Source organism: Hylobates moloch, unplaced genomic scaffold (assembly GCF_009828535.3).
Source record: "Hylobates moloch isolate HMO894 unplaced genomic scaffold, HMol_V3 SCAFFOLD_1, whole genome shotgun sequence".
NCBI lineage: Eukaryota > Metazoa > Chordata > Mammalia > Primates > Hylobatidae > Hylobates > Hylobates moloch.
The window spans coordinates 173,052,498-173,196,676 of record NW_026652276.1 but is presented as its reverse complement, the minus strand read 5'-3'; the positions used below and the strand labels follow the sequence as shown (position 1 = coordinate 173,196,676).

Below are 144,179 nucleotides of genomic sequence, written 5' to 3'. Positions count from 1 at the left end.
CCTACTGTGCTATCAAACACTAGAAGTTATTCCATCTAACTGTACCATTATACCCACTAGCTAACTTCTGTTCATTCTCCTCTTCTCCCTACTCATCCCAATCTCTGTTAACCACCATTTTACTGTCTACCTCCATGAGATCAATTTTTTTTTAACTCCCATATATAGGTGAGAACCTGCAATACTTGTCTTTCTATTTCTGGCTTATTTCACTTAACAAAAAGTTATCCAGCCTTACCCATGTTGCTGCAAATGAAGGGATTTCATTCTTTTTTATTATTATTATTTTGGCTGAGTAATATTCCATTGTGTATATATATTACATTTTCTTTTTTTTTTTTCGAGTCAGAGTCTTGCTCTGTCACCCAGGTTGGAGTGCAGTGGCATGGTCTTTGTTCCCTGCAATCTCCACCTCCTGGGTTCAAGCAATTCTCCCTGCCTCAGCCTCCTGAGTAGCTGGGATTACAGGTGCCTGCCACCATGCCAGGCTAATTTTTATAGTTTTAGTAGAGATGGTGTTTCTTCGTGTTGGCCAGGCTGGTCTCTAACTCCCGAGCTCAGGTGATCTGCGTGCCTCAGCCTCCCAAAGTGCTGGGATTAGAGGTGTGAGCCACCACACCCAGCCCACATTTTCTTTATTCATACATCTGCTGGACACTTAGGTTCATTCTATATCTTGACTATTGTAAATAGTGCTGCAATAAACACTGGAGTGCGGGTATCTCTTTGATATATTGATTTCCTTTCTCTTGGATATATATACCTAGCAGTGAGATCATCAGATTGTAGAGTAGTTCTATTTTTTTAGTTTTGTGAGGCACTTTCAGACTGTTTGCCATAGTGGCTGTACTAATTTACATTTCCACCAACAGTGTATAAGGGTTCCCTTTTCTCCACATCCTTGCTAACATCTGCTATTGCCTATCTTTCTCATAAAAGTGATTTTTAACTAGGGTGAGGTGATGTCTCATTGTAGTTTTAATTTGCATTTCCCGATGATTAGTGATGTTGAGCATTTTTCATATACTTGTTGGCTGTTTGTATGTCTTCTTTTGAGAAATGTCTATTAAGATCATTTGTCATTGGGTGCATGGCTCACACCTGTAGTCCCAGCAATTTGGGAGGCCAAGGTGGGCAGATCACCTGAGGTCAGGAGTTTGAGACCAGCCTGGCCAACATAACAAAACCCTGTCTCTACTAAAAATACAAAAATTAGCCTGATGTGGGGGCACATGTCTGTAACTCTACCTACTCAGGAGGCTGAGGCACGAGAATCCCTTGAACCTGGGAGGCAGAGGTTGCAGTGAGCTGAGATTGTGCCACTGCGCTCCAGCCTGAGCGACAGAGCAAGACACTGTCTAACAACAACAACAAAAAATATTATTTGTCCATTTTAAATCAGATAAATTTGTGTGTTGCTATTGAGTTTTTTAAGTTCCTTATATATTGTGATTATTAATTTCTTGGGAGATGGATAGTTTGCAGATATTTTCTCCCATTCTGTGGGTTGCCTCTTCACTTTGCTGATTGTTTCCTCTGCAGTGCAGAAGATTTTTAACTTCATATGATCTCATTTGTCCATTTCTGCTTTGGCTTCCATGCTTGTAGGGTATTACTCAAGAAATATTTGCCCAGTTCAGTGTCTTACAGAACTTCCCCAATGTTTTCTTTTAGTAGTTTTATAGTTTCAGGTCTTATATGTAAGCCTTTAATCCATTTTGATTTGAATTTTGTACGCAGTAAGAGATAGTGGTCCAGTTTCATTCTTCTGCATATGGATATCCAGTTTTCACAGAGCCATTTATTGAAGAGCCTATCCTTTCCTTTGCTGAAAAGGAGATGCCTGTAAATACACGGATTTATTTCTTGGTTCTCTATTCTGTTCCATTGGTCTGTATGTCTGTTTTTATGCCAGTAACATGCTGTTTTGGTTACTATAGTTTTGCAGTATATTTTGAAGTTAGGTAATGTGATGCCTCAAGCTTTTTTTTTTTTTTTTTTTTTTCCTGAGATTGCATTGGCTATTCTTTTGTGGTTCCATATGAAGTTTTAGATTTTTTTTCCTATCTTTGTGAAGAATATCATTGGTATTTTGATAGGAATTGCATTGAATCTGTAGATTGCTTTGGGTAGGATGGACATTTTAACAATATTCTTCTAATTAATGAACATGGGCTGTCTTTCCATTTTTTGGTGTCCTCTCTCTTTCATCAGTGTCTTATAGTTTTCCTTGTATAGATTTTTTTACTTTTTTGGTTCAGTTGATTCCTAGGTATTTTATATTCTTTGTAGCTATTGTAAATGGGATTGCTTTCTTGATTTGTTTTTCAGATTGTTTGCTTTTGGCATGTAGAAATGCTACTGATTTTAATATGTTGATTTTATACCTTGCAACTTTACTGAATTTGTTTATCACTCTAATGGCTGTTTGTTGGTGTCTTAAGTATTAGATCATGTCATCTGCAGACAGGACAATTTGGCTTTTTCCTTTGCAATTTGAGTGCTCTTTATTTCATTCTCTTTCCTAATTGCTTTGGCTAGGACTTCCAATACTATGTTGCACAAAAGTGGTGAAAGTAGGCATCTTTGTCATGTTCTAGATCTTAGAGGAAAGTCTTGCAGTTTTTCCATATTCAGTATGATGTTAGCTCTGGATTTGTCATATGTGGCTTTTATTGTTTTGATGTATATTTCTTCTTTACTGAGTTTGTTGAAAATTTTTATCATGAAGGTATGTTTAATTTTATCAAATGCTTTTCAGCATCTATTAAAATGATTACATGGTTTTTGTCCTTTATTCTGTTGATGTGATGTATCATGCTTATTAATTTGCATATGTTGAACCATCTGAATCCCACTTAATCATGGTGAGTGATCTTTTTAATGTGCCATTGAGTTCAGTTTGCTAGTATTTTGTTGAGGATTTCTGCATCTGTGTTCATCTGGGATACTGCTGTGTAGTTTACTTCTTTAGTTGTGTCCTTTTCTGGTTTTGGTATTAGGATAATGCTGTCTTCATAGAATGAGATTGAAAATATTCTGCCCTCTTCAATTTTTTGGAATAGTTTGAGTATAATTGGTATTAGTTCTTTTTTTAAAGGTTTATTAGAATTCAGCAGTGAAGCCAGCAGGTCCTAAGCTTTTTCTTAATGGGAGACTTTTTATTGCTTCAATCATATTACTTGTTATTGGTCTGTTTAGGTTTTCTATGTCTTTATGTTTCAATCTCAGGTTGTATGTGTCCAGGAATTTATCCATTCCTTCTAGGTTTTCCAATTTGTTGGCATATAGTTACTCATAATAGTGTCTAATGATCCTTTATATTTCTGTGGTATTGGTTACCATATCTCCTTTCATCTCTGAATTTATTTATTTGAGTCTTTTCTTTTTTCCTTATTCTACCTACAGGTTTGTCAATATTGTTTATCTTGTCAAAAAATTAACTTTTGGAGCTCTCGTAAAAGTTCAGAATGCTTACTGTTGTGGACTGGGAGTGTCTACAACGAAAGGATACTCTGGCTGCGTGGGAAGGCTGGCTAGGGCTTCATAGCTTCATGGACTCATGGAGCATGCTTCCTACACCATAATACTGCTGAACAACCTCTTCAATTTGGTGTCTTTTTTGGCTGAGATGAAGAGTGATCACTGAGTTTTGTTCATTGGGGATTGCTAACCCCATCTCTACCCATTGTCTCTGGCTGCCTTTAGGATTTTTTTACCCTATAGGCAAAGATGCTTCCCTTAGGTTGAAGCAGGAATAATTTTTCTGTGAAGGAACCCAGCATGGAGATAAAGGTGTCTGTCTGCCTTGATCTCACTTCTTTCAGTGTAGTATTGTGAGTCCATGGGAGTTTTTCCACATGCAGCCCGGCAGCTTGAGGGTGGGGTGTTGTGGATAGAGTGGTCTGTTTCTCTTAACTTCTGCTTGAAGTTTTTTGCTTCTCTCTGGCCGCTGGGATCATCACAGCCTCCATTTTGGTTTCTGGGATACTCCTGAGGATAATTGGTACTGGATAGTTGTTTTGGTTTTCTGTGGGGAAGACTGAAGCCAGATTGCTTCTACTCTGCCATTGTGGTACCATGACTCCTCTCAATTTTGCTTTTTTATCCAGTCTGAGAATATCTGTCTTTAAATATGTTATTTAGATCATTAAATTCTGTATAATTATCAGTAAATTTGTGTTTAAGTCTACCATCTTGCTCTTTATTTTCTAGTTATCCCATCTGTACTTTTTTCTTTTTCTTTTGAATTTTTAGAGCTTTAAAAAAATTGCTTCATTTTATTTCCAACATCAGCTATACTTTTTTTTCTTTTTGTACAGTTGACCCTTCAACATCATGGAGGTTAGGAGTCCCCAAGGCCCCAGTGCATTACAAAATCCAAGTGTGTGACCAGAAGTCTTACCAATAACATAAACAATTAACACACATTTTGTATATGTATTATATATTGTATTCGTACAATAAAGTAAACTAGAGAAAGGAAAATTTTGTTAAGAAAATCATAAGGAGGCTGGGCATGGTGGCTCACACCTGTAAACCCAGCACTTTGGGAGGCTGAGGCAGGCAGATCACTTGAGGTCATGAGTTCGAGACTAGCCTGGCCAACATGGTAAAACCCCATCTCTACGGAAAATACAAAAATTAACTGGGTATTGTGGTGCATGCCTGTAATTCCAGCTACTCGGGAGGCTGAGACAGGAGAATTGCTTGAACCCAGGAAGTAGAGGTTGCAGTCAGCCAAGATCATGCCACTGCACTCCACCAGCCTGGGCGACAGAGCAAGATTTTGACTCAAAAAAAGAAAAAAGAAAAAGAAAACCATAAGAAGGAGAAAATATATTTACTATTAATTAAGTGGCTCATCATAAAGGTCTGTAGCCTCATCTTCACCTTGAGTTAGGCAGAGGAGGAGTAGGAAGATGAGGGCTTGGTCTTGCTGTCTCAAGGGTAGCAGAGGTGGAAGAAAATTCCCATTTAAGTGGACCCACAGAGTTTAAACCTTTGTTGTTCACGGATCAACTGTGGTTGCACTAGGGTTTACAAAATACTTTTTTTAAAATCATAGTCTACACAATCAAATAATATTTTCCATTTTAAGTATGATGTAAGAACCTTAAAATAGAATGCCTCTATTTCCTTCTCCCATTCTTTGTGCTGCTATCATACATTGTACTTCTACATGTGTTATAAATACAATACCCTTTAATATATTTGTTAAGCAGCCCATTAATTTTTAATAAAATTTGCCTTTTTAAATATTTTTAAGTATATAATACAGTGGCATTAATTACATTCATAATGTTTTACAGACTTCACCACTATTTTCAAAATTTTTTCATCACCACAAACAGAAACTCTGTGCCCCATAAGCAATAACTTTCCCATTCCTCAGTTCCTGGTTACCTCTAATCTCTTTGTCTCTATGAATTTGTCTGATATAGATATTTCAAATAAGTGGAATCTTACAATTTATCCTTTTGTGTCTGATTTATTTCACTTAGGATAATATTCTCAAGGTTCATCCATGTTGTAGAATCAAAACATCATTCCTATTTATGGCCGAATAACATTCCATTATTGGATGTATACCACATTTTGTTTATCCATTCATTTGTTGATGGATACTTATGTTGTTTCCACCTTTAGGCTATTGTGAATAATGCTGCTATGATCATTTATATCCAAGTATCTGTTTCAGTCCCCATTTTCAAGTCTTTTGAGGAGTGGAATTGCTGGTTTGTATGATAATTCTTTAACTTTTTGAGGAACTGCAAACTTTTCCATGGTAGCTATAACATTGTACATTTCCATGTCCTTGCCAACACTTGTTTTCCCATGCAAAAAAAATAATAACTATCCTAGTCATTTGTGAAGTGGCGTAATTCCTTATGGTTTTGATTTATAATTCTGTAACGACTTATGATGTTGAGTATCTTTTCATGCTTTTTCATTGGTCATTTATTTATCTTCTTTGACAAAATGTCTATTCAAGTCCGTCACATGTTTGTTAATTGGGTTGTTTCTCTTTTTGTTTTAGAATTGTAGAAGTTCTTTATATTTTCTAGATATGAAACGTTTATCGCATATATGACTTGCAAATATTTTCTCCCATTGTGCGGGTTCTTTTTTTGCTGTCATAATAGTATCCTTTGATGTATAAAGTTTTAAGTTTTTATGAAGTTCATCTATTTTTTTCTTTTGTTGCTTGTGCTTTTGGTGTCATATATAAGAAGTCATTGCCAAATTCAGTGTCATGAAGGCTTTTCCCTGTGTTTTCCTCTAAGATTTTTATAATTTTAGCTATTACTTTAGGTCTTTGACCCATTTTTGAGTTAATTTTTGTATATGGTGTAAGGTAAGGATCTGTATTGGAGTTCTTCAGAAAAGCAGAACCAATAGGCTTTTACACGTATTGAATTTTACACTTGATAGACTACAGTATCATGCAAATACAACTTTTGTATATACTGGGAAACCAAAAACTTTGTGTTACTCACTTTATTGCAATATTCAGTTTATTGCGGTGGTCTGGAACTGAGCCTGCCATATCTGTGAGGTATGCCTGTAGATGGACCATGTTTTTTCAGGTTTTTTCAGTCCAGTCTACCAATCTCTTTCTTTGATTGCAGAGTTACATTTGAAATTGTTTACATTTGAAATAATTACTGATAAGGAAGAACTTACTTCTACCCTTTAGTTATATGTTTCATTTAGGTCTTCTATGGTTTTTGTTCCTTAATTACTCTATTACTACTCTTTTTATTGAATTTGTTAGTATGCCATTTTTATTTCTTTATTAGTTTTCTTCAGTGGGGTCAGCTTTGCCTATCCTTGTAGTCCTGTATTGATGTCTATGCATTTAAAGAAGTCACTTCCAGTTTTTATAGACTTGTTTCAGCAGGTAAGGACTCTCTCCTGCCTGGTCCCTGGGTGGACAGGACTGCCTCCAGAACTACAGTTGACTGGGGCTGCAGCCAGGTCATGGGACTGCTTATGTATTAGACAGCCAGCAGGCTATTATGAGAGTGCAGGTTGGCATGGCTCCTACCTGATCCCTGGACAGATGGGACTGTCTCTAGGACCACCATTGAGTAGGACTGGAGCTGGGTTAAAGGGCTGCTTCTGTGTCCACAGTCAAATGCACAGTTTTGGTGGGTCTATTACTGGGGAGCAGGTGGGTGTGATACCTTCCAGGTCCCTAGACAGATGGCACTTCCTCCAAGACTACCCAGACAAGCAGGCCTGGAGCCAAGACTCCAAGGTACCTCACTTCAAAGAGCTGCTCTTTTCTCCAGATCTTGGCCCCCATATCCTGTCTGCTTTAACAGTTGCCCAAAGTAATTTATAGATTCAATGCTATCTCGATCAAGCTACCACTGACTTTCTTCACAGAATTAAAAAAAAAAAAACTACTTTAAATTTCATACGGAACCAAAAAAGAGCCTGTATAGCCAAAACAATCCTAAGCAAAAAGAAAAAAGCTGGAGGCATCATGGTACCTGACTTCAGACTATACTACAAGGCTACAGTAACCAAAACAGCATGATACTGGTACCAACACAGATATATAGACCAATGGAACAGAACAGAGGCCTCAGAAATAACGCCACACACCTACAACCATCTGATCTGTAACAAACCTGAGAAAAACAAGCAATGGGGAAAGGATTCCCTATTTAATAAATGGTGTTGGGAAAACTGGTTAGCCATACGCAGAAAACTGAAACTGGACCCCTTCCTTACACCATATACAAAAATTAACTCAAGATGGATTAAAGACTTAAATGTAAGACCTAAACCTATAAAAACTCTAGAAGAAAACCTAGGCAATACCATTCAGGACATAGGCATGGGCAAAGACTTCATGACTCAAACACCAAAATCAATGGCAACAAAAGCCAAAATTGACAAATGGGACCTAATTAAACGAAAGAGCTTCTGCACAGCAAATGAAACTATCATCAAAGTGAACAGGCAACCTATAGAATGGGAGAAAATTTTAGCAATCTAACCACGTGACAAAGGGCTAATATCCAGAATCTACAAGGAACTTAAACAAATTTACAAGAAAAAAAAACCCCATCAAAAAGTGGGCAAAAGATATGAACAGACACTTCTCAAAAGAAGACATTTATGTGGCCAACAAACATGAGAAAAAAAGCTCATCATCATTGGTCATTAGAGAAATGCAAATCAAAATCACAATGAGATACCATCTCATGCCAGTTAGAATGGCCATCATTAAAAAGTCAGGAAACAACAGATGCTGGAGAGGATGTGGAGAAATAGGAACGCTTTTACACTGTTGGTGGGAGTGTAAATTAGTTCAACCATTGTGGAAGACAGTGTGGCAATTCCCCAAGGATCTAGAACCAGAAATACCATTTGACCCAGCAATCCCATTACTAGGTATATACTCAAAGGATTATAAATCATTCTACTATAAAGATACATGCACACGTATGTTTACTGCAGCACTGTTCACAATAGCAAAGACTTGGAACCAACCCAAGTGCCCATCAGTGATAGACTAGATAAAGAAAATGTGGCACATATACACCATGGAATACTATGCAGCCATAAAAGAGGATGAGTTCATGTCCTTTGCAGAGACATGGATGAAACTGGAAACCATCATTCTCAACAAACTAACACAGGAACAGAAAACCAAACACCACATGTTCTCACTCATTAGTGGGAGTCGAACAATGAGAATACATGGACACAGGAAGGGGAACATCACACATGGGGGGCTGTCATGGGGTGGGGGGTTAGGGGAGGGATAGCATTAGGAGAAATGCCTAATGTAGATGACGGGTTGAGGGGTGCAGCAAACCACCATGGCACATGTATACCTATGTAATAAACCTGCATGTTTTGCACATGTATCCCAGAACTTAAAAGTATAACTAAAAAAAAATTCTGCAAAGCCTTCAAACAGATGTTTTTAAAATCCAGTTTTTGTTGTTGTTCCTAGCATTAAGACTGGCTTGCTACAAGCTAGCTCATCATAGCTGGCAGTGGAAATTTCACGTAGTATTTTTTTTTTATACAGAAGATATGTTCAGATCCGGTTCCAAATAAATTTTACACATTGCATTTGATTGATACACTTCTTAAGTCTTTTTTAAATATGGGAATCTTTTTCCTAACTTTCTCTTATTGTATTTGATTTGATGAAGAAACTGGGTCATTTATCCTGTAGAGTTTTCTGAATTTTCCTGATTGTATTCCCATGGTGATATTTAACATGTTGCTCAGTCTCCTGTATGTCTTATAAACTGGTAGTTAGAGCTAGAGGATTGATAGTAAGCATCAGTTCTTATTTTGGTTATGTTTTACAATAATAAATCAAATAGTTAATGCTCTTTGCTTTCTACTCCATCTTTTAAGATTGAGAGTGTGTTTAATTGTCAGCCAGCATCTATTATAAAAAGTTTACTCCCTGAATTTTTTACGTAACGTTTTAGTAGTCATTAAAGACATTGCTAAGATTCATTATTTCATTTGAGGTTACAGTGGTAATATTTTATTTCTCATTTTTACTACTTTTATTTTTAATTTGTTTGCCTGAAAGAATGTTATTTGAGTGCCATTTAAAAATATTATTCACACTTTCTCCTTCACACTTTGAAGGGATACCATTTCACTCCAGAGAGACAGAAACACTGAACAGAAGAGCTTGAAAACTGAGCCCTCCTAGTACCCACATCCAGAGACTTTTCACTCTCACTTCATTTGATCTCTTTGACTCCAAATTCTAACCAACAAGAAAGTAAGAGAGTTTTATACCTAAAATGGCTATATCATTCTCCAACCCAGGAAAACAGATATCACTCTGGGGAACTTCTTAAATTATACTTCTACTTTATTCTAGTCCTTCATGTTCTATATGGAGGCACTAAAGGTCAAGGACTCTGTATTACCTATTTCTGTGTAATAAATTACCCCAGAACGTAGTGGCTTAAAACACATACATTTTTTATATCACATATTTTGTGGGTCAGTAATTTTATATCACAATTTTGTGGGTCATTTTTTGTGATGCAGCTTAGTTGAGTACCTCTGACTTAAGGTTTTTCATGAGGTTGTAGTCAGTATCAGCCAGGACTGTTTTCTTCTGCTCTCCTGAGGGTAGGTCCACTTCTCAGGTCACCCATGGGAACTAGTAGGATTCAGTTCCTCCCTAGCTGTTGTCCAGAGGGCCGTCCTCAGTTTTCTGCCACTAGGGCCTCTCCATCGGGCAGCCCTCAGCATGGCAGCTGGCTTTTTTCATGTGAGAAATAAGAGAACAAGAGAGAGCTCTCTTTGTAACCTAATTTCAGATGTGATATCCCATCACTTGTGCTGTACTCTCCCCATTAGATGCAAGTCACTGTCTAGCCTGTGCTCAAAAGTGAGGGGTTACAGCACAGCATAAATAGCCGGAGGCAGGAATCACGGGGGCCATCTTAGAGGCTGTAATATATATGACCCGACAGCAGCCACGCCTTTGAAACAGCCCACATTATCAGAGTACTTTTTGCTCTTTGGTATTGAAAATAGGCTCTTTTTAGTTGAAAGTCTCCAACCTATCTGTGTTAAAGGGCTTAGTCTCTGAACAAAGCTAGCTTTATTAGGCAACTATATCTGTAATGATATTAGAGCATTTTCTTTCTTATGATACACTCTTTTAATTTTTTCTTGTAGCCCTGGTTGTTGCTATGAAACAGCTATGACAAGATATTTTTATCATGGCCGTACAGAGACTATGCGATCATGCACAGTTGAAGCAGTCAGGTGGTGCCAGTCCATGCAGGATCCTTCTGTCAGTGTGAGTATTGGAAAAGAAAAAACTCGCAAGATTTGTTTAATTGTTCTAAAGGAACTGTGGTCTTTGAGTAATTAACTTCTTTGCTTGAGTTTTCCTGGATCATTAAAATACTTTGAGACATCTTTTCTGAGGTTTTTAAAGCATTTGTTCATTCACCAGTGAAGTGTGTACTTGGAAAGACTAAGAAACAGGGAAGGTGGGAAAAGGACCCCATTTATGTTATTTTCTAGGCAAAGGGTCTTCAGTACTTTAGGTATTTCACGACTTCTAATCTACCTTTAGAACAACACCAATAAAGTGCAGAAGTCCCAAGGTGCCATTAAAAGGAAGGTTTTCTTGATGTGGTTGAATGTTTTTGAAATCACAGATTCTTGTTTCATATACTGGAATCAGGACAGTTGTATGCTTTGTTTCATACTCCTTTTTTGAAGCATTTAGACAACAGCAAATTTCCTTCTCACTGTTATTTTAGTACTATATTTGTTTCTTTAGTTTTGCTAGATGTGGTTATATATGAGTGCCTGCATCTTAATTTTATAAAACTGCTTTATTGTCATTTGTTTAGTTATGCTTTCATTTTTGAAATCTCGGTTGCTTCTATCTTTATACTTGTTAATGTCACTTCAGTGCTGCCCACAAGTTCATAGTTTCCTATTCCAGGAAAGAAATAAGAAGCAGGACACACAGGGAAGAATAGGCGATAGAATAACTGAGGGAAAGATATAGGAGTATGTGTTATAGATCTTCCTAGAAATCTTCTTTCCTCTCCCAAATTACCCCAGTCCTAATTACAATGAGCTTAGGATTTTTTTCTAGTTGGGTTTTGCACAGTGTGTTATTGAAATGTCTCTCAATTTTTAATATAGCTTCATGAGCGGCAGCAAAAGATGTTACAAGCTTTTGCAAAGCATAATAAAATGATGAAAGATTGTTCAGCTGGAAAAGGTACTTATGTTAAAATTTTTCTGACTTAAAAATCTCTCATGGTGAAAATTTTTTTTCTAACTTCAGATTTGGGGTTTCTTTGCAGGATTTGATCGTCACCTTTTAGGTCTCTTACTCATAGCAAAAGAGGAAGGTCTTCCTGTTCCAGAACTCTTTACGGACCCACTTTTTTCCAAAAGGTAATACAGTGTAGTGTTTTACAACTTCATCAATTGGCTTCTTTTTTTTTGTATGTTAAATGCTTTTTAGAAACAATACAAGCATCTGTAGGCCTAGTAAAATGTTCTTTTATTGTGCCACACAGCGGAGGAGGTGGAAATTTTGTTCTCTCAACAAGTTTGGTTGGCTATTTACGAGTCCAGGGTGTGGTAGTTCCCATGGTACACAATGGTTATGGATTTTTCTACCACATCAGAGATGACAGGTGAGGCTTCTTTTTTTTATTCTTACTGTGCTATAGTGTAAGAAAGGTATCACTTTTGTTATTTAAATGCCTTCCCTACACTGTGATTCTTATATTGCCATCTGTCACTTGCTACTTAAGTAACTATTTTTTCCACTTAGGCATTTAATGTATATTCATGTTTCTCTGTCCTGCTTTTGAGACACTTGTCAGACCAGTCCCTTAGGTGTCTTTATGCAGAACACTGTTTCAAGTCGATTCGGCAATCATATCATCATCCTCAAAATCAGTACACCCATGAACATATTTGGTTTGTACAAGGTATTTTATAGTAAGCTCAGATAAAATGTTTAAATATATGGTGGTTCATGTAGTCATAGACAATATTAATAAGATAGAGAAAAGAGATTGGGTAAATTATACTTTCTAAAACATATTTTACCAATTCAGATGCAGTTCATTTGGGCTGTGTGGAGTTTAACTTACGTTTATGGAAAGAATGAGAAAGAAAAGATCAAAACCTGGTATAAAAAAGAGTGGCAGAGAACAAGATAAAATGAAAGTGGTAGCAAGGCTTGTAAGGTCCTTATTTACAGTCTGGCAGTCTCTTTACAGGGGCCCTTCAAAGCATAGTTGGCTTTGTAAAAATTGTGTGACTACATTTAGCACTGTGAATAAGAAGATGGCAGGCTTGGAGGCACTTCAGATAGAATGTGAAAAATTGGAATGGTAATATGCATGACATATTTCAGTTTCTAATACAATTGACCCTCGAACAACATGGGTTTGAACTGCATGGGTACACTTATGCAGATGTTAAATAAATGAGAAAACTTTTTGGAGATTGGGACAATTTGAAAAAAACTCAAAACTGTGTAGCTTAGAAATATTCAAAAAGTATTCATGAATGCATAAAATATATACAGATACTAGTCTATTTCATCATTTACTACCATAAAATATACACAAATCTACTATAAAAAGTTGAAATTTATAAAAACGTATGAACATAAGCCCTTACAGACTTTATATGGTGCCATTTGGAGTCAAGAGAAATGTAAACAAATGTAAAGATGCAGTTTTCAATCATAATTGTATTAAATTAACTGTGGTCCATACTGTACTACTATAATAATTTTGTAGCCACCTCATGTTACTACTGTGGTGAGCTAAAGAGTTGCAAGTATCTCCTTAAGATGTCATATAATGCTAATCATCTCTGCATAAGCAGTTTGTCTCTTTAGCAGATCACAAAAAGTGATCTTTCGTGGTTCTATTCTGATGTATTTTTCACTGTGGGCAGTACAGTATTGTAAACATTGAATAATACCATGGGACCCATATGTAGGGCTTCTAGTGATACTGGAAGTGCTCCCAAGAAGCAGACAAAAGTCATGACATTACAAGAAAGAGTTGATTTGCTTGATAAGTATCATAGATTGAGATCTGTAGCTGCATTTGCCCATCATTTCAACATAAATAAATCTAGTATAAGTACTATTTTTTAAAAAAGGAAATTTGTGAAGCTATTGCTGCAGCTACACTGGCAGGCATTAAAACTTTGCCCTTTTTGCAAAATGCCTTTTAATCTCCAATTAAAAATGCAGCTTTTTGTGGGTACAGGATTGCTATAAAAAGGCATACCTATAGACTCTACTATGATTCTAGAAAAAGCGAAGTTATTATATGACAACTTTAAAGGAAGGTGAAGGATCTAAAGCTGGAGAATTTAATGCCAGCAAAGGATAGTTTGATAATTTTAGAAAGAGGTTTGGCTTTAAAAATGTCAGGATAACAGGAGAAGTAGAGGCAGCAGACAAGTTCCCAGACACCATCGAGAAAATCACTAAGGACAAAGGATAGCTGCCTGAACAGGTTTTTAATGCAGACAAATGTGCCCTATTCTGAAAAAAAAATGCCACAAAGGACATTTGTTAGTAAGGAAGAGAAGTGTATTAGGGTTCTCTACAGGGATAGAACTAATAGGATATATAAGAAGTATATAAGAAGCATTAACTCACACGATCACAAGGTCCCACAATAGGCCAGCTGCAAGCTGAGGAGCAAGGAAGCCAGTTTGAGTCCCACAGCTGCAGAAGAGTCCGAGGTTCAAGGCCAGAAAGCATCTAGCACAGGAGAAAGATGTAGGCTGGGAGGCTAAGCCAGTCTGGTCTTTTCACGTTTTTCTGCCTGCTTTATATTCTGGCTGCGCTGGCAGCTGATTAGGTGGTGCCCTCCCAGATTAACGGTGGGTCTGACTTTCCCAGCCCACTGACTCAAATGTTAATCTCCTTTGGCAACACTGTCTCAGACACACCCAGGATCAATACTTTGCATCCTTCAATCAAATCAAGTTGACACTCAGTATTAACCATCACAAGAAGCAAGCATCAGGCTTTAAGGCAGAAAGGGATAGGCCAACACTACTGTTTTGTGCAAATGCAGTAGGGTTTATGATCAGGACTGCCTTTCTATAAAGCTGTTAACTTTGAGCCTTGAAGGGAAAAGATAAACATCAGCTGCTAGTTTACAAGAAGGCCTGGACAATGATAACCTTTTTTTCTGGATCGGTTTATTTGATGCTTTGTCACTGAAGTCAGGAAGTACCTAGCCAGTAAGGGACTGCCTTTTAAAGTTGTTTTGATTTTGGACAGTGACCCTGGCCACCCAGAACCCCATGATTTAAACACCCAAGGTGTCAAAATGGTCTACTTGCCCCCAGACCTGTCTCTAATTCAGGCTCTAGATCGGGGGTCATAAGGACCTTTAAGGCTCATTACATGAAGGACTCAATAGAAAGGATTGTCACCAAGGATTGTCTTTTACCCCAATGGAAGAGAACATCATGAAAGTCTGGAAGGATTACACCATTGAAGATGCCATTGTTGTTATAGAAGAAGTCATGAAAGCAGTCAAGCCCAAAACAAAAAATTTCTACTAGAGAAAACTATGTCCATATGTACATGATTTCACAGGATTTACGACAGAGCCGGTCTAGGAAATCATGAAAGAGATTGTCGATATGGCAAAAAAAAAAAGTGGAGGGTGAAGGATTTCAAGGTATGGATGTTGGGCCAGTTTCAGTGGCTTATGCCTGTATTTCCAGCAGTTTGGAAGGCCAAGGTGGGAAGATTGCTTGAGGCCAGGAGTTTGAGACCATTCTGAGCAATACAGTAAGACCTCATCTCTATTAAAAAATTTTAAAAATCAAGCACTAATAGTCACCACACCAGAGGAATTAACGGAAGGTGGCTTGAAGGAGATGAGTGCTTCTGAACCAGAGCCAAATGACAAGGAGGAAGACACAGTAGAAGCAGTGCCAGAACTGATGTTAATCTCACAGAAGCGTTCTGATTATTCAAGACTGTTTTTGATGGCTTTTATGACATGCACTGGACCCTTCTATGATAGGAACATTGAAACTACAGCAAGTGGGGCAAGGGTTGGTACAGTATAGAAACATTTTTAGAGAAATGAAAAAGCAAAAAGATAGAAATTACAATGTATTTACATAAAGTTACACTGAGTGTGCCAGCCTCCCCTGCCTCTCCTTTCATCTCTTCTACCCCAAGACTAGACCACTGCATTTTAAATGTATTACATGCTGATTGTAAAAAAAAAAAAAAAAATGTTAAATATAAAAACTACATCAGAACAAAGTTATCTACATTTCCATTACATGGCATAAGACTATAATTATATGATGCTCCCAACCTATAATGTATGTAGATTGTATATTTACACTGTAAATATTTGTGTCCTTTTTTGTGAATTTCATTCTTGCTTATTATTTCAAGCAGTTTCCAATGCCATTAAGTATGCTTTGAAATATTTTGATGGTTGTATAATTTCCAGTCTTTGGATTCCTATGATTTATCTAACTGCTTCTCTACTATTTTGTTTTTCCATCATTACAAATAATGTATAAGGTTATAAATGTATCCTTTCTCATTTCATCACACCATTGCTAACTCTAGTTATTCTAAAAATTCTGTAGGCTAGGCATGGTGGCTCACACTTGTAATCCCAGCGCTTTGGGAGGCCAAGGTGGGTAGACTACTTGAGGCCAGGATTTCAAGACCAGTCTGGCCAACATGGTGAAACCCCATTTCTACTAAAAATACAAAAATTAGCTGGTGTGGTGGCACACACCTGTAGTCTGAGTTACTTGGGAACCTGAGGCACGAGAATTGCTTCACACTGGGAGACGGAGGTTGCAGTGAGCTGAGATCATGCCACTGCACTCCAGTCTGGGCAACAGAGCGAGACTCTTACTCAAAAAAAAAAAAAAAAAGTCTTTACCCATTTGATAGGCAAAAAATAACATAAATTACTTGTTTACCTATGAAGTAAAACATGTTTTCATTGTTTTTGGCATTGTGTTTCTTTCATGAATTGTCTGTTCATGTAGGAAAGGCTGTTCTTTAGAAAGATAACTGAAATTTTTTTAAAAAATTGACGCTTGAATAAGAATGGTTAATCTGTGGAGAGAAACATGTTTAGGTGCTGCTAAATATCTGGGAATTCCATGCCCAGTGTAGCTGGAGAATGATTCGTGATCATGAATCACTAGGTGAAAACAAGGCAGGACTTCCTAAAGGTTTCTGTATTACTTTTCTGCAAATATAATCCACTCAGGCATTGGTTTCATCATTATATACTGGGCTAGAGCATGTTCTTATTTTTATTTCTTTTTGTTTAACTTAAAGCACATGTTGAAGACATAATTTACTCTTTTTTTTAAGTGATGTGAAACTTGCATGGTTTTCCAGAAGCATTACATTGCACATTTTAATTTTGAGCCTAATTCATATTTCGCTATGGAAACTTCTCTCTGTAAAGTGGAAGCCTAGCTCTAAGTCAGGCTTCTCTCCTATTTAGTTCAGCTTCCCAGGGCCACTTTTCTCAGTTGCCAGATCCAGGATTTCTTATTAGGAGTATCTCGAGAAAGATGGTGGAAGGCATGACTTGATCCCAAGAGTTTCTCTTTTTGACTCCTAGAAATAGCCTTTCTCACCTATTATCCTTCTCTCCCCTTTTTTTTTTTCAAACTTTCTTCAAGTACTATACTCTTTAAAAACAGTATAAATTTCATTAAAAACTGTAGCATGAATTCATATTCCAACTCATTCCAGTAGCGGTTTAGGAAGGACTTTTCTAGGAAGGAGGTTTTTTGTTCTGTTTTAAACATAGTAAGACCTGGCTTCAGAGCACTCTAGGGCTCTAGCTAATTTGTTCCCCTTTGTCCCTAGGCTCTAGTCATCTAATGAATGAGGTGTCCCTTAGCATTATCTACAGATATGGCTTTACCTTCAATTGTGTCAGGTTACATTTACCTAATGTCAGCAAGACTTCACATTTCATGTATGAATATCCAGACGAAATAAAGTCCTGGTTGTATTCACCATCACTATTTGGAGCCTTTTGTGTAATCATTAATCATTATTTATGCTTCACAGGTTTGTTGTGGCCTGTTCAGCCTGGAAATCCTGTCCCGAGACTGATGCGGAAAAGCTAGTTCAGCTGACTTTTTGTGCTTTTCATGATATGATAAGGCTGATGAACACTACTCATCTTTAGAGATGAATCATCTATTAAGCACTTACCAAAACATATCATTAAACTGAGTGCTGGGAGTGAGTTGGTAATATGAGATGGGAAGGAATGTTGACTTGCTAACATTCCTTTAACAAGTTAAGAAAACTTGTTAAATGTAGAAATTAGTAGAATCATGCTCTCTAAATTTATTCTGCCATAGAAGGTAGAAATACTTTTAAGCTCCTCTGAAGCAGCAGCAATGCAAATTATGACATTGTGAATATAGAACTATGCAGTATTTAAGCCTCAACAATCCAAATCTACAAATTTTAACAATGCAAGCCTTACTCTAATTTTTAAGTATTTTTGTTGGTACTTACATGGGTTATAAATCCTGTCTCTGGACATCAATGTAGAGTCCATCTTTCAAGCACTTTAATTTTTTTAGCTGCCAAAGGGTATGAATTACATTATTGTATGCTAATTTCCCTGAAATCAATGACTTCTATGTTCACCACAGAGATACAAGCCTGTTATGTTTGATGGGAAAGACCACTACAATTTAATGGTGATCTAAAATAACTTTTTTGGGCTGGGTGCAGTGGCTCATGCCTATAATCTTAGGACTTTGGGAGGCCAAGGTAGGAAGATTGCTTGAAGCTAGGAGTTTGAGACCAGCCTGGGCAACAGGGTAAGGTCCTGTCTCTACGAGATCAAAAAATTAGCCGGGTGTGGTGGTGCATGTGTGCCTGTAGTCCAAGCTACTTGAAGGCTGAGACAGGAGGATCGGTTGAGCCCAGGAGGTTGTGGCTGCAGTGAGCTGTGATGATGCCCTTATGCTGTAGCCTGGGCAAGAGAGTGAGACCCTGCCTCAAAAAAAAAAGAGAGAGAGAAATAACTCTTTTGAACAAACAGACAAATTAGGTAGTAGTATGGAGATGTATACCCTCTATCACACACACATAAAACCGTAACAAAATTCATTGTGGTGTATTATAATTAGTTTTGTGAATAGAAAAATAAAGCACTTATATTTAAATTTGTTACAGTGATTTTTAAAGGATTAATGTTGAATCAGGTTGTCAGAATTTTTTCCTCCTTGCTGTTCAGTTTTGTAGTTTTTACTCTCAAAAAATGAAATTCTCAAAATTATATAGCTTTTTGTTTTATGTTTGAATAAATGATTCATTCCTGTTGGCTTTTCTTGTGCTTTTTGACCTCAGTTATATATTGCTGTGTAATTAACCATCCAAAACTTAGTGTCTTGAATCCATTTATTGTTTCTCATTACTTTGTCAGTTGATTGATAACAGCTAGACAGTTCTTCTGCTCATCTTGCCTGTGTTTATTTGTACAGCTATAATCATCAGGCAGCCAGGACTGAGGCTGGAAAGTTTAAGATCACATCACCAACTATCTGTAAATTTGGTGGCTGGGACTGTCTCTCCTGACATGGTCTCTGATCATCCAGTATTCAGAACTGAGCTTCCTTACTTGGTAGTGAGAGTGTTCTGAGAGGTGAAGGTTCCTTGAGGCCTAGGCCCTGAAGTCACATGCCATCACTTGGCTGCATTTTGTTGATTAAACCAAGTCACAAGGGAAGTCCAGATTCAAGGAGTGGGGAAAAAGTAATATCTTGATAAGAGAAAGTCACTTTGTAAAAGAGTGGGCACAGAGGACATGATTATGGGTACTATAGCAATCTGCCAGACATTTTAATATATGTAACGATTACATCATACTCAGGGTACTGATTCTGTGCATCCCTTTTAAAAAACATGTACGCTCTGAATTTGATAAGACTGGTTTATTACTAACAGTTAAGCCCTTTACACTGTGCCAGCCTTTGTCCTGAAAAGCACCAGTACCATTTCTCTGTGAAAACATTCAGAGTTGGCTTCTGTGGCATTTGATACATTTCTTCACGGTTGGTATAGAAAAGGAAGATGAGATCTGAACTAAGAACCTTTTCTCCTCACTCTAGTGCAGGGTTTTAAACTAGATAGTGAGGGCATTTAGAATCATTTGGTTGGTTTATAAATACAGGTTGAGCATCCCAAATCTGAACACCAGAAATGCTCCAAAATCTAAAACATTTTGAGTACTGACATAAGGAAATGCTCATTGGAACATTTAGGATTTCTGGACTTGGGATGCTCAGCCAGTGAGTATAATGCAAATATTCTGAAATATGAAACACTTCTGATCCCAAGCATTTTAGATAAGAATACTCAACCTATAATGTGTAATGAGTTGGGTATTTTGGAAACTACATCACCTGCACAGAAACCTCCTCTCACTCACACCTCACCACTTTTCCTAACTTGCCTGATGTGAGTAATCACCTAGAGTGCATTTTAAAAAACAGATTCCTGGGCCTCAACTGAGACCTACTGAATCAATTATTTTGTTTAGGAATAGATGCCCCATGATTCTGATCAGGCAAGTCTGGAAATCATTATACAGGAATAGGTCAAACACTACTTTGGGTCACTGCAGTAACGTACTTTTTGCCCCACTTTTGTCTTGGTTAATGTGAAATTTGATCCAATCACACAGTGGTCACATTTGAAAAATTCTTTGGTAATATGGCTTATTACAGTTAGAGGAACTTGGTGGGGGTGGAGCCAAGATGGCCGAATAGGTACAACTCCCAGCATGAGCAACGCAGAAGACGGGTGATTTCTGCATTTCCATCTGAGGTACCAGGTTCATCTCACTAGGGAGGGCCAAACAGTGGGTGCAGGACAGTGGGTGCAGTGCACCCTGCGCAAGCCGAAGCAGGGAGAGGCATTGCCCCACTCAGGAAGCGCAAGGGGTCAGGGAGTTCCCTTTCCTAGTCAAAGGGGTGACAGACGACACCTGGAAAATTGGGTCACTCCCACCCTAATACTGCGCTTTTCCAACGGGCTTGGAAAACGGCACACCAGGAGATTGTGTCCCGCACCTGGCTCCGAGGGTTCTACGACCACAGAGTCTCCCTGATTGCTAGCACAGCAGTCTGAGATCAAACTGGAAGGTGGCAGCGAGGCTGGGGGAGGGGCACCCGCCATTGCCCAGGCTTGCTTAGGTAAACAAAGCAGCCAGGAAGCTCGAACTGGGTGGAGTCCACCACAGCTCAAGGAGGCCTGCCTGCCTCTGTAGGCTCCACCTCTGGGGGCAGGGCACAGACAAACAAAATTTCAGCAGTAACCTCTGCAGACTTAAATGTCCCTGTCTGACAGCTTTGAAGAGAGTAGTGGTTCTCCCAGCACACAGCTGGAGATCTGAGAAAGGACAGACTGCCTCCTAAAGTGGGGCCCTGACCCCAGAGCAGCCTAACTGGGAGGCACCCCTCAGTAGGGACAGACTGACACCTCACTCGGCCGGGTAGTCCTCTGAGACAAAACTTCCAGAGGAACTATCAGACAGCTGAATTTGCGGATCACGAAAATCTGCTGTTCTGCAGCCACCGCTGCTGACACCCAGCCAAACAGGGTCTGGAGTGGACCTCTAGCAAACTCCAACACACCTGCAGCTGAGGGTCCTGTCTGGTAGAAGGAAAACTAACAAACAGAAAGGACACCCACACCAAAAACCCATCTGTACATCACCATCATCAAAGAACAAAAGTAGAAAAAACTATAAAGATGGGGAGAAAACAGAGCAGAAAAACTGGAAATACTAAAAAGCAGAGCGCCTCTCCTCCTCCAGAGGAATGCAGTTCCTCACCAGCAAGGGAACAAAGCTGGATGGAGAATGAACTCAGGATTAAGAAACTCACGCAAAACCGCTCAACTACATGGAAACTGAACAACCTGCTCCTGAATGACTACTGGGTACATAACAAAATGAAGGCGGAAATAAAGATGTTCTTTGAAACCAACGAGAACAAAGACACAACATACCAGAATGTGTGGGACACATTCAAAGCAGTGTGTAGAGGGAAATTTATAGCACTAAATGCCCACAAGAGAAAGCAGGAAAGATCCAAAATTGACACCCTAACATCAAAATTAAAAGAACTAGAAAAGCAAGAGCAAACACATTCAAAAGCTAGCACAAGGCTAGAAATAACTAAAATCAGAGCAGAACTGAAGGAAATAGAGACACAAAAAACCCTTCAAAATATTAATGAATCCAGGAGCTGGTTTTTTGAAAAGATCAACAAAATTGATAGACCACTAGCAAGACTAATAAAGAAGAAAAGAGAGAAGAATCAAATAGACACAATAAAAAATGAAAAAGGGGATATCACCACTGATCTCATAGAAATACAATGTACCATCAGAGAATACTACAAACACCTCTACGCAAATAAACTAGAAAATCTAGAAGAAATGGATAAATTCCTCGACACATACACCCTCCCAAGACTAAACCAGGAAGAAGTTGAATCTCTGAATAGACCAATAACAGGCTCTGAAATTGTGGCAATAATCAATAGCTTACCAACCAAAAAGAGTCCAGGACCTGATGGATTCACAGCCGAATTCTGCCAGAGGTACAAGGAGGAACTGGTACCATTCCTTCTGAAACTATTCCAATCAATAGAAAAAGAGGGAATCCTCCTTAATACATTTTATGAGAGGCCAGCATCGTCCTGATACCAAAGCCTGGCAGAGACACAACCAAAAAAGAGAATTTCAGACCAATATCCTTGATGAACATTGATGCAAAAATCCTCAATAAAACACTGGCAAACCAAATCCAGCAGCACATCAAAAAGCTTATCCATCATGATCAAGTGGGCTTCATCCCTGGGATGCAAGGCTTGTTCAACATATGCAAATCAATAAATATAATCCAGCATATAAACAGAACCAAAGACAAAAACCACATGATTATCTCAATAGATGCAGAAAAGGCCTTTGACAAAATTGAACAACCCTTCATGCTAAAAACTCTCAATAAATTTGGTATCAATGGGATGTATCTCAAAATAATAAGAGCTATCTATGACAAAACCACAGCCAATATCATACTGAATGGGCAAAAACTGGAAGCATTCCCTTTGAAAACTGGCACAAGGCAGGGATGCCCTCTCTCACCACTCCTATTCAACATAGTGCTGGAAGTTCTGGCCAGGGCAATCAGACAGGAGAAGGAAATAAAGGGTATTCAATTAGGAAAAGAGGAAGTCAAACTGTCCCTATTTGCAGATGACATGATTGTATATCTAGAAAACCCCATTGTCGCAGCCCAAAATCTCCTCAAGCTGATAAGCAACTCCAGCAAAGTCTCAGGATACAAAATCAATGTACAAAAATCACAAGCATTCTTGTACACCAATCACAGACAAACAGAGAGCCAAATCATGAGTGAACTCCCATTCACAATTGCTTCAAAGAGAATAAAATACCTAGGAATCCAACTTACAAGGGATGGAAGTATGTCTTCAAGGAGAACTACAAACCACTGCTCAATGAAATAAAAGAGGATACAAACAAATGGAAGTACATTCCATGCTCATGGGTTGGAAGAATCAATATTGTGAAAATGGCCATACTTCCCAAGGTAATTTATAGATTCAATGCCATCTCCATCAAGCTACCAATGACTTTCTTCACAGAATTGGAAAAAACTACTGTAAAGTTCATGTGGAACCAAAAAAGAGCCTGCATCGCCAAATCAATCCTAAGCCAAAAGAACAAAGCTGGAGGCATCACGCTACCTGACTTCAAACTATACTACAAGGCTACAGTAACCAAAACAGCATGGTACTGGTACCAAAACAGAGATACAGATCAATGGAACAGAACAGACCCCTCAGAAATAATGCCACATATCTACAACTATCTGATCTTTGACAAACCTGACGAAAACAAAACGGGGAAAGGATTCCCTATTTAATAAATGGTGCTGGGAAAACTGGCTAGCCATATGTAGAATGCTGAAACTGGATCCCTTCCTTACACCTTATACAAACATTAATTCAAGATGGATTAAAGACTTACATGTTAGACCTAAAACCATAAAAACCCTAGAAGAAAACCTAGGCAATACCATTCAGGACATAGGCATGGGCAAGGACTTCATGTCTAAAACATCAAAAACAATGGCAACAAAAGCCAAAATTGACAAATGGGATCTAATTAAACTAAAGAGCTTCTGCACAGCAAAAGAAACTACCATCAGAGTAAACAGGCAACCTACAGAATGGGAGAAAATTTTCGCAACCTACTCATCTGACAAAGGGCTAATATCCAGAATCTACAATGAACTCAAACAAATTTACAAGAAAAAACAAACAACCCCATCAGAAAGTGGGTGAAGGACATGAACAGACACTTCTCAAAAGAAGACATTTATGCAGCCAAAAAACACATGCAAAAATCCTCATCATCACTGGCCATCAGAGAAATGCAAATCAAAATCACAATGAGATACCACCTCACACCAGTTAGAATGGCAATCATTAAAAAGTCAGGAAACAACAGGTGCTAGAGAGGATGTGGAGAAATAGCAACACTTTTACACTGTTGGTGGGACTGTAAACTAGTTCAACCATTGTGGAAGTCAGTGTGGCGATTCCTCAAGGATCTAGAACTAGAAATACCATTTGACCCAGCCATCCCATTACTGGGTATATACCCAAAGGACTATAAATCATGCTGCTATAAAGACACATGCACATGTATGTTTATTGTGGCACTATTTGCAATAGCAAAGACTTGGAACCAACCCAAATGTCCAACAACGACAGACTGGATTAAGAAAATGTGGCACATATACACCATGGAATACTATGCAGCCACAAATCATGATGAGTTCGTGTCCTTTGTAGGGACATGGATGAAACTGGAAAACATCATTCTCAGTAAACTATTGCAAGGACAAAAAACCAAACACCGCATGTTCTCACTCACTGGTGAGAATTGAACAATGAGAACTCATGGACACAGGAAGGGGAACATCACACTCCGGGTACTGTTGTGGGGTGGGGGGTGGGGGAGGCGGGGACAGCATTAGGAGATATACCTAATGCTAAATGACGAGTTAATGGGTGCAGCAAACCAACATGGCACATGGATACATATGTAACAAACCTGCACATTGTGCACATGTACCCTAAAACCTAAAGTATAATAATAAAATAAAATAAAATAAGATTAAAAAATGGTACACCTATATAGGGCACTTACCATGAATGGAGCTTGCAGGACTGGAAGTTGCCTGGGTAAGTCAGTAAGTGACTGGTGAGTGAATGTGAAGGCCTTATTGTATACTACTGTAGACTTTATGAACACTGTACACTTAGGCTACACTCAATTTCATAATTTTTAACAATAAATTAACCTTAGCTTACTTTGAATTTTTTACTTTATAAATTTTTAAATTATTATTATTATTATTTTAGAGATAGGTTTTCGCTCTTTCACCCAGGCCAGAGTGCCAGGGTGTGATCATAGCTCACGGCAACCTTGGACTCTGGCGCTCAAGTAGCTGAGACTACAAGAGTCTGGAATACCTCCTGAAGGACCTGCCTGAGGCTATCTTATAATTAACTTTCTTTAAAATAGGAGGAGTATACTCTAAAATAACAACAAATGGTATAACAGATACATGAACCAATAAGTCATTTGTTGTCATTATCAAGTATTATGCACTGTACATAGTATGTGCTACACTCTTATACAACTGGCAGTGCAGTAGCTTTGTTATGCCAGCATCACCACAAACACATGAATTTTGTGTTGCACTATATTATGACAGCTATGTCACTAGGCAATAGGAATTTTTCAGTTCCATTATAGTCTATGGGAACCACTGTGGTATATGCAGTCTGTCATTGGCCAAAATGTTGTTATGTAACACATTACTATAGTAGTATACACAACACACTATGAAAGATTGTGTTGTGGCACATACAAGAGTGTGCCACCAAGCCTGGCTAATTTTGTTTTTGTTTTTGTTTTTGTAGAAACTAGATCTCCCTGTGTTGCCCAGGCTGGGCTTGCCTCAAGCAATCCTCTCATCTCGGCCTCCCAAAGTGCTAAGACTACAGGCATCAACTTTTAAATTTGTCAAACTTTTGGGCTCTTTTGTAATAACACTTAGCTTAAAACACATATTGATTGTATGGCTTTACAAAGATATTTTCTTTCTTTATGTCCTTATTATATAAGTTTTCAGTTTAAAATTTTTTATGGCTGGGCACACTGGCTCACGCCTGTAATCCAGCACTTTGGGAGGCTGAGGCAAGTGAATCACTTGAGGTCAGGAGTTTGAGACCAGCCTGGGCAACATGGTGAAACCCCGTCTCTACCAAAAATACAAAAAAATAGCTGGGCGTGGTGGCATGCACCTGTCCCAGCTACTCCAGAGGCTGAGGTGGGAGGATCACTTGAGCCCAGGAGGCAGAGGTTGAGGTGAGCCATGATCATGCCACTGCACTCCATCCTAGGCAACAGAGCGGATTTCTCAAAAATAAATAATAATTTTTTATTTTTTACTTTTCACACTTTTATGTTATAAACTAAGATACAAACATACATTAGCCTAGGTCTATACAAGATCAAGATAATCAAGAACGCTGTCTTCCACCTCCATGTTTTATCCCACTGGAAGGTCTTCAGGAGCAATAATACACACAGGGCTGTCATCTCCTACAATAGTAATGCCTGCCTTCTGGAATACCCCCTGAAGGACCTGCCTGAGGCTATCTTATAATTAACTTTCTTTAAAATAGGAGGAGTATACTCTAAAATAACAACAAATGGTATAACAGATACATGAACCAATAAGTCATTTGTTGTCATTATCAAGTATTATGCACTGTACATAGTATGTGCTACACTCTTATACAACTGGCAGCGCAGTAGCTTTGTTATGCCAGCATCACCACAAACACATGAATTTTGTGTTGCACTATATTATGACAGCTATGTCACTAGGCAATAGGAATTTTTCAGTTCCATTATAGTCTATGGGAACCACTGTGGTATATGCAGTCTGTCATTGGCCAAAATGTTGTTATGTAACACATGACTATAGTAGTATACACAACACACTATGAAAGATCAGAACAGGGAGATAGAAGTTGTTGTGGAGACAGGGTGGAAGGAGGAAAAAAAGGGGAAATAAATGAAAGAAACCTTTTTAGAGAAGTTTGGGAAGCTAGATTTTGAGATAGCATTCTAGACTGAGAAAGAACATATGAATAGAGATGTAAATTGAGTCAGTTCAGTTTGCAGGGCTTATGCAGTGATGTACACCATGTGAATTAATTTCCTAAGGTCCAGTGGTCACTTATATTAAGAGCTGAAGCTGTAAGTTTTCTATTCACAGTCAAATCCAATATTTGATTCAGGTCAATGTGCATTAAAGGTTGGTAAGGCTAACCAAAATGAAAGGTTTCTAAAATTTTATTTGTGGGTGTGATTGATTTCTAACTATAGCAGAAAATAAAAGCAAAAATAATTAAACTCTGCATCAGTGTAACCCAGTGGAACGTCAATGCTGGAAGAATGCCATAAAATGAATTGTCTCTACCATCACTTTTAGGGACCTCAAGCCATCCTTCCAGGGATACACATGTTTAAAGTGGACTCAAAATGGATCATGGACTGAAATTTAAAATATAAAGCTATAAAACTTTTAGAAAAAAACATAGAGAAAATATTTTGGGCCTAGAGCTAGGCAACGAGTTCTTAGACTTGACACTGAAAACATAATCCATAAAAGGAAGAATTGGTAAATTGGACCTCATCAAAAGTAAAACTTTTGCTCTGCAAAAGACCCTCTTATAGGATGAATAAACAAGCTACAGACTGGGAGAAAACATTTACAAACTACATATACAACAGTAATTACAATAGGTTAAACAAAAAAAACTTCCGAAAACTCAGCAGTAAAAGATAAAAATCCAGTTAGAATATGGGCAAACAATATGGAGACATTTCACCAAAGAGGATATATAGATGGCAAATAAGCATATAAAAAACTATGTTCAACATCATTTGCCATTGGGAAATGCATATTAAAGCCACAGTGGTGTATCACTACACTCTTATCAGAGTGGTAAAAATAAAAACTAATGACAACAGTAAAATGCTGGCAAAGATTCAGAGAAACTACGTCACTTAGACATTGCTGGTGGGAATGTAAAATGGGATGGCCACTCTGGAAAACAGTTTAGCCGTGGCTTATAAATAAACATGAAATTGCCATACTGCTTCATAATTCTACTCCTGGGTGTTTATCCCAAAGAAATAAAAACTTGAATTCATACAGAAACCTGTATACAAGTATTTATAGCAGCTTTATTTGCAATAGCCAGAAACAGGAAATAACCCAGCTATCCTTCAACAGGTGAATGGTTAAACTGTGATACATCCACACTATGGAATACTACTCAGTAATAAAAAGCAATGCCTATGAATACACACAACTTTAGGGAATTAGCTGAATGACAGAAGATAATCCCAAAAGTTTACATACTGTTTATATTTTTATAAAACATTTTTAAAATATAAAATTACACAAACAGAGAACAGACTCATGTTTGCCAGAGTTTGGGAGGAGTGAGCGTGGGACGAAGGGATATATGCATGACTCTAAAAGGGCAATATGAGGGATCTTTATGGAGATGAGAATGTTCTGTATCTTTTTTTTTTTTTTTGAGATGGAGTCTTACTCTGTCGCCCAGGCTGGAGTGCAATGGTGCGATCCTGGATCACTGCAACCTCCAGCTCTCAGGTTCAAGCAATTCTCCTGCCTCAGCCTCCTGAGTAGCTGCAACTACAGGTGCCCACCACCACGCCTGGTTAATTTTTGTGTTTTTAGTAGAGACAGGGTTTCACCATGTTGGACAGGATGGTCTCGATCTCCTGACCTCGTGATCCACCCACCTTGGCCTCCCAAAGTGCTGGGATTACAGGTGTGAGCCACCGTGCCTGGCCAGTGTTCTTAATTAGTGGATATATGAATCCCCATCTGCAATATAGCTGCACAGAACTAAATCCATATGCAAATGAATACAAGTAAAACAAGGGAAGTCTGAATAAGATGAGTGGAGTGTATCAATATCGGTATCCTGCTTGTGATACTGTATACTAGTTTTGCAAGATATTGTCATTGGCAGAAACTAGGTAAAGGGTACATAAGATCTCTGTGTTCCTTACAACTACATGTAAATCCATAATTATCTCAAAATAAAAGCTATAATTGTTTTAAAAGTACCATAGGGCTAAACCAAACATGACTGCAGTCTAAATGCACCCCTCAACCACCAGTCTGTAACCTGAAGTACGGTGGTTTTGAGCTTCTCACTACATTTGTATGAGGTAGGCATACTGTATTCCCATTTACAAATAAGGAAGCTTGGTATCCTGAAGTGCCTTGTCCAAGTTGTTAATGTTAGTAAATCAACATATTTTGTTACAAGATTTTGTTGGCATAACTTTGGTAATTGTTAGGGGGATAAAAAATAGTCTCTTCTGATTTCAGCTACCCGTTAACTTACGTGGGGTAACGTCTCGATGAAAGGATGTATGTTGGCAGCTTTGGCTGCACTCACAATTTCATCCTGTGATACAACCCGGCTGTTGTCTCCATAGGCAATATTCTCGGCAATGCTGCAGTCAAATAGGATAGGCTCCTGAGACACGATTCCGAGTTGAGCTCTGAGCCACTGGACATTGAGTTTCTTTGCTTCCTGACCATCGAGAAGCTGAAAACCAAAGTCCACAAACTATAAGAAGGGTTTAAAAAAGAAAAAAAAAAACTAAAAAGTTACTAGATTGTCCATTTGGAGGACTGTTGCATGAGGGCATCAGCAGCTGCAAAACAACAACCCTCCAAGACTTACACCATTGAGGCCAGCATGGCCAACATGATGATTTTTATGGTGATTAAGCCATCCCTATCTTGGTCTAACTGGCAAAATGGTAGCAGATTTGACCCTCTTTTTTCACACTTCTGTTTGTCCTTGTCTGCCCTCCTCCAGCCATCTGTGTCCTACTCTGCCTTAAAGAAGCCTGCATCAAGGTGTCCCACTCAGGTCTGCTGTCCCCAGAATAATTCTAACCCTTCACCTTGACTTGATTTCCCCTTCCCCCATGCACAGCAGTGAAAAAGCTGATCAGAAGCAGGGCCCCCAGATTCCAAAAGTTGGTTGACTCTGGTCCTACCTCTACCTCTCTTTTCCCTGAAAACTACTAGGCTTAACTTTCCCTCACCTCTCTGATAGCACTAAGGACAAGAATCCCATGGAAAAGGAACAAGTTACAAAGGGCAGTGTCTTTGGGAGGATTCTTTTTGCTGGCAGTGATGGTTTTGTTTTTGTTTTACTTGCTGTAGGCGGGAGGCATGGTGCTCTTAGGGAAGTGTTGTAATATGTACTAGAAAATACAGCCTTCTGTAACGTAAAGGTTACAGGCAAAGGAATAGACACAAGTCCAGCTAGTCTTGATCTCAATAAAGAAAAAAATTCCCACCATAGTATCAGCACATCATATTTACAGAGTTTTGGTGAGCTGGTTTGCCCATGTTTCCTGCAGAATAGTTATAATAGCAAAGCAGAAGATTTCCAGAGAGAAACAACTAAATTAGGCTTAACAAGGCTGATTTAGGCTTAACAACTATTAAGAAAACAACTTGAACAAGGCTTAACACTTCGGTGACTGTCTAATGGGGACAGGCTCCCAGGGCTCTGTCGTGGGTGCTGTCCCAAGGTTATGGCAGATACAAGCATTATCGGTAAGAGTTGGTCTTCACTCAAGGAAGAGAGCCAGGGGCTACATGCTAGAAAATCAATGACAAAAGCCAAATATGAAAGGGCTAGAGGTTGAGGATCAAAGTCAAAGTTCGAAAGCCTGGAATTCAAGGTAAGAGAAGGCAGCAAAACTGAAAGCGGTCGGGAGGCAATAAGCAGGTAGCACCCTGTTTTGGAAGTCAGCTTTGAATTTGGGCAGGAGTCTGTAGTTCACCTTTATAAGCCAGTAAGTCAGTATTTGCTTAGAAAAATCAGGCTGACTGGAAAGGCCCATGACAGGGTAAAAATTAACCTTATATTCAGTATTTTCTGAGCTAGCCTGAATTCCAGACATTCTGTCCTATTGTCCCCATATATTTCTCAGATATGGTGCCAGTTTGGGGTTTATAGAATGTGGTCATTATATCAAACAGGATTCTAGGTCTACATTTGTCCAATATTTTACATTATGACAATATTGGTTGGGCCAATTAAAATATAGCCTTCAATCAAGTTATAAGGAAATGTGCTCACCACTGTCCCCGCCAAGGGGTCATAGAACCGCTCCAGGAGCTGGACCACCGTGCTCTTCCCACAGCCACTGCTGCCCACCAGGGCCAGTGTCTGGCCTTTCTTCACCTCCAGGCTCAGCCCCTGAAGCACTGGCACGTTTGGTCGGGTGGGATAGTTGAACACGACTTCATTAAATGTGACATTTCCTTCAAATTTATCCTGAATAAATGTTTAAATGTTGCTATTATAATTGGCCTGATAATTATTGGAATAAGAAATATTATTTCAAGGAAACTTTACCAAAGACTGTAGTAGAGAAACATAAAATTCACATTTGGTATAGTTCTGGTGCCAGTTAATATTGATAGCAAGTTATTACGGTGTGAAATGAAGGTGAGAGATAGGGGTATAGGTGAGATTAGACAGAAAGTCATTACCATGAGTTGTTATCTAACTTAGTTTCTGACTTCTTTAAGATATTCATCTAGCTTTCCCAACTGCTTATTCTGAAGCTGGAATCAAGCCAGTGTCCAAAAGACTCTAAAGGCTTGGAAATTTAGCAACAGTTTCTACCTAAAGTTTCAGTGGACAGCTCTGATGGCAAACCCTGGCAGTTTCTTAAGTTCACTTTCTTTATCTCACTCACTGGGCACAGCAATTTTATCAGAACATGAAATACCTGGGAAAGTCCTGGAAAGACTGTGTGAGTCCCAGTCCCTTTACCTACACAGCTGCTTGTATATCACAGTGTGTAGCATCTTGTGTCATACAAAGAACACTCAGATGTGAGTTTAAGTTACCTTTGTAGATAATAAAGCATAGGATTATTATTCTCATTGTGAACGAACTGCCCTTCTTACCAATTACACCTAAACTATTATAAAAGTGATTAAAGTCAAATTGCTAATTGCGTTAACATGGTAGAATTATACCTTTATGTAGAAATGACTAAATTTTTGTGGAAACTATTCAGTTATAATATATCTGGTTTTCCTTTTTTTTAAATTTTGATGTGCTAAACTTCAGGATCCTTGAAACCACCTATAAAATTTTTAAATGCCAGTCAAGTTGCCCAAATATTAGCTATATAAATATTACAAATTAAATGAAACACAGGTTGGTATAATCATCACAAACTTATCCTGTAGCTATAATCTAGCAGACAGCAAACCTTAGGGAAAAATTGATCAAACATCATCAGGCATCAGAGAACTTACAGGCTTCAGCCCCTCTTCACTGTAGCTGTCAATCAAAGGTTGTCTTTCAAACAGCATGAATAAGTGGGCTGCAGACAGCTTAGCTTTAGCATAGTCTGGAGCAAATGAACTGGCATGTCCTAGAGCCACTGCACCAAACACAATTGCAGAAAACACCCTAGACAGAAGTAGAGGAATTCAAAAATTAGCTTTTATAATTAACTCCATGATGTTTGAAAGTCTAAAGGTACAGTGCTTACCAGTATTTTTTCCCTTTACTCCTTAATCATTCCCTTTCTCCCCGATATGCATTTTCATAAAATTCTAGTAACAAGAGAAATCTAGGAGAGGGGCAAGATCCACTTCCTCAGGGTTTGCCTTTTCTCGACTTGCTTTCTGACTTCCCTTTGCATCGTAGCGCCTAATTTCTTAGGACTACTGTGACTTCCCAAAGGTTTTTACTTTCAAGAAGAGGCTTATAACTGAATCTGATCTGTGAGCTCAGCTAATTTTAGTTGCTGGTTATACTCTTTTTAGAGTTGAGGGAATTGAAGCACAAAGTGTGTAAGGGCCTTAGATCAGTTCCAAGTAAGCTTTTTCTAATAAAGCTCCGGCCCTGACTTCCAGTTTGTGGTTTCTTCTATACCACCACACAAATGATAATCATCATCACTGTAAAGAATTTTTGTTAGGGAAAATAAGCCTTTACTAGAAATAGCTTTTTATTTATAAATAAAATAACTATGCTATCGGTTATTATGCTTAGTACCTGGCTGATGACATGGTCTATACACCAAACCCCCATGATATGAGTTTGCCTGTATTAACAAACCTGCATATGTACCCCTGAACCTAAAATAAAAGTTGAAATAACTTGACAGCACTCTGGAAAAAAAAAATCACCTTAAACTAAAGTTCTATTTTCTAATTATATGCTGTTTAAAGATGGATATTGATTATGACAACTTTTAGGAAGGGCTAAAGATCCTGAGATCTACAACTTCACAAAGCAATTTACTTCTGATACCAGCACTACCCCAGAGAAAGGAGTAGGAGTTCTCTAGTAATAATGGGGAACTTTAAGTTTTCACCTCCAAACTTCTAAAGCTAAGACATTAAAAATGGGTTTTAATACCTAGGGGCTGGGATGAGAGGTATAGTAAAGCTTTCCTTTAAATACTTGATGAAAAGGTGAGCTGCCAAAAACTAAGTTTTAAAATAGTGGTGAACAACCCACATGTGGCTGCATAGCTTCCCTGTACTGCCTAAAGCTGTCTTCTAGGTTTCCATAATTTAACATTTCAATGATTTTAAAAAAAGAAAGGAAGCAGGATTAATGTAACTTTCCAACAGTTTTCACTTTCAGAAATGTTCTCAATATTTTTTATACAATAAATAGTTGTATTCTAAGTTGTAATCCCCAGCTGCTAGTTCCATTTGTCCCTCAAAATCACTCTTGGCTTCTTTCTTGTCAGATTGCTTGTGCAGTTGCTGTCCTTCCATCAAAGACCACAGAAAGCACCTATGCTGAGTTCTGGCTATCTTTCCCTCCTCTTGCCTTTAGGCTTAGGGTGGTAGCAGTTTCTAGCTGGGTATTGCTGGGGTGTTAACTTCCTTCTTGGGTACTGCTTACCTTAACACTTCCCAGGCCTTTGTAAATAGACCCTTTAGCAAACTCATCAATTAACCCATTTGCTGTGCCATTTGTTTCCTGCTGGGATCCTGATACAAAGATTATATAGATACATTTTTTCATGGTAATTTTAATTTTGGATGAAAAAAAAAAAACAGCTCTTATACACTTTCGCTTTTTTGTCTTGACCCTGTTTCAAAAATGGCTGGTCACCACTGCTTTAAAATCATCCCATCAGAGTGGAAACATACCAAATGATCTTAAAAAGAGTGGCTTCCCTTTTTCAATCCTAGATTGCAACCTAAGGGAATGTGCTGAGCACATTTTAAAAAGAAGGCATCAAACAGAAAGTAGTTCACCTTGGAAACCAAGGAAAAAGGAGAGGCTGAGAGGCAAAGGTTGGCAGGGCTGTCTCATCTCAGGCCTGGTTAGGGAGAGAGTGCCTTTGCCAGGCTTCCATCAAGTATTCCCATCTCATTTTCCAGGCCATGTTTTGGTTGTAGATAATAGTAAGCTATATAACCCTGTTTTGAGTCCATGGTCACCAGCAACTTTCTAATTATGATTTTTTCTGCCTATATTCTATAATGAGAAAATTTGCATCATCCTGACCAGGATTATATGTACAACTAAAACTGTGCTTTCTGATCATTTTCATAAGCTTAACTGTAGCCTGCAAAATGAAACTGCACTTGGAGTATTAACAAGATCAGATCTCCGTGCCTGCCAGGATGGAAACTGTGGTAAATTTAAATCCCTGACCTCATCTTTGGACACAGGAGTCGTTTTTTTCCCTACTCTAAACTTTTGTATAAACCTACTAAAACCATATTATAGAATAATCTTAATATTTCTAAAGCTACTTACAGAATAACATCTCTGAAGCGCATATGTCCATTCACAATGAGATACGCACCAAATCGAAAACAACCGGCATAGGAAAAATACATAAATGCTTGTGAGATACTAAAAGTAATTCCATAGATGTGTGCCTTCTGCACGGAATTCCTGAAAAGCAAATCAGTATACTTGTAACCATCTCTTCAGCCTCCCTTAGCGCTGTGTAGTGGAAAGAGCATGGCCTCTAAGTCTGGCCGAGTGGGTTTAAGTTCCACCTCCAGTTATATTAGTTTGGGTAAATAGTAACTTCTCTAAACATTTATACCATGGAAATAATCACTGTAATGTAGAATTGTTTTGACAATTAAAAACCATATAAATGTCTAGCACAGTGCCTAGTTCATAGTGGTTCCTCAAATGATAACTGATATTATTACATATTAATATCTGATGACTCCAATGTTCAACTCCTATTATGTAAGCATAGTTGTTGTTTCAAAAATACCTAAAATGTCAGAATCTGAATTTAAGTTTGAATTATCTAAATGTGATTTACTACTATTATGTTGTTTCCTGTAACTAATTGTACTCTGTTAGGTTAAAATTCATGTTTCAGATTCACAAAAGTTAAGTTGAGTCCCTGAAGTTTACATAGATATACACCAGAAGTCCTTTCCCAAGCTAGATCCTGCCAGCCCCTGTATATAATTTATTTTGCACAGTTTCTAATTTGACCTCATGCTATACTTCATTGGCTTCTGAATCCTCCAAAAGAACTATAATTGAGTTACTCTCAAATATGAGGGCATTTTTGGCAAAAGGAAAAATTCAAAGTATTACTAATTTGGATGGTTTAACTTATGTGCTGTGAATATGGTGTTACAAAACTTGAGCATTCTGTGATGCTATTGAATCTTTAAATTATAACCAAGTTCATAATTAGCTTCAGCTTTCTATTCTTCCTTAACCCTCCTTGAAGTTTAAAATAGGTCATCATTAATGGTGCATACATGTTTATATGTCAAACATCAAATGGACACAAAGATGTAGCTGCATGTTCTTTAGTATTATATGAAGTGTGCATAACTGAGGAGATGGCATAAATTGAGACTTTCGAAGATATCTGTTCAAATTTGCAAGTGTTCAAAACTACTGTTCCAGTCTGCAAAATTGTAATCTAAGTTGTGTTCAACTTTGTTTGTGTTAAAACATACTCATTTATAAAATCAGGCTGCAGTGGAAATGAGTGGCAAATGGTGCCATTCATTAGGAGTTTCTTGAATTGCTCAACTATAAACCACTGAAATAGGCTGTGTTTCTTTATCTTCAGAGTAGGTTGGATCTGGTCCTCATTCAGAGAACAAATGAAATACTTTCCTCTGGAACATACCCAATAGCAAGTCTCACTTTTGGTTCAGTCTACACACTGCAAAGAAAGGTTTGAGCAATTCCTTAAAGGAATGTTTGTCTTAAGTCACCCAGATAGGTTATTTATGTTGCCTGCACTGATAACCAAAGACTGTGCAATTCTCTATATCTTTTACCTCTTGGAGATCTATTCTTATTGTTTGCATAAGATGTAAAAAATGTAATTCTGTGTCCTAGTCACATCAAAAAGCTACTTATTTTCAGTGACAGAATTATTGAAAAAAGGTCACCCTTATAGTCATATCATTGTTTGGAGCAGCAGAGCTTTTATTATCTTTTTGGGACAATAATTCAGCCTTAGGAAAGCACTAGGTTCTTAGCAGGAATCATATGGTTCATTACCTGTAAGGTCCATACAACTTTTCAACATACATTGATTCAAATTTTCTTTCCTGGGTCAAAGACACAACTGTCCTAATATTTTCTATTGCCTCTGTTGCAATCTGTAACACAGAATAGACCTTCATTAGAAGTGGTGTTTTTACTTCTGAAATAATGAAAAATAAGCCCTAGGGCTCTGTCAAAAGTATCCTGATGGTTACATTGATAAGCTTTAATTTCCTTTAAATTAAAAACAAAAGGCATAATCTGTTCAAGACTAGCTTTATGACAAAACTGGTACTTCTGGCTGTGCTAAGTATGGTAGGCAAGTCTTTGTATGCTCAGGAAGGCTGATCAGCTAAGGGCAAGAACTGTGGCCTGGGAACCAAGGGCCTGGTTCTATTCCCAGCCTGCCACCAGGCAGTTACATGACTGGCCTTAGTCACAACCCCTTTGTGGCCTGGCTTTCTTCAAAAGGCAGAGTCCTAGAAGAAAGGATTAGGCTGTGATTTCTAAGGGCCTATTGGAGCTTCCAATTATTTCCTCCCTGAGTATAACTTCTTATAAAAGCTGTCCACCCACAATGGGAAGGAGATCCCAATTGTAAACAACATGAGCATGCTTTAAATCCATGATTAAATCAGAGGCAGACATCTGACTAATCTGGGTCAATCAGATTGGGTTTCCTGGCCCTGGGACACAAGTTTGAACCGTGAGGCCCTGTGGCTCCAGAGGCTGATGTCACATTGGGTATGTGTAAGAAGCTGGTCTGAGTATACAGCATCCGAGGAATGGAATAGATGTATAGGAAGACTCAGATATTAGAGCCTGTGGCTGTAAGAGCCAGTTAAACACAAACTGCCTGTGTTTCTTGCACTTTGGAGTGTCCTTATATCAAATCGCTTTTACCCAAACCAGCCAGAGCAGTTTTCTGATTCTTATAGCCAAACCGCCCTTGACAAATGTTCACTGTCTGTGACTTAGCTATTTAGTCTAAATCTTAGTTCTGTAGTTGAGTCATCTAAACCATCAGCACACAGAGCATAAGATCTTAATTTTAGGCTTTTAACAGCTTTAAGACTTTTTTTTACCTCAGTTCTTGCTTCTGTAATGAGCTGAAAGGAAGATATTTGATGCTTGAGACTGAATAACCATAGATTTTTCGTTTGTAATAAAGATAAACAGATAGCAATTACGAGAATAGAGAAAAATTACTGAGCTTTTACTATGTCCAAGTATTACCTCATTCACCGATATGATCTCATTTAGCCTCACAACCTTGAAAGATAAATAGTATTCCTATTTACACAGATGAGAGAACCGAGGCACAGAGAAGTTAACTGAATTGCCTTAAGTTCTAAAGTTAGTAAGTAGCAAAGCAAGAATTCCAACCCAGGCTATCTGATGTGGAGTCCATGTTCCTAAGCCATTATGCCATTCTGCTACCCCTGCTGTGTAATTTACACAAGGAGAAACCAGTAATGACTTGACACTTCTCTTGACATTCTAGTCATGGGTCAACTGCTTTGCGGGTTAGCTCTGGCACAGAGGGCCCTTAATCTCAGTGACCAGACAGGGCCTGGGTCAAGATGGTTATGAGGCAGTCTTCCCTCCCCACTCCCTGCCCAGTTATCAACACCCTCACTACCAAGCCCTTTTTGGAAAATTGGGATGGGAATACCTCAAACCCTGTTGTACTTTAACGATGATGAAACTGTACCCAGGTAAATGAGAGCGTTTCTTTTTAAATAAACAGTGATTTGGGGTTTTTCTAGAACCTTCTTTCCGACTCTTATTCTCAATCAAGTGCTGACTAACCATATTGAACTATGATTGAGCTGCTGCTATTAACATTTAAAAATTTTTTAATCTTTCATATTTTAAATATTTCATATTTCATATTTAATCTTTCATGTTTCATAACTCTATTAGGTTAAAGTAGCTACTAAAAAAAAATTAAACTGGCCAGTCTGAGTTATTCAATCTCTGATCCTTAGAATAACAGGGTTTTAGCTGGAAGGAACATGGGACAGTATCTGGTATAATTTTTCATTTTACTAAGGTAGAACGTGAGGACCAGAGAAGTTGGGGATCTTCTCCAGCCTCACACACTGTGGGTAGCAAGACCAAAGCTAATAACCCAAGATTTTGTTTTGTTTCAATACTGCTCAATTCTACCCGCTCTACTCTGACAAAATTCTAACAATTAATGAAGTTAGGACTATTAACTAGATTCAAGATGTTTTCTATCATGTAACCTGTCTAAGAAAAGTTTATTTTCATTCCATCCAACTGACCATTCTCCCATATGAAATGTGGAAAGAAGCAGGATTGAGGGGCAGAGGAGGAAACAGAGCTACACAGTGTTTCTTCAGCAGTTAGTTGAGATACTCAGAAGTCAAGGAAATGATGCCCTAAAGTACCCACAGCCAGCAGCCAAGAAAATCTTCAAGAACTCTGGACACCCAGGGGTTCCCAAGTCCTGGGAACCACATATTGTCCTAGCAAGCTCCAAGTCCTGGAGAGGAGGCAGCGTGAAAATGAGGGGAGTGCATTCTTATGGGAACCTGGAGATACTATTATACCTAACGCTGCATGCAGCGGCAGCTGATGCTGATTACAAGAGGACAGGAAAGGATTTCACCAGACATAATTGGTTTAGTGGAAACATGGTTGGTCCGAATGTTAATCTTTCCCCTTAATATGGCGCCTCTGAAGCTAGTCACTCACCCAGTCTCTGACGCCTTCTTCCCTATAGAGATACTGTCTGTTCCACTTCTCATAACTAGTGAAGGTCAGTTGCAGTAATGCTTGTAAAAGGGCTTTGCACAGTGCAATGCTACAAAACCTATATCACAATTTATATTTATTATCTGCTTCACTTCCTCATGTTTCAATAAAGGATAATAATTACATAAATAAGACTAAAAATGTTCATGGGTATTATCTACATTTGAACATTTCAGTGCATGTACGTGTAAATAAAATGTTTATGTGTAGATTTAGACACTTAAACACATATAAAGAGACCATATAGTAGAGGTAAGAGCTTTGAAACTAGACCTGAACTTAAATCCCAGCCAAATCTCTAACTTCTGTTTGAATCTCAGGTTCTGCATTTCTAAAATTGGGATAACAATAGTGCCTGCCTTATAGGATTACTGTGAAGATGTAATAAATTGGTGCATATAAATACGTAGCACAATAACTGGCACGTAGTAAGGCTCAAGTAAATGTTAAGCCCAATTGCCATTATAGTGAGAACCACAAAATCGAGGCATTACTGCCATCTGGTGGCTTCCATCTTAATTATAGAAAACACAGCCAAGAAGAAGAGGATCTCTTAAATGCCGGCCCATGTCCGACCCTGAACAATTCACTTACAGTCTTCTGCATGAAGGTTTGTGAAACAGGGATGACATTTGTCCAAACAGTAGCATTGGGACATGAAGTAAAATGAAATGCACTTTGAATATTCAGAAGTTCTTTATCATAACTATGTTAAGTGCTTTCTATAGGCTAAACGTTTTATGTTAATCACTTTATATTTAAGTTCTAGACATTAATACAGTAAAATATTTCATACACAATTGACAATTATTAGTTGTAGTGAGCACAAACATTTAATTATTAAAGCCTGCATATCATGATAAATAATTCAAATAAAACACATGTCTAAAAACAACACTTACACCAATTGAAACCTTATTTGACCTACCTTTCCAGCAGCTTCCAGTTCTTTTTTATCTCTTTTGGCATTTCCAGCCAACAATTTCATTTCAACAATTCCTGATACAGCAATAATTGGAACAGCTGCTAATAGCAATAGGGTTAACTGCCAACCGTAGATAAATGATATGATGATACCAGTTCCAAGGTTAGCTATATTCTGTGCAATTAAAGCCAACCTGGTTCCTGTGGCCTGGAAGAGAAAAAGCACAAAGCAACTGTAGTTTTAAGCTCCAAATGCATGTGCTCCAGCCTTAGCCTCTTGGTCAGAATGATGAGTGGGTTCTGTGCCTGAGCTACATTGGCTTACTTTCATTACAATAAACCCACAACACCTGTGCTTAACTCATGAGGCTCTGCAGACTTTTCTTCATTGTGCCTTTACACTCTCACTCCTCTCCTGCCCACCTGAACCAACATTCTAGAACCAAGTAATCAACTTCTCCGCTTTGTGGATGGGCACTGGGGGTGCATGTATTTTTTCATAGATGCAATGTTCAAAGAGGAAACTAACTCCAATGTACCTGGGCAATTTTAAAGACCATTTAATTCAAAAATGTAAAAGGGAAAGAGACCATCTGTTGTTACAAAGGGTACGTGTCCTAAGAGACAATCCACCACAAAGCACATATAAGGATGAATTAGTGTTGTACCGCTCAGAAAACAAAGGTGGCTGTAGCAACATTGCAGTTGGCTCTCTGCATCCATTCCTTCTTCTCCTGTTGTGTGGAAGCAGTGAGCTGCAAAGTAATCCCTCAGCTAAAGGGGTGGGGACGTAGGCCACTCAGAACACCGCCATCCCCTGGAGACAGTGGTTCAGGGTAGGGCATGTGACCCAAATTAGCCCAAATTAGATTTCAGCATAAGGGTTTTTGTTTGTTGGTTGAGGTAGAGGTGTGTGCTGTCTTTCCCTGGATGGGAAATAAGGAAGTTTGTAGTTCTAATTACTATTAGCAGACATCCTGTGACTGCAGGGAATCAGCCTTGGGATAAAACCAAAGCCAATGATGGGAACCTGGATTCTGGATTAAATCTGGAGGGGGCAGTGAGTCTATCAACCTTGAAGTTTAATCTTCTGCTTATTGTTTACAGCAGTTTTGATTTGAGCTCTCTGCTATTTCTAGCTGGAAGCATCTTAACAAGTGTGGGTATGCTATATGCTTATCTAAAACCATGTTATGTAAAAAATTACAAGTAGAGTGCAGTCTACATACTCCTTGGACTTGGGCAGCATCTGTGGCAAGTCTTGTAGAAAGTGCACCAGTACTGTTTTTATGGTCATCAAACCAGCTCATGTCCTATGGCATAAAATACACTTTTATATTAGTTCAAAATTAAAATAAGCAAAGAAAACCAGACAAAGCCTCCCAAAGCTCCAATGCTGAGGAAATTTAGGGGAGACCTCATATGCAGTGTAGAGTCCCTGGCCTTGCTCTGAGCACACCCCCCCAGAATCTGGCAGAACCCAGCTTCCTGACTGCTCTGTGGTAGGAGGGAGAGCATCTCTGGTCTATGGGGGCAGGGCTCACCCAGATGGCTGCCATGCTCTTTGCCAGCTCCACCCAAGGCTGGGAGGCTGGTGGGCATTCCATTCACCCAATCATCACGTCTTTCACTATGGACACTTCTGCCCTGATATGGTGTTGTCTGTCATAAAGGGTGGTGGAGCTGTCTTGGACATGTTGTTCTGATAGATTCTAGGCAGGAGAAAATAAGCCCTGGTTTCTCACCAAGCTTTTGTTTGATTTTTTTTAAACACTGATTAAAAGTGTGTCTGATCTCCAGTTAGCCACAGGGATAAAAAAAGAAGCATGTCTGAGACTTGATTTTAATTGTAAGCTACTCATCCATGGCATCTTTTACCTTCACATAAAATAATTTTTCCTGCATAGCAAGAGTTTAGGAGATACTGAAATAGGATTTGTAAAGAGATTTAATCAGAATATACTACCTACTATGTGCTCATTTGTGAACAGAAATGTAATCAGTTCCTGTCAATTGAATGGATAATATTCTGGCCCTCTCTTAGGCATTTTCTATAAAAATAGATAATTCATGTTTGCATATTTTCCTACGTCATGCACTAGAATGTGAACTTACCAGGAGAGCAAATAATGGATTGTACAGTACCAGCCACCAGCACAGTGTCTGGTACATGATAAGTAATGTTTGAATAAACAAACAAGTGAATTAATGTGAAAATAGACCTCAAATAAGAAATAAACAAAACTCAATTATTAACATTTGAGGATACCTACAGTTAGTATGGTAGATTGTGGTACATGAGATTAAATGCTACCAACTAGCTTTTTCTTGGTTTAAAGATATCCTGGAGTCTCAATGGACTCACCAGGGCCTGCACAGGATCCAGCAAATAGATACAGGTCTTCGAAATGATAGTGTCTACATGGAGAGAGATATTTACAGAATAAGCCAAAGCTACCCAAATAAAGCCTATTTCTAGGGAAAAAAACAAAAAAAAACAAAAAAAACCATGAGAAGTCTTTAGCTCTTGAAGGACCAGGACAATTTGCAGGACTCTGCCCCATCCTTGCATGAATACCCTGGGAGGAAAACATGCATATCGACATACCAATAAGAACAGTAAGAAGCTTAATATGGAAGAAATGTGAAAGATCAGAAGGCATTCTCCAGCGCGCTCTCCTACCTGTCTTAGCATTGCTTTAAAAGCCATTGACCGCAGTCTCCTGGTGAGGATCTCGCCAGCTTTCCCAAACGTGAAACCCTGGTTGAGAAAAAAGGCTATGGTCTCTTTTGATCTTTATGTATGTAATTGCACCAGACCAATCATGTTCAACTTTTATGTAGTAAAGTTATGAGTTGTTTTACAGTTGCCACGGATCCTCAAGTCATGTTAATAACCTGAGCAGCCCCAGATGAATCAAGCATGCAACCATAGGAGAAACCTAAGTGCTCCGAACCAAGAATTAGGGACTGAATTAAGAAGCAGACACCACATGGCAGGATGCAGGATTCAATCAGATTGAGCTCTGACACTACCCCATGGCAGGATCCAGTCAGATGGTGCTTCCCGGCATCACGTCATTACAAGATCCAATCAGATCACACTTCTTTACCATACGCTTATAAAACCTAACCCAGCCTCCAGCTTGGGGAGGTACTGCTTTGGGATCTATGCCCTGTGAGCTCCTCACTTGTGACAAGTTATAAAATTCCTTTGCTAAATCCTCCTTGATGTGGTCATTGGGTTGAAACCCACCAAGTGACCACACCTGCCCGTTGTGTGGGTAACAGTGGCTAGTATTCTGACACAGGTGCATATATTCACATTGATTTTACATTATTTGTATGTTAACTATTTAAATAACAAAAGTCCAGGACCAAATACGAATTCAAAGCCCCCACGTCAAATTCATGTACTGCAAAATCATCAGTATGCATTAGAATCAAAGGCCAAAAATCTTAAAGGTGTACAGTTCTGGCTTCTAAACCATTCTAAATAGGTTTATTTTTCAAAACTTTGAAGGACAACATCTCAGTGGCAAAGATACTGTGTTTAACTACAACATTCAGTGTGTTCCTACTACTTCCAATAAACCAGTTAAATACAGAAGTAACAAAGTCCTACACAGGAATTCATTTTGGCTCATGCAGTGTAGAGGAAGGATGTCCTTAGAAACAAGATCCAAATGAGTATGCTGGTTCCTGGTCACAGCTCCACCTACAGCCAGATTGGGGAACAATCAGGGTACTCTTCCTTCCCCAGCCTCTTTGGGACAATTTCCTACTTTCTAATTACCACATCCAAACTGGAGAGGAGTCCAGATGTCTAGAAGTGGGCTTACTTCTGGGATGTGTGAGTCTCCAGCCACAGTGTGAGTGTTGGGGTAGCCGTGCCGAGGGCACACGGGGGAGTGCACATCAGAACTGTTTACTAAGCCAGGGGGATGGGTGATCAGTGCACCTCGTGAATCAGCCCCAGGTGTTCCTCGTCCAGGACCAGGCTGCCCTCCCGCTCCATTTGCTGGCGGATTGCTACAGGTTCTATGCATCAGCCCACTGTTCCTGCGGCCCCTGAAACACATTTTCTAGCTGCACTCCCTAGCATGCCAGGAATTGGGGCTGGATCAGATCATTGAGTTGCATCTAGTAGGGCAATGATTTCTAAATAAAAAACTTGGTTTACTTTGCCATTGGCTCAACAATAATAAAAGAGAAGCATGCTGGCACGACTAGGAAACACTATTTTGCTGACTTGATGGATTGTATTATATTTGAAAGGCCTATGTGGTGCCTGCCCACTGGGTTAAAGAGACAAAAGAAATTACAGAGAAGTCTAACTGGGTAGAAAAGTACAATTAGAGAGTTTGACTAGTTTATTTTGGCCAGGTCTACAACATTAGAATACAAAATATTATGTTCTTTCAAATAGTTCATCAATTAAGTAGGAAAAGATCAGAGAAGTTACTTGATATTCTATAAAGAGTAACAACAGAAAAGAGAATGCTATTGGACTGTACTTTCCCATTTCCCAACCTACTGAATTTAAGTTACTCTTATGTTCTGCAGTAAACTGAGGTCTCGTGTCCTTGGTAATGAATGTTTGCTGAGGGCAAACTTGTAATGTAATATAATTTAGGACACAGGGAAGTCACAGTTCCCCCTGACAAGGAGTCTACCCTCCAGCAGAGCCTTATGCCAATCGTGTTTGCAATTTATTTCACTGTAAGAATTTGGAAGCTCCATTAGGTTTAATTTAATTTCTCTAATTAAATTATAAACTTGATGAGAAAGGCGAATCATGGGTACCTACCTGAAGGAAGAAAGTAAAAAAAGAAATAATTCCCAGACATAAGAAAAGCAAAGAGAATATGTTGCACTTCTGCTGCTTTACTGCATCGTCGCCTGGTCCAAAAATCTACAAAAGAATATTTAAAACGCCCACTTGGATTACATAATTGATCCTTGTTCATTCCTCTCATAAATAGTGGCTTGAGTGTCACATGTTTAAAACTAGGCTTCAAATATGTAGGGTTTTGGTAATTGTGGTAAAATATACATAACACAAAATTTACCATTTTAACCATTTTTAAGTGTATAATTCAGTAGCATTAAGTACAGTCACATTGTTGGGCAACCTTCACCAGTATCCATCTACAGAACTTTTCACCTTCCCAAACTTCCCAAACTTGTTACCATTACAATGACTCCCCATTACCTCCTCCTCCCAGCTCCTGGCAATTTCTATTCCACTTTCTGACCACATGGTTATTAACATAGGTTGACATACTGCATATGGACTGTGAGTGGTTGCACATTTTAGCATTTGTTCCTCTTCCTATATGTCCCTTGCTCCCTGTGACTCCTCCCTGCCCCAGCCCTCTGCTTCTCATTCCATCAGGCTTCCACCCAGAGGGGCCTTTCTGAGCATCCTCTCTGAAACAGCACCCCCAGCTAACACCTATTACCCTACCCATCTTTTAAAACACTTGCTATCCCTCAACACGTTACATGTTTGTGGGGCTATTTTTTTATTTGTCTGTTGCATGTCTTCCCCGACAGAAACCATGCTGTTTGAGGGCACAACTTGGTTTATTTGTATACCACTGTATCTCCAGTGCCTGGAGCAGCACTAGGCAGATAGATGCCCCAAAATATATAGTCCACATTGCCTTGAATTGCAAGAGAGCCAGAGCTTGCTTTGTTTTGAAACTTTAAAAGACTTGGAGGAGGATCTTTTCTAATTTATTTATTTTTTGGCTTGTGGTCTTAATTGTGGATCACTGTCCAACATCACAAAAATAATAAACTCGTAACATGATGGAGAATTATTTATCCTCCACAACAAAGTCTCTCCAATAATGTTAGAGCTTGACTAAAATTGTAGAATATGAATTCTGGATTTCATGGAATTGATGGAGGCTTTATATTTGTGATAACTTCCTTTAAATATCCCCCAATTAATTGAATGATTGGCTAGTATGTTTTCTTTCTTAGTCTTGGACCCCCCAAGCCTCGGAAGTATTGCTAAAATGTGGTGGCTGTTGCTTTTGAATACTTACTACAAGGCACGCACTCTTAAATGCTTTCCAGATAGTTACCTGTATAATCTCTTAATCCTCAGCCATGTTATGAAGTAGATTTATTGTATAGATAAAGAAACTGAGGTACCGAGAGCTATGGAGTGGTGAGGCCAGTCTATACCCAGTGCCTGGACTATCATTAAACTCTATGACTTTAACCCCTCCCTGCTCCACTCTCTCTCCTCCTCACTGTGCGACATGAACCAGCTTCTCTACACAAACAGATTGGGGATCGTTGTCTGACACCAGTTTCGCCAAATCAAGAGAGCCTTAAAATGCCTTCTTCATTGATTTTACATTTTATAATTTCATTAATATCATAACTTAAAGTGATTTAAAGTCTACTTATCTTTTCCCTCACAGCTTTTCTCAAAAGGGATTTAAGGACTTTGGCTTAGTTTAATTTAAGGTTACTTAATCCCAGAATGGAGCCAGTCAGTGAGGTTGGGAGAAGCAGCAGCTGATGAATTGATTTAATTCAGGCTGTTATGTGATGTTTGCAAACTTACCGCTATGATCTCTGAGAATATGACTGAAAATGCCGGCTGAAGCCCCCCATTGACAATGGCACATACTGTTCCCACGACAAAGTACGGCCATTCTGTTTTATTCAGTTTCAGGACCTTCAGAAAGGACACTGGTGGCACATTTGCTTCCTAGAACATATAAACATCAGGGCAAACTGGTGATGACACAACAGTTACTAGAGTCTGTAGACATAGAAAAGGCATGGCCATTGCCCTCAAAGGACTCGCAAACTAGGTGCAGAGAATGATAAGCCAACTATTAGAGAGTAGGACAGTATATGATAACATGTTAACAATGTTTACTGATTACACATCACAAGCTGAGTATGGGTTGTTCTGCCAAGAAACAACCTTCATGGGGTGCTTAGCCCGTCCCTATTCTGGCCTCAGCAGACTGCGAGGTAGCAGGATCTGGGCACAAATACCTTGGCATCCAGCTCTGGAGTTGCACAACACTGTGTTGGTGTGACAGTCATGGCTGGGCCACATGAGCTGAGCTGCAGTTTTCTCATATATTATGATACAGTCCTGCCTCTCTAACAGGGATGATATCTGGGTCAAATGAGACAATACACCTGAGTATATGGATAAACATCTTTGTAAATGTAGGAAACCATTACTAACTGGAGAACATGGGCTTGGCCTCCTCACCCCAAAACCTTGCCTTTTCTGTGCCATATTTCCAACTCACAAAACCAAATTAATTACATTCCTTTTCTCTTATCACACTTTTCCCTGTGCAGACTTCTCTTATTTCATAGCTTAGCTTGTTTGTGATTTTTTTGTTTACATATCTCCATTTCTAGTATGTAACTTTTTTTTAAGGTAAAGATTATGTCTTTATATTCCTAGAAAGTAGTCCAATTCCTGGCACATACAAGATTCTCAGCAAGTGTTTAATTAAATGTCTGGCCAAGCATGCAGGATTTAGGTCTCATAAAGAATGTTCTGATGATAGAAGCAGTTTAATATTAAACTTGAGACAGAGGTGACTATGGAATCTCAAAAGCTTGAGGTCACTGAGAAAGGTTATATTTATATCTCTATAAAACAGAGAATATAGAAGTAGGTTCTACTGAGCCTTCTTTCAAATTACCCATTTTTTCTGTATTTCAGGGTTTTTTTTTCCCTCCCTAGTTAACATTATCTTTAAGTCCCTATCTCCAGCATAATGAATCAATCTTTTTCTTGGGTTACTGCTCTTCAGCACACAAACAGGTCCCTCTAATCAGACTTAATCTCTCCCTCTCTTTTGGCACGTTGTTTTCTCCCTATGATGGTACTTGGGACAATCTTGTTGATTGCAGCATTTCCTACCTCCCCCTCTTCTCTGTGCATTTCTTCAAGAGACGCGCTTCTGTAAAATACTGGAGTTTAAAGAGAGAGCAAAATGAGGAAATAAATGAGGAAATGAAAAGTGGACAATTCCATAGCCAAAAGAGGGGAAATTGCTTATCTTACTTATAATAATGAAGCTCCAAAATGGTACAATTATTATTCTTCTTTCTATAAATATACCAAGATTAAGACCTCTAATAGAGTCCTTGTAATTTCTGCAGTAATAGTGTGCACAGATAAAAACAGATGCAATGAATTATTGGTAGAATTAGTTTTCTCAGGCCAACACAAGAGTAAAAATAAACTCAGCCTTCATCAACAAATAACATCAAAATATATCAAAACTATATCTTGAAATAAGGAAATCTTTTTTGGAATGGATTCCCTCTCTATAATAAAATTGTTTGTTCCAACCTGGGCAACATGGTAAAACCTCATCTCTACAAAAAGCACAAAAAAATTAGCCAGGTGTGGTGGCACACACCTGTAGTCCCGGCTACTCAGGAGGCTGAAGTGGGACAATCAGTTGAGCCCAGGAAGTGGAGGTTGCAGTGAGCCAAGATTGCACCACTGCACTTCAGCCTGGGCAACACAGCAAGACCCTGTCTCAAAAAATAAAATTAAAAATAAATAAATAAATAAAATTATTAACTGGAATTAATAATCTCCTAAATCCAGCGTTGCTATTTCTCACCATTCTCCTCTTTTTCTAAGTAAGAGAATTCCAATCTAATTTAGAATGTCAATGCATACAGCAAAAAAAAAATTGAATTTTCCATACTCATTGCTAAGTATGGCCATGTGATTGAATTATGACCAATGACTTATAAGTAATAGTATTGTGTGGGAATTCTGGAAAACCTCTTTGTTTCTTCCTGTTGCTTGGACCACAGATGTGATAGGTAGGGCTTCAGGAGGCACCTTAGATCATAAGTGACCCTGAGGATGGAAACCTGATGCCAGGGTAGTGCAGATAAAGATGAAGGGAGCTTGTGTCTATGGGAACTGTAGAGCTACTGCTCTAGCCCTGGGTTTTTCACCTCTAAGATTTTGGTATGTGAAACAGAAATGAAAACTCTTAAGTTGCTTAAATGGATGCTATTCTGGGTTTCCTAATATAGATAATCAAATGTAATCCTACCCAATAGAGTATGCAAATATCAGGGCCTCTCATTTTGGACCAGTCTTATTACCTCTGGACCTCAAAGATGAATGTCAAATTTCATTTTAATATTAAGCATCTCAGCATAAAGACTACATTTCTGGATTTTTTTCCTTTGAAAATCCATTTATAATTGGAACTGATTTCAATTCATTGTCAAGTACATTTAAAATTTGAAAATTTTTTTCTTTGCAAAGCGTATGGCTCGTAGTAGCAGTCATCTGTGCCGGAAAAATATTTGCAAGGCTAAGAATTTCAATAATTGGGCCGGGCGTGGTGGCTCACGCCTGTAATCCCAGCACTTTGGGAGGCCGAGGCAGGCGGATCACGAGGTCAGGAGATCGAGACCATCCTGGCTAACATGGTGAAACCCCGTCTCTACTAAAAACACACACACAAAAAAAATTAGCCGGGAGAGGTGGCGGGCGCCTGTAGTCCCAGCTACTCGGGAGGCTGAGGCAGGAGAATGGCGTGAACCCCGGGGGACGGAGCATGCAGTGAGCCGAAATCGTGCCACTGCACTCCAGCCTGGACGACAGCGAGACTCCGTCTCAAAAAAAAAAAAAAAAAAAAAAAAAAAAGAATTTCCACAATTGTAGCAAAACTACAAAGTAAAAGACTTAATTTAAGTGAAAAACAACTTACAAGTCCATCGGTTTCCACATCAAGGCTATTCTGACACATTTGTGAATTTTTAAGGTTTTTCTGAGTAGAATGCCTAAATAGGCGAGATTTCCAGCCACTTGGGGCCATTCCAGTGGCAGCCTTTTCATCATTTAGTTCAAATTCTTCTGACTGGATCTGGCTTCCTGATGTCTGAAAGAATATCAAGACATTAAAGTGTGTGTGTGTGTGTGTGTGTGTGTGTGTCTCCAAATGGATGTAACCTCCAAGTTTAGAATCATAAACAAATTTGGAATATTACATGTATCAAGCTTTTCAGATTTCCTAACTGCTTCTCAATCAAGGATAGCTAGAAAACTATAAAGTATAGAAAGGTTAAATTGAATTTGAACAATAAGAAAATTGGAGTATAAGAATATTTTCTAAAAATTTAAAGACACATTTTTCATAATCCAGAAGGTATATAGGAATTTACTTAATATGCAATAATCCAGCGAACAAGTCATGGCTACCAAGAAAGGGAAGAATTAAAGCTACAAACAAGGAAAGCTGAATCAAAGGGCCTGGTCACTACCCACAGGAGGTAAAACTGTCTTCCTCAACTGGCTGAGTATGGTCATCTTCCTTCTTCACAGTCCTGCTCTGATGCACACCTTGGCCCACCAGACCCAACATGCAGGCTCAGCCTCATTGCTGGCTGTGAGATCAGTTCTCTTTTTAATGGGAATGGGGGCGGGGGTGGTGATCTAAGGACTTCTAGTTCACTGCCTAGTAAGGGTGAGGGAACATCAAGCCCTGCTGGAGTTGACTTCGGTCTGGTTCCCTATTTGCTTCCTCCATGTCCAACTACACATCTTAATAGTTTGTTCAGGGTCTTAGTCCTTGTAGTAGTGTCTTGTTCTTGCTTCTCCCTTCAAGACCTGCCCTGAACCCAATCCTTTGGCTAGTGCCTTACTGTACATACAATAGCCAATCATGATCTCTTAGTTTTCCAGTTGCTCATTCAACATCTGACAGAACACTGCCCATGTGCTTATATATTGCCTTGAACCACATTGCAGTGATATGTTCTGCTTGGTGGACTTCCTTATTTGCTTATTACTGAATCAATTTTATACCATCCCTCAACAAAAACCAACCTAGGCTACAGACCTTGTAATTGATCCCTTGCATTCTCACTGCCATCTGTTCCCACACTGCTACCAGATTTATTTTCCTAAAGGGCAGCTCAAAATCATCTCCAGCTTCCCACTACCTGCCCAAGCCTGGATCCCCAAAAATCTAGCTCATGGCAAGTCAAACCAGACCACCTCTCATGAATACATCCCCAGAACTTTTCCTCTTTTTGTAATCTCATCCATGCTATTAAGAGGTCCATCTCAATGGACAGTTCTTCCAATAAGCCCATTCAGATTTTAGCTTCCTTCTATGACCAAATGAACATTACCTGTCTCTTTCATAATATTTTTTCTGTGCCTTACCTAAAACACTCAGTTGGTGTTGGGTGCTTCAGCTGAAAGGTCATTGAGCTCCAAGCCAAGACAGCCACTTTTCCACCAGGTGTTAAAAGGTATTTAAAACCAATAGCCCTCATTTCTTCCACCCATATATACTACAGTTGTCTCAAAGATTTAATTGTAAAAAAGCAGAACAATAAATGCTGAAAGGAAATGGGGTGAATATCCTTTTGGAGAACAACCTCGAATCCTGAAGACATGGAGGAAAAAACTGACAACCTAATTACATACAATTTTAAAGCTTCTTTATGGCAGCCAAATACAACAAAGTGAAATTGGAAGGAACAAAGCAGGAAAAAAAAAATCTCTCCAATACATGCAAGAGAAGAGTGTATTTCCTTTTTATGTAAAGAGTTCTTAAAAATCAATGAGAATATTATGAACAACACAACAGAAAAATGTCCTAATACAGGAACAAATACTTTCACAGAGGAAGAAAAATATAAATGGCCAATAAAAATGTGGAAATAACCTCAATCTTATAAATAGTTAAATTTGAAGATACTGTTTAACTCTTTAAGCTGGCAAAGATGAAAAATAAATATGAAATGGCTATCAGTGGCTTTTTGTAGGGATTTGGCTTATGATGACTTTCAAGTTTCTAGAATGTCCATGTTTGGATTTTTAAAAAATGCTTGATTTTTAAAAAGATGCATTACCTTTATAATCAGAAAAAAATTAAGATACACTTAAAAGAAACAACTAAGAGCCAACAGTCTACCTAATGGAAAAGCAGTGATACTTCTTCTTAGAAACAACACCAAAACAAGGTTGAATGAAAACCAGGTTGGTCTTTGAGACTTGAGAAAAGAGTACTGCATTAGCTTGAGCATCTGCTGACTCTCAGGCTCACAATGGGTCTTTTCCTCATTTCTCCAGCCTCTCCAAGTAAGTGGGAGGGCAAAACTCAAATCAGAAATGGGAAATGTCGGGTACCCAGGTGGAACCATTCAAAGGGGCTGAGAATCACAGAATGCCAGAGCTGGTAGAAATATCAGAGGTCATCTTACCTCAAGCCCCTGCTCATTTGGCAAGTGAGGATAACAAAACCCAATTTGGTTAAATGACTTGCTCAAAGCTATTGCCTAGTTGGTGACAGATTTCTATCATGCCAGACCACTCACTGTTCAGTCTTCAAATGTACAACTTTTCCTAAGGAAGTAAGCTTGGGAATATGATAGAGAAAGGTCAAAGCTGTCTGTATCTCTTTAGCAGTCCCCCAATCCAAGTCCTGATGGAAGCAGAGGTCATTCTTACAGAGCTTATGGCAACAGGACAGCCAAGTGGTTATCTCACTTGAGGATTCAACATGTCATGGGCAAAATCACAGACCCTTGGTAACCACTCATGAGATGAAAACTAAAATGGATTTAAAGTAACATTTTATGCATTCCTAACTAGTGAAATGACAAAGACCCTTTATGGTGGCTAGGCCATATGGTAGCATTCAGCAAAGACACTATGATTTATTCCCTCCACTGGAGAACACCCTCTGGCAAGTGCAAGCCTGAGTTATAAAACTTTTCATCATTTCATTTGGTATTTTCATTTGGGGGAATTTGCAAATTTTAGTAACCACCATTTATCATCATCTAATTTGTGTCAGGTCTTTTTTTTTAAAAAAAAAAAAAAAAAGAAAAACAGCTTTTTTGAAATATAATTAACATTCACAAAATCCACCCTTTTAAACATTTCAGTGGGTTGTTTTTAGTACACAAATATTCAGATGCTTGTTTTTCTAAACTTACAGCAACCTCTCATGGTAGGTTTGGTATTCCAAATGTAGAAACGAAGGCTCAGAAGAGTTAAGTTACTTGTCAGAAAGCAAGGCAAAATTTTGACAACCTTTTTTGATCTACTTGTGCTCACAGTGGCAATATTTAGAACAGAGAAATACTGGAAACAGACCAAATATCTAACTTCAGAAAAATGACTAATTTCACACATTAATAAAATGAAATTCTGAGCACCCATTAAAATAATAGTATGCAGATGACGTATATCTGAAATGTTAAGAAAAAAGAACAAAAATATATGTGTACATACTAATTACAGTTGTATCAAAGCAAATGTATATACTTTCACAAATAGAATCGTTCATAGAATAAAATATTCTTAGGTTATTTATTCTGCAATGTTGCTCAAGTGACTGAGTATAATAACATGTCTTAATAATAAGAAAAACCAATAGTTACCAGTATAAGCTGTTTTAGGAACTAGAGTGAATGAGTGCTCTTTCCTTTCTTTTTTCTCTGAGACGGAGTCTCGCTCTGTCACCCAGGCTGGAGTGCAGTGGTGTAGTCTCAGCTCATTGCAATCTCCACCTCCCGGATTCAAGTGATTCTCCTGCCTCAGCCTCCCAAGTAGCTGGGAATACAGGTGTGTGCCACCATGCCCAGCTAATTTTTGTATTTTTAGTAAAGATGGGGTTTCACAATGTTGGCCAGGCTTGTCTTGGACTCCTGACCTCAGGTGATCTGCCCACCTCGGCCTCCCAACGTGCTGGGATTACAGGCATGAGCCACTGCACCTGGCCTGCTCTTTCCTTTTAAAAGACAAACTATTCACTTCCTAGAGTCACAAATCTTGATGATGGTCTTATTAGGATCATCTGGAAAACAGTTTTAGATCACATGAGACCTCCCTCAACCACTAGAGATCCTGGCTGGTCAAAAGGAACCCTACAGCAGTGCTCTGGAAAAGGCTGTCACTTGTCAATGACTTCCCTAAAATGTTTCTGGTAAAGTCTCTAGCATTCCATATAACACAGAGCCAGGACTCCTCGGATAAGTGTGAAACACTTCTCTCGTCCTCTGACTCCCAAAACTCTGATCATCCCATTATGGTAGAAAGGACCTTTCAGTTTGACCGTATTCCCCAGGCAATTAGGAATCTGTCCTAAGGAATATATCCACGATGTTTTTGGCTCTTTCCCCTATTTTCTCACCTGCCACCTCTTTACAGATTCTGATTTAAAGTCTCAGATATACACTTTTAGGCATCTTGTTGAAGTTTCTTCTTGCTCAGTATAGCATTCACTGGATCATATTTTAATATTTAAAGAACATTATATTGAGGAGTAAATAGCAGAAAAAATTCCTGAAAAGCAAGTACCTGCATTTTGACAAGTTTAAAGTACACCCCTTCCTTCTTCATCAGTTCGCTGTGGCTTCCTTGCTCCACAATTACTCCATCCTCAAAACCAGCGATGACATCTGCATTTCGGACCGTAGACAGTCGGTGTGCTATCACAATGGTGGTCCGGCCTTCTCTGGCCTAAAAGAACAAAAGTGTGGTGCATCAGGGTTACAGTATTGGCACACTGTCAATTAACATGCACAGTTAAGTACTTGGATGAATGCTGTTTGTAGATGATTAGAGAGTAGTTTATACTCCAGATCTCTGTGTGATTATGGCAAAGGTATCACTCTTCGTGAAAAATTAAAGTCAGACTTGAGTTTGGGACCAGACAAGTGGCTAACCCCTTCAGTAGGAGGATGGATGATTTCTCCAGAAACCTATGGTAGTGTCAGTGTTTACTTAAGAAAAACAAGGGTTTGATCCTTCTTCAGTGTTTTCACACTTGTCTCAGAAGCCCTAGCTCTAAGTTATATGGAATGCTAGAGACATTACCAGAAATATTTTAGGGAAGTTATTGCCAAGTGACAGCCTTTTCCAGAGCACTGCTGTAGGGTCCCTTTTTAATAGCCTGGTCTTAACTAATTCTGATGAACTGAAAGCAGGCAGCTTAGGTGAAAATGTACCTCGGGATCAGGACTGTTAAAATTATGGTTCAAAAACCATCCAAAACATAATCTCTAGAGTAAGGCAAGTAAATCTGCTCTTTAACAAGTGCCCTAGGTGATTTTTATGCATGCTAAAATCTACAAATCACCTGTCTAACTAGTTTAGTGGCTTCATATGTTTGCTTGGTGGATTTATAAATGGGCATTTAAACCCTGGATAATGCCAATAAAAGTATTGATATTATATCATTAATAATGGCTACTCTTTCTGACACTCATGAGCCCTTTTACCCAATAGCTTAAGATCACTCCTACTCTGAGACAATCAAACCACATCATTAGGATGGTTATTAGAGAATAGTCTAATTCACCTAAGTGGTTAACATATAAATTAAAAATGAGAGGCTAGATTCATAATAGGCAAAAAGTGGAAACAATCCAAATATTCATCAATTGGCAAACGGATTTAAAATGTGGTATATCCATACAATGGAATATTGTTAGGCCATAAAATAGAATGCATTTTGATTCACGTCACAACATAGATGAACTTTGAAAACATTGTGCTAAGTGAAAGAAGCCAGTCACAAAAGATGACACATGGTATGATTTTATTTATATGAGATATTTAAGAATAGGCAAATTCATAGAGACAGAAGGTAGATTCATGGTTGCCAAGGGCTAGAGTGAGGGTAGAATGCAGAGTGATGGGTTTCTTAATGACGTGGTGAAAATGTTCTGGAATTCGATAGCGGTGATGGTTGCACAACCTTGTGAATATTCTAAAAACCCTGGAATTGTATATTTTTAAAGGGTGAGTTTTATGGCATGTGGTTTGTATCTCAATTTTTAAAAAATAGCCATGAAAATTCTGAAAAGGAAGTTAATGAGAGGAGTAATGAGAAGGAAATATCTCTAACAGATATTAGTAGATAAAAAGCTACAGCAATTAAAATAGTAAAACCTAGGAAAAACCAGCACGTGAATGGGTAATTTGATCAATAGAACCAAATGGAGAGTCCATAAATAGACATAAACCATCTAAGAATTTAATTATAATAAATATGGTACTATCTATTGGTAAAGAAAAGGTGAATTATACAATAAATGGTATTGGGACAATTGTGTAGCCACTTATTAAAGTAATGTGGTATTTCTACTTTAGTCCTTACGCTAAAATAAATCCAGATGAATCAATTGTTTTTAAGTAAATATAAAAGAGAAACATCACTGAAAAGAGAGAGAGGTTAGAACACAGCTCTCTTGGACAACATTTAAGACTATTCTTTGATTTTTAGTACATAAGCCCCAAAGAAGCACTCACAAATATTTACTTATATGGAAGCTGGGTTTAGTCCATATATAATAAGGCATATAAAAAATAATTTGATTACTATAATTATATTCATGATGCTAATAGTGATGAATAAATTGCTAGCAATGACTATATTATCATGATGATGATAATAGGTTGATGATATGTCAACATATATACACAAAGGAATTGGAATCAGATGTATGAGTGAATGATTGCTATGTAAAAGAAATAAAGTATGTGTTCATCAATTTAGAAGTAAGCAACTGTCACCTTTGACCAAGAGAAGTTGGCCAAAGTAGAGCTTTGACACAAAAAATTGTTTTTTTGTTTTTTTCAGAGCTCTCAGACACCCTGATGATGACAGGACATTGACAAATAAATATCCTAGATTTAGGGACACCAACTATTATGAAATTTAGACCTTTGACTAATTTGGGATGTGCAGGGATGAAAGGCGGGCCTAAACAAAGGGAGGACTAATCTACTAGCCTTTCTGGAACTTTGGTAAAACAGCATCAAAATGAAACCTTTTGGAATCTTTTTATAAAAATCACCATAGAATCACCATTTTCGTTCTTTGTTTTTTTTTTTTTTTGAGATGGAGTCTTGCTCTGTCACCAGGCTGGAATGCAGTGGCACCATCTTGGCTCATGCAACCTCCACCTCCTGGGTTCAAGCGATTACCCTGCCTCAGCCTCCCCAGTAGCTGGGACTACAAGTGCCCGCCACCACGCCCAGCTAATTTTTTTTTTTTTGTATTTTAGTAGAGACGGGGTTTCACCATGTTGGCCAGGATGGGCTCAATCTCCTGACCTCGTGATCCACCAGCCTCGGCCTCCCAGAGTTGTGGAATTACAGGCGTGAGCCACCACACCCGGCCACAATTTTGTTTCTTTTCCTGTCCTTCTATGATAACACCATGATCAGGAGTGTGCATGTAGGTATGAAACTGTATTGCCTTTCTTTAAAAGAGCCAAAATTCAAAATCTGCTGTTATATCTTTCTTCAAGATCTTACATTTAATAGCATTTTATTTATTTTGACAAATAGTTGCTATCTGTAGAGTCAAAAGCTAATATGGTCATCACTATTAAAATTTATTTTAGGGCCAGGCCCAGTGACTCACGCCTGTAATCCCAGCACTTTGGGAGGCCGAGGCAGGTGAATCACGAGATCAAGAGATTGAGACCATCCTGGCCAACATGGGGAAACCCCATCTCTACTAAAAATACAGAAATTAGCCGGGTGTGGTTCCATGTGCTTGTAGTCCCAGATACTCAGGAGGCTGAGGCAGGAGAACTGCCTGAACCCGGGAAGTGGAGGTTGCAGTGAGCCAAGATCACACCACTGCACTCCGGCCTGTAGACAGGGCGAGACTCCGTCTCAAAAAAAAAATTATTTTAATGTAGACATATTTTCTCAATGAGCTGGACCATCATATTCAATTTAGTAAATATTTAGCCTGTACTATGTGCAAGGCACTGGGCTGTTGTAGAGATTCAAATATGAATCTTTTTATTAATTCTGCCTCCTGGGGTGGTTTATTCTTCCTAGGAAAGAGAAGGCATAGAAATAAGTAGGTAACTACAGTAAGCTGTTGCCACACAAGGAAGGACTGATCAATGTATAAAGGATCCACAAAAGAAAAATATTATTCTTCCAGGATGGGTAATTGGGTAGAAATAACAGTAGATATAATAGTGATATATCCTTACGGTCCTCAGAGGCAAGACTACAATTTATGAAATTCAACTTTTCATCATTAAAAACAGAGTTGGCTTGTAAGTTAGAGTGACTGGCTAACTGATTGATTGGTATCATCTTTGGGGACATAGTAATAAAGGGCTTATCTTTAAAGGTATGGTTTATTATCTGTAAAAATATTAGCATAGTTACCTTGCAGTATGGAGCCAATTAGTGTAGATTATAAACTATTTTCATAGCAACTATGGCAGATTAATATGGCCACAAACACTTTGCGGCTTCTCCTATACAGAGGTGGAGCCAATTTCTCTGCCTCCTCATATCTGGGCAGGCCCTGTAACTTGTTTGGACAAAGAAAATGTAAAGAAATTGATTTCTACAATTTCTGGAGCCCAGGCCTCCAGGGATCTCACACAGCTCGTCTGTTTGCCATCTTCGGATGTTACCCTGGAAACACAGTGAAAGGAAGTTTCTCTAGCCTCCTGAAGGATAACTGCCTTCAGGGAGGAAAAGCAACCTGCCTTAGGCAATAGCCATCCCCAACTGCCAGGCACATGAGTGAGGCCACCTTGAATATTCCAGCCCAGGTGACCCTGAGCTGAAATAAGACTAAACAAAACCAACAGAAAAACCACTTTACCAACCCACAAATTTGTGGGCAATACAAGTTGTATTTTAAGCCACTAAATTCTTGGCTTAAAACAACTGATATGGAAATTAGTAATTAGATTGGGATGCTGCTGTAACCAAAAACCTAAAACATGTGGCATTGGCTTTGGGATTGAGTGGGAGGTGGTGGTTGAAAGGAAGGTGATAATATTGTTAGTGGAGACTGAAAGAAAAGTAAAGAAATTGCTATTAGAGGATAGAAAAGGAGTACCTTCATTATGTAACCTTGGAAAACTTGACAAAAATATTTCCTGCAGTGACTTGGAAGAAAGACATTTTACTTAATGAACCTGTACATCTGGCTGAGGAGATTTCAGACATCTCTAGACAGACTATAGGAGAGACAAGTGGATTCCCCTAGCTGTGTATAATGAGGTTTGGGAAGAGAATGATCAGCTAAAGAATGAGCTACTTGGTTACAAGGAGAATTTAAAGACAACAAAGCAGACCCCAGTACTCAGTTGGAAAATGAAGTTGTTAGTCATCCAATAAAATCAGGGCAAGAATCAGTGTGTGTGGATGTAAGATTTTTAGCAAAAATCTCTGAAAGATTTTAGGCAGAGCCTAGTAGACACTTTCAGCTATAAAAAAAAAAAAAAGCCTTAAAAACTATTTAAGAGTTTTCTGATGGCAGGTTCACTTGCAGCCTAAAGAAGAGAGGAGCCTGTCTCAAAATAAAATATATAGGCATAACTTCTGGGGCTTGAGTAAATGACAGCTAGATTCTAAGTAAACTCACAACGTCTTTAAGAGAGTCCTTCAGCTTGGTCTAAAAGAGACTGAAAAAAATACAAAATGAAAAGGGCCCCAAATTTCTATGGGCATAAACATGCTAAGAAAGCCACTCAGCTGCAGATACAGATCACTTCTTATGAAAAAGGAAAGCCCTCTCAAAGGGAAGGTAAAAGACCCTGGAACTAAAGAGAACAATGAACTAGGGAACCCACTCCTGGGGAGCAGAATCAGGCCTTAATCAAGAAACATCCCATTTCCCTGGAGTAGTGGGGTAATTGGCTGCATGTCAGAATCGCTATGGCCAAGGACTGCTATGAGTTTCCTGTTCTCATCCTTTTTGAACGAGTATCTGCTACGATTATCCTGTCCCTGCACCACCACTCTATGTTGAGAGTATGTGTTGATGATAACTTGTCTTTTTCATAGGTCTCTGGGTCAAGATGAGCTGAAAATGAAGACCCTCATCTGTATTAGACTACATGCAGATCTTCAGATACTGGTCTTTGAGCCAGATGCTATCACTGTATGAAAATTTTGAGGGTCTGAGGAAGAGGTGACCTTTTGCATGTGGAAGAAATGTAAATAATTGTGACAGAGGGCATGCTTTACAAGATTCAGTATGGTCACAGATTTTTTACTGCTCACCCATTAAGAGGCACAGTCTGTTATCTCTCCTCAAATCTGGGCTAGCCTGTGACTTGCTGTGACCAACAAGATGAGTTCTGGAGTCTAATCCTCTGGACACTTCACATATTGGTCTTTGCTCTCTGGGTACACTGCCCTGAAACTTTCATGTAAGGAAGCCAGGTTAGCCTATTGTACGAGTGTGAGAAGTCACATGGAGAATTGAGATGGCCAGCCAACAGCCAGCGTGTGAGTGAGGCCACCATGGACCATTTAAATGAAGGCAGCCCTCCAGGTAAATGCAGCCATGTGCTCAGGTGGAAAGAACAGAGGATCTACTCAGCCAATACACTGAATTGTTTTAAGCCTGGACTCAAGATGGTTTGTTACATGGCAATAGGTAACCAATTTAGCAACCAAATAATAATAATAATAATAATAATAATCCTGGTAATGGTAATCACCATAATAATAGCAGCAGCCAACAATATCAAGTGTTTCCTATGTGCTAGTCATGTGCTAATAACTTTACATGCAGTATCTTGGTTATTCTTTAAATAATCCTTTAATACTATTTCTGTCCCCTCTTCCCCCATTACTTCAGAGATGTCTCAGGCTTAGAGAGGTTAGTTAATGTGCCCAAGGACACAGCTAGAAAAGAGCAGAGCCAGGACTCCAATCCCAGCCTAGCATCAAAGCTTGTGCTCTTAACCATCACCCTAAGCTGCTAATGGCTTTTCTTGGAGACTTTAAAAAATTATGAGTGGTTCATCAGCTATTTTTAAAGTAAATATATAAAAGGTTATCAGCTGAGGATTGTGCTATGATCCTATGGAACACAAAGAAACTGCTAAAATTGAATGAATTGACTTGTCCAAATACGTACTAAAATTTGCAAGGTCAAAGTTTTTCTGGCAGAGGTCATATTATGAAAAACAATATATACTGGTCATCTCCAATAATTCTATTCTTTTAGCACAGCAAGAACTATTATATTGAATATCTGTATCCTGGAAATGATTGGAACCTAGACTCCAGGGCTGAATAGGACTCTTTTTTGTTTTTGATTTTTTGGTAAATATATCTCTCATTCTACCTGACTTTACTCTAAAAAGTCTATGTTAATACATGAATGTCTAATTATATTTTTAAGTTAGAATGGTTTAACTTATGCATGTATTACTTTATGATGTACTGCTTTAAGTAACTTCAGAATAACCAACCATATACCAGTCTCATATGCATTATATTTTGACTCCTTAATATCATGGTTTAATATACACAAAAGCAGTATAATTCAGTGCAAGAATTTGTAAGGAATAATTATTATTGTCTTATTAATCATTATTAAATTACATAAAATAAGTCAAGATATTGGCTGGGTGCAGTGGCTCACATCTATAATGCTAGCACTTTGGGAGGTTGAGGCAGGATGATCACTTGAACTCAGGAGTTTGAGACCAGCCTGGGCAACATGGCAAAAACCCATCTCTACCAAAAATACAAAAATCAGCTAGGTGTGGTGACGCACACCTGTAGTCCCAGCTACTCAGGGGGCTGAGGTGGAAGGATGGCTTGAGCCCAGGAGGTGGAGGCTGCAGGGAGCTGTGATCACACCACTGCACTCCACCCTGGTGACAGAGCAAGACCCTGTCTTAAAAACAACACAAAGAGTCAAGATATTAAGCTGATAAACTATGAGGCATTAACTACAGTTTACAGCATAAAAAGGAGTTATGTTAACTTAGGATTCAGATATAAATTTTCCTGAGAAAATAAGGTTCGTGCAGCTTGTCTCTTAAATTGTAAGAGGTAGTTCAGATAGAATTCCTTAAGGAACTTGCACATGTTATTACTAAACTGTCTTAAATCAAATATATTTATGATATTTATGTGTTTGAAACTAATTTCTATGGTGTCATCTGACTCTGGTATTTACATTGTGTTGTTAATACAGATGACATCAGCATTACCCCCAAAAGTGTACCAAGATAAGGTCGTTCCTGTGACACTTCAGCTTAGTAAAGATGCTAATGAGAGACTTAGAAATATCTGAGCTGGACAGATGAATTCAGCACCCTTAAAATGAATTGCTTATTTATATGCTTAGACAAGTACAGAGTTGAACTTTATTTCCAGAAAAGCACCTGGTCACCTACATGAATAGATAAAGATGATGTCACTGTCAAAGGACAACTACTTTATCAGAGCCTTTACCTGTGGTAATTTCATGATAAATTCATAGGCATTGGCCTCTTTGACAGCTTTCTTTATCTCATCCATGGTTACATTTCCACGGCCATAACGAATATTTTCAGCAGTACTTTTGGTCAAAAGTAGTCTTGCAATAGCCCACGTGCAAGAAATAAACAAAGCTAAATGGCTTGTTGCACAGACCTGGATCTGGGCTTACTGCACCATGGTCAAAACAAGTCAGTACCCTTCACCTCTCTCTGAAGACAATGTAACCTGACAGAAAGGAGAAATCAATACAGCTCCATGTGGTAGCTTCATTTGCTATGTTTCTGTTTCTCAATCCAGACTCTGGAAGCATTGGCAAGAATTTTCAATAGGTTTCAATGTCGTGGTCCTTCAGCTGTTTAGGGTCTACTGACCTTATCCAGAGCTGCCTGTACCTCAGCTTCACTTTCTGTGTCCAAGGCTGACGTGGCCTCATCCAGCAGGAGGATCTTGGGGTTGCGAACCAGGGCACGTGCAATAGCGATCCTCTGCTTCTGCCCACCACTCAGCTGGGCCCCTCTCTCTCCAACCAGGGTGTCAAATTTCTACCACAGAAAACATGGATCAGCTCTTGAAGTAAATTTAAAAAGGCCAGGAATTCTATAGAACTACATAAAGACAACATGGAGCTTTGTCTTAACTATTTTAATGTATCATAAAGTATGATAAGATAAATGAATTCTGAATTATAAAAAAACTGACACCTTCTGTATAAAATTTTATATTACTCATCTACCAGACTATAATTCTTTAACCCCTAACTGAGTCATTCAGGGGACTTATCTAGCAAAGTTGGACAATCTTGCATCTCAAACATTATTAGCTAAACCTTTGAAGAACAAACTCAGTCCTATGAGGTGAAATTCTAATTTCAAGGACAACTACTTTATCAGAGCCTTTACCTGTGGTAATTTCATGATAAACTCATAGGCGTTGGCCTCTTTGACAGCTTTCTTTATCTCATCCATGGTTACATTTCCACGGCCATAACGAATATTTTCAGCAATTGTGGTGGAAAATAGCACCGGCTCCTGACTCACCACACCGATGATTTCCCTCAGATAGCTTACATTAAAGTTCCTAATATCCTGCCCATCAATGTTAATCTGAAAGAAAGAAATATTTCCTATTAAGTATTTAACCATCTAATAGCTGAAGTATCAGGACCATTTATGAAAAACATCCTACCTAATATTTAACTTAGTTCAGTGTTTAGAAATAATAATTAGAAAGAAACAGCAATATGCAAGAACAAAAATAAAAAGCTTATGCTCTCTCCTGATATTTATTTTCATATATACAGTTTTTTTCATGGAAGGATTATTTGCCATAAACTATTTTGGGTTTTATGTTTTTGGCATACCATTATTTTTATGTTCCAATATTAAATTTGAATAAAAATGTACACTTACCTTCCTGGTCTACATATAATTTTGATGGCATTATGGTGTTTTGCTATTTTTTTTTTTTAAATGGAGTCTTGCTCTGTTGCCCAGGCTGGAGTGCAGTGGCGCCATCTCCGCTCACTGCAAGCTCCACCTCCCGGGTTCACACTGTTCTCCTGCCTCAGCCTCGTGAGTAGCTGGGACTACAGGTGCCCACCACCATGCCCAGCTAATTTTTTTGTATTTTTAGTAGAGACGGGGTTTCACCATGTTAGCCAGGATGATCTTGATCTCCTGACCTTGTGACCACCTGCCTTGGCCTCCCAAAGTGCTGGGATTACAGGATTACAGGCGTGAGCCACTGCACCCGGCCAATGTTTTGCTATTTTTTACATGCTTTAATTTACTTCATTTCCAATCCCTTAAATATTTGGCTTACTTCAATATTTATTGCAAGAGTAGAGAATTACTAAGTTGAAGATTATGGTTTATTTTTTCTCCCTTGACAACAATTGCTTACATGTACAATGACTGGATTTGCTGGGCATTTGTTGCTTGTTAATAAAAGGCTAAATAATTATCTTAAAACATTTTAATAACTTACAATGTCAACTGGAATATATAAATATATCTGTTTCATTGTAATTTACTAGCACTGGGTTTTATCATTTTAATCTTTTTTCTTCCAATTAATAGGTATGAGGTGATAGCTTATATCTGTTTTCATTTGTACATATTTATAAATAAAGTTGACCATTTCTTGAAACTTTTTACAAATCTGTATATATTCCAGAAAGTCGCATGTTCATAATGAGCAGGGTTGCCTTTATATATTCATATTAACTTCTCTAATAATAAATATAATACTTTTTCAATATATAATAAATCTTTTGCTCCAATTTATTACTTTATTTTCTTCCTTTTTTTTTTTTTAATTTAGAGACAGAGTTTCATTCTGTCACCCAGGCTTTGGAGGAGCATAGTGATGGAACCACTGGTGCAACAATAGCTCACTGCAGCCTTGAATTCCTGGGCTCAAGTGATCCTCCTGCCTCAGCCTCCCAAGTAGCTAGGACTATGGGTGCACACCACCAGGCCTGGCTATTTTAAAAAACATTTTGTAGAGACAAATTGTCATTAGTTGCCCAGGACAACTAATTCCTGGATCTCAAACTCCTGGCCTCAAGTGAACCTCCCACCTCAACCTCCCAAAGTGCTGAGATCACAAGCATTAGCCACCATGTCGGGCCTTTATTGCTTTCTTTCATCATAGTTTTATTGGTTTTTATTGGAAAGAGGCTTAAGGAACAACTGAATTAATCAATTATACTACTGGACTTTTTTTTTATTATTACAGTGGTAAGAAAATGTTAAATCATGATGTTAACAGTGAATATCTCTGAGTTATAGAATTTCTGAAGATCTTTTTTTTCTGTTAACATATGCTTTCTTTAAAAATGTGGATTGTTTCAATAATAATTTAATTCTCAATGGTTGGTATTTTACCAGGTTCTTTTTAAAAAATAAAGAAAATATTTATACTTGAACCAACCCAGAGTTTACTTTAGTAAATGAGAATGGGCCTATGTTCCCCCATAGTAATATAAGATTTTTCCAATAATATTAATTTTATCAAATTAAATAAATAGTTCCATATATTGTAGAAAAATATATATTAATTCTGGAGATCTCTGTTCTGTCCCAATGCCTTTTTATGATTTTTGGTTTGGCATGCCATTATTTTTACTTTTTACCTTATAATCTTCTGTTTTCACAATTATTGAATTATAATCCATTTTAATATCAGATAAACTCAATGCTCTAAAATTGGGACAACTGAGGAAATTCTGAATATAGCTTGTGGACTTGTATTGCATTAATGTTAAATTTACTGATTTTTATCATTGTTTTATGGTTATCTAAGGGAATGTCCTTTTTAGGAATGTATTCTGAAGTATAAGGGTATACATAATGCACACACACACACACACACACACACGGAGAAAGAGAAGATGATAAAGCAAGTGGGTCAAAATATAAACAATCTAAATCTGGGTGAAGGATCTGTGAGTTCTCTAGTTACAATTTTCTGTAAATTCAAATTTATATCAAAACTTTTAAATGGCAAAAAACATACCCTAGGCTATTACTATCCCTGTGTTTCTAGAAGTTTCTCAAGAGACTAGTTTCTTAAGAGACCATCCCACTTTCCCCCTTAGATATTCCAAAGTTTAAGAAAACTCAACTGTCTTGGATGAATTTAATTGCTATCCTAAAATATCTGGTGACCCTAATTGTCATCAATTGTTGCCAACAATTGCTATATGGAATATGTTTGACCAAACCCTAACTCATTGAAAGTAATCCTCTCAGTGGTTTGTAGACTGCTTTGCAGTAATTTAATGTGTTATAAAAGCTTAGTCAGAACAGAGGAGAGCTTCGTCCAGCTTCCACAGCTTTTATGACTTTTATTTAATACATTTGTGAAACCAGCCCAAGGGTGTGAAGGCATTAGCCATAGGCATTGCCATTTTGTAGGCTTTTTACCAAAACTGGATTCACATGCAAATTTGTTACTGAAAAACCAATTCCAAAGGGCCAATTTCCCACCCTGGAAAGCTTGGTTCTTCCCACTTACCGTGCCCTCATCAGGGTCATAGAGCCTCTGTATCAGCTGGACCGTTGTGCTCTTCCCACAGCCACTGCTTCCAACCAGGGCCACCGTCTGCCCACTCTGCACCTTCAGGTTGAGGCCCTTCAAGATCTGTAAGGAAAATGAGAAAAAAGAACACACTCCACAACAAAGCCCTAAAATGGGAATAATTCAATTCAGTTTGAAATTTGAAAAAAAAGTATCAAATAAGGGAATATAACCCCCAAAGGAAAAGGCACATAAGTATTAAAATAATAGAGACTTTATTCTTTAAAATGATTCAACAATCAACCTCAGTTAGGAATTCCTATAAATATTACTTACAGTACCTTGACATTAGCTCGAGAAGGGTAAGAAAAGTGAACATCACTGAACTCCAAATTCCCTTTGATGCTGTCTGGTTTGTGTCCTCTCTCTGAAAAACTGTCAATTTTAGGATTCTAAATAAAACAAAATGTAATGACTATTCCATCATAACACAAACAAGTTGCATTTTTAAGGAATATGATTCATCAAATTCCAAAAATAGGACCTGGAATGTCACAATCCCCTTTACATAAGAAAAACCCAAGATGAAGATTGTGTGTATATGTATGCGTGCTGTTTAAAGAAATACTCCTTTTCAGAAAATAGTCTTTTCCTGAAAAGTACATAAGAGATATTCATCTCATTTCATACAATATTTCCCTTTAAGCTTTTGGCATATCCTCATAAATTTTCTAAATGGTCAGATAAGCATATTTATACAAGTGCAATAAGAAAAATATACTATAATTGATATATATTATAGCCAAGTATTTCAGCATTTAGTGAAAATTAGCTCATTCCTAAATAATAAATGTAATAGATTGAATTGAGAAGATTGAATGGTTGATTATAATAGTTATTTAGGAATAATGTAAACTTTTAATACAATCAGAAACTGAGCAATTTTCTCATGACTTGGATCAATGAAAAAGGAAATGTTGCTTAGATTAAATGATCAAATTTCAGTTATCTACTTTGCAATATTTAAATGCAGTGACTTACTTTTTTACATTAAAACTTTTTCTTTTTCACTGTAGTCAGTTTAAGTTATTTAATGTAGTTTATTTAAAATAATACCAAACATGCAGTGATAATTTTTTGGAGAGGGGCAACCCACAGCAAAATATACTGTCAATTTTGGTCCCACCGATAATTTATCTACCCTCCATCCTATATAGAAATTATGATTCTCAGTCTGGCTACAATATGAAAGTGAAAAAGATAAAAACTAGGAAGAGAAACATCTTTGCTCTGCACTAGTGCAGATGTCCTTTTCCAAAATGAGATCAGTATTATTATATTATCTAAAGATACATTTAAAAAATATTAATAAGAGGTATTTTCTTTCATTTATTACTAAGAGGTCATTCATTTCATATAATTAAATGTCACTTTAGTCAGTACAACTTATTCAATGTAGTTGATTCAAAAATATGCAACCTAAAGCCAGATTTAATTATACAAGCTCAAAGACTTCTTTTGGCATTAAAATAATAAATGACTTACATTATCAATAATATCAAAGATCACATATGCTGCTCCTCTTGCATTGGCAAAAGCATCAATACATGGGGCAGCCTGACCAACACTGAAAGCTCCAATTAGGATTGAAAAAAAAACCTGAGCAAAATAACATGAGGAAAAGTTTAAGTGACATTCTGGCATTCCTTATTATCTAAAATGTGATTTATATGTAACATACTACATAAAGGATTAAGTTTAGGTTTATCCTTTACTTTTGTTTCTCAGAAGAGCAACATTTGCAAGGCTAATATAGCATTTTATTGCCTGAATGGGTCTATTTTCTCAAACTACCTGTTGTTCTCCTGAATATATACAGTTAAAAAGATTTTTCAAACCTATTTCATTGACTCACTCGCAAACGCCACCAGAGAGAAACATTTTCAATCAGTATTATTATTCCATCCTATATGATTTTCTCTAACTATGCATGGAATTACATAGACGGTTCAATATAAAACATGGCAGATTTTGGCCCCATGTAATGCTCCTAAAAAGCACCATGTCACATATATTTTTAAAGACTTTTAACATAAAAAGTAACAGTTTGCACATCATAAAACATAAAATCACTCCAGTGTGCACTGGTTAGCAATTCCTTTACACAGTTATTCTGTACTATAGCATACAACACTTAACACATTTCCCTTCACAGCATTTTTTCACTAGGAAAATGAATTGATATAAAGAAGTTCAGAATACAGCTTCAGGAATCCAGATTATTAGCATAACTTCACTGAGAAAAACATAAGTGAAGATAAATTTTTTTTTTCTCTCAGGTCATGGTAAAACTTCTACATATAATTTGGCTTTTCTCAAAACACAGCAATACTTCATGTGACCCATAACTCAAATATCAATTTAATATCTATCTCCCATCTGCAATACAGATAAGGACCAGTAAGAAAGAAAAATAATGTTGACCAAAATAGATGCTATAAGGTTAATGCAATAGAGTCCCTGACCTTTATGCAGAGGGCTTTGCTTGGGCTCCCTCTGGGGATAGCACTCTCAGCCCTATGGGATAGGTGTCGTTATCCACATACTACAAATGAGGAAATTAAGGCCCGAGAGGACAAACTCATCACCAAAGGTGAATGGTAGTCAGGATTCAACCTCCCTTCTTCATAAAACATCAACAGTAAATGAGGACGTGAAGAAAGGGTGGCAAGCTTCCAAACTAACTGCCAGAGAGAAGATGGAAGTGAGAAAAATTAGACTCAGCATTAATGAGGGCTCACCAAGTCGAACACCCACGACCTCTCAATGAAGTCTGAAGATACCACTGCATAAAGCATTCTGAAAATACTCACTTTCATAATGACCCGAAGTCATCATCAAAGGGCCAAATTATGCTCAGTATCCTCACTTTAGCAAGATAGGGAAGTACAGATTTTAAAAGATTTCTATTTAAATAGTTACATATTGTTCTGAGTCTCTGACATGAAAAGATGGTCACAAAATATTGGTAGTTCATAAATGTGGTTACAAAAAGATATATATAGTATGATCCCATAATATATATATATATATAAGAAAATAATGTGTATATATATATATATACATATATATATATATATATATATATAAAATGACCTGGAAGATATATGCCAAAAATTATCATCAAGAGAATATAAACTATTAGATTATAAGTAATTTTAATTTTAAAAATTCTGTATCCTAATCCTTTGTAAAATTAGTATATATTCTTTTAACAATCATAAAATGAAGCTATCTTCATTTTGATAAATAAGAAAAACTGGCCGGGCGCGGTGGCTCACGCTTGTAATCCCAGCACTTTGGGAGGCCGAGGCGGGCGGATCACGAGGTCAGGAGATCGAGACCACGGTGAAACCCCGTCTCTACTAAAAATACAAAAAAAATTAGCCGGGCGTGGTGGCGGGCGCCTGTAGTCCCAGCTACTCAGAGAGGCTGAGGCAGGAGAATGGCGTGAACCCGGGAGGCGGAGCTTGCAGTGAGCCGAGATTGCGCCACTGCACTCCAGCCTGGGCGACAGAGCGAGACTCCGTCTCAAAAAAAAAAAAAAAAAAAGAAAAACTAACATAATATCTCTTCTTGTATTTCAGAGAGCTGATTGTTTTAAGTGATAGAAATGTAACATTCTCTTGTGCAATGACCTATTCTATAATAATGATGCTTACTTTCTTATACAATAAAACTCAACGGCAGAGGGAGGATGGCTCCCATCTATATTTGTTTATTCCTAAATTCATCCCATTTTTATTTCCTTTTATACACTCTATATGTTTCACAAATGGTCTAACCACATGCTATTTTCTTATCCACACTCATAATTATGACTTGTATATTCTAGAAAGTCAGCTCTGCCCACTGGACAGTGGAAAGATTCACCAAAAACAAAAACCTATAATCATGTTCATCTTTCAAAAAGGAGGGATATCAAAGAAAAGAGAAGGTAAATGGAGAAATAAGATTTTCATATTCTTCATAAATGTTAGGAGAACTACTTACTGTCATTGCATTTCCAATAGTATATTCTTTTGATATGACTAGAGTGGATCCATACCAGAAGGCCAGTGCATATGATGCATATATTAACAGGAAGGCAATACCCATGGAAATGTTTGCTGAAATAGCTTTTTTAACTCCAATCTCTTTGGCATTTTCTAAATGTTTCTGATACCTACCAGAAAAATGAGAGGGAAAATGTTATAATTAAGAATAACAATCCATAGTCTGAGTCACACTCGGCTCCTATATAGTTGGAGGTTTAAGTAACAAAGTCAGTCAAGGTAATGAACCCATGGTGAGACCCAGCTCTTTGGGAGTTGAACTAATTCAGGATCAGCCAGGCCTAGAACAGATCCAAGCCTTCTCTTTACTGGCCCGGTTCCATTTCCCTTCATCCCTTCCAAGCCAACCAACTTTCCTGTGGCTATTCCAGAATTGAGGGTTCACCCTGGGATATGGAAGAGCTTCTCCATCACCTTCACGGCAATATCACAAGTCAGGGTTAAGAGGGAATGAGAGAAACCAAGCAAACCAGAATTGACTGTAAATGCCACTGGAACTCATAAACAGTTAGATTCTTAACCCTGGTCAATGTCTCTTCTCTGGAGAACAGAAAATCCTCCCTGTATTGTCCACTGGGTGAGGGACGAAAATTTTACATGTTGTTGTACATAAACATAGGCTTCTCTCTCTGACTTTTTAAAAAATCAGGCTGACCTTCATCTGTCAAGCTAGATACAGGTTATAAGGTAGTCACTACTTATGGAATATCAGTTCTTATTCAATTTTTCCAGACTTTAGTTTCATCATATGAAAAATAGATTTCATAATGCCTAATTTGCAAGATAATTGTGAGGTTGGTAGATAATTGTAGAAAGCAGTACAGTAGCTGGTTCGTAGTTAGCAAGCCTGATCATTTCTCTTACTATTGTATTAGTATGTTCAATTTTTATCTCTTCCTGAGTTTTGCTCATTCTATTACTATCATATCTTTGAATCATAATTCAAATGCATTATTACTGGCTGCTGGCATTTGATATAAAGTTTAAAATATCTAGAATGATTCTGTTAAATTACAGTATTTTTTTCATCAAGTTGACTCAAATCTACTTTTCCATACTAGACCCAGAGGGTATGTAAATTTTAATTTGGGCTCCCTGAAATTTAAAGAAAAATCCAATGGGTATGCAATGACACTTCGAGGGGAAAATATCACATAAATTAGGATATTTCTCTTTGTGACAAAAAAAAAAAAAAAACCACAGCAACACCACTTTAAGTGTTGAACCAAATAAAACATGAGAATTCATTAGTCTTTTAAAAAACATATTCTGCCATCAGAAGGTTTGTCTTTTTTATTGCATAAAGCACCCAGGTCTTCAGGGTGCTTTCCTCTGGTTGGGGGCTGTGTTCATAGAGCACAGCTGCATCTCTGGGGGTAGCCAGCAGGCCACAGCCAGCACTGTGATTTCTCCTGTGTGGCTGAGCCTCAAGGTGTGGCAGGAAGACTTGCATCTGCCCAGTGTGACACACAGCTCCAGTGACAGCAGCGGACACACTGTAATTACCTTTGCTTAGGTGGCTCGCTTACCGGGACTAACGGAGTGGCACAGATTACACTGACATCCTGAGGTCCAACTGAGGGTTAGTGTGGTCTGTGTGGACTATTGTGTACAGGAAGCAGCAGTGAGAGAGAAAAAAGGAAGAGGTTAGAGGACCAGAAACATGTTGGCTTTGAAGAGGGATTAAGGAATAGAAAAGTAGAAAATTAAATGGGGGGAATAAGGGAAACTTTGTTTTTAATGCTAGAGAATTTCCAGAGAATTTTTATATCCAAGAGTTGTGAGTATCAAGAGTCCCATAGAATGGCCAAAGAAAATACTTTATATGGAATCATACTTCAACTATAGTAGGGGATATTGTTATTTAAATAAACCCCTAAGTAATTATTTTCATTTAAGTAGAGCAGAATGGCCTTTTTCATAGGTGTGTTCTTATCCCCAAACTCATTGAGATATACACATTAAAGATGTATACACAGCTTTTCATATGTCAATCATGCCTTGATAATTTTTTCAGAGAAGAGTTTGCAATATGCCTCCAGATACTGGTCAATTTTCCAAGCTTATCCTGGATCATTAAAGTTGAAAGCCAGAGGCCTGGGTGGGAAGTCCTGCCTCATTGTTATGGAGGACCCACAAGGCCCTACAAAGAATTCTGGGCTATAACTGGGAAGTCAATGTTTTCTCAGGTTTTTCTCTTATATATTCCACTTCATAGTCATTAAGGGAGTAAAATAAAATAAAAAATATTTTGATAAGTATTTTTAATATAATTATTTTCCTTTGTAACCCTACTTATTTTTGGGGGGGGGGTTACGTATTTATTTTTTGGTTTTTAAAAAATTTTTACTCTTTTTTTGAGACAGAGGCTCACTCTATCATCCAGGCTGGAGTTCAGCTCACTGCACCCTTGACATTCTGGACTCAAGCGATTCTCCTGCCTCAGCCTCCTGAGTAGCTGGGACCACAGGTGCACACCACCACACCCAGCTTATTAAACAAAAAAATTGTAGGGCCAGGGTCTTACTACATTGCCTAGGCTGGTCTTAAACTCCTGGATTCCAGCTATCCTCCTGTCTTGGCTTCCCAAAGGGCTAGCATATTTTGGTTTTTGCATTTAAAAACAAGGGAGTCCATTTGTATTATCACATAGCCAAAAGAGTCCATGGAGCACAAAAGGTTAAGAACCTTGCTTTAGAGTCTGACATTCAACTATAGCCATCAGTAAAGGGTGCTTATAATTTATGGGAGAAGGGTTAATATTAGGAAAGGGAAGATAATAAACACATACCACAAAAGAAGAAGCAACAAAATGTAAAAACACATTCCTTAAACCAGTGGCTAAAGAACCTTCCTGACCTTTCCAGCTCTTTGTTCTGGCCCCCAAAAGCTATCACAGTCCTGATGGCCCCCAGAGCCTCTTCTGCCACGGCGCCTGCTTTTGCATAAGCAGCTAGTTCTTTGTCACTAAATGCCGAGAGTATCTGGACAGAAAAGAAACAGTGATCACTTTTGTATAGGGAGAAAAGTTTAAAGGCACTCTGGTCAACTCTTTAACCTACTTTTTCTTCCCAAACCCTCTCCTTAACCAAATATTAAAGTCACGTAGCAAATGCCAGTGTTCTGGATCCAATGGCTGTGTCCACATCCCTCAAAGGCTATATCTGACCCACCCTGGTGATAGACTCCGCAAGAGTACTCAGGAAAAAAGAAAATCCACACATAATTCTCTAAATAGCATTCTTGGGAACACTGTCAAGTTCCACATCTACTGTTTTTCTCTGTTAGTTGTAAGGTAAAATAAAATAAAACTTTACTGCTTTGAAAGGATTTACCATTCTTTATTGTGACACAATTTTTTTTTTTTTTTTTGAGACAGAGTCTCACTCTGTTGCCCAGACTGGAGTGCAGTGGCACGATTGCGGCTCACTGTAACCTCCGCCTCCCGGTTTCAAGCGATTCTTCTGCCTCAGCCTCCCAAGTAGCTGGGACTACAAGTGCACACCACCATGCCTGGCTAATTCTTTGTATTTTTAGTAGAGACAAGGTTTCACTGTGTTAGCCAGGATGGTCTCAATCTCCTGACCTCGTGATCCACCCACTTTGGCCTTGTGTCACAATTTTTAATTACTATAAAAACGATACTTCCAGACTTCCTCATGGGCATTCTGCTAAATAATAAGATAGCCAAACAAGATGTTGCAGGAGAAAAGCAAAGGAAGAATCAAAACAAAAGAGATACAAGTAGTTCACTGTGTAAATCATCAACCCCAGAATGAACAAAAATTGCCAGTAAAATTTCTCAACTCTGAAGTGTTGGCTAAAGCAGAATACATTTTGTGTATTTTATTGCAAGGCAAAACTGGCAGAATGCCACTTAACCATCACAGGTAACGATTAAAATAAATAGAACAAATCCAAACTCTATTCAAAATTTTTATGTTCATGCAATAATTTGAGGGTAATTCCTTAACCAAGGGTAATTGAAGTAAGAACTGTGATTTTTTTTTTTTTTTTTTTTTTTTGAGATGAAGTCTCACTCTGTCACCCAAGCTGGAGTGAAGTGGCATGATCTTGGCTCACTGCAACCTCCACCTCCTGGGTTCAGTGATTCTCCTGTCTCAGCCTCCTGAGTAGCTGGGATTACAGTCATGTGCCACCACGCAAGGCTAGTTTTTCTTATTTTTAGTAGAGACAGAGTTTTGCCATGTTGTCCAGGCTGGTCTCAAACTCCTGACCTCAAGTGATCTATGTACCTTGGCCTCCCAAAGAACTGGGATACAGGAATGAGTCACCACACCCAGCCTGTAACATTTTGAATTATGTTAAAAATTAATTTCCTTACTAAAGCATCATATTAACACCATGTTACTGGATGTAGTTTCAACTGACATTTAATGTAGACCTGCACAGGTACAAGTATGAGACTTCTGCATATTAAAGATTACTGTGTGCAGGGGTTAACACACATAAAAATGCCCAGCTTTCACATACCTTTGCCCAAATGGCTGCAGAGAGTCCCAGAATAGGGCTGATGGCCATTACCACAAGGGTGAGCTTCCATCCTCTGATGAATCCCACTATGAATCCTGCAAAAAACGTGGCTACTGCTTGAAAGAACATTCCAACCTTGTCACCAATTCCTTCACTGATTTTGGAGATGTCACTAAAAAAGATCACACCTAAGTGGTTACAGGCAGGAGGTTTCAGTTAGAAAGATGAAGTAGACATCCAACAAACACATAGACAAGTAAAATTTGTTCACTGACTGCAAGCCTCTTTCAGAGTCTTAGCCTCTTGAATAACATCTTCCCCACCTAAACACCGCACAAAGGAAGAAATTCAGGATTAATCAATGCTTCTAATAAGTTAGTATCATTAAGTTGATACTATTAAATGAGTCATTCCTATGAGAGAAGCATTAACATTTTGAGCATCCAAATCTATCTGTTTAAAAGCAAGAATTAAGAAGAACATTGCAACAATAATAAGCAACAGTAATAGGGAAGTATTACTGCATTTCTTCTTACAGGGAAGTAATAGGGAAGAGATCTTTGCTTCCACTCTTGTCCCTATTCTCAACGCAGTCTATTCTCAACACAGCAGCCAGTGGGATGCTTTGAAAATGCAAGTCTGACCATGTTACTCCTCACCTCAGAAACTTCCAACAGCTGCCATTTCACTGGGTGAAAGCTGAAGTCTTTGTGGAGGTTTACAAGGCCCTAAATGTCTTGCTCTTCCCTCTTTTTTTTTTTTTTTTTTTGACTTATTTGCTCAGGATGCCCTTGCCAGGACCCCCAGTCAGGAAAGTTTATCATCTATCTCCCCCTACTGGAATGTAAGCACCAAAAGGACAGAGATCTGTGCTTTGTTCACTGATACATTATGAACACATAGAATGGTACTTAGCACATGAAACACCCTCAAATATTTGTTGAATAAGTGAAGAGTTGACAATTACTAAAGCAAGTCTCTTTGTAAATTAATTCAATCATCTATTCATTCATTCAACCATCTTTACTGAGAGTCTAGCACCTGTCAGGTCCCGCAGTAGAAAGTTCCATGAGAAATAAACAGGTATAAGATGTGAGTTCAGTCCTCACATAAACCTACTGTGCACCTTGGGGGAAAGCCAACATGCAATGGCATAGGCTACAGATGCTGCTAGACATGGCTGCCAGATGATTGATTTCTAATATAGATCAGATGCTCAGTCTAGTAACATTTTTCATTTAAAATCTTTCCTTGACATTTTCACACAGTAATTAATTTCTATATGAAAGTGTGACATTAACAATGTACCTACTCTGTTAGCCGCGTATTGAGTTCAGTGGTGTCGTTGATGTCAAACCATCCTATTTCCTGTCGTAGAATAGCATGAAAAAACTTTTGCCTAATTTTCCTGATCTGTCGACCAGCTGCCAAAGTCCAAAATGAAACTTGTATATAGGCAGCAACAAGAACTCCAGCACCCAATCCTGAGTAGTAATATGCATATCTGAAAAAAAAAGAGAAAGGCTCTATTAAATACCTTCTCTTTTCTTTTCTTTTCTCTTTTCTTTTCTTCTTTTCTTTTCTCTTTTTTCTTTTCTTCTCTTTTCTTTTCTTTTCTTTTCTTTTCTTTTCTTTTCTTTTGAGACTGAGTCTCACTCTGTCACCCAGGCTGGAGTGCAGTGGCACCATCTCAGCTCACTGCAACCTCTGCCTCCTGGATTCAAGTGATTCTCCTGCCTCAGCCTCCCAAGTAGCTGGGATTACAGGCATGCACCACCATACCTGGCTAATTTTTGTATTTTTAGTGGAGATGGGGTTTCACCATGTTGGCCAGGCTGGTCTTGAACTCCTGACCTCAGGTGATCTGCTCACCTCGGCCTCCCAAAGTGCTGGGATTACAGCATGAGCCACCGCCCCCACCATCTTTATTCATCTCTTTCAGGAGAAATTTTCAGAACTAGAAATTAATCAATTTACTAAACTGATAACAAAAACTATACAGGACCTTATAACAAACAGACATTACATTTTTCTTTTTTTTAATTATAAAATGATGAGCTCCATGATGGCAAATCTATTTACTTGAACTGTTAGCCAAAGAAAATGGATAAATTTTTGTTGTTAACTGCAGAAAAGTTAACGATTTGTTTTTAACTGATATTGATAACTTGTGGATACAATTTAACTCCTCTTTCATAATTATATTCTAGACTTGTATATCTTATTGTACTGAAAAGTTCACTACTATTTACATATAGTAATAAGCAGATTGAACATGTGAAATCGCCCTTTCCATATTGGTTTTTCTGCATTCTTTATAAAAAGAACCAAAAAACTTTGTTCCTATTTGTCAGAATTTGAAATATTAAAAAAAAGTTATAATAAAATGTCATGAATTCAAACGAATTTGGAATGAAGGTTTTACCAAATTAGTAGAAAGTTAGTATTTTTAAAAATAATAAGTACATATCAATACTTTCAAATTTTTATTATCTAATTTTACAAACTGCTTCCAGATAGACACCTTTCAGGCCTTTTAGCGTACAGACAGCACTCGTTACAATCAGCAACATTGCTATGCAGACATACAAACATCATGCTTACAGGCTTTAGAGATTTCTATTGAGAAACTAGAAGGAGGAGAAAATGCCATAAATGATATTATTGGATCAAATGACAAAATTGGAATATAGATGTTATATTAGATAAAAGTATTGAAATTTACTGAAGCCAATAGCTGTACCGTGATTATATAAGAAAATATCCTTATTCTTAGGAGTCATACTGCAGTAAAGGGCCATGATGTGTGCATCTTACTTTAAATTGGGATTTGGGAGCAAAAATGATAACAATAGGTGAATCTGGGTAAAGAGTACATGTTATTTGTATATTCTTATAACTGTAATTGGAAATTATATTCAAATGAAACTTTAAAAAAGTACACCATATATATGAGTTACCTAGTCATTTCTTCTTCCAGAATTTTGCCTGGATTTAGCCGCGACAATGAAAAGTTCACTAAATTAAAAAATAAAATAAAACATGTTAAAAGATCAAACTATTAATAGGCATTGCCAGGTTTTAAAAAATCTGTTAATAATTTAAATGTATGAAAGCTAGAAGATGCTGTTATAAAGTTTCTCTTTAAAAAACACTTTTCTTTGCACACTTAAGTGCATTCTTTTCACTTTACTCAAGTAAAGAGCCCAAGGGTTTAGGTACTGGACATTAAGGACCAAGAAAGGGGAAGATAAGCCCTCCCAGGTCTTTCCCCCCTCCTGGCGGTCTCAGCCTTTAGCAAAGCAGCCTTCTAAGGAGGCACAGAGGAGCCACTGAAGAGACAAGGAAGCCACAAAACACACAGAAGACAGAGGAGGGAATAAGAAATATTTAAAATAGAAAACACAGGATTTAAGAGGCATTTTTTTTTTTTGGTGGCTCAAAGCACTTTATAGATACTTCAATAAATTTTATTTTTATATCTGTGTATTTTTTCTTTACACGTCTCATATGACATAAGTAAGGGAAAGGCTAAGTTACATCCATCACAAAGGAGGAAAAACTAGACAGGGAAGATAACTTAGTTGCTCAAAGGCAGGTCAGTGATCACTGGCAATTGGTGAACATCCTGCATTCCACCTCTTGTTTACCAGCACTGCTGTATTCTAGTATTTTTGAAGCAGTATTAATTGGAAAGAAATCTATTGTCTATTAATTTGAGCTAATTTGATAAAATGTCAATGTATCTTTCCTGATTTTCATGTTTTAATAATAGCTAATGTTTATTGAGCATTTGTTAAATACCAGGCACTGCTCTGAATACTTTAGGTGTGTTAATTCATTTAATTATCTTATAAGGTGAGACTATTTTACAAACCCCATTTTATAGAAGAGGAAATGGAGGCACAGATAAATAAAGTAACTTACTCAATGTCATACAGCTAGTAAGTGGCAGAGCTGAAAGTCAGCCCAGGCAATTTGGCCTATGCTCGTAACACTATACTATACTGATTTATTCATGTGACAATGACTTATTTTTACTTTTTAGAAAACACAAATGAAAAAATAAGAAACAGCCTACCTCTACCGCATTCACAAAATAATAGGATAAAATATCACCACAGCATTGTTGAGAAAACACATCAGGGTACATATTTCTCATTTTCCACGGTCCTAGGAGAGAAATTGGTCTCTTTGTTCCTTTGCCATGTGTAAATAGCCCAGGGGTCATGTTTTCATGGTGCTATGTATCCTCCTTATCTTTTTACAAAGAAAGATAAGGTCGAAACTTATTTAAAACTCAAACTACTGTCAGGATCAATTACCAGACATCTGGCCCCAACTGTGGCATAATCTTTCCCCCAGGATTATAATTTCTACTGATGTTCACAGTGAAATTTCTGATTATTAATCTAGCTCTTTATAAGCTATCAGAACCTTGAAGATTCATACTCTATTTTACTTTTCATCTTGTCAGTTCATTTCTGTGTGTTCATTTCCATCCTGAAGTTTTAAATAAGGCAAATTGGAACAGTGTTTGGAACTAGAGGCAGGTAAGCTATTCTAAAGCTGTGGCATTTGTAAAAATCATTGTGGTTTATTTCCCTGAACTGAAAAATTGGGTGAAATCTTACATAAGTTTTTCCTCTCTTTCAACACCTACCTCAAACTTTTAAATTCTCTCAATAAGGATACTGATATGGTTTGGATGTTTGTTCCCTCCAAATATCACGTTGAAACGTGATCCTCAGTGTTGGAGGTGGGGCCTGATGGGAGGTGTTTGGGTCAAGGGGACAGATCCCACATGAATGGCTTGGTGCCCTCCCTGAGATAATGAGCGAGTTCTCACTCAGTTCATGTGACAGCTGGGTGTTAAAAAGAGCCTGGCCTCTCCCTCCTGCTCCCTCTCTCTCCATGTGACCCATCTGCTCCCCATTCACCTTCCCTCATTGAGTAAAAGCTTCCTGAGGCTTCGCCAGAAGCCCCAAACAGATGTGGGTACCATACTTTTACAGCCTGCCAAACCATGAGCCAAATAAACATATTTTCTTTATAAATTACCCAGTCTCAGGTATTCCTTCATAGCAACACAAAATGGACTAACACAGATACCAACTCAAACTGACTCTTCCTCCTAGGAAAGAATCTATGAGAGTTCCAGATTGGACCCGCTCATTTCTCAAGAGTCCCAAGAATGGAAATCTAGTGCTGGGTTAGTAACCCAAGGAGCCCCAGAGTCCCTGGGGAAAATCAGAGTTTCTGCTGCCTGGGACAAAGGTGAACTAAATGTATGTTGGTGTGTTGCCTGAAAAGTCATGGCATGCTAGATCTGAAAAGAACCTAGTCCTGGTCTTGTCAGATGCTACCTATTCTGCTTCAGTCTCATAAATGATATCTACATGGTCATTTGGCTTGGTGGTTCTTAATGCTGTCTGTGCATTAGAATTACATGGGGAGCTTAAGAATTACAGATGTTCAGGCTCCACTCAAGCCCAGTGCAGCCAGAATCTCTGGTTGAGTCCAGAGCATCACATTTTTATAAAGTGTCTCCCGCCAGGCCCGGTGGCTCACACCTGTAATTATAGCACTTTGGGAGGCTGAGGCGGGAGGATCACTTGAAGCCAGGAGTTTGAGACTGGCGTGGGCAACGTGGTGAAACCCACCTTTACAAAAAGTTGGCCGGGCATGGTGGCAGGTGCCTGTAGTCCCAGCTACTCAGGAGGCTGAAGCAGGAGGATTACTCCAGCTCAAGGCTGGAGTGAGCTATGATCACTTCACTGCGCTCTAGCCTGGGCAACAGAGCAAGATCCTGTCTCAAAAAAGAAAAAGTACCCTGGTTGATTCTAATATGCCAGGATGGAGAACTTACACCCCAGTCCACCTGAATGCCTCCCATAGTAAGGAACTGGGGAACTCCTGAAGCTGCCTGTTCATTTTAGAGAGTACCTATATTAACTATCTATTTTACAGATGAAGAGACAGAGTGGGTTGTTTCATTTCCAAGTTCTTATAGCTAGTTTCTCCCAATATTTATTGATCATTTACTATGTTCCAGACACTTTACACAAATCATCTCACTTAATTCTATCAGTAAATTTATGCTTACCTTTCAAAGGTGAGAACAGTAAGGATTATAGAGGATAAGAGACTTGCTCATGGTCACACAGCTCATGGGTGAAGGGTCTGAATAAGCAGTGTATACATTAAGGATTAGATAGGGAAACATAGTCTTCATTTTCACTTTTGAGTCTCAAAGTAAATCAATGTCTGCCTTCCCTGATTCTGCCCAAGACTTCTTTTTTTTTCAAAGGGGAAGAAAGAGAGGTATACATCACCTCAAGCATCTCTCCTTTCTTTGTGTTACACACAATCCAATTATATTCTTTTAGTTATTTTTAAATGTTGCCTAGGACTTTTACCACATAGAACTATTCATCATAAAATAAAGAGCTGGTGTTTGTTCAGGCACCCTAGGCACTATGGACAGTTACGAAGATATCTTGGGGACTCAAAATGGCATTTTTCCCCTCAACCAAGAGGCAATGCAAGGACAATCAGGGTGCAGCTATTTCCCCGCAGAATTTTCTAGACTATTATAGTCACAGAGACAGCATAAAAGATATCAAGTCCTTGACACTCTGTGGAAAAACTGTTTTCTCCAACTCTGTCCTTAATGTTTTGGATGCAGAATGTTGTGTGCATAGTTTCTGCACAACTGACTCATTGTGAGGGAACAACCCTGTCATGGAGTGGCTTTATTCTGTTGACAAGGACGAGCTTTGCTCACAATAAGTCATTGTCAGACCCTCTTGTAATATAAACCTTTTTTTCTTCTAACATGCCTTTCTCATTTGGCTCCTATTAAGTCTGGTTGTCCAAGCATCCAACAATTCTAAAGAATAGACTAAGTAAACATCTCTATGAGATACGCTGGAACCTCAGCTAAGTACCTCACTCTATCTGTTCCCAATCCCCATGATTTTTGTTAAACTCTACAACTCTCAACACATCAATAAGCAGTCTGGATTTAGAGTGAGTATCCTTTAAAGATTTCATTGTCTTCAAAGAGGTATGAGAATATTATTTTTACAAACGACCAAAGAGTGGATACTGGAAATTCATAACATTTGAGGAACTTCCCATTCTAAATAGTCCACAGCATCCAGTAAGCCTAATGAGAAACATGGCTACAGGAGTGTTTATAATTCGGAGGCTACCAAAACAAAGTTGGCAACTCTCGCGAGTTTATCTCTGCGTCAACCACAGTTCTGTAAGTGACTTGCTTGTGCCATTCCCCAGAGAGACCCTGAATTTGGCACCTCTCTGCCATGTCCAGCTTAAAGCCATTTGGTTTCATAATTAGGCACAAGTTAAAAAAAAAAAAAGCAAACTGCTCCAAATAAGAAAGTTAGGAATTATTCTGGTATTAGTAAAAACAAAAGAACTAATAAAATTGGTCCAAAAGAGAAATGATGTGTGATAAGTGAATTGCATTGCTTTAATCTGACTTTAAAAATTTTAATTGTGATAAAATACATTACATAAAGTTTGCCATGTTAACTATTTTTAAGTGTACAGTTCAGTACTGTTAAGTATATTCACACTGTTGTCCAGCCAACCTCCAGAACTTTTTCATCTTGCAAAATTGAAATTCCATACCCATTAAACCACAGCTCCCCACTGCTCCTCCCCACAACCCCTATTAACCACCATTCCACTTGCATTCTTATGAATTTTACTCTAGATACCTCATAAAAGTAGAATCGAACAGTATTTATCTTTTTTTGAGTGGCTTATTTAATTTAGCGTCATGTCCTCAAGGTTCATCTATGACGTAGCATGTGTCAGAAGTTATTTCCCTTTAAAAGGCTGAATAATATACCATTGTATGTATCTACTATATCTTATTTTTCCATTCATCTGTTAATCTGATTTTTTTAACACTGTGCAGAAGTCATTTAAAAAATTTTTTTACTTTAAATTTATTTTTTCTTGGTAAAGGTGTATACGTCAACAGTTACAAGCGAGAATACAGGAAGACATCACACCCACCCATTTTCAAAGCCACTCACTTTCCCTCCCTAGAAGTAATCATCAGTTTCTCTACATTATTTCACAGATATTTTATGGACATACAAGTGCTTGGCTGGAAGGCTAATGTGAGTCACCAAGAGATAATATCTGCGACACTTGAAAAGAGGTGCTAGACCATACATGAACAGATAAAGTTGGGTCTTATTCCACAAAAATATTCCATTGGTGCTCTAATAAATGGCGCTTTATGGTTTGAAAATCAGGAAATGTGAAACCCAAAGATAATTTCAAAGTAGGGGCAGTGGAGATATGCTGCTGACAATTCAGGAGTTGGAGAAGTGTCTTTGTAGTTTCTTTGATTTTTTTTCCAGATGAAATAAGATGGAAATCAAAGGCAGCTGGTATAAGTTCCTATACAGTCATTGTCCTGCCACTAAAGGGATGGGTGAGAAACCCAGCTCCACATCTGGAAGGTCAGACCACTTAATAGACCCTTGAGCATTAATGTGCATAAATGCATCTCTGATTCACTGTGGGGAAGGAAAGGTCTTGCTAAAATACCATTGCTAATTCAGTGGGTCCAGGATGTGGCCTGGGAGTCTGCATTTCTTTTTTATTTTCTTTTTAAAATAATTTCAATTTTTATTTTAGATTCAGGGGGTATATGTGCAGGTCTGTTACATGGGGATACTGTGTGATGCTGAGGTTTGGGATATGTATGATCGTGTCACCCAGGTAGTGAGCATAGTACCTAGTATTTGGTTTTTCAACACTTGCTGCCCTCCCTCCCCTCTCTAGTAGATCTCAGTGTCTATTGTTCTCATCTTTATGTCAATGTGTTACCCAATGCTTAGCTCCCATTTATTAGTGAGAATATGCAGTATTTGGTTTTCTGTTCTTGTGTTAATTTGCTTAGGATAATTGCCTCCAGCTGTATCCATGTTGCTGGAAAGGACACAATTTTATATTTATTTATTTATTTATTTATTTATTTATTTATTTTGAGACAAGGTCTTGCACTGTCACCCAGGCTGGAGTGCAGTGGCACCATCTCGGCTCACTACAACTTCCACCTCCTGGGTTCAAGCAATTCTCCAGCCTCAACTTCCCAAGTAGCTGGTGATTTCGTACTTTTTATAGATGTGTAGTGTTCCATAAAAAATAGATTTTTAACTAAGATGTCTTAATATGGGCATCATCCTGCTCTATATGTATATAAAATTAATATGTTGTAGATCTGTAGATTTTCTAGGAAAACAAATAGACAATAGAAAATTCCTACCTCTTCCATTTCTTTAAAGACTTTTTTTTTTTTTCTTGAGACAGAGTTTTGCTCTTGTTGCCCAGGCTGGAGTGCAATGGCACGATCTCAACCCACCACAACCTCCACCTCCTGGGTTCAAGCGATTCTCCTGCCTCAGCCTCCAGAGTAGCTGGGATTGCAGGCATGAGCCACCATGCCTGGCTAATTTTGTATTTTTAGTAGAGATGGGGTTTCTCCACAATGGTCAGGCTGGTCTCGAACTACCAAACTCAAAACTTAATTGCCACCACCTTGGCCTCCCAAAGTGCTGGGATTACAGGTGTGAACCACCACACCTGGCCTCTTTAAAGACTTTTTAAACTTTCTGTCCTACCACAACTTCACAGTGTTTATGTTAAAGTTTTGGTCACTAGTCACAAATAAGCAATCCATTTAAAACTTTCCCAAGCACTTTTTTTTCCTAATCATCTATATTGACACTATACTATATATGATAATGAGCATGGTTTGGATGGCAGAAAGACCAGCAGTGTAACTATGGACAAGTTATTTGCCCTCTCCAAGCCTTGGCTTTGTCATCTATCACAGAAGATAACATTACTTACTGTGTAGTATTGTTCTTGTGAGGGTAAAGTGGAATAATGTATGTAAAGTGCTCAGCATAGGACCTAGCACATAGTAAGCACAATGAAAAATCACCATTATTGTTATTTTTATTATGAAGAGGTTTTTTTCAGAAACAATATTACTTGAGAATAAATAAATAAACTTTTATAAGAGTTTGCTTTAAATATTCAAAGGATGCTTTTACTGGATTTTTAAAAGGCATTAATATTTATCAATATTTATGTAAACATATTCTGTTGTATTAATTAAACAATCCTATTCTTTTAGGAAATTACACATGAGGCCTACAATAGTAACTAAATATGTAGTTCTCAGTCAGTGAACACTGTAAATTCTTATTCAATGCTGTCTAAATGATAGAGTAATTTTTCTTACATGTCTTTGCTAAGAAAGCTGCCTTTCCCTTTACCAGTGTTTTGAAAATATTCTACCATCTGTGCAACAGTAAAGCTTCACTCAGTCTTCTCCAGCCCAGTGCCCACAAGGTCTCTTAGAGAAAAGAGGTTTCAGGCTTGGTAGAAAGCATGAAAATTTTCCTTTCTATGTTGAATTTGGTTACTGTGAAAATAACCATGTCTATTGGAATCCCACCCTAATGCTATTGTCAGGGCCTCTCGTATCGATAATATTAACTTATGGGACTCTTTTGGCTCTTCAGTAATTACAGTCCTTTGGGTGAATTCCAAGGGACATATTGAATCCATTCACTCTTTCGTGAAATGCCATCTCAAGTTCCAGTCAATCTGGTTGATCCAAAATTAGAGACAGAAAATGGGTATAATTTTTTTTAAGGTGAAGGGGAGAGAAGAAAAGAAAACCCAGAAACAGATCTACAAGCTAAACACAGCTAAGAAGTACTGCCATGTTTAACTGATGTGCTTTGAAACTCATCAGCAATTACTAACGGGATGGATACTGCATAGAGATACTCTCATTACATTTCCACTGTTCTCAAGTAGAGTGACTTCCTTACTTTATTTAGAAGCTTCCTGTGTATTTCCTTCACCTGTATTAAAAGTCAAACAACAATACACGTGTTTCTTTAAATTTAAATGAGTACTTGAACAATTTTCTGAGAATTTTACAACCCCTTCTATGATATCTGGAGTCAACCAGATATCCAAATCATTAAATAAGATGGTAATGAATAGCAAAATCAACTCCCAAACTTTCACCCAGTTAAAGAAATGCTGTGGATTTTTTTTAAAAGCTAAAGAAATGCTTACCTGGAAAGTAGAAGTTTCCTGCGGTATCAACAAATTTGTCAGTCATCTCTCCAAATACTATCATCATGAGGGGGAGACCTGATCCGTGAGCTATGGCCATGATGGTACCCAGCAACATAAACAATTTATCCTGCCAATCGGAGTATCGAAACTAAAAAAAGGAAACAAAATAATACTTAGCTGTGGAATGGAATTTCTCCTCTTCCATAATTATATATTCTTTGGATTTTTATTTAAAGTCAGTACTTTTTTAAGCGTTGTAAATGAATGTCTTAGAAAAGGAGGCCTTCAAATCATTAACAGCTTAATTTCATGTTTCTGTTTATTTTTTTATTCTGTGAAGAAATCAATCTAATTATGTTTAATTGGTATCTGCTTTGAATAATTAATATACAATCAAAGGGGATAAAGGTTTAAGAAGTATTATTTGATCTCTCAGAGCTCCTGTGGTAATAAAGAACAGCTAGGGAAAGACATTAAGTTTACACAAACACACACACACACACACACACACACACACACACCACATCCTTTAAAAAAGCATTCAGAATATTTCAGAGGGAGAATTTAAAATAGAGGAAAATAGATGCTCTGAGTTTTGAGATAAGATCCCTTTAAAAGGTTTAAGTTAGATTTAAAAAGGCAACTCAGTAGTGAAGCACAACAAACATTATAGTGTGTCTATATGTGCACCTTAGGAAAGTCTTGCTCATGGAGATCCTTATGCAGAACGTTTTTTAAAAATTTAGTTTTCACCAGTGTCACCTGCCAAGTATGCAGAACCTTGAAGGGTAAGAGGGAGTTCTCTGGAGAAGAATTGGCGAGTGTAGAAGAAGTAGGAAGAATTTAGGCTTAGAATAAGAAGGTAACTAGAAACTACATGGAGTGCTTAAGTAACCCCTGGCAGTGGAATTCCTGAAGGGCACAGTACAAAGTGTGGGAGAGGATGTTAGAGAGAGATAGAACGCCTGCGCTTGTGGGCCACACCAAGAATCTTGGACACAGTACTACCTACAGAGGGGAAGGGTGATACCAGTTGTCACAGTGAAGTGCACAACCCTCAAGAACTAACCAGAAGATCAGTGTCCTAACACCTCAAAGGACTTTGTTACTGTCTTATTAGTCCTCTTCCATTTCTCACCTTTTCTTTCTGTTTTTGATTGACCCATTTATGGCTCTCTTTCTCTTTGTTCTTCTTTCCTCCTCTGCCTTCTAGACTACATTTTCCTCCTCTTACATTTCCATTTCTATAGCTTCCTGTCTTTTTTTGTTTCTCTCCTCTCTTTTAAAATGCTTTACTCTGCCCATTCCCCCCACCTCAGCCCCTTTTGGGGACAAGGAACAGTTATTGGGAGAGAGGATGATGAGCCAGGCTTGGCACAGTAGAACCTTTGAGGGCTGAAGCTAGGTCAGACTGGGTCAATAACCCGGGTGAGGCTGAGGTTAGAGGCACACGGTGGAAAGTGGATATGTGTGTAAACCATTCTCAAAGAGTTCCAGGAGTTCAGGCAAGGTTTCAGGGACAGGGACAAACTCCATCATCAAACACACAGGGCAAGCAAGAGAACTGAAAGAGACAAAGGGTCAGAAGCCAGGCAGAGCTTGGTTAAAATAATGGGAGCAGGTAAAGTCAAGAGCCAATGGAGCTGGGTCCCTAAAATTGTCACAAAGGGACCAGTGTCCCAAAGGTTCATTTTTAGTGGTTCTGGGAAAAGGAAAACAGAACACTTGAGTCTGTCAGCTACAGTTAAAAGCACAGGGTCAGGTTGTTAACATTAAAAAGCATTTTAAATGTTTTCATATTAATTGAATACAATTTTACAGCCTCTAAGCATAAATTTAAAACGAGGTGAATTTCACAGCAACATTCTAAGTAAACCTAGGTTTGTTTTCAGTGATTTAGGAGTTAGAAATATATCCAGAAAATAATATATTTCTAACTCCTGTTAGAGCACAATTTTATCCTCAACCACTTTCAGGACAAAAAATATCTATTAAGATATCTAGTAAGAGGTGAAAATAAAGATTAAATTTCAGTTTAACTTAAGCTAAAACTTTTAAATTCAAATGAAAATTTCTGTTTCTACATTAAGGTTTGTAGGATTTTATTTTCTGTAGGAGGCAGATTTAAAACCTATGCATTAAAACCAGCTTTCAGAGGCGGTTCCAAGATAGCTGAATAGGAACAGCTCCAGTCTACAGCTCCCAGTGCAAGCGACACAAAACACAGGTGATTTCTGCATTTCCTACTGAGGTACCGGGTTCATCTCACTGGGACTTGTTGGACAGCGGGTGCAGGACAGTGGGTGCAGTGCACCTAGCATGAGCCAAAGCAGGGTGAGGCATCCCCTCGCCTGGGAAGTGCAAGGGGTCAGGGAATTCCCTTTCCTAGCCAAGCAAAGCTGTGACAGACGGCACCTGGAAAATCGGGTCACTCTCACCCTAATACTGCGCTTTTCCAATGGTCTTAGCAAACGGCACACCAGGAGATCATATTCCATGCCTGGCTCGGAGGGTCCCACACCCACGGAGCCTTGCTCATTGCTAGCACAGCAGTCTGAGATCAATCTGCATGGCGGCAGCGAGGCTGGGGGAGGGGCGCCCGCCATTGCTGAGGCTTGAGTAGGTAAACAAAGCAGCCAGGAAGCTCGAACTGGGTGGAGCCCACCGCAGCTCAAGGAGACCTGCCTGCCTCTGTAGACTCCACTTCTGGGGGCAGGGCATAGCTGAACAAAAGGCAGCAGAAACCTCTGCAGACTTAAATGTCCCTGTCTGACAGCTTTGAAGAGAGTAGTGGTTCTCCCAGCATGGCATTTGAGATCTGAGAATGGACAGACTGCTTCCTCAAGTGGGTCCCTGACCCCCAAGTAGCCTAACTGGGAGGCACCACCCAATAGGGGCAGACTGACATCTCACATGGCCAGGTAGCCCTCTGAGACGAAACTTCCAGAGGAACGATCAGGCAGCAACATTCGCTGTTCACCAATATTCACTGTTCTGCAGCCTCTGCTGCTGATACCCAGGAAAACAGGGTCTCGAGTGGACCTCCAGCAAACTCCAACAGACCTGCAGCTGAGGGTCCTGACCATTAGAAGGAAAACTAACAAACAGAAAGGACATCCACACCAAAACCCTATCTGTACGTCACTGTCATCAAAGACCAAAGGTAGATAAAACCACAAAGAAGGGGAAAAAACAGAGCAGAAAAACTGAAAATTCTAAAAATCAGAGCACCTCTCTTCCTCCAAAGGAATGTAGCTCCTCACCAGCAATGGAACAAAGCAGGATGGAGAATGACTTTTATGAGTTGAGAGAAGAAGGCTACAGATGATCAAACTTTTCTGAGCTAAAGGAGGCAGTTCGAACCAATGGCAAAGAAGTTAAAAACCTAGAAAAAAGAATAGACGAATGGCTAACTAGAATAACCAATGCAGAGAAGTCCTTAAAGGACCTGATGGAGCTGAAAATCATGGCACGAGAATTACGCGACAAAAGCACAAGCCTCAGTAGCTGATTTGATCAACTGGAAGAAAGGGTATCAGTGATTGAAGATCAAATGAATGAAATGAAACAAGAAGAGGAGTTTAGAGAAAAAAGAATAAAAAGAAACAAACAAAGCCTCCAAGAAATATGGGACTATGTGAAAAGACCAAATCTATGTCTGATTGATGTACCTGAAAGTGACGGAGAGAATGGAACCAAGTTGGAAAACACTCTTCAGGATATTATCCAGGAGAACTTCCCCAACCTAGCAAGGCAGGCCAACATTCAAATTCAGGAAATACAGAGAACGCCACAAAGATACTCCTCGAGAACAGCAACTCCAAGAAACATAATTGTCAGATTCACCAAAGTTGAAATGAAGGAAAAAATGTTAAGAGCATCCAGAGAGAAAGGTCGGGTTACCCACAAAGGGAAGTCCATCAGACTAACAGCTGATCTCTCAGCACAAACTCTACAAGCCAGAAGAGAGAGAGGGCCAATATTCAACACTCTTAAAGAAAAGAATTTTCAACCCAGAATTTCACATCCAGCCAAACTAAGCTTCATAAGTGAAGGAGAAATAAAATACTTTACAGACAAGCAAATGCTGAGAGATTTTGTCACTACCAGACCTGCCCTAAAAGAGCTCCTGAAGGAAACACTAAACATGGAAAGGAACAACCACTACCAGCCACTGCAAAAACATGCCAAATTGTAAAGACCATCGAGGCTAGGAAGAAACTGCATCAACTAATGAGCAAAATAACCAGCTAACATTATAATGACAAGATCAAATTCACACATAACAATATTAACCTAAATGTAAATGGGCTAAATGTTCCAATTAAAAGACACAGACTGTCAAATTGGATAAAAAATCAAGACCCATCAGTGTGCTGTATTCAGGAAACCCATCTCACGTGCAGAGACACACATAGGCTCAAAATAAAGGGATGGAGGAAGATCTACCAAGCAAACGGAAAACAAAAAAAGGCAGGGATTGCAATCCTAGTTTGGGATAAAACAGACTTTAAACCAATAAAGATCAAAAGAGACAAAGAAGGCCAATACATAATGGTAAAGGGATCAACTCAACAAGAAGAACTAACTCTCCTAAATATATATGCACCCAATACAGGAGCACCCAGGTTCACAAAGCAAGTCCTTAGAGACCTACAAAGAGACTCCCACACAATAATAATGGGAGACTTTAACACCCCATTGTCAGCATTAGACAGATCAACGAGACAGAAAGTTAACAAGGATATCCAGGAATTGAACTCAGCTCTGCACCAAGCGGACCTAATAGACATCTACAGAACTCTCCACCCCAAATCAACAGAATATACATTCTTCTCAGCACCACACCGCACTTACTCCAAAATTGACCACATAGTTGTAAGTAAAGCACTCCTCAGCAAATGTAAAAGAACAGAAATTATAACAAACTGTCTCTCAGACCACAGTGCAATTAAACTAGAACTCAGGTTTAAGAAACTGACTCAAAACCACTCAACTACATGGAAACTGAACAACCTGCTCCTGAATGACTACTGGGTACATAACGAAATGAAGGCAGAAATAAAGATGTTCTTTGAAACCAACGAGAACAAAGATACAACATACCAGAATCACTGGGGCGCATTTAAAGCAGTGGGTAGAGGGAAATTTATAGCACTAAATGCCCATAAGAGAAAGCAGGAAAGATCTAAAATTGACACCCTAACATCACAATTAAAAGAACTAGAGAAGCATGAGCAAACACATTCAAAAGCTAGCAGAAGGCAAGAAATAACTAAGATCAGAGCAGAACTGAAGGAGATAGAGACACAAAAAACCCTTCAAAAAATCAATGAATCCAGGAGCTGGTTTTTTGAAAAGATCAACAAAATTGATAGACCCCTAGCAAGACCAATAAAGAAGAAAACAGAGAAGAATCAAATAGATGCAATAAAAAATGATAAAGGGGATATCACCACTGATCCCACAGAAATACAAACTACCATCAGAGAATACTACAAACACCTCTACGCAAATAAGCTAGAAAATCTGGAAGAAATGGATAAATTCCTCAACACATACACCCTCCCAAGACTAAACCAGGAAGAAGTTGAATCTCTGAATAGACCAAAAACAGCCTCTGAAATTGAGGCAATAATTAATAGCTTACCAACCCAAAAAAGTCCAGCACCAGACGGATTCACAGCCAAATTCCACCAGAGGTACAAGGAGGAGCTGGTACCATTCCTTCTGAAACTATTCCAATCAATAGAAAAAGATGGAAACCTCCCTAACTCATTTTATGAGGCCAGCATCATCCTGATACCAAAGCTTGGCAGAGGTACAACAAAAAAGGAGAATTTTAGACCAATATCCCTGATGAACATCGATGCAAAAATCCTCAATAAAATACTGGCAAACCACGGGCGCGGTGGCTCACGCCTGTAATCTCAGCACTTTGGGAAGCCGAGGCGGGCAGATCACGAGGTCAGGAGATCGAGGCCATCCTGCCTAACACGGTGAAACCCCGTCTCTACTAAAAATACAAAAATTAGCCAGGCGCGGTGGTGGGCACCTGTAGTCTCAGCTAATTGAGAGGCTGAGGCAGGAGAATGGCGTGAACCTGGGAGGCGCAGCTTGCAGTGAACCCAGATAGTGCCACTACAGTCCGGCCTGGGAGAAAGAGCGCAACTCCATCTCAAAAAATAAATAAATAAAATAAAATAAAATAAAATACTGGCAAACCGAATCCAGCAGCACACCAAAAAGCTTATCCACCATGATCAAGTGGGCTTCATCCCTGGGATGCAAGGCTGGTTCAACATACACAAATCAATAAACATAATCCAGCATATAAACAGAACCAAAGACAAAAACCACATGATTATCTCAATAGATGCAGAAAAGGCCTTTGACAAAATTCAACAGCCCTTGAATTTTCATGCTAAAAACTCTCAATAAATTAGGTATTGATGGGATGTATCTCAAAATAATAAGAGCTATTTATGACAAACCCATAGCCCATATCATACTAAATGGGCAAAAACTGGAACCAGTCCCTTTGAAAATTGGCACAAGACAGGATGCCCTCTCTCACCACTCCTATTCAACATAGTGTTAGAAGTTCTGGCCAGGGCAACCAGGCAGGAGAAAGAAATAAAGGGTATTCAATTAGGAAAAGAGGAAGCCAAATTGTCCCTGTTTGCAGATGACATGATTGTATATCTAGAAAACCCCATGGTCTCAGCCGAAAATCTCCTTAAGCTGATAAGCAACTTCAGCAAAGTCTCAGGATACAAAATCAATGTACAAAAATCACAAGCATTCTTATACATCAATAACAGACAAATAGAGAGCCAAATCATGAGTGAACTCCCATTCACAATTGCTTCAAAGAGAATAAAATACCTAGGAATCCAACTTACAAGGGACGTGAAGGACCTCTTCAAGGAGAACTACAAACCACTGCTCAATGAAATAAAAGAGGATACAAACAGATGGATGAACATTCCATGCTCATGGATAGGAAGAATCAATATTGTGAAAATGGCCATACTGCCCAAGGTAATTTATAGATTCAATGCCATCCCCATCAAGCTACCAATGACTTTCTTCACAGAATTGGAAAAAACTACTTTAAAGTTCATATGGAACCAAAAAAGAGCCCTCATTGGCAAGTCAATCCTAAGCCAAAAGAACAAAGCTGGAGGCATCATGCTACCTGATTTCAAACTATACTACAAGGTTACAGTAACCAAAACAGCACGGTACTGGTACCAAAACAGAGATACATACCAATGGAACAGAACAGAGCCCTCAGAAATAATACCACACATCTAAAACCATCTGACCTTTGACAAACCTGACAAAAACAAGAAACGGGAAAAGCATTCCCTATTTAACAAATGGTGCTGGGAAAACTGGCTAGCCATATGTAAAAAGCTGAAACTGGATCCCTTCCTTATACCTTATACAAACATTAATTCAAGATGGATTAAAGACTTAAATGTTAGACCTAAAACCATAAAAACCCCAGAAGAAAACCTAGGCAATACCATTCAGGACATAGGCATGGGCAAGGACTTCATGTCTAAAACACCAAAAGCAATGGCAACAAAAGCCAAAATTGACAAAAAATAGGATCTAATTAAACTAAAGAGCTTCTGCATAGCAAAAGAAACTGTCATTAGCGTGAACAGGCAACCTACAGAATGGGAGAAAATTTTTGCAATCTACTCATCTGACAAAGGGCTAATATCCAGAATCTACAAAGAACTCAAACAAATTTACAAGAAAAAACAAACAACCCCACTAACAAGTGGGTGAAGGACATGAACAGATACTTCTTAAAAGAAGACATTTATGCAGCCAACAGACACATGAAAAAATGCTCATCATCACTGGCCATCAGAGAAATGCAAATCAAAACCACAATGAGATACCATCTCACACCAGTTAGAATGGCCATCATTAAAAAGTCAGGAAACAACAGGTGCTAGAGAGGATGTGGAGAAATAGGAACACTTTTACACTATTGGTGGGAATGTAAACTAGTTCAACCATTGTGGAAGACAGTGTGGCGATTCCTCAGGGATCTAGAACTAGAAATATCATTTGACCCAGCCATCCCATTACTGGGTATATACCCAAAGGAATATAAATCATGCTGCTATACAGATACATGCACACGTGTGTTTATTGTGGCACTATTCACAATAGCAAAGACTTGGAACCAACCCAAATGTCCAACAATGATAGACTGGATTAAGAAAATGTGGCACATATACACCATGGAATACTATGCAGCCATAAAAAATGATGAGTTCATGTCCCTTGTAGGGACATGGATGAAGCTGGAAACCATCATTCTCAGCAAACTATCGCAAGGACAAAAAACCAAACACCTCATGTTCTCACTCATGAGGTGGGAACTGAACAATGAGAACACTTGGACACATGAAGGGGAACATCACACACCGGGGCCTATTGTGGGGTGGGAGGAGGGGGGAGGGGTAGCATTAGGAGATATACCTAATGTAAATGACGAGTTAATGGGTGCAGCACACCAACATGGCACATGTATACATATGTAACAAACCTGCACGTTGTACACATGCACCCTAGAACTTAAAGTATAATTTAAAAAAATTTAAAAAAGAAAAAAAACTTCTAAAAAAAATAAATAAAACCAGCTTTCATTTGATAAACAATTTATTCTCCAAAGTGCTAATTTTTTTTTAAATTGCCCTTACTGAGCCTTTTTAAACAAATAAAAAAAGAGGACAGAAGACAATGAATAGGGGCTTTGTGGTTACATGAGAAGTATGCAGCAGTGTTTGAGAGCATGGATGTTTTGGTGTCTTTTTATCCATTTAATTACTAAGTTGGATTTCAGCTGACATGACACTTAATTCTAACTTCTTTGCTATCAAATAATGGCTGTCACAGTTTGAAACACATCATATTTACCAAAAATGGGCAAATGCTTTCTTGAGCTGCCTCTGTAAAACATATTTCAAATGAAAACCAGATTAGGAGACGTCTTCCCAAAATACTGTCTTATCTTGTACCAACAGAAAAGCACCGAAAACTGTTTTAAGCATAATCAGAATCCCTAATAGTTACCTCCTATTTAGCCAATTTTTTGGAAACCAAATGTGAATGTAGATTCCTTAAATTAAAATGTATATACTTAACAATTACTTTCTTGAAATGCAAGCTTATTTTAAGCTAAATTCAGGGTGGGGGTTTGTGAAGCAAATGCAGAAATGCATTTTCCTGAAATTGTTGAGTTTGCATTGTGCTACTAACACAGTTCCCATTTTCACTTTCCTTGCACACCAGTTAGCTCTGCCCTGTGTCATCGCCAGCCCGTCTCTACTTTTTAAAAAATCATCCATCTTGAGAATGTGGGTCATTGACTATAATAAGCCAAACTTAGACAGCACAGGTGCAGCAAGGACAATTTATTGCTGCCTGCAGACAGTTTTTTTGTTGTTGTTGTTTTTGAGACAGGGTCTTGCTCTGCCACCCAGGCTGGAGTGCAGTGGTGTGATCATAGCTCACTGCAGCCTCAGACTCCTAAGACCCTCCTGCCTCAGCCTCCCAAGTAGCTGGGACTACAGGCTCATGCCATGCCATATGGCTATTTTTTAAAGATTTTTATTTTTATTATTTTGTAGAGATGAGATCTCACTATGTTGTCCAGGCTGGTCTCAAACTCTTGTGCTCAAGCAACCCTCCCACCACAGCCTCCCAAAGTGCTGGGATTAGAAGTGTGAGTCAACTCGCCTAGCTAGACAATTTTAAAGTACTTGCTTTAAAGGTAATTGATGCAATATCTCAAATTTGAATAAAAGGTAGTATTATTCACATTTAACATTTCACAGCTTACCAATGTTAATACTCCAATCATTTTCACTTTCTTCGTTTTTTTCCTTTTTTGTTTGCTGTAAAAAATAGAATTGCTTCAATTTAAAACTGTTACAAAATGTTTTACAATCAATTGAACATAAATATGTTTAGTTACAATATTCAACTATTATAATATTTTCAAATATAAGAGTGATGTTCACAAAATGTCAAAATTATTCAGTTCAACAAACATAGCAAGCACAAAAGTAACTGTCGAAGGTACTACAAGGATATATGGATACATAACAAATGGTCGCCTGCCTTACAGAGCTCACATACACAGGAAAGATAAGTATGTTAACAGTGTCCTAAGTCAGTTAAGTTATTTGCTTTCTAAAATTAAAAAAAATCATGATTTAAAATTAGGAATGTCCATTCTTCTGAAGGATTGTGGAGAGTGGTGTCAGGGAATCTTGTTGGTGATACATTCAAAGTACATCTAGAATTTAACCACTTACCACCAGTTTCATTGCTGTCCCCAGTAGGACAGCCTCCTGCCTAGTCTCTCCACTTCTACCTATGCTGCTTCAGTCTATCTTCAACTAGCAGTCAGAGTAATCATTTCAAAACTCAAGCCATACACTACTTCTTTGCTCAAAAACCTACAATGGCTTTCCTTTTTCTTACAATAAAAGCCAAAATCCTTGCATTAACCTCTGAGGTCCTACGCGATCTGTTTGCTTATTTCCTCTCTGACCACATCCCTACTCCCTAACCTGCTTACTCTGCTCCAACCAGCCTGGACTCTCTGCTGTTCCATGAACTCACCAAACATGTACCTGACTCAGGGTCTTTGCATTGCCAGTTACCTTTTCCAGGAATGCTCTCCTCTTAGATACCCACACAGCTGTCTCCTCTCGTTTCTTTCAAGTCTTTGCTCAAATATTACCTTTAAAATAAGATCTACCCTAACCACCCTACTTAAAATTGCAAAGTACTCCCCTTTTGTACTCCTGATCCCCTTAACCTGGATTAATGTTTTTTTCCATGGCATTAATTACCTTCTAACATTGGCTGTGGTTTACTTATTTAGTATGTGCATTATTTATGTCTGTCCTCCATAATATAAACTCCATGAGGGAGTGTGTGTGTGTGTGTGTGTGTGTGTATGATGTTTTTATATATATGATGATTTTTACACATATATGATGCATTTATCCAGGTAAATGATCAAGTTTTACTTAAAAGATGATTCCAAATTATGTAAAGTATTGACTAAAATCACTGGACAAACATCTGCCCCTAAATATGTTCAAAAGAATGTGCATGGGCAATAGCAACATAATTAGAACAAGAATATAACTAACTTGATTGAAGCAGGCTTAACTTCCTTTAAATATATTATCTTTGGTCTGCTTTTATAAAAATTAGTTTCGCTACATTTGATTTCATAATCTTGTGGTCTTAACTTATTGTTAACTTTCTGTATTTCTCTTTTGAGCTGCTTTCTTCTTTCCAGCAGAAGCTGTGGGCTTCCCCTCTGAGGACTTTCCTGGGTTCTGAAGTGTTACTACACCTTTTGTAGGAATAGCTCCTGTGTACACGCATCAAATGTTAAGCCAGTGCAATACATAAATAGACTTCTTCATGAAAATGCCATCTATTAATAGACTCACAGTCAATCCCTGCCTAAACAGCCAGCTGATGAAAACCATATTTTTCTATTGCGTGTATAAGTACTTCCATTGGAAGTAACACCATCTATCACTTTTTCAATTCTAGATGGCAAAACTAAATTTTCTATGAAAAAATACAATGGTACTTAGAAGAAATATGGCAAGGTTACTGCACAACCACGTTAACAGGCTAAAATAATGCTTCAGTTTAAGCATCAGATAGGCATGTTAGCTAATCAAGCCCCTAGCAGCTTGAGGACAAACTACAGAAACTGATAAATTTGTCCCTCTGGGTGATCACTTGACACAGGTCAATTTTTTCTGGGTAGCCTGGCATGAACTCAGAGACCGTAATAGCCTCATAAACTATTTCAGGCTAAAGGCGAAAATGATTCACAATTCCCACAGTGAAAGAGGAAACAAAGACACATGCCATTGACTGGGAACTTCTGCCCAGCTCATAAAGCCTGTGAAGTGAGTTTAACAAGGGTCAGGGGAACCGAGAAGGATGCGAAGGCAAAGGAAGCGCTGTTTCCCCCTAGCACTTGAACAAAACTGATTCGGATGTACAGAAGTTCCCCCTCCCCACCTATCCTCCCAGAAAGGAGAAATACAAACAAGCCTGGCGATGAGAGGAGGGGGAGGGGTAAGACAAGGAGGAAGAGACATAACAGGGGATGGGCAGGAGGGGAAGGAGTTTTTGCGTCACTGCCCTTGTTCAAAAAGCACAGCCATCAATAGCAGATGTCTGACACCCTTTAAGTCTGAACAATCAGATGATGGATATGAAAGTCATTTGTAAAAGTTTCAAGAGTTACATAATACAAGGAATGTTATACGATACAGATATTCATTGAATCCCCCCGCACAAAGGGAAGGGAGCACTTTTCAAGACAGCCTTTTCTTCCTGCATCTGTTCCAAAAGGAGCCTCAGTGACATTCTTTGAGGCCACATAACACGTTTGCTCCGAGGTCAGAACCGGATGCAAGACCCTTCAAAGAAGCCTCCAAAACAAAGGTCTTCAAAGGCAACAACCGATTTTTACAACTTCTTTCCAAGGGTGAACTTGGTCCTGCTGATTGGCGTGTAACGGAAAAGCCAGTGGCTGCTGGGGATGTACCTGCTGATGCCCAGTTCAAAGTCCCCCTCCGCGCTCCTGGGGCGCCGGGCTGTTCCGTTCTTTGCCGCCTCAAGATCCATCTCAGCCTGAGGAGAAACCATAGCCTCAGAACCAAGTGCACCCTCTCTGGCGCGGGGCGTCCAGCCCGGCGCACGGGTCGCGGGGCCCGGGGGCACCGGGTGGAGGTCCCGCCACTCCCGCCCCTCGCCCCAGGTCCCGGGTCTCCCTTCGAGGCCAGGCGCGCCCGGGCCTCTCTCACCTCGGACCTCGCGCGTGTCTGGCAGGGCCTCTGGGCGCGCGGGTGCTGCAGCAGAGGGGCCGGGACTTTGCTCGCCGCGGCCTCGCCCCCGCCCCCGCCCTCGCCCCCCACGCGCGTCCGGCCCCGGAAACGCCTCCCGTTGCAGCCAGGGCGAGGGCCGCGGCCCGCAAGAGCAACTCCCGCCGCCCGTCCAGCTCTCTCCCCAGGCCAAGCGCGGTCCAGGGGCCCAGCCTGCCGCTCTCGCCGCCAGGGCGCCCGGCTGGGGCCGCCGCCCACCCTGGCGACCCGCCAGCACCAGCCCGGCCGCAGGATAAGACCGAGATCAGCCTGGAGCCTCGGGTGCTGAGAGAGAGCCTCGCCTGATGGGCCACCCAAGCTCCTGCAGATGACTGTCACACCCCCTGGGCGCTCAGTTTTGTTTTTAAACCCATAGAGGAGACTGTTTCCGGAAGCCCAACAATCATAGGGCGGCCCAGGACCGAGAGAGAGCAATGGACTCTCCTCTTGCTTCCGCATCCCCAGTTCTGGTCCAGGTGGCACTGAACCCAATTATCTCCAGGGACGGCGAGAGTCAGCCAGGGCCAGCCGGAACCATCACATTATGCTCCTTGAGGAGGAGGATCAATGTTGGTGCCCTCTTAGCACTTAGAGACACAGAGCTTTAGGGCTAGAAGGGTCTTCAGCGATCACCTAATTAAACCCCGTATGTTTAACATATGAAGAAACCGATGCCCAGAGAGGTGAAGTCCTGCCTGAGGCTGCATGGGTGGAACCAGAGTCTAGGGGAAGCCTCCTGAGTCCCAGTCCAGTGCCCTGGCTCGCTGCCCTCATCTAAGACTTCTGTCTGTATTGAATTGTCTCTACTCCTACCACCTATTTAAGTATGACTTTCTTCTCCTTTCTGATTAATTCCTCCACACTCTTCCCAAAAGGAAGTGTCTAAAACGGGGAGCCATAAGTTTCATGGCTTTGAAACCAGAGACTTTCAAACTCAGAGCTTCACATCTTATTAACTATGTGACTTTGGACACTGTGCTCATTTCTCTAGGCCTGTTTCCTTATACGTAAAATGAGGATAAAAACATCTCCCTTATCAGGTTATTACAGGAAATAAATGAGTTGAGGATAAGTGAATTAAGTACTAGGTAAAAGCACCTAGCACTATGCCTAAAACATAGTAGGTGACCAACAAATACAATTTTCCTTCCTTCTGATCAGGTAGCAGGATGACCAGTGAGTCCTTGCACCTGCTATGTGTCCTGTTAACACAATTGTTAGCCCAAGGCTTGTTTGAGTTCTCAGAGAACCTTAAAGCAGAGCATGGTATAAGCAGAGATGCTGGGTGGACGCTGGTGTGAATCTCACCTTTCCCATGTACCAGCTGTCTGGCCAGATTATGTAATTCTTGACTCAGTCATTGAATCTATAAAATAAGGGTGTTATTAGGATTAGGGATACTGTGTGTAAAGTGTCCTGCACATAGGAGACACCTAATAAATGGTGACTGTTATTATAGTAAAAGTTCAGGCAAGGCCAAGGAAGAAAGACTGGAACAGGAGCCAGCAGCTCCGGCACTCACCCCTTACTTGTGCTGTGCCTCTGCAGCCTGCTCTGCCTGCCACCTGGAGCTAAGGTGGAACTTGACTTGAAACTGCATGCTGGAGTAGAAATGAATTTAGTTGAGTATTTTTCCTCAAAATATTTTCTCTCCATATCAGTCTACCATGACCATGAGGATTCTCTTCTTAAATCAACCCAAATTCCTTCCCTTCACTAGTCTAACAGGCGGTCAGATCATTATTTCAAGATGCGCTGAGACTGAAGCAGTTGGAATTGTGTAGTTTGAAAGAAGGCTTGTGGTGACTGGAGGACATTATTAAACTCATTAGCACAAAAAGAGATGACAGTTTCTTCAGTTTCTAATAAAAGAGAATTTGAGAAAGTAAATGCAGATACTTGAAGGAGTAGGAAGGTTCAGAACAAAAACTAAAGCAAATAAAAACATGTATGAGGCAATGAGGTGTATTTGCCTGCCTGTCTGTCTGTCTGAGCCCATTCACAAAGTTGTCCCTGCAAGAAGCCATGCCTATATGGCTGTGTTTACTTCTTTACCTGTATTAGAGCCAATTCCAGGAGCTCCTTTTATATTTATTTGATAACAATGCAGTATCACTGAGAATTTCATCATTTATTCATCAACTAGAAGTTGAAGACTTACAATATTTAAAGCACTATGATAAACAGGATTTCTCCATTACACTCAGGGTGTAAGAAATCTTTACTTTCCCTTTACAGTAGAATATTGAGATACTTATGCATTGATGTGAGACTGGAATTAATGCCCTACCATGCTATCTTACTTTTTCTATTTGCCCCATTAATTCCATCTTTCTTTTTTATCCTCACTTTTGCCTTATTTTAGATCATTTTAATATTATCATTTAGATTTCCTTTCTATAAGATGTATTCTTTTATTTTCTATTTAATAATTATCTCCTTTCGAGGGATTATGATATGTATCTTTGATTAATCATTGTACTTTTTCCTCTTCCAGGACAATGCAAGGATTTTAGAACTTTTAAGTCTGTTTTTTATTCACCCCTTTTACATTGCCATTGTCATGTACTTTAATTTTCTCTGTATATTCATGACTCTTCTAGGAATATTATTTCTTTATGAGTTGATACTTATTTAGCTTTATCAAGACATTTATCATTTTCTTGCTTTTTGTTTCTTCCTACATCTGAAAGCTGCCCTCTTGGATCATTTCCCTTTCACCTAATGAGCACTCTTTCATCTACTGTCTCTCTTGTTTTCTTTAGTTTGTGACAAATTTTCTCAGCTTTTTTTTTCCTGAAAATTTATTTCACTTTTTTCTTGAAAAATTGTCAGTTATTTATGGGTTTGCCTTATTAAATAAATATCAAAACTCATTATCAAACTATGGTAATTAGGGACATGTGTTTTGGAATGAGATAGACAAAGTAAAACAGAATCAATATCTTATAATTGATGGAACTAGAATTCGAATCCAGGGAGTATTCTTATCCACTATGACTAGCAGGGAAGTGGAGAACATATGTCAGATGTATCATAGAGTTAAACACAGTCATTCTTTAATGCATCCTTCAGTCCACTGATCTTACCAGCTTTTTACTGTTCCTCACCTCCTTCATGTCTTCTCTCTTAACTCAGCCTGAAAACACCCACAACCCTCTAGCCCTCTCTCTTTATCAGGCTTGCTTAGTAAAACCACAATCCTGGATAATTCAAGTTACTGAGCTACTGTGAACCTACACCATGCAGCAGAACATGTCTGAAGAAAAATACAAAGTCATCTGACTCGCCTCACCATGAACTTAAACGGTCCTATACTATATACATAACATACTTATTATGTTTATTATTTATTGCCCACTCTGTGTGATGCAAGACTTATGAAGGCAAAGATTTTTTAAAATTCACTATGTATCCCAGCGTTTACTGCCCAATAGTCATAAGATGTTTTCTTAGTTCATTCACTCACCTGCTTTTCTAATAATTATTTCATATCTTCTGTTTTCTTAAATTCTGTTCTTTTTCATCTTCACATTCTGCTAAATTACTGTGCTTATTTCACTGATGAAATTGAAGTGTTTAGAATGGAACTCCATAACCTCCCATCATGATATTTTTCCACTTAGCAGCATCTGTACCAACACTCTGCCTTTGCTGTTTCTGTAAATGAACTATTCATGTCCCTCTTTGCAGCCAGTCTTTGTTTGCATGTTCATCCTGTAGATCCCATCCCCTCTCACTTTCACAAGGAGCCCTTCTTCCCTTTCTGTCCTATATCATCAATTTCCCCATCCCTGCTGGATCCCTCATGTGAGCTTACATACATGCTGTTATTTCTTCCATCTTGAAAAACAAACAAAAAACCTCTCTTGACCACACTTCCCCTGCCAGCTACCATCACATTTCCCTCTTTTCCTTTGCAGCTAAACTACTTGACAAAGTTTATTACTTTCTTCAATCCTGTTCTGTTTTCTCTGAAACCCACTCTAAACAGAAGTTTGATCTTTTCACACTACCGAAACTACTTTTATAAAGGTCACTGGTAACCTCTGCTTTGCTAAGTCCAAAGATCAATTCTCTGTTCTTATCTTACCTGACAAATTCAAGAATTTGACAGATTTATCACTCTGTCTTTCTGAATATATCTTTTTCACATAGATTCCAGGACACCATATGTTTCTTGGATTTTCCTATGCTTTCCTGGTCACTCTTCCTCAGTCTCCTTTGATGCCTTCTCTCTCTCTCTCTTTTTTTTTTCAACTTCTTACCTAACCCTGGAGTGGTCCAAGGCTCATTCCTTGGACTTCGCTGTCTATTCTCGCCACCTCTGTCATGTCAGTCAGTCACACAGCTTTAAGTACCATCTGTATCGAATAATTTCTAACTTTTTGTTTCTAGCCTAAAATTCCCTCTTGCATTCCTGACTCTTAAACACAAGTGCATCTTTGACATTCCTATCTGGATGTTTGATAGACATCTCAAACTTAACATGCCCAACCTACTCCTGATCCTTTCCCCAGGCTGGGCCCTCCAGTGAACTTCTGCATCCAGTTGGCAGCTCCAGACTTACAGTTGTCAACAAAAACATTGGAATCATCCTGCATTTCTCTCTTTCTTCGACACACCATAATCAGTCTGTCAGGAAATCCTGTTGCCTTTACTTTAAAAAGATATCCAGAATCTGACCTTTGCCCTGCACCTCCAGCTCTGCCACCATCATGCAAGCCGCTATCATCTCTCACCTGATTTTCTATAATAGCTTGTTAACTGTCTCCCTGCCTCTGTCCTTTCCTCCTCTTCTGCCTTTGTCCATTGTCAAAAGCACGGCCTGGATGATTCTTTTGAAATGTGAGTAACATCACGTCACTCTTCTCTTCACATTTCTGTGGTGGCCCCCAATTCACTCAGTCATGGCCTACAATGCTGTGCCCTCTCCATGACCTCTCTGATCTCATTTTTATTTATTTTGTCTTTGCCTAACTCCACTCCAGCCACACTGGCCTCTTGGATATTACTCAAACAAGAGAGGCAGAACTCCATCTCAGGGTGTTTGTACTAGTTGCTCCCCCTGTCCAAAATTATCCTCCCCAAAATACTGACATGGAGGACACTCTCACCTCCTAAAAATCTCTTCTCAATTAGAAGTTGGATCTTGTACCCTCAGGACTCTCAGTTCCTCTTATCCTACTTTGAATTTCTTTTCCACAGCATTCATCATCTTCTAGCATACTATATAACTAAAGAATTTATTATGCTTATTGTCTCTTGTTATCTTAGCACGTAAGAGCCGTGAGAGTAAAAATATTAATATGTTTTCATTTCATTTGCTGGAATATCCAATAATTGCTGCCCACACTTACTATGTGCAAGGACCTGGGCTAAGGCTTTAGGATAAAAAGTTTTAGGCATATAAAGAAGGATTTAAACAAGGCTAATACAAAAATTACTCAGATTATATAGTATTTTATGAATTTACAGAGCTTATCACACATGTATATCATCTCATTTATTCTCAAAACAAGGAGCATGTTCAAGGTAGACAAGTGAGGAACTATTATTCTCAGTTTAGAGGTGGGGATATCAAAGTGAATTTTACACAGCTAGTAAACAATGGAATTAGGCTTCCAACTCTGGCCATGTAACTGCAGCTTCTCATTCTGTATCCCTATGGAAGACCATTGTTAGGCAGAAGCCTTACCTGTTGTATTTCTAGTCCCCACAGCACCAGCGGGCTCAATAAATGTGTATTGAATAGATCAATATTTTTGAACTATAGCATAAAAGGGTTTGTAAAAAAAGAATTTCCTATAAGTAAGAGTCAACAGAGAATAACAAATTCCATCTACCAAAGTATTTTCAAATTATATTCAAATATAAATTAATTAGCAACAGTTTTTCCTAATGAGGGTGCTATGATGGACTCTATTCTCTGTCCTGTTGACTTATATCTTGACAAATAAGCTCTGTGGTCTTTTCCCCCACTATATTGTATTTGTGGCTATCTAACAATTCTCCAAATTTTCATGTCTGAAGATAGTGAAAATTTGACTATTGTGTTTGCACTTGGCCACACCTAACTACTCTTGAATCATTTCCAAACTTTCTGTCATTAATGTTTTTTACTTCTGCTCAAACTACCTTCTCAGAGTTTATAGATCTTAATTTTTCCTGCCTTTACTTCCTTCAACCCATGTTACATCTTATACTTCTGCCAAAGTTTTTTTTTTCTTTTTTTAAAAAAACTTCTCATTGCTTGACTCAGAAAAATTTTGCTTTGCCTTTGACCTTTCTCCTAAAAATATTATTTCCTTTTGGTTTCATTCTTCTTTTGTTCATTATAAAATTCATCTAATTCAGCCCAGCACACCCAAAGGCACTCATGAAGATGTTGAAGACAAGGGTAATACTGATTCAGCTCTCTCTCTCTCTCTGTTTTCCACTAAACTCTTCCTTATACCTTCATAAACTAGGGTGGACTTGCAAAGGTACCATGACAAGAAGTAGTTAGAAGAATTTGCTGTTAATCACTATGTTATATCATTTCTGCCAACGTGGATTAATGGGCACATTGAGAGTTCCAAGGTCACATTGCCTAATGAAATTCTTGTGTTCTGTGAGAGTAATGAGAACCACGGGGTGGACAGGGAGGGCTGCAGGGTGCCAAGGCCAACGATGAAATGGATAAGCAAGAGTAGGGTCACTATGCTTAAGGTTATTGACATTTACTAACTCTTAAAGTTATTCTAAAGCTAACGCTTTTCAAAATAAAAGAATGACTAAAGGAAGTTCTCTAAACAGAAAATTATAAACAGGAGAAACTTAGAATATCTAGAAGAAAGAACATGGTCAAGAAAAATATTGGTAAATACAAGAAACTTTCCTCTTCCTATTGAGTTTTCTAAATTATTTTTATGGGCGAAACAAAAATTATATCACTGTCTGATGTGGTTCTAAATATAAGTAAGGGAAATACATATGACAATTATAAGTGAATGAGAGAGAGTAAAGGGATATAAGGGAGATAAGATTTCTACACTTCACTCAAATAGGTAAAACGATGAAAATAGTAAAGTATGATAAGTTATTTATATATAATGCAATACTCAGAGGACCACTAAAAAATCTACACAAATAGATATAGTCAAGACTACCACAGGTAGAGAAGAAGGGCAGAGCAAGATGGCTGAATAGAAGGATCTACTGATTGTCCCCCTCTGCAAGAACACTAAATTTAAACAACTATCTATACACAAAAAGCACCTTTCTTTTTTTTTTTTTTTTTTGAGACAGGGTCTTGCTCTGTCGCCCAGGCTGGAGTGCAGTGGCGCAATCTCGGCTCACTGCAAGCTCCGCCTCCCGGTTTCACGCCATTCTCCTGCCTCAGCCTCTCCGAGTAGCTGGGACTACAGGCTCCCGCCACCACGCCCGGCTAATTTTTTTGTGTTTTTAGTAGAGACGGGGTTTCACCATGGTCTCGATCTCCTGACCTTGTGATCCGCCCACCTCGGCCTCCCAAAGTGCTGGGATTACAAGCGTGAGCCACCGCGCCCGGCCAAAAAGCACCTTTCTAAAAGCCAAAAATCAGGTGAGCACTCATAGTACCTAGTTTTAACTTCATATCACTGAAAGAGGCATTGAAGAGGGTAGGAAAGACAGTCTTGAATTGCTGATACCACCCTTCATCCTCCCAGCAGTGGCCACATTGTGCGGAGAGAAAACCTGTGTGTTTGGGAGAGGGAGAGCGCAGAGATTGTGAGACTTTGCATTGAACTCAGTGCTTCCCTGTCACAGCAGAAAGCAAAGCTGGGCTGAATTCAGTTGACACTTGCCCACAGAGGGATCACTTAGATCAGTTCTAGCCAAAAGGGAATCACCCATCCCAGCTGTTGGAACTTGAGTTCCATCAAGCCTCATCACTGTGGGCTAAAATGCCTTGGGGCTCTAAATAAACTTGAAAGTCTGTGTAGGCCACAAGGACTGCAACTCCTAGGTGATTTCTAGTGCTAAGCTGGGCTCAGAGCCAGTGGACTTGGAGAGGCACATGATCTACGGAGACATCAGCTGGGGCAGCTAAGGAAATGGCTTGCACCACCCTTCCCCCAACCCCAGGCAGCATAGCTCATGGCTCCAAAAGGGATTCCTTCCTTCTGCTTGAGGAGAGGAAAGAGTAAAGAGGACTTTATTTTGCATCTTGATTACCAGCTTAGCCACAGTAGGATAGGGGACTGGTCAGAGTCATGAGACTCCCATCCCAGGTCCTAGCTCCTGGACATTTCTAGACACACGCTGGACAAGAAGGGAACCTACTGCTTTGAAGGGAAGGAACCAGTCCTAGTAGGACTCATTGCTTGCTGACCTTTGGGCCCTGAATAACCATCAGTGATGCCCAGTTAGTATGCCACGGACATGGACCTTGGGTAGGACTCTTGAGATGTGCTGGCTTTAGGTAAGATCCAGCACATTACCAGCTACAGTGGCTGTGGTGAGAGACTCTTTGCTTGAGAAAAGCAGGTGGAAAAGTAAAGGAGACTTTGTATTGCACCTTAGGTACCAATTCAGCCACAGAGGTCAAAGCACCAAACAGGCTCTTGGGATCCAGGCCTTGGCTCTTTTATGGCATTTCTGGACCCACCATGAGCAGAGGGTGCCCACTGCCCTAAAGAATGAGTTCCAGGCCGGGCAGCATTCACCACAAGCTGACTGAAAAGCCTTTGGGCCTTAAGTAAACTGTGGCTGTAACCTGGAAGTACTCCCTCGGGCCTGTGGTGATGACGGCCAGGGGGCGAGGCTCTCCTGCCTGTGGAAAGGGGAGGGAAGGATGGGTCTCGTGGTTTGAGTGCCAACTAAGCTGCACACCAAGTAGATTTCTAAGGATTCTGACTCCAGTCTCTGGCTCTCAGACTGCACCTCTCAGCCTACCCAGGGCCTGGGGGAACTCACCACCCTGAAGGGAAGGACACAAACCTGGCTGGATTTACTACCAGCTGATTATAGAGCCCCAGGGTCTTGAGCAAATATTGGTAGCCAGGTAGTGGTTACATCAGGCCTTGAGCAAGACACAGTACTGTGCTGATTTCAGGTCTGTCCTAGTGCAGCCCCAGTGGTGGTAGCCACAGAGGAACTTGTGTCATCCCACCCCAAGCTCCAGGATGTCCAGCAGAGAAAGAGGGGGAGAGAGAGAGAGAGAGAGAATTTGTTTGTTTGGGAGAAAGTAAAAGAAGAGAACAAGAGTCTTTGCCTGGTAAGAATTTTTCTGGATCTTATCCAAGACCATCAAGGCAGTACCTCTATAAGTCTGTAAGAACCACAGTGTTACTGGGCTTAGGATGCTCCCTAATGCAGATACAGCTTAGATCAAAATGCTCAAGCACTTTCAAACACAAGCCTTCCCAAGAAAGATGGGTACAAACAAGCTCAGGCTGCAAAGACCAAAATAAATACCTAACACTTCAATGCCCATATACTGACAGATACCTACCAGTATCAATACCATCTAGGAAAACATGACCTCACCAAATGAACTAAATAAGTCACCAGGGAACAATACTGAAGAAAGAGATATGTGTCCTGTCAGACAGAGAATTCAAAATAGCTGTTTTGACTTATAGACCAATGAAACAGAACAGAGACCTCAGAAATAACATTGCACATCTACAACCATCTGATCTTTGACAAACCTGACAAAAACAAGCCATAGGGGAAAGGATCTCCTATTCAATAAATGGTGCTGGGAAAACTGGCTAGCCATATGCAGAAAACTGAAAATGGACTCCTTCCTTACAACTTATACGAAAGTTAACTCAAGATGGATTAAAGACTTAAAACCCAAAACCATAAGACACTAGAAGAAAACCTAGGCAATACCATTCAGGACATAGGCATGGGTAAAGACTTCATGATGAAAATGCCAAAAGGAATTGCCACAACAGCCAAAACTAACAAATGGAATCTAATTAAACTAAAGAGCTCTGCACAGCAAAAGAAACTATCATCAGAGTTAACAGGCAACCTATAGAATCTGACAAAGGTCAAATATCCAGAATCTACAAGGAACTTAAACAAATTTACAAGAAAAAAACAAATAACCCCATAAAAAAGTTGGCAAAGGATATGAACAGACACTTCTCCAAAGAAGACATTTATGCAGCCAACAAACATATAAAAAGAAGCTCAAAATCACTGATCATTAGAGAAATGCAAATCAAAACCACAATGAGATACCATCTCATGCCAGTCTGAATAGTGATCATTAAAAAGTCAAGAGACAATAGATGCTAGTGAGGCTGTGGAGAAATAGGAACACTTTTACACTGTTGGTGAGAATGTAAATTAGTTCAATCATTGTGGAAGACAGTGTGGTGATTCCTCAAGGATCTAGAACCAGAAATACCATTTGACCCAGCAATCCCGTTACTAGGTATACACCCAAAGGAATATAAATCATTCTACTATAAAGACACATGCACACATATGTTTACTGCAGCACTAGTTACAATAGCAAAGACATGGAACCAACCCAAATGCCCATTAATAATAGACTGGATGAAGAAAATGTGGAACATATGCACCATGGAATACTATACAACCATAAAAAGGAATGAGATCATGTCCTTTGCAGGGACATGGATGAAGCTGGAAGCCATCATTCTCAGCAAACTAACATAGGAACAGAAAACTAAACACTGCGTATTCTCACTCATAAGTCAGAGTTGAACGATGAGAACACATGGACACAGGAAGGGGAACAACACACACCGGAGCCAATTGGGGGTGGGGAGTGAGGAGAGGGAGTGTATTAGGACAAATAGCTAATGCATGCAGGACTTAAAACCTAGAATGATGGATTGATAGGTGCAGCAAACCACCATGGCATACTTACACCTGTGTTACAGACCTACACATTCTGTACTTATCTCCCAGAACTTAAAGTAAAAAAACAAATAAATAAAATAGCTATTTTGAGAAAACTCAAAGAAATTCAAGATAACACAGAGAAGGAATTCAGATTTCTATCAGATAAAGTTAACAAAGAGATTGAAATAATTTAAAAGAGTCAAGCAGAAATTCTGGAGTTGAAAAATGCAATTAACATACTGAAAATGCATTGAGGTCTTTTAATGGCAGAATTGATCAAGCAGAAGAAAGAATTAGTGAGTTATTTGAAAATACACAGTGAATACACAAAACTACACACACAAAAAGAATTTTAAAAATGAAACACAACTATAAGATCTAGAAAATAGCATCAAAAGGGCAAATCTAAGAGTTATTGGCCTTAAAAAGGAGGTAGAGAGAGTGATGGGGTAGAAAGTTTATTCAAAGGAATTATAAGAGGTATTTCATCAACACTGGATCTGTCCCACAAGAAATGCTGAAGGGAGTACTACAATCAGAAAGAAAGGGATGTTAATGAGCAATAAGATCATCTGAAGCTACAAAACTCACAGTAATAATAAGCTGTAGAACACAGACTATTTTAACAATGTAACTGTGGTGTGTAAACTACTCTTATCTTAAGTAGAAAGACTAAAAGATGAACCAATCTTTTTTCAAGACATAGGCAGTACAATAACATATAAATAGAAACAACAAAAAATTAAAAAGCAGAGAATGAGTTTAAGGTGTAAAGGTTTTTTCAGTTTTCTTTTTGCTTATTTGTTTATTCAAAGAGTGTTAAGTTGTTATCAGCTTAAAATAATTGGTTACAAGACGGTATTTACAAGCCCCAGAGTAACCTCAAATCAACAAACCTACAACAGGTACACGAAAGATATAAAGCAAGAAATTAAAACATACCTTAAGAGAAACTACCTTAGCCAAAAGGAAGATAGGAAAGAATAAAGAGAAGATCCCAAAACAACCAGAAAACAAATAATAAAATGGCAGGAGTAAGTCCTTACTTATCAATAATAACATTGAATATAAATGGCCTAAACTCTCCAATCAAAAGTCATAGAGTTACTGAATGGATTAAAACAAAACAAAACAAAACAACACAAAACAAGACTGAATGATCTGTTGCCCACAAGAAACACACTTAATCCATAAAGATACACATAGACTGAAAATTAAGGGATGGAAAAAGATATTCCATGCCAATGGAAACAAAAAAAAAAAAGAGGAGGAGTAGCTATACACGTATCAGACAAAATAGATGTCAAGATGAAAACTATAAGAAGAAACAAGGTTACTATATAATGATAAAGGGGTTGATTCAGCAAGAGGATATAACAATTTTAAATATATATGCACCCAACACTGGAGCATCCAGATATATAAAGCACGTATCTTTAGAACGGAAGAGAGAGATAGGTCCTAATACAATAATACTTGAAGATTTCAACTCCCCACTTTCAGCATTGAGCAGAACTTCCAGACAGAAAATTAACAAAGAAACATTGGACTTAATCTGCACTATGGACCAAATGGACCTAATAGATAGTTACAGAACATTTCATCCAACAGGTGCAGAATACACATTCTTCTTCTCAGCACATGGATCATTCAAGGATAGACCATATGTTAGATCACAAAATAAGTCTTAAAACATTCAAAAACATTGAAATAATATTAAGCATCTTCTCTGACCATGATGGAATAAAACTAGAAATCAATAACAACAGGAATTTTGGAAACTGTGCAAACACATAGAAATTAAACAGTATGCTCTTGAAAGACTAATGGATCAATGAAGAAATTAAGAAATAAATTGAAAAATTTATTAAACAAATGAAAATGGAAACACAACATACCAAAACCTATAGGATACAGCAAAAGTAGTACTAAGAGGGAAGTTTGAAGCTGTAAGTACCCATATCAAAAAAAGGAAAAACTTCAAATAAGTAACCTAATGGTGCATCTTAAAGAACTAGAGAAATGAGCACACCAAACCAAAAATTAGTAGAAGAAAAGAGATAATAAAGATGAGAGCAAAAATAAATGAAACCGAGATGAAGAAAACAATGAAAAAAGATCAATGAAACACAAAAATTAGTTTTTTGAAAAAATAAACAAAATTGACAAACGTTTAGCCAGACTAAGAAAAAAGACGATCCAAGCAAACAAAATCAGAGATGAAAAGGGCAATATTACAACTATACCATAGAAATTCAAAGGATCATTACTGGCTACTAGGAGCAACTACATGCCAATAAATTGGAAAATCTAAAATAAAAATAGATAAGTTCCTAGACAGAACCTACCAAGATCGAACCGTAAAGAAATCCAAAACCTGAACAGACCAATAATAAGTAATGAGATTAAAGCCGTAATAGAAAGTCTTTCAGCAAAGAAAATCTTGGGACCCAATGGCTTCACTGCTAAATTCTGCCAAGCATTTAGAGAATAACTAATACCAATTCTATTTAAACTATCCTGAAAAATAAGGAGGAGGGAATACTTCCAAACTCATTCTACGAGGCCAGTATTATTCTGCTACCAAAACCAAAGAGACATAAAAAAAAAAAAAAAAACTACAGGCCAACATCACTGATGAGTATTGATGAAAAAAATCCTCAACAAAATACTAGCAAACTGAGTTTAACAACACATTAAAGAGATCATTCATCATGACCAAGTGGTATTTTTCCCGGGGAAGAAAGATGGTTCAACATACACAAATCAATGTGATACATCATATCAACAGAATGAAGAAAAGCTATATGATCATTTTAATTGATACTGAAAAAGCATTTGACAAATTTCAACATCCCTTCATGATAAAAACCATCAAAACATTGGGTATAGAAGAAACATACCTCAACACACACACAAAAGCCATATGTGACAGATGCATGGCTAGTATCATACTAAATGGGGAAAAACTAAAAATCTTTCCTCTAAGACGTGGAACAAGACAAGGATGCCCACTTTCCCCACTGTTATTCAACTAGTACTGGAAGTCCTAGCTAGGGCAATCAGACAAGGAAAAGAAAGGACATCCAAGTTGGAAAGGAAGAAGTCAAATTGTCCTTGTTTGCAGATGGTATGATTTTATATTTGGGAAAACCTAAAGGGTCCACTAAAAAACTATTCAAACTGATAAACAAATTCAGTAAAGTTGCAGCATACAAAATCAACATACAAAAATCAGTAACATTTCTACATGCCAACTGCAAACAATCTGAAAAAGAAATCAAGAAAGCAATCCCATTTACGATAGCTACAAATAAAATCAAACACCTAAAAAGTAACTTAAGAAGTGAAAGATCTCTAAAATAAGTGTTATAAATCATCAATGCAAGAAATTGAAAAGGACACCAAAAAATGAAAAGATACCCCATGTTTATGGATTGGAAGAATCAATATTATTAAAATGTCCATGCTACCTAAAGTGATCTACAGATTTAGTGCAATCTCTATCAAAACACCAGTGAAATTCTTCACAGAAAAAAAAATCCTAAAATTCATATGGAAACACAAGACCCAGAATAGCCAAAGCTATCCCGAGCAAACAGAACAAAACTGGAGGAATCACATTACCTGACTTCAAATTATACTACAGAGCTAAAGTAACCAAAGCAACATGGTACTGGCATGAAAACTGGCCACATACAGCACTGGAACAGAAGAGAGAACCCAAAAATAAATCTATACATCTACAGGGAACTCATTTTCAGCAAAGATGCCAAGAATATACACTGGAGAAAGGACACTCTTTTCAATAAATGGTCTGGGAAAACTGGATATCCATATGTAGAAGAAAGAATAAAGGCCTCTATCTCTCACCTTACGCAAAAATCAAATCAAAGTGGACTAAAGACTTAAATCTAAGAAATGAAACTAGGAAACTACTAAAAGAAATCACTGGGGAAACTGTCCAAACACCGGACTGGGCAAAGATTTTTTTTAGTAATATTCCATAAGCACAGTCAACCAAAGCAAAAATGTATAAATAGGATCACATCAAGTTAAAAAGCTTCTCCAGAGCATAGGAAACAATCTAAAAAGTGATGAGACACCCATAGAATGGTAGAAAATATCTGCAAACTATCCATCTGACAAGGGATTAATAACCAGAATATATAAGAAGTTCAAACAAACCTATAGGAAAAAAACTCATAATCCGATTTTAAAATGGGCGAAAGATCTGAATAGACATTTCTCAAAAGAAGGCACACAAATGGCAAAGAGACATATGAGCATCACTGATCATCAGAGAAAAGCAAATCAAAACTACAATGTGATATCATCTTACCCCAGTTAAAATGACTTTTATCCAGATGACAGGTAATAATGAATGCTGGTGAGGATGTGGAGAAAAGGCAACTCTTGTATACTGTTGGAGGGAATTGGTACAGCCACTATGGAAAACAGTATGGAGGTATCTCTGAAAACTAAAATTAGAACTAAAATATGATACAGCAATCCCACTCCCAGGAATATACCCAAAAGAAAGGAAATCAGTATATCAAAGAGATATTTGCACTTCCAAGTTTACTGCAGCACAATTCACAATAGCGAAGATTTGGCAGCAACCTAAGTGGGCCGGGCGCGGTGGCTCATGCTTGTAATCCCAGCACTTTGGGAGGCCGAGGCGGGCGGATCACTAGATCGGGAGATCGAGACCACGGTGAAACCCTGTCTCTACTAAAAATACAAAAAATTAGCCAGGCGAGGTGGCGGGCGCCTGTAGTCCCAGCTACTCGGAGAGGCTGAGGCAGGAGAATGGCGTGAACCTGGGAGGCGGAGCTTGCAGTGAGCCGAGATTGCGCCACTGCACTCCAGCCTGGGTGACAGAGCGAGACTCCGTCTCAAAAAAAAAAAAAGAAAAAAGAAAAAAAAAAGAAATTGTAGTACATATACAAAATGGAGTACTATTCAACCATAAAAAATGAGATTCTGTCATTTGTAACAACATGGAGGGAACTAGAAGTTGTTACGTTGAATGAAATAAGCCAGGCACAGAACAACAAACTTAGCATGTTCTCACATATTTGAGGAAGCTAAAAAATGAAACAATTGAACTCATGGAGGTAGGAAGTAGAAGGATGACTACCGGAGGCTATGAAGGGTAGTGGAAGACAGTATTATGGGAAATTGGGGCAGTTAATGTATATATAAAGAGAGTTAGAAAGAATAAATAAAACCTAGTATTTGATAGCACAATAGGGTGATTATAGTCAAAATAATTTAATTGTACATTTTAAAATAACAAAAGAGTATAATTTTATTGTAACACAAAAGATAAATGCTTGAGGGAATGGATTCCCCATTCACCCTGATGTGATTATTACCTATTGCATGTCTGTATCAAAAAATAATAAATTTATACCCCCACTATGTACACACAAAATTAAAAAATAAAAAAATGAGCACCACAGATAAATCAAAATGGATTTTTTTTTTACACTGCTTCAGCAGTGAAAGAAGTGTACTGCCTCATTTCCACAGGTCGGGGTAGAAGTTCAGGTTGCTCGCATGATCTCCATTGACACTTGGGGTTGAGGGGGGTGATCCTTGTTATTGCTGGGCAGAAGTGACAGTTCTGATTCCACACTGGCCCTCTACTGATGTCTTTCTGGCTGGAAGGAGTAAAAGTGCACTGTTACTCCCACCACGTGGCCCCTATGATGTTGGGGAGATGATCCTGTTACCATTAGATAGTGTGGTAAGTCCTAAGTCTCCAATAGGCTTCCTCTTCCATTACCCCAGAGGGAAGTGGGTGGGGTGCCTCATTACTACAAGGTGGGAATGAAACATCTGCTCTCTGCTTGGCCTTGTTTGACACTACCCTGGGGTGGGGGTAGACAGAGAGTGAGGTTGACATGCCTGGCAAGGGAGGAAGTCAAGTCTCCCTACTTTGCTTTAGCTGGAGTGGGTCTGGGTGGTGTCACAGTTTTTTCTACAATGTTTAGCTAGAGTAGAGTGACTGCTGTTTCAATGTGTTCTCTCTTGCTAGGCTGTCCCTTTCTGGGTCCTTTTACTAGGAAGGGCAGGACTTTTTTGTATGTGTACATTGGCATTTTTGGATTTTTGCCTTCTTTTGCTCCAAGTCTGAGATATAGGAGGCAAACAAACAAACCAGAAACTCACCACCATGTGTCATTCCTTGGATCCCAGGATCCTTAGCTAGTCCGTCTTATTCTCTCCACATTTCCGTTGTCTTACGCTTGTTTTATTTATAATGTTCAGTGTTTTTAATTGTACTTAGTAGAACAAATAGAAAAAAGTATGTCTACTCCATTTTCCCAGAAGTTGCTGCCTAATTTTTTAAATCCACATTTCTCTAATAGGGTACAGAGGCAAAGGATGAATATTCTAAAATCAAATTAGCCAATCTTCGCGTTTGTTCATCAATAGAAGAAGGGCTGCAAAGTATTAGATAACAAGATTTCTCTAAGTCGTCTGCTCATTTTCCTCCTCACTCTCTTACCCTCTCAGTAACATCCTGTCTATTTCAGCTACTTACACAAATCTGTGTATTCTTCTAGATAAGACATGAAGGTGGGTGGACATTGTCTCAGTCCAGCCTCATGCTTACTCCACAATAAAACATGAAATCAGATGCCAGTAATTATAGACCTCTCCATAGCAGGACAATAGACAATGTTAAAAAATGAGAGGACGTGCTCTTCATTTGTGTAGCCGTAATTTATATACTAACTACATTAATTGCATTAATTGTATGATGTTACATTATATTATACTACATTCTTATACCTATTTTGCATCTTTACTGTTCTATTTGACAATGAGCTCCTTCAGGGAAGAGGATGAACCAAATCGGTTATCTGGAGCATTGCAAGCACCTGATAAATGCTCTTCTTTCTCTTCTTGCCCACTCCCTTTTCCACCGCCAGCTAGTTCAGGAATTAAGGCAGAAAGACCAGGGGAGAAACATCCACAACTAATCTAGGCTTGAAGGCTTGAAGAAGACCTCTGAATGAATAACCAGGTAGGTCTCCATCAGTCCCTCAAGCTGGATCTTGCAGGAGGTGCTGGCCACATTTCACCTGACCCCATACATCTTTGGAGATCCTGATTTATGCAGACACCAGTGATTGGAAGGAAGGGTTGCGGTACTCTGTCTTCCACTTCCCTCTTTAAGAGTTCTGGCCAATTTTGTCAATATTTATTCATTTGTACAATAAATACTTATGGAGGAAGAGCAGGATGGAGTGAAAAGCATACCCACAGGCAAGGTATTCCAAACTGTGACCTGAGGAATGCCAACAGGTGCTTAGTGATAACGAGTGCTCCATGATGAAGTAAGTTTGAGAAATGCTGCTTACCACACTCAGAAGATCACAATGCACATCACAGATTCTGAGAAGCTCTGTAGTTAAAAAAAATCTTTTAACTTTGTTTCCAGTGTTTCCCCCCTTCCCGACACCACAAAATACTCACTGAAAGCACAATATTAATAGTTTCCTTAAACTTATTCATAAAGCTACTCCTAAGAGAAATAATCCTAAAAATTCCAAGAGCAGGGAAACAATGCCAAAGACAGATGCAGGTGAAGAATGGAGACATGGAATAAAGAAGGTGTGATGTTAATTTGACTGAGTCAAAAAGTAGATAAGGATATGGTGGAATATAAAAGAGATTCTATATAGTAGACGCTAAAAACTAGGAGGAATTTAGACTTTCAGAGTTTATTGAGAGGATTTTGAGAAAGCAATGATTATACTGGTCAAGAATGGTGGATTCTTTTGCCATAATTTGAATTGTCATGTATCAGTCAAGGTCTCAGCATGAAACAAATGGCATATTCAAATTAGGATATTCAAGGAGGATGTAATGAAGGAACTATTTAGAAAGGTAGGAGTAGAACATAGGGCATAGTGGATATACTGTAATGGATAGCAAAATATCTTGGGGCCACAAACACTGGGGAGGTGTATGGCCTTCCCTAGGCCAGCATGGATGAGGGGAAGGAGCAGTTCCCAGAAGCCATATTGAGCATCATATAGATAGAACTGCTTCAAGAATAGCAGTGATCCACCCCAACTGTCTCCAGGCCCCCCGTTCAGCTGAACCCACAGAAGTCAACTTCCTAAAGTAAACAGCAATGTGGAGAGGAGGGTGGAGAATAGATATGGGATGGCCAAAGGAAGCTATCTGGCACGTGTCTGAAGCTGAAGAATCTGGAAACTGCCAGCAGGTATTTTAACTCTACCATTTCCTGACTAGCTATGTCTGTTCATGATTCATGTAACACAACACTTTTATTTGTTTTGTCCTTCCTTCTTCCTCTACTTTTACTTTAGGTTCCAGGGGTACATGTGCAGATTTCCTACATGGGTAAATTTTGTGTTGCTGAGGCTTGGTGTACAAATGATCCTGTCATCTAGCTAGTGAGCATAGTACCCAATAGGTAGTCTTCCAACGCACATATGCCCCCACCTTTCCCTCTCAAGTAGGCCCCAGTGTCTATTGTTCCCATCTTTGTGTTCATGTATATTCAATGCTTAGCTACAAATTATAAGCGAGAATGTGCGGTATTTGGTTTTCTGTTCCTGCATTAGTTTGCTTAGGATAAGGGCTTCCACCTGCATCCATGTTGCTGCAAAGGACATGACTTCATTTTTTATGGCTGCATAGTATTCCATAGTATATATTTATCAAATTTTTGCTGTCCAATCTAACACTGATGGGCATCTCCATTGATTCCATGTCTTTGCTATAGTGACTAGTGCTTTATGCAACACTTTGAAAGACAGCACCCATTGTGTCAAGACATTGTGTTGAGACAGTGAAGACAAAGACAGTAAGATAGAGACTAGCCCTTAGGTATGTAAAATAGCTATAAACAGAGTGAAAATAGGAAATAATTAAAATATACAGTGAAACATAAAGCAATATAGAAAGCATAAGGGAGTTCAGTGCAGAGAATTTTCACAGCTAACTTATGACTTTAGCCTTGATGTGCAATGCAATAAAATTGTTGGCTAAGGTAGCCTTTCTAGCATAAATGCAAATATCAAGAATTTTAAAAGAAGTATTTAAATCTAATTTCAGCTATCAATGAATGAATTTAATTTCATTATTATAACAAAAAATAATCCATAATCAAAGTTTTAGCTACTCAAAAAAGTTGCTTTCTGAAGTAAAGTATATGATAAACACAAATTCATAAATGCTAATTTTTTTTGTGAAACACCAGCATTTTGTGTTTAGTCTCTGACACTTTTAAACAGTCCTTAAAATATTTGTTCTCATAAAGGAAATCCTTAGTATTGTTTTAAATAAACTTTAACCTATTTCCTTTTTGGCATATTTCTCTCCAGGCTTTGTCTATATGCATATGTTCTTGACCTGGGCTCTCTGAATCCAAAGAACTTTATACCATTCTTTAATTAAAAGAGGTAGAATATTGTGGTCATGGGGTTTTTCAGATAATTCGAGAAGTCTCAGCCGTATTTTGGCTAGACCTGGCACTATCCCAAAATAACATGGAAAATCATTGATAAGTCCTGCGTGAGTCATCTGTTTAAACTGAAGAATTGGGATAACGGTGTCATTGCCCATGCTGGTAGACACGTTTTGCACAAGAGAGAGTTGACAAGGGACAATGAACTCTTTCGGAAATTAAAAAATAATTTGTACTAAAATCTTGATAGAAATAGAAAGCCTCAACTGCAAACTGGCTTGAATATATAACTAAAATATTATATTTATGACTTTGATAATATTGTTTAGTTTTGTCTTTCTACTCTTGATTTAAAATAATACATATATATTCCTTCCCTCACCTTGCCTTTCCCCCCATCCCCAAATAGAACAATGTGATTCCCTGCCTATGATGTTAGAATGTTGTGTGCACCAACCCCCATGCTTGTGGTTGAAATTCTGCAGACACAAAAGCTCTCTTGCAGTCTACCCGCACATTCAGGAGTCACAAGACAGGTTTCTGAAGTTGGTCCTTTTTTCCCTCTACTTATGGAATTTGTAAAGGGTTATATTTTCATCTTTATAATGAAAATGGAAAAGTAAAATGTGATTTATTTTACAAAATTTCACTGCACAGGTACATTTGAAAGAATGAGGCCACTCTAAGGTGAGGCATATCTCAACACTCACATTATTTCAAAAGAATCACAACAAAAATAAAATAATAAAAGCTATTCTGTCAAACAATATCCTTCAGGCTCAGGTCCTGCCTGGCCCAGCTCCATTCCTTGGTGGCCTCTACCCACTCTTCCTCACACCCAACATCTAAAACTCTGACCACACTGAATCACTTCTGGTTCCAGCCTTCTAAACTGTTCTATACTGCTCTCCACATCCACACTCCTCCTCTATTGTCCATCTGACATACATCTATTCCATTATCCAGGAAGCTTTTTATTTAATAGACTTTCTTTTTTAGAGCATTTTTTAGATTCACAGCAAAATTGAGTGGAAGGTACAGAGAATTCCCAAGTACCTCCTATTTCTACACATTGATTGCCTCCCCACCACAGTGGCACATTTGTTACAATGATGACTCTACACTGACACATCGTCACCCAAATTCCAAATAGTTTATTTTAGGGTTCACTCTTGGTATTGCACATTCAGTGGGTTTGGACAAATGCATAATGATATGTGTCCACCACTGTAGTATCTTATAGTTTCACTGCCCTAAAATATTATCTGTGCTTCGTCCCTCACTCCCCCAATCTCCAGCAACCACTGATCTTTTACTATCTCCGTAGTTTTGCCTTTTCCAGAATGTAATGTAGTTGCAATTATACAGTCTGAACCTTTTCAGATTGGGTTCTTTCACTTAGTAATATGTAATTAATTTTCCTCTGTGGCTTTTCATGGCTCATTTCTCTTTAGTACTGCATGGTATTTCATTGTCTTGATGTACCACAGTTTTTCATCTATTCACTTTCCAAAGGACATCTTGGTTGCCCTGGAATCTTTTTTAGCCCCTAAACCACTCTCCAGAGAAGTAACTGCTCTTTTCTTTGTCCCCGCTACCACACCCCACCATCTTGCATCATGGCATCAACGCACATTACTAAACTCATGTCCTGTTTCCTAAGATGTAAGCTCCTTGTCTAATCATTGTGCTCCCAATATCTAGTCCAGTAGACACTTAAAATACTCGCTAAATGGATAAATATAAAAATTCCTTTTCATGCAAGAGAAGTGGTAGCTTTGAAGAGCAAGAAAAATATGAAATGAAGGCAATCAGCTTTTTTTTTGCTTATATCTTATGTATTGGGTATTGTCTTAAATACTTCATTACAGTATTTAGTGCTCAACTAATTCAATGAGGTAGGTATTGAAATTCCATTTTTTCCAATGCAGAAATAGGGGCTTAAAAAAAGTAAGTAACTTGCCCAAGAAGCCACACATGTTAGCAAACTGGCAGCCAGAACAGAAGCCCAGGTTTCTCTGACTGGAGAGCCTAGGAGCTTGGCTATACACCAAGCATAATCATACTCTTACATAGCGTCCTGTGTAGAGAAGGAAATCATTTAAATTTAGCCACCCAGTTGAGAAAGCGAAAACTGGGTTTCAACTCAAAGGTCACTTTTCCTTTTGACCCAAACTGACTCTTTTGAAAGAGCCCAGGTAAAAATGTTTCATCATATATCTTTGCCCTTTCACATATCTGTAAGCATTCCTGCTTTTCTCTTTGCTATTCTGATTTCTCCAAACTGCAAGGGCAGAGGTCTTTCACCTCAGTGTCGGAAGTTCCCAGCTGGGACAAAGGACTACATTTGCAGGAAGTGCTCCCTGAAAATCTTGTGTTTAATCTTTTTTTTTTCCCAAGAGCAACAAATCTCTTTTTTTTTCATTTAACAAATATTTTTATTGAAGACTTTTGATATGCCAAGTATTGACAATGATAAACCAAGTGCCCACCACGATATTGCAGCTAAGAGGGATTTTTTTGAAGATCAAGAGAGTTAAGGTCACTGAAAGTCCTTGATAGGCTCTGGAACTAGGAGGGTTATTACTTGTTTTGGTTATGGATTGGCTTAAAACAAATGGTTTTTATAATATCTTCTAGTTGTATAGATTGACTGGTCTCTGCTGAGGGTTCTCATCTCATGAGGTTGCAGTCAGATGCTTATTGGGTCCATCTTGGGGGCTGTCACTTGATGCTGGCAGTGGGCTAGATCAGGTTACATAGTCACCCCATGTAACATGGGCTTTTCGTAGAATAGTGACTGGATTCTGACAGTGTGGGATCATCACAGTTCAGGATCTTGTCCTTGGCTTAAAATACTCTGAAACCTATTTTGTCAAGCAGGGGCCTCAGAGGGAGACCCTGAAGATGGTGGGCACAGGACAGGAGCAGCAGAAACTTCACCGGGAGACTCCCCCCTGGTCCTGTGACCCATGCGTCCAGCTCGGGGCCCTCAGGTGGGGGCTGCAAAGAAGCTGGTTGTCCCTTGAAAGCTGGAGCAAGTGAGCAGGTACACTTGGACCTGAGGCTGTGGTTTCTCCCCAGGCTGAAGTGGATCTTGAGGTGGCAAGGAATGGAACAGCCTGGCACCCTGGAAAGCGGAGGGTGACTTTGAACTGGGCATCAACAGGTGCATGCCCAGCAGCCACTGGCTTTTCCATTACGTGTGAATCAGCAGGGCCAAGTTCACCCTTGGAAAGAAGTCGTAAAAATCGGTTGATGCCTTTGAAGACCTTTGGTTTGGAGGCTTCTTTGAAGGGTCTTGCATCTGGTTCTGACCTTGGAGCAAGCGTTAAGTGGCCTCGAGGAATGTCACTGAGGCTCCTTCTGGAACAGATTCAGGAAGAAAACGCTGTCTTGAAAAGTGCTCTCTTCTCTTTGTGCAAGGGGGATTCAATAAATATCTGTGTTGTATAACATTCTTTGTATTATGTAACTCTTAAAACTTTTACAAATGACTTTCATATATATCATCTGATTGTTCAGACTTACAGGGTGTCAGACATCTGCTGTTGATGGCTGTGCTTTTTGAACAAGGGTAGTGAAGCAGAAACTCCCTCCCCTCCTGCCCACCCCTTGTTATGTCTCTTCCTCCTTGTCTTACCCCTCCCCCTCCTGCCATGGCTAGGCTTGTTTTTTACTTCCTTCTGGGAGGTGAGGTGAGGAGGGGGCTTCTACATAGCATCCTGTGTACCTGTAACCCAACTTCCTTCAATGATGACATGTAGTGACTGTAGTTCAAAATCAAATCCATAACACTGAAACTGGTACAATACTGTTACTGTACTACTATAACTTTCATGTATATACATTTTCTTTTCTAAAATTAAGAGCATACAATTTACATAAGTCTTTTCTCTTTTATTCTGTATAGTGTGTAAGGCTCAGTCCTCAGGTATTACAATATATAATGATGGGCTCCCCTATTTTTCATGTACAATTACATGGCTTTAGATAAGAATCTTCTTTATATATTTTATATTAACAAAAGCCTTTTTAGATATTAATTTGTGATAAAATGAAATGGACCCAGAAAAAGTACACACTTTTTCACACACAGAAATAAAATTGGCAAAAGAACAGACACTTATTGAGCCTTTGCTATATGCCAAGGACTTTGCCAAACACCGGAACACAGTGACTCAAAGACAGTCCTCTCTCAAAGGGTTCACACATCAGAGCGTGAGCCTTAAGCTGAGATATAAGAAAAATGCATTTCTAAAAAAGACCTCTTATTGAGACCTGGGGACAAATGGCTGCGTTATGTGTCAGGAAAGAGACTGAAGCACATTTTGTCCTAACATCAGGAGTTGATTCTGGTGAACCAAACAGAAGAACCATCATTGTTAAAGTTGGGTATAACTGGATAATCAGGGGTGGAACTAAGAAAATAAAGAAGCCTGGGCTAGAAAAGGATTGAACTCAAACAAGTCGCACATGCTGGGATTCATCTGTGTTTTGTCTATATCTTGAGGGCCACACCTCAAACATCTATTGCTTTGATGTCTTCAAGCCATATGAACAAATCCTCCTCCTTCTAAAGAGTTCCTCATCTCCCTCACTGTCACAGCATTTCCCAGCCGGCCTCTATCCTCCCTCCCCCTCTTACTAGGCTGTGTGTGTTTCTCATAGCTACCTGTTTTCTGTTCTTACCAACCCAACTCAGAGCCACATTACCCTCGCCACTTGCATGTTTTCTCTTAAATAAAAGCATCTTATTTAGCTTCACTGATTTGAGGCACGCATTAGTTTCCTGAGACTACTGTGACAAATTACCACAAGCATGGTGGGTTAAAACAACAGAAGATTCTTCTCTCCTAGTTCTGGAAGCCAGAAATCCAAAATCCAGCAGGACTACAATTCCTTCATGGACTCTAGGGGATAATCCATTTTTTTTGTCTCTTCCAGCTTTTGGTGGCTGCTGGCATTTCTTGACCTGTGGCTGCATCACTCCGATTTCTGCTCCCATGATCACATCACCTCCTCTTATTCTGTGTCAAACCTTCTTGTGCCTCACTTTTATAAGGACACTGGACCTTGGATTTGGGGCCCACCAGAATAATCCAGGATGATCTCCTCAAGATCTTTATATCTGTAAAGACCTTTTCTCCAAGTAAAGTCACATTCATAGGTTCTGAGAATGAGGATGCGGAGATGCCTTTTTGGAGGCCACCATTCAACTCACTGCAGGGCTTTTCCTGTCCAATCCCTCTGGGTGGGTACCAGTATTTTCACCACATTATGCTCCTATTCAGAGTCATCAATGGTTTTTCATTTTCTCTCTCTTCAAATCTGAATTCCTCTTCCTGGCATTCTAGGCTTACCACAATTTGGACCCACCTAAATTTGGTACCTCACCAACATCCCATAATTTACTTCACCAGACATTTGGTGAGTGTCTACTATGCCTAAGACACTGTTTCTAGGCTTTTGGGGACACCAAGATAAATACAGTGTCACCCAGCCTTCACAGAGCATGTGGCCCTGCTGAGGAGACAAATGTACACAGCTGACTATGAAACACAACACAACAAACAACACAGTCCCTTCCCACCAGGCAGCCTCTGTGCTATGCACACTCCCGCTACTCTGCTGCATTCATCCATTCTCACACTGCTATGAAGAACTACCCAACACTTGGTCATGTATAAAGAAAATAGGTTTAATTGACTCACAATTCCACAGGCTGTACAGCAGGCATGGGTGGGGAGGCCTCAGGAAGCTTATAATCATGGCAGAAGGGTGAAGGGGAAGGAAAAACATCTTCCCATGGTGGCAGGAGAGAGACAGAGGGAAGCAGGAAGTGCTACACACTTTTAAACAACCAGATCTTGTGAGAACTCACTCACTATCATGAGAACAACAAAGGGAAAATCTGCTGCCACAATCCAATCACCTCCCACCAGGTCCATTCCCCAACGTTGGGGATTACAATTCAACATGAGATTTGGGTGGAGGCACAGAGCCAAATCATATCACATGCTTTTAACTATTATCTATGATGTGTGACACAGTTTGGTACTTAATCACATAGTCCTACAGCTTCACTACTGTAATCACCTTTTGTGTCACTCAAGAAAATGTTTCTTAAACATAAGAACTTCTGCTTCTCTTACTTTTTACCAGAGTTACTGTAAGAGTGTTACAAATAATGGTGTACATGTCTCTGAGTGAGACTTTGCTTGTACTAAAATCATTTGTTGCATCTGAGATCACTGGTTGAATATGGTAATTGACACTGTGAGGTAAATTTGGAGAAAATAAATTGTGTGAAAAAGAGCACCCCCTCTCTGCCAGCCTTTAATGCTAAAGGGGCAGCAATATACTCAAGCAGAAAAAGCTGGAGGCCCTAGGAGGGGCTCCACCTCCATGCAGCTCCAGCCAGGGCAAAACAGTGAACAGGGAAACATGGTTCAGAGACAGCCAGCGAGTGTCACCGACTATAGCAACTAGACTGTGCAAATGACAGTAAAAAATACTTTTATTTTTCTTTTTATAGACATCTAAGAAATTTTATCCCAGCTACTCAGGAGGCTGAGGCAAGAGAATCGCTTGAACCCAGAGGTGGAGGTTGCAGTGAGCCAAGATCACCACTGCACTCTAGTCTAGCCTGGTCAACAGAGCAAGACTACGCTTCAAAAAAAAAAAAGAAAGAAAGTGTCCTTACAGCAGACATACAAAGAGTTGGGGGAAAAATTTTTAAGAAGTCAAACCAAGTGACATGGTTTTATGCTTCTATTCACATAAATTTATCAAAATTTCCTAAACTAAGCACACTTTTTAGAGCCTTAAAATTTTAAAACAACAGCTAAAAACTTAGGAGATAAAATCATTTCTAATTCTGGTTTATTTTTGACTGTCTCTCAGAAGTTTAAATATATATATTATATATATAAAATTATACATAATATATATAAAATTAGATATATATAAACTGTATCTATAGTTACAGATATATAAATATAGATAGATAACTATAGATACATAAATATAGATTTATATTATATATATAATATAAAAGAAGCCACCATATTGTTCAAGCCATTTGGCAACCATTTTTTCTTCATACAAATTATATTTTGTAATATTCTTCAACTTAATTTTCTAATGATTATATGGTATTCCATTTTGTGAATACACCAAAATTTAATGTATAATCTCTTACTGTTAAATATTTAGATCTTTCCAATTTTCAATATTATAAGTAATGCTACTAAAAGTATCCTTTTACATATCTCTTAAATCCTTAGAATTACAATTGCTGTCTTGAAGGATATACATTTACATTTTTTACTTACATTATCAAATAACAGAGAAGTTTATATCAATGACCAATTCAACTAACAAGGAATGTCACATTAGATTTTTTTATTCATCATTAAATTACAAGACAAAAAAATGGTATTTTGTTTTAATTTGCATTTATTTGATTGTTGAAACTGTATACATTTTTCTCATGCATTTCTTCTTTGAGAATTACCTGATTATAACCTTTCCTATTTTTTTTCCTGGAGGTGATGGCTTCTTTTTTTTATTCTTAGAAGTTCCTTATTTAAGATAGCAATTGTTTATAGTAAATATAGTTTATAATGTTAATAATGCTTTTTGGCTAATTTTAAAAAAATTGTCATCCAGAGTACCAACCTTTGGAATATATTTTTTTCTTTTTTCATCATGTTTGTATCAAGATGTAGTTAAACTCATGGCACATTTTAAACATCTGTAAGTCAGAAGGATCACTTTTGGAAGAGGCCAATTACTGGCAAAAGTGATTCATTATCAAGACAAAAAGTAAATGTACTTTGGAAGTGTAAAAATCTTTAAAAATCCTTAAAGAACCCTTTATAAAAGCAATGCAAAGTATTTACTGTACATCTGAATAATATGCGCTTCATAATTGTGCCTCACCCCACCTCCTAAAATCTTATATTGATCTGTGTTTTGGGTTTGAGAGCCACCTTAATGTGGAAATGCAAGAATAAGCAGGATCAAGTCCAAGAAGAATGAAGCCAGATGGTTCTGTAAGACCCAATGTGAATAGACATATACAACAGGAATTATTTAAACTGCTTAACCATTCCCACAAAAATGAGTAGATACATTTAAAGAAAACATTTTTAAAGCAGAAGTTATCTACAATATTCCAAATGAGAGAAGATATATTCACAGGCAGTTTGGACAAGATGACTTCCGGTCATATGAAAGTTTAGTTTTATTATAGACACTTTATGCAAACATTTCAATACTTTTTGCTACTTCTGTAATCTTTCAGCAAGGCAGTCGGTTACAGTCCAAATGAGAAAATATAAACAAAATTACACATTTTATCTTTAAAAATCTACTTTAATTCTGTTATAAAATTTATAATGCAGTTTAAACTATGATTTCTCTCCACTTGATGTTGTCTCTCACTCTGTTCCTTTAATTACGAAGTCTCTGAAGACTCTGAACTTGATTGAGGAAATGTTAAACAGATACCTCTTCATAATTCTGTAAGTGCTTGCTTTTAACTTTGAATAAATGCCATATCTAAACAAATATTAAAAAGTATTTAACATCTCATACAGTCACAGTTCACTGGCGCTTTGTTCCAGCCTGGACACTGACCATTGAAAAATAGATGCCTTTCTGTGCCAGCAGCTGCTGATGCGTGCCGTGCTCCTTGACTCTGCCATTCTGAAACACCACTATTAAGTCTGCATTCTGGATGGTGGACAGGCGGTGAGCAATCACAATGCAGGTGCGGCCTTCTCTGGCTTTGTCCAGGGCTTCTTGGACAACCTATTCCATAATCACATAGATTAATTCTCATAATAGTTCTTTTCCCTAATTCCTCTTCCATAAAAAGTCCACAACAGGACAGGCGCAGTTGCTCATGCCTGTAATCCCAGCACTTTGGGAGGCCAAGGCAGGCAGATCATGAGGTCAGATTGAGACCATCCTGGCTAACACAGTGAAACCCCGTCTCTACTAAAAATACAAAAAATTAGCCAGGAGTGGTGGTGGGCGCCTGTAGTCCCAGCTAGTCGGGAGGCTGAGGCAGGAGAATGGCATGAACCCGGGAGGCAGAGCTTGCAGGGAGCCAAGATTGCGCCACTGTGCTCCAGCCTGGGTGACAGAGCGAGACTCCATCTCAAAAAAAAAAAAAAAAGCTCCACAACGATACAGCAATAGATCCTGCTAAACAAGGTGTCAGTGAAATAGAACAGGTTTTTGAAAACAAAGGATTTGTCATATCGGAAGATGACTGAACCCTAATTTGGGTTAGTTCCGAGGCAGCAGTTATCTACCCCTAACATTTTTTTTCTTTATTTGAAACAGGGCCTCACTCTGTCACCGGGGTGGAGTGTAGTGGCGCAATCATGGCTTACTGCAGCCTCAACCTCCTGGGCTCAAGCGATTCTTCCACCACAGCCTCCTGAGTAGCTGGGATTACAGGTTCCCACCGCCATGCCTAGCTAATTATTTTATTTTTTGTAGAGACAAGGTCTCTCTATGTTACCCAGGCTAGTCTCAAAACTCCTGGGCTCAAGTGATCCTCCCACCTCAGCCTTCCAAAGTGTTGGGGTTACAGGTGTGAGCCACGGCAGTAGGTGCCGGACAGCAGTCATCTACTCTAAAGTTAAGGCAGTAAATACGGTTCACTGACTCATTTAAAAACATTTACTAATGTGTTTACCTTAGTTTCAAGGATGTTACAACATCCTTGAAAACAGACCTCAAATCCAGCTCACAGTAAATTCAAGAAGCCTGAGCAAAGGCCAAATACAGACTCCCGACCCCGAATTTTTTTATTGTAAAGTAGAGAATACCTCATACTGAGTTCGTCGTTCAGATCATCTGAATTCTTAACCTTTACACTGACTAGAAATGATTGCTAATATTTATCTTAAAAGGTACAGCAGATTTTAACATTGTCTTACCCTACCACTTTTCCTTATGGTTGCTGAAGAGATGCTGCCAGTAGAAGTAGGAAATACGGCTCCTGAAAGCAGCTTCTTAGGTCAACGCAAAGTGATCTAGCGATGGTTTATGAAGCATATGTGCTCTAAGACTAATCTGCCTTGTGTCATCTTTACTCTCCTGAATAACAGCTACAGAAGGTGTTTACATTTTACTGAAAGGTGATGTAAGTAACAAAATAATCTGGCTACATTTTGTTCTTTACTATGGAGAATACAGCATTTTTAAGGATGACTGATTGAAGTATGGATGAACCCAATTTAAATTCTTACCTTTTCACTTTCTGTATCCAGAGCTGATGTGGCTTCATCCAAAAGCAAAATATGAGGCTGTCTAACAAGGGCACGAGCTATGGCAATGCGTTGTTTCTGGCCACCAGAGAGCTGAGTTCCTTTGTCTCCTACTCTAGTGCTATATTTCTGTAAATAAGGTTTTGTTGTTAAGAAAGTAGAACTGAAAGTAAAGTTCTAACAGCTTGCTTATAGAAAGTAGAATAGACGATTCTATACACTCCAAAAATTTAGGTTCAGAAGCTAAAAATGGCTCATGAATAATTTAGGAAAGAACAGTAAAAAAGCCCAAAATGGCAGGTTTACTATCTATTTGAAAATAAATGTTTGGACCGTAAGATGATATGTTTTAGTGTAAACAGGTCAGTATTTTAACGAAGAAGAATATTGTTGCAACGTTAGTATCTTCCGTCTTCTGGTTTCATTATATTTGGGACAAAGATTGGCAGGAGAAAGGAAATTTGATTTGAACAAAGTATTCATAATAAAATAATTGAAGCTCATCTTACTTGTAACCAGCAGGTGACACTCTCTGCATGATTTTAAATTGAGGAAAGACATTCTTGGGATGTTAGCCTTTTAGTGTCTGTTTTTATGAAAGTATCTCCAACACTTAAACAATTTTAATGGATGCTACTTAAAGGATTCCATTTTGACATCTAACTTTGAAAATGAACATCTCCTTTTTAAACATTTTTGCTGTTAGAGTGCTCCCAAAATTCTTCCTATATTGTTTCCCACAATGGATAATTGTCACCAACTATTCACTATGATGACAGGGACAGCAGTTAAAGGTTACTCAGGAGAGAGCAGAAACAGGAGTGACTGCACTTGTAACCTAGAAAACAATACTATCTTATTATTTCCAGGCCCTTGCCAGGCTGAAATTTTAGTACAGGGTTGCCTATTTTTATTTGCTGTATCTGGTGACCCTAGTTTTGTGGCACTCAGCCCTGGGTTCCCCCTGTAAATAGAGGGAGAAGACACCAGATGAGGTTTTGGCAGATGCTTGGAACTGACTGTACCCCAGAGCTGTGGCTGTCTCAGTAGGCAGGAGCACTGAAGTGTGTCTCATGTGAGTGGAGGGTTTACTAGTTGCACTCTTGATATAGTACTGATACTGTTGAGGCAGATAAAGGCAGTGCAGCAATCTTACAAGGAGGTAACTAAACCAGCCACCTACAGGGTGAGGTAAATCCTAGTATTAATCACTTAGGAGAAGTGGATCCTTAGGTAATAGGACTTAGGGGCTTTACCTTTTCTCTCCTGGTCTAGACACTGAGGAAGAGAATTATGGTGTCTACAAGTGTGTTCTGTGTGACAGATTAGAGACCAGGATCCCAGAAAGGTTGAAGTCCCTGTGGTAGACAAATGCCAGAGGGGCAAAGTATATTTAAGAAGATAGATAATAGTTACTCTCTGTGTTTGTGTTTTATTAACCCCTAGCCCAGTGGTTCCCCAACTTGAGCCTGCATCAGTATTACCTGGGCTCTTAAAACGTGGATTGCTGGATCTGCAGTCCTAACAGGTTCTCAGGTGATGCTGATCCGTGTCTATACTTGAGAACCACTATCCTCTCAACAGTAAAGGGGATTGGAGCTTTCTGTTTTAAATGTTTGAACCTGGAGAAGGGTCAATTATCTAGTTGGGCTAGACTGTGAAAGGAGGGTGGGAGACAAGGCCACCTCCCTGAGATTTAATGAGATTGGTGTCAGCAGTTATCCAAAGAAGAGCCTATGGAAGAAGGGAATCTTGGGAAAGAGAGCCACCTGCTGTTGCTTGCCTGCCTCCTGAGGAAACTGTCTTCCCTGCCGGGTTGAGGCTCCTGAGCTTTGTTTTAGGGGGCACTTCCTTAGAATAAAGAGCATAACTGGTGATAATGGGTGAGGTAGATTACCTAGGTTGAGAAGCACTTCAAAATATAAGACCTAACTTTTGCAGCAACATGGATGCAGCTGGAGGCCATTATCCCAAGCAAAGTAATGCAGGAACAGAAAGCCAAATGCTGCATGTTCTCACTTATAAGTGGGAGCTAAACATCAGGTACTCATAGATGAAAAGTGGCAACAATAGAAACTGAGGACTATTAGAGTAGGAAGGGAAGGGGGGTAAGGGCTGAAAAACTACCTATTGAGTTCTGTGCTCCATATCTGGGTGACAGGATCATTTGTATCCTGAAACCTCAGCATCATGCAGTATACCCAGGTATAATAAACCTGTACATGTACCCCCTAAATCTAAAATAAAAGTTGGAAAAAATCTAATTTTGGACTTTTAATACAGGTTGAGCATCCATAATTCAAAAAATTCAAAATCTGAAATTCTGAAACTTTTTGAGCACCAACGTGATGCCACAAGTGGAAAATTTCACACCTGATCTCATGTGACAGGTCACAGTCAAAACACAGTCAAAACTTTGTTTCATGCTCAAAGTTATTAAAAATTTGTATAAAACTGCCTTCTGGCTATGTATATAAGGTATACATGAAATATAAGTGAATTATGTATATGCAAATATTCCAAAATCCAAAACACTTCTGGTCCCAAGTATTTTGGACAAGGAATATTCAACTTGTATTCCAAAACAAAACAAAACACAAAAACTAATATACAGGACCTAAGAGGGCTTAAGAGAGGGTGAGAGGTTCCATTTATCCAACTTCCTAGGAGGAATTCAGAGGACACCCATAGGACAACAGCCCAGGGAGCCCTAGAAAAGATTTCAACCATTTACTGTAAACAAAGTTTGAGGCCCATGAAATGTATGATGATGAGAGATTACACGATACCATGGTCACCTTAATGGCTCAACCCTTATTCAGAGAGAGCACTCTTTCTGGCATGGGTTCAGCCCTCCGGACTGGACTGACTCCACAGTGAGGTTTGAGGCTTGGGAGAGAGCTGCAAGAAGGAAGAAGGAAGAGAAATAGGGGAGAGACATGGGGAGAGACAGTCATGCCTACTTCCTCAGCAGGCCAGAAGCAGCATGTGCAGGTGGAGACCCAGACTCTGTACTTGGACTTGAAGGGAAAGGCTTCCCAGATATTGTACTTATCCCTAAGGCTGAAAAAGGTGGAGCCTCAAGCCTATAGCTTTGGATCGAGACAATTGTTCCAGCTCTCCTATCCCAGAAATGTTCCTCTCTCCTAAACCTGAAGTGGTCGAACACTTTCATCCCTTCCTCACAAGGAGGGTCAGGCGATCAGGTAAAGGTAACATCTAACCCAAATAGGAAGTGTGGCCAGATGCTTGTATACAGGTAAGGGTGTGATTTGGTTGCTAATTTCTCTTCATTCTGGGAAACCAGCCCCTTATAAATCAAACTGTAGGCCAGGGAGGCTGCCACATGCTCCCAGGCTGTTTATTTGGAGAGAGACTTACATTAGGCAGTGACTCGATGAAGGCATGTATGTTGGCCTCCTTGGCTGCCCTCACAATCTCTTCCTGTGACACCACCCGGCTGTTGTCTCCATAGGCAATGTTCTCAGCAATGCTGCAGTCAAACAGGATGGGCTCCTGGGACACGATGCCTAGGTGTGCTCGGAGCCACTGAACATTCAGTTGCTTTATTTCTTTGCCATCAAGCAGCTGAAAACAAGAGTTCACAGATCAGCTTCAGGACCAGCACACTTTGAATGTAGCACAATTAACATCATTATTTCTTGCACTGAAACTGCCTAGTTACTGTGAGATTAAGGAAAAGTTTGTGTGACTAAAATTTGGATAGTTAAGGTTAATGCAACAAGGTCATAATTGTATGCTTTGAGGAACTGTCATGTTTCCTGTGTTTCAACCATGGTTTCTGATGTATGCATGTGGTAGGCAGAATAATGTTCCCTCTCCCACAAGACATCTATGTCCTAATCCCTGGATCCTGTGAATGTGTTATGTTACATGGCAAAAAGAAACTAAAATAGTAGATGTAAGGTTGCTAATCAGCTGACTGTAAAATAAGATTATCCTGAATTATCTTGGTGAACCTAATGTAATCATAAGGGCTCTTAACTGAAGAAGAAGGAGGGAGGAGGGTATCAGCAAATGCAGTGTGAGAAAGACTCAACCAGCCACTGCTGGTTTTGAAAATGGAGGAAGGGGCCACAAGCAAGAAAACAGATCATCCTTTGGAGCCTCTAGAAGGAACACAGCCCTCCTGACACTTGATATGAGCCCACTGAGACCTATTTTAGACTTCTGACCTCCAAAAGTGTAAAGTCATAAATTGGTGTTGTTTTAAGCCACTGAATTTGTGGCAAGTGGTTATAGCAGCCACACTAATACAATGCCTAATACTTCTGAGATGTATCCTGACAGCCTTATTCTTAAATCTCCATTTTTCAGAGACACAGTGCCCAGGATTAGCATGGAAATAAATAACAACTATGACCACATAATAGGTTTGCAGGTCAGGAACTACGGGGGATGGATAGGTGAACAGGGGTAGGAAAGGGTGAATGGAGATCCTAAATACTGATCCAGATGAGTAGGAAGAGAAAGCTGCCCTTTCTCTATAATCTGGCTCCCTGGATTATCCTGCAGAAGACTGGGGAGGGCACCTTACAGCCTTGCTGATAACAAGCCCTACTCTGATTCAAATATGTCTGCCAGATAGGTCTGCTTTGCAAGAGAATTTTCTGGCATTCAAGTGAGAGAGCTGTTCATCCCTTCTGAAGAAGGCACCAGTGACTCAGCTTTGAGCTTTTCTAATAGTAGTGACAAGTGTGTACTGAGCCATATACTCTCTGTATCCCATGTGCGTGGCTGGGTGCCTCAAGGGGACAGCTGGGTAGCAGTAGGGTACAATCTTTGCTACAGGAACATGGCTTCTGCTTGTGACAGTGGCAGGTGCAGGGATGGAAGCTCTCCCATAACCTTATTAGTTCCAAGCTGAGTTGCCATGGAGACTATTCCACACATGTATGCTCCAGGCTTCCTTACAATGTTAATAAATGAAGGTGGAAAGTAGAGGGTGGAGAGAGACAGTAAAAGCCAAACAAGGATGTGGCTAAGCAGCAGATCTTGTTAGATAAAACACTGTACTTGAGAAGTGGAAATTTAAGGAAAGGAGGAGTTTGGTTTTTGCTTTTGTTTTTGTTTTAATTTTCCAGGTTTATACCCCTGGGAGGAAAACAGACACTGCCTAACTAATATAATCACAGGCAAATCTGAATGATCTCAGCAAGTTATAATGAGTTTCTTCCCTACACTGAATACACTCTTCGGCCTCCTCGTCCCCGCATAATACCCTAGAATTGCAAACTATTTAAAACCTGTGTTGATTGAAGAATTCTTTCTTTAAGTAAAACAAGTTTAGATGCCTAGAATGTAAAACAGATCAAAGAAGCAGAGCTTCTTTGGCTGAGGAGTGGTGTTGGTCTGAGGGAAGACCAAGGAACTCTGGGGTATCTATGAGAAGTGCTCAAAAAATCCTGGCCTAAATAAAAATATAACTAGGAAAGTAAACATATTGGTAAGAGATAATGAAAGGCCAGATTAAAATGATCGGCTATCTCTATTATAGATTGTGAAATCTATTGCTTGCTTTCATTAGCGCAAAAATGTAAATGTTAAATGTGTATTCTTCTATGCATATTTACTGTGAAATAATAATTGATTTTTAAAAATCAAGCACTGACAACGTTGTAGTTTCTGTGATAAGCATGTCTCATACAGTCTCTTGTTTAACCTTCACAGCAACACTTATAAGGTCACTGTGATGTTAATTCCCATTTTACTGATAAGGAAATGAGCAAAGTTAAGTAACTTATACAAGGTCACACAATAGTAATTGGGGGAAAACCATGACTGGATCTAAACACTATAGGTTGGGTTTTGGTAACCCCACAACTGAAAGATACTTTGTGTCCCCCCTTGAAAGGGAAATGCCCCTATCTTGGCCCAGGCACTTCTTGGGTAATAACCAGACAATGACAAGCAGCTTCTAACTGTATCCCAAAGGGGGCTCTGACTGTTGTATATGGGAGAGACTGGAAATGGGAGACAGGAAAGGTAAGGGGAAGACTCAAAGCAGGGGTGATTTAACAGTGACGCTGATGAAGGTTAAGCTTCAAGAGCCCTCAATTACATGTAAATTCTGGGAAGTCGAACAGTTTTCTGGGTGGGAGGGAGGCAAGGCTGTAGTGAGGAAGCTCTTCCCTATAAGTGTTGATGATAAATTGCCTAAAAATGAAAGAGACCAGAATCTTTAAGCTTCCAGTATTTGGTTATGATTTTTTTTTTCATTTGAAGTAAATATCCACTTTTGTATCTAATTTCACATTCAAAAAATTTTTTTTTACTTTAAGTTGAATCCCTACAATTGTATAACCTTCAGGTCCCTCAAAACTTGGAGGATCCTCCCATCTTCACAATTTCATACCTTAATTATTCAAGACTCTCCACAATTTAGCCTAAATCTTTCTTCAAGTTTACCTGTTCAGTGGCTCTCGAATGATGGTTGGCATCAGAATCACCTCGGAATATTATAAAAATAAAAGGCCAAACCCTAGCCTACTTGAATAATCCAGGCTGGCTGTGTTTTTTACTAGCTCTTTAGGCCATTCTAATATTCACCGAAGCTTGAGAACCACCACTTCAGGTCAATGTTTTTCAACGTGGGATTCAAGGTCCACTGGCGGTCACGAGAATTTCCTGACTTCAGGGGGTCCTCAATCCTTTCTTTAATTCTTATGCTCAAATCCACAGACTCATTTTTACATGGCAATAAAAACTAATTAGTAGTAATCCACTGAGTTATTCAGGGCTACTCATTGATGTCCATAAACAAAACTTTGTACATTTACTGGAGTTTATTGTGGACACTTTCTGCTAAGAAGCCTGGCTGCAGTGCACCATCTGGCAGTATTTCCAAGCCCTAGTGCAAATGCACAGGAGAAGATAATGGATATTCCTGCAATAAATGAGGACACTGTGTTTTCAGTGCATTATCAATAATGTCGTGGGATGCTTACTGTCCTACGCACTCAGCATTCATTTTCAAATACTTCTGTGTCTGACCTTTTATACATCAAGGGACAAGAAGGCTAAAAACTATTTCCCAGTTTCCCTTGGTTCTGGAAGTAAGTCAGGGTCTATGGGAGATGCACAGTGTAAAATCTGGGAGGTAGACGCCAGCTCTCCTTCAGCAGCTGTGGTAAGCTAATGGCTTAACTCATCTTTGGCAGACAAAAATTTCTGCAACAGCCAGATTCTAGTCTCGTGTCTTTAAATTTGGAACAGCTGTGACATCGGCATAATTTTCTGCAGCTTCTTGGTTACAGAATCACAGCTGCAGTGCTGTGATTTGGAAGTCTGGGAGCAAGTAGCCTCCTTTTCTTTCACTCTTCCAGCCCTTCCAAAGATTTTGTAAGCATGTAATTCCCTTTATTAAATACTTATCTACTTGAAATACCTAGTGCGGTTTCTGTTTCCTACTCTGAACTGTAACTGATGCTGTCCATGTTTTATTATGTTCTGCTTGTGTTTATATACTTGCAGAATAATCATTAATTATTCCTTATTGTATCATTATTGTGCTGTACTGTATTGTTGTTTTCAACTCCAACATTTTGTTATCACCAAGTGTTTTTCCCACTGGAAAGTGACTATGAGTACATTAGTGGATGGTGACATTTTTAAATCTTTCCTACATGAGTTATCATCAGAAAAGTTTGAGAACCACTACTCAAACTAAACTCCCATTTCAGCCAAAGTGTCCTATTTGCTGCATTGGGAACAAATCGCTGATCACAGCTTGTATTTTCTCTTACATTGAATGTCATCCCTACTGTTCACCCATATGCAAATCTTTATCTCTTAAGAACTAGCTCTAGGCCTATCTTCTTTAACTCACAAAAGTATATACCCCATCTCCTCAGTTAAAGTATTTGAGAGCAGATATCATGCCCTACAATTCATTATAGCACAATCTTTAACACACCACTTAATAACTGTCTGTTGAGGGCCATAATCAGTGTCTGAGAGCTAACATTTCCTCCTCTAATTGCTTTGGCTGTCAGCAACGTCTTTATTTAGAGTCCTGTTTTTAAGCTCACCACAAAATTGAAGGACAAAATCAGAGTTCACAGAAAATATAAAGCAAGAGAGTAAAAGTAGGGAACAAGCTTGTAATGATTTAAGAGTAAACTGAATAAAGGCATAACTGTCTTTGAATACAATAACAAACATTTATGAGTAACAGTGACTGCTGTGAGGAAGTAAAAAGAGTCCTAGACTAAAGATTGAAAACCCTCTTTTCATTTGAGTCATTAAATGCTACTAGGGTCCATACACAGCGGGTGGGCATCCATCTGACTTGTACCAGCAGGCGTCCATTCTGATTGGTCAGTGTCCATGCTGTTCCCATTGTTAAGAATTTTAAATATCACTTCTCAGTACAACTCATTACATGCCTACATAATGAAAATGTCTTGCTGTTAGTTCTATTCCTTCCTAGTTTCTCTTCTTTCCTATCCCCCATCATAGTCATTTAAACTCACTACTCCCTGCCAGACACCTCTCTCATCCCCAGCAACTAAGACAAAAGAGCATACTTCCAGGTTCTTTATACATTTCTCAAATTTGTTGATTCTACTTTTTTTTTCCTTAGATGATGTTTCAATGCCTTCTCTCCATCAATGATTTTGTCTCATCCCCAACCATAAAAATGCTCAAGAGTTCACCCCCTAAACATTTTCCCTGGACTCTGCCTCCCCACTCAAGTGCTGTCCTTATTTGCCTTTCTTTTACTTTCCATCTTGTTGATAATCTATGCTCACTTACATCTCCATTTCTCCCCCTAACCATACTTCAGCCACCCTTAACTGTTTCCTACCATCACTACTTCACTAAGAATATTTTAAAATGTCAGAAATAGCCCATTCATTGCTAGATTCTATCATGTCTTCTCAGTCTCCTCCTTACCCAATCTCTCTATACCATCTGTCATTGCTGACCACCATCTTTGAAACAGTCTCTATCCTTGGCTTTCATCTCACTCCTCGCACCTGTCCTGTATCTTTCTGGCTACTTCCATTTTTGTTTGTTCTTCTCAAGTCAGCTGAAACCTAAGTACAGCAAGGGAGATGGGTGGTACAAAGGGTGCTTGCAAAGGAGGGTAGAGGGGTAGTGTTGAGGGGAGCCTGGAGAAGTTGGCTGGGACAGATGACACCACTTGGAGACCATATTTAAGCTGTCAGACTTTATCCAAGTGGGACTGTTGTTTAAAGGTTTGAAAAAACATGGCTTATAGTTGAGAATTAAATACATTCAGACATTTGGATGATGAAAACCTGAACTGAGCTAAATGTGAAAGTGTGCTCACCACTTTCCCTGCCAAGGGGTCGTAGAACCGCTCCAGGAGCTGGACCACTGTGCTCTTCCCACAGCCACTGCTGCCCACCAGGGCCAGTGTCTGGCCCTTCTTCACCTCCAGGCTCAGTCCCTGAAGCACTGGGATGTCCGATCGGGTGGGATAGTTGAATACAACTTCACTAAATGTGACATTTCCTTCCAATGTGTTCTGCAATGAGAAGAATAACAGTAAATTTGAATGCTGCAATACTGAAAATAAAGTGTATAGCTAACTCCCTTGATTACCAGGTGTCAGAAGATAATTAATTTGTGTTACAATTGGCTTCTCTTCAAACTGCTAGTATTTATTTTATTATTTATTTATTTTTTGTTTTTTTGAGACAGAGTCTCACTCTGTCACCCAGGCTGGAGTGCAGTGGCATGATCTCAGCTCACTGCAACCTCCACCCCCCAGGTTCAAGCAATTCTCGTACCTCAGCCTCCCAAGTAGCTGGAATTACAGGCATGTGCCACCACACCCAGCTAATCTTTTTTTTTAATTATTTTTATTTGAGATGGGGTTTCACCATATTGGCCAGGCTGGTCTCGAACTCCTGACCTCAAGTGATCCACCCACCTCGGCCTCCCAAAGTGCTGGGATTACAGGCATGAGCCACTGTGCTTGACCTCAGACTGCTAGAATTTAATAAATGAGATCTAAAAGAGTAAAAGCTTTCATAGCATGTATTGTTAAGACAATGTGAATATGCAATACAGCTACAATAACTCAAATCTGTTCCTCAGGAATACAGTAACTTGCATACAGTAAAATCTGGTAACCAGCCTGGGCAACATAATGAGACCCTGTCTCTACAAATAATTAAAAAATTAGCTGGGCATGATGGCACGTGCTTGTAGTCCCAGTTACTTGGGAGGCTGAGGCAGGAGGATCACTTGATCCCATAAGGTCAAGGCTGCAGTGAGCTATGATCATACTACTGCACTCCAGCCTGGATGACAGAGTAAGACTCTGTCTCTAAAAAAATTGTTTTTAAAAAATCTGATTAATAGGTTTTGCTTATAAAGTGAGCAGTATTCCTATTTCCCTATAACCTTTGCTATGTAAAAGTACTGAATGTTGATGTATATTATTAGCAGTTATTGAAAGGAATCTATGATCTAGGAAGTTTTATTTTATCATCAGCATATTTGAAAGTACAAATTTTATTAAGTTCCCACTTAAAATACTTTCATTCAGGAGTCAGGAGTAGATCAAACAGTTGAAACATCAAACTCACCGGCTTTAGGCCTTCCGTGCTATAGCTGTCAATCAAAGGGGATTTTTCAATGATCGTGATGATGTGGGCTGCTGATACTTTGGCTTTGGCATAGTCAGGAGCAAATGAACTGACCTGCCCCACGGCCATGGCACCAAAGACAACAGCTGAAAATACTCTGGAAAGCACAAACACAAAACATGTGCACAGCGTTACGATCACAATGCTAGAAAGCTGACACTCCTTTTTTTTTTTTTTTTTTTTTAAGGTGGGGTCTTCCTGTGTTGCCCAGGCTGGAGTGGAGTGCAGTAGTGCAATCAGAGCTCACTAAAGATATGATCTCCAGGGCTTAAGCGATCTTCCCACCTCAGCCTCTGTAGTAGCTGGGACTACAACTGTGCATGACCACACCAGCTAATCATTTTATTTTTTGTAGAGATGGGGGTCTCCCTACATTGCCCAGGCTGGTCTCGAACTACTGGGCTGAAGTAAACCTCCTCCTTCAGCCTCCAAAAGTGCTGGGATTATAGGTGTGAGCCACCATGGTTGGGCAAAAGTTTACACTTCTGTAACCAGAGAGCTTTGCCTCTAATAGTTATAAAACAGATGTTAAAAATAAAACAAACACATTTCCTTATAAGTTCATGTAAATGTGATGGATTGATTGAAAAATGGCCCATTTTTTTTCCACCTCTCTCTGTATCCTCATCTTCTTGCACTGTGACCTTTGCAGCACCCTTTGGATCTGGGCTGGCCTTGTGACTTGCTTTGGCCAACAGGATACGGTGGAAATCACTTTTGCCAGTTCCAAGCCTATGACTCAGGGAGCCTTATATGCTTTGTGAGCATGCATGCATGTGTTCTCTCTCTCTTTCTCTCTCTCTCTCTCTCTCTCAGAATTCTGCCACTGTCTCAAACCCAGGCTAGCCTGCTGGAGGATGAGGCACACATGGAGGAGAGCTGTGTGAACCCCAACCAACAAGCTACAGACACAACCCACTACAGACACATGAGTAAGTCCAGCTGAGATCCACTATGCCTAATCCAGATCAGTAGAACCTCACAGCTAACCCACAGGTTTGTGGGCAAAAATATGTAAGTCTCTGAGGTTTAGTGGCTGGTTGTTACACAGCATTATTGTGGTGATCAACAATGGATACAGTCAGTGATGTTGGAATTACATCAGATTCTTAAAAACCTATGAATTGTGCAACAAAAAGAAAGTTTCTTACAGAATCAGATATCATGTTGCTCCTAAGATGCATTGACGTTCTTATCTATGACATGGGAATCATAAAGTTAAACTTTATGATTAATCATAAACATAAAGTTAAACTTTATGATTAATCATAAACATAAAGTTAAACTTTATGATTAATCATAAACATAAAGTTAAACTTTATGATTAATCATAAACAAAGTTGGGAAGGACCTTACAGGTATCAAGTCCAGCTCTCCATGTTCGTGCCTGGACACCTCCCCTAAATTGGCTTCCATCCTCTGTTTTTGGAAGTAGCATGTTTGATTGTCTATTGTTAAACAGTTCTTTTTCAAACTGAAGAAAAAATTTACTTCCTTTTACATAAGACAGGCCTACAAGTCTTGAAATATTGCTAAAAACTCCTTTGCTTCTTTGATAACTCCTTTCACTGCCCTTCTCTAGACACATTTATTAATGTGCTTTTTTTAAACAGCAAGCCTGGAACAGACATAATACTTGGGAACCCTCCCAGAATACAGGGAATTCATCACTTTCTTTCCTCTGGACTCTATGCCTATGTTTATGTAGCATATTGTGTCACTAGTTTTTGTTTGTTTGTTTGTTTAACTAGCACTAAATAAAATACACCAATAGTTAATCTTGGACTTGTGATCATTTAAACCTATGGGACCTTTTTCTAATGCACTGCTCTTCAGACAGGTCTTCCTTTTCCTTAACTTGGAAGGTTGATTTTGCAAACCTAAATGCCCCAATATCAGCAACTTCCATCAATTCAATTTTTTGGAGTAAAGCAATGTATCAAATAATTATCTACTCAAAGTCCCAATGCCAGTGATACTTGGTTTTGATCTCTAGGTCATAATCATAAATAGCACCTGCATATCATTTGTCCAATGTACATCTTTAATGGAAATTTAGATGTCTTTTTGGGGGTCATCCTGAGCAAACTGTAATGCATGAACAACTCAGTGTTTAAAAAGGACAGAAATACTATACTAACACATTCCACTGCCAGGCTTATATGATTCTGGTTTAAATGTAAAACTATATTGCTACTAATTATGTTATGCTATCAAGAGGCAAAATCTTACCCACCTCCAAATCTAGAAGCTCAGAAAGATTACACATACTTTTGACCACCAAACAGCATATTTGGGTACTTTTGTAGTATAATTGCTTCAGGCTTATCTTCCTCTAACCGAGGTACAATTATCTATATTCAGAACAATGTAGCAGAAAAATCCCAATATAACTTTTCCTTTGTCATTTCTCAATTCATTTGGCTCTTACCTTCCAACTCCTCTCTTATCAAGGGAAAGTAAACCTATCCTGGAATCGCCAAAGGCTTGCAGAATTTAGTACAACACATCTGTACTTTACTTGCTCTGTAAGAAAGTCCTTTAAAAGGAGCCAGTCAGACTCCTTGCTCAGGGCTAGGCTTCTTCCCAAATGCCAAGGCCTTCTCAAAATCTCCGAATGGAATCACTCCACTCAGTCACAGATTTGGAAAGGTCAGCTATGGGTGAGCCAGCAATGGGGAAAGAAGTTAGTGCTCCTCCAAATGAAAGGGGGTGCTTCAATGGTGGCACATGAAGACTCAGAGGCAAAAATGCCACTTTAGGAATCACCAGAATCTCTTCATGAGGCTTCACAGTAGGGTTTCCTATCTAGACATGAAGCATGTTCATCCCAGTTTTATTTTTAGAATTTAACTAAATAATAGCCTAATACTTACAACAGAACATCCTCAAAGCTCATGAGTCTATGTGCCACCAAGTAGGCTCCAAACCGGAAACATCCAGCATAGGAAAAATACATCATTGCCTGGGTGAAGGAAAACGTAATTCCAAAGATGTGTGCTTTCCTCAAAGAGTTTCTGAAAAAGAAGACATTTGAAAACTCATTCCACTTTCATTTCTCATTCCTTAAAATGTAACTTTTGATAGGTTGGCAGTAGGGCACAGAGGCATGACCAACAAAAATGGGTTTTGTTTCCAAAGAACTAAGTTTGATCCTCACTTTATACTTAATAGTTGTGCAAATTTGGGAAACTGCCTAACCTCTGAGACTCAGTGTCTTTATCTTTAATGTAGAATTAACTACACCTTGAAGTGTTGATGTAAAGCGAAAATAATCCAATGACTGTGAAGAGCCGGTTAGGGATCAATAAGTAAAAGTTATCTCCCTTTCCCCCCACTTTTGGATACACAACATGGAAGTACTCTATGTAAATATTCATTCCACACACATTTACCCAACACCTACAAGGTGCAGGGGCCATGATGGGTTGACATAGAGGAAACAGGCATATTCTTGACTTAGGAGACCTGATTGAGTTGAATTACTATTTATGCATTGGAGGTGCCTTATGAATAATCTGTTATAGGAAGAAAGGAGAAGCACTAAATTTTTGGGGGGTCTTAGAGAAGGCTTTAAAAAGGGGTTGACATTCTAGAATCATGATATGGATCCAGCTCAGTGATATGGAGGTGTGGGTGGGGGCAGGTTAGCAAGTGGGCAGCCCTGGGCTTCCAACCCCTCCTGCCACCAGATCAACTCTGCTTTTATCTTCATCACATATGAAGATTTCAAATAAATTTTGTTTTTAGGCAAAAAGGCTCTACTATCATTTTTTAAAAATAAAAGCTTAAAAATCCATCAATAAGGTCCAGCTCTCTCCTTTTATTATAAGAAACAGACTCAGAAAGTTTGGGCTTGCTTATGTTCACACCACTTATTAGA

At 38.9% G+C, this 144,179-nt stretch overlaps 3 protein-coding genes across 4 annotated transcripts in view; 1 reads left to right on the top strand and 2 right to left on the bottom strand.

Moving 5' to 3' along the window:
- CROT (carnitine O-octanoyltransferase) overlaps positions 1-18,890 on the top strand; it is a 60,083-nt gene extending 41,193 nt beyond the window's left edge. The window contains exons 14-18 of the mRNA XM_058440891.1: positions 10,693-10,816; positions 11,683-11,761; positions 11,847-11,940; positions 12,066-12,185; positions 17,624-18,890. Of these exons, the coding sequence (XP_058296874.1) occupies positions 10,693-10,816; positions 11,683-11,761; positions 11,847-11,940; positions 12,066-12,185; positions 17,624-17,744 (538 nt within the window). The 3' untranslated portion in view covers positions 17,745-18,890. The remainder of the gene's footprint in view (positions 1-10,692; positions 10,817-11,682; positions 11,762-11,846; positions 11,941-12,065; positions 12,186-17,623) is intronic.
- Positions 18,891-29,139: 10,249 nt separating this feature from the next.
- Positions 29,140-99,059, bottom strand: ABCB4 (ATP binding cassette subfamily B member 4). Its single transcript, XM_032755871.2, has 26 exons — positions 98,988-99,059; positions 98,729-98,814; positions 95,972-96,026; positions 86,095-86,245; positions 77,904-77,961; positions 76,256-76,447; positions 74,944-75,115; positions 73,309-73,433; positions 70,388-70,559; positions 67,880-67,993; positions 66,676-66,786; positions 66,332-66,457; positions 63,211-63,414; positions 62,683-62,853; positions 54,386-54,547; positions 49,776-49,946; positions 46,613-46,759; positions 44,834-44,938; positions 42,707-42,784; positions 41,253-41,336; positions 40,028-40,231; positions 36,331-36,431; positions 34,588-34,728; positions 32,109-32,265; positions 30,913-31,110; positions 29,140-29,376 (listed from the first exon to the last, which is right to left on the bottom strand). Exons 2-26 carry the CDS (start codon positions 98,806-98,808, stop codon positions 29,140-29,142), a joined length of 3,516 nt encoding a protein of 1,171 aa, XP_032611762.1. The 5' UTR covers positions 98,809-98,814; positions 98,988-99,059.
- A 25,984-nt stretch (positions 99,060-125,043) lies between these two features.
- Positions 125,044-144,179, bottom strand: part of ABCB1 (ATP binding cassette subfamily B member 1) — a 217,537-nt gene continuing 198,401 nt past the window's right edge. For both annotated transcript variants that reach the window (XM_032761171.2, XM_032761172.2), the window contains 6 exons: positions 143,173-143,313; positions 140,237-140,393; positions 138,970-139,167; positions 133,032-133,238; positions 129,633-129,779; positions 125,044-128,178 (listed from right to left, as the gene is read on the bottom strand). In XM_032761171.2, the coding sequence (XP_032617062.1) occupies positions 127,972-128,178; positions 129,633-129,779; positions 133,032-133,238; positions 138,970-139,167; positions 140,237-140,393; positions 143,173-143,313 (1,057 nt within the window). In that variant the 3' untranslated portion in view covers positions 125,044-127,971. The remainder of the gene's footprint in view (positions 128,179-129,632; positions 129,780-133,031; positions 133,239-138,969; positions 139,168-140,236; positions 140,394-143,172; positions 143,314-144,179) is intronic.

Coding starts and splice junctions, on each gene's coding strand:
- ABCB4 (XM_032755871.2), bottom strand. CDS start 98,808: ATGGATCTTGAGGCGGCAAAGAACGGAACAGCCCGGCGCCCCAGGAGC. Junction 77,962..86,094: donor AGGAAACTTCTACTTTCCAG/GTAAGCATTTCT, acceptor TTTTTAATTTAG/TGAACTTTTCATTGTCGCGG. Junction 40,232..41,252: donor ATGCTGCCCAAGTCCAAGGA/GTATGTAGACTG, acceptor TTTCTCTTCCAG/GCCACAGGAACCAGGTTGGC.